Source organism: Panthera onca, chromosome D1, assembly GCF_046562875.1.
Source record: "Panthera onca isolate mPanOnc1 chromosome D1, mPanOnc1 haplotype 2, whole genome shotgun sequence".
NCBI classification, from domain to species: Eukaryota; Metazoa; Chordata; class Mammalia; order Carnivora; family Felidae; genus Panthera; species Panthera onca.
This window is the reverse complement of record NC_138348.1, coordinates 9,778,678-9,900,746: the sequence shown is the minus strand read 5'-3', so window position 1 is coordinate 9,900,746 and position 122,069 is coordinate 9,778,678. Positions and strand designations below refer to the sequence as shown.

The 122,069-nt window shown below is 58.0% G+C and overlaps 3 protein-coding genes and 1 long non-coding RNA gene across 14 annotated transcripts; 3 read left to right on the top strand and 1 right to left on the bottom strand.

The window, feature by feature from the left end:
- Window positions 1–19,904: 19,904 nt before the first annotated feature.
- On the top strand, window positions 19,905–28,203 carry SAXO4 (stabilizer of axonemal microtubules 4). 3 transcript variants are annotated; one of them, XM_060606887.3, is made up of 14 exons: window positions 19,907–20,017; window positions 20,524–20,666; window positions 21,180–21,378; window positions 21,584–21,737; window positions 22,463–22,591; window positions 23,231–23,294; window positions 23,748–23,860; window positions 24,472–24,531; window positions 24,668–24,754; window positions 25,313–25,426; window positions 25,508–25,602; window positions 27,217–27,381; window positions 27,851–27,932; window positions 28,106–28,203. In XM_060606887.3, the coding sequence occupies exons 2-13, from the start codon at window positions 20,558–20,560 to the stop codon at window positions 27,918–27,920; spliced, it is 1,359 nt and encodes a 452-aa protein (XP_060462870.2). In that variant the 5' UTR covers window positions 19,907–20,017; window positions 20,524–20,557; the 3' UTR covers window positions 27,921–27,932; window positions 28,106–28,203. The 3 variants fall into 3 exon arrangements, with proteins under 3 accessions (XP_060462872.2, XP_060462870.2, XP_060462871.2); XM_060606888.3 differs by having other exon boundaries at window positions 28,076–28,203; XM_060606889.3 differs by lacking the exon at window positions 24,668–24,754 and having other exon boundaries at window positions 19,905–20,017.
- Window positions 28,204–41,903: 13,700 nt separating this feature from the next.
- LRRC10B (leucine rich repeat containing 10B) lies at window positions 41,904–43,940 on the top strand. 2 transcript variants are annotated; one of them, XM_060606897.2, is made up of 2 exons: window positions 41,904–42,943; window positions 43,474–43,940. In XM_060606897.2, exon 1 carries the CDS (start codon window positions 41,904–41,906, stop codon window positions 42,780–42,782), a length of 879 nt encoding a protein of 292 aa, XP_060462880.1. In that variant the 3' UTR covers window positions 42,783–42,943; window positions 43,474–43,940. The 2 variants fall into 2 exon arrangements, with proteins under 2 accessions (XP_060462880.1, XP_060462879.1); XM_060606896.2 differs by having other exon boundaries at window positions 41,904–43,225.
- A 3,849-nt stretch (window positions 43,941–47,789) lies between these two features.
- SYT7 (synaptotagmin 7) lies at window positions 47,790–110,102 on the bottom strand. Of its 8 annotated transcripts, XM_078433555.2 has the most exons (13): window positions 109,344–110,102; window positions 84,356–84,459; window positions 79,910–79,989; window positions 75,757–75,888; window positions 74,624–74,848; window positions 70,886–71,257; window positions 66,830–66,952; window positions 61,842–61,977; window positions 57,456–57,726; window positions 53,936–54,105; window positions 53,375–53,489; window positions 52,638–52,837; window positions 47,790–50,198 (listed from the first exon to the last, which is right to left on the bottom strand). In XM_078433555.2, the coding sequence occupies exons 1-13, from the start codon at window positions 109,372–109,374 to the stop codon at window positions 50,094–50,096; spliced, it is 2,064 nt and encodes a 687-aa protein (XP_078289681.1). In that variant the 5' UTR covers window positions 109,375–110,102; the 3' UTR covers window positions 47,790–50,093. The 8 variants fall into 8 exon arrangements, with proteins under 8 accessions (XP_078289681.1, XP_078289683.1, XP_078289682.1 ...); XM_078433557.2 differs by lacking the exon at window positions 74,624–74,848; XM_078433556.2 differs by lacking the exon at window positions 75,757–75,888.
- Window positions 92,122–102,764, top strand: LOC132661865 (uncharacterized). Its single transcript, XR_009602436.3, has 3 exons — window positions 92,122–92,169; window positions 101,158–101,385; window positions 102,520–102,764. It is a non-coding gene; the product is annotated as an uncharacterized LOC132661865 (long non-coding RNA).
- Window positions 110,103–122,069: the final 11,967 nt, after the last annotated feature.

Here is a 122,069-nt window from a genome sequence, read left to right as displayed (position 1 = left end):
ACCTGCTTCATACTTTGAAACGTCCCCAGGGGAAGAGATTGCACCGGCAGAATTAAGAGTCCCGGCTGCCCATCTGCCGCCACTGCTATGGCGAGATGGAGAGGAAGGGTCCGCGGGATGGAAGCTGGGCAGCCTTACGTGGCGAGCAGGTCTGGGAGACTTCTGAGCTGTCAGGTCCCCGTCACAGCCTAGTGTGTCTGACGGGGTGGGCTCGCCATCCTGTGGCCGTCAGGGGGGTGATGCCTATCAGCTTCCAAACAGCTTCCAGTTAAGCCACCTGTCGGCAGGCACTTCCGTTTGCCGGGGAGCCCTCTGGGAGGGAGGTCGCGTGCAGAATCTTCCCCAGTCGGTCGGGTAGAATGGCGCCGGTGGGACAGGTGGCCTGACTCAAGGGCTGCTCTTTCAGCTTCGAGAAGCACATGTCTGTGAGCGGTCTGACATTTTTTAAGGTGACTTATAGAAAAGTGGAAGCTTTCCAAGATAACAGGCTCGAAGCGGAAGAGCTGCAGCGAAGAAATCTACCACCTTGTAACCTGTAACCACAGAAGCGTCCAGGTCTTTTGCTGGGTCCCAGGTCTTGCCTGAATCCAGATACCCCTGCCAGAGCGGAGAACGTTCTCTCTAACAAGGGCACTGTGAACACATCTCACGTAACTACACATCACAGCAGGTAGTTTTAAAGCACATGGTGACATTAAGGTGTGTGGGGTTTTTTTGCCAGTGGATTTCGGGTTGGTGGGTAGTGAATGGAATGTTCACATTTGGCGATGCCCTGGAACACATGTTTAGGGCAAATAGAGCAGGGCAGATGTTTGGGAGTCAGACTTAAGTAAACATCCTGGATCCCATTGGCGAGCCAAGTGGGCACAGCATTTAACCTGTGTGTGTGTGTGTTTGTGTAAAACGGAAAGGAAAGGAACCTCCCCGCACGTGTGGGGGGAAGGACCAAAAGGGTCACGCACGTCAGGCGCTCAGCGCAGTACCCCGCGCGTTGGCGGCACTCAGTAGTCATGGCAACAGCGCCGTGTGCCGAACGCGGGCCCAGCACTGCTAAGAGGACCACGTGGGCTCTATCACAGGATGCTCCCAATGGTAACGTGAGACGGGTACAGTTAGCATTCCCCTTCCACCGATGAGGAGAGTGAGGCGTGCTGAGACGAAGCTACGTGCAGGAGGTCACAGATGGGAAGGGGCGGAACAAGCATCTGAAGGCCGGCCTTGGTCACCATATGCTCCAGTGCCTCGAAACAGGAACGCCACCACCAGTACCCCTCTGCTACTGACTTCTCGTCCTGGGCCTCATCTTGGTCCCTGGAGGACTGACTGCTGGGCACACTTGGCAGAGATCCTCCCTTGGTTCCTGGGCCCGGGCTCTTGCAGAAATGACGTCATGGCCTCAGCAGCTCCAGCCTCAACCACCTGAGCCTTGCAAGCATGACAGGTGCAGTCTCCAGAGGATGGTTTGGAGAGACCCTTCTTTTGGACTTGGGGGACGCCCAGAGAGCGAAGCTCCAACTCTGCCCTGGTTTCGAGGGTTTTGCCCTTACCTCAAGCAGCGGGGAAGAGGTCTGAAGCTTTCCGGAGCTTCCTGTCACTGTCTCTCCTCTTCCTCCAAGTTGGAGGCTGGCTCTGAGAGCAGGATGTGGCTGGTGGGGAAGGCCACGAGAATCCCGTTCTAGGGGCCGAGACGAGCTGCCCACCCACACTGGCTCCAGGGCTTTTGCTAGGAAGACAGTGCTGGCTCCTAGTCAGCGGCTCGGACGCCAGGCCCCTGGTGAGCGGGACCCTCACCCTGTTCCCCTTGCCTCCCACCCCCCTCAGCAGGGGCTGGCAGAGGTGAGAAGTTCTTGTAGATGCTGCGCTAGATGATGTGTCTCCGGCTCAAGTAGAAAGAAGCAGCTGGTTTGGTCCAAAAAGGAAGCGATGCCCAGAAACTAATTTGAAAGATACACTGTAATGGCTTCAGCACGGTGTGCATTAGCAAAACGTTTGGTAAAGCTACTGCCTGCTCTAACTTTAGAGGAAGCCCGCGTGCTTTCCAAGCTGACGACCCACGGAAAAGAGGTTGCAGAGCCAAAAACTAGTCATCTCTGTTGGCCGCTTTTGTGTGCGTTTGGTGAGGATTTACAAGGAAGAGATGAGCTCAGGAAAGAATTACCTTGTGTTCAAGAAGTAAGGAACGGAAGTGGAATCCGGAGATCCAAGGCCTTCCAGGGCTGATAAATCTTCTATACCCTAAGTAGAAAAAGATGAGATGTAAGAAAAATCGGGGGCAACAAAAGCCCAGTAAAACTTCTCCCTTGGATAAAGTGACTCAAGACAGGACCGGACGAGGCAATGCCTCCTGTTATTATTCTGAATAGCTTCAAGATAGCCATTGAGGGGAGAAGGAATAGTAGGGAGAGTGAACCAGCAAAACAAGTTAGGTTCTAGAATTGTCTAGGAAAGGAGGAGCCAAGATAGCAGAACAGCATGGAAGTATTTTGTGTGTTTCACGCCCATGAAATAGAATTGTCTAGGAAAAGACTTTGGGGAGTGTGGCTACTGGCACACAGAACTGACTAGAAGCAAATGGGGTGGAAGCCAGCTAAGTCTGTGAGGGATTGTATTGCCCTTGGAACCATGAGCCGGGGCTCCCCTCCCCTCAAAAAATAAAAGTCCTTGAGACGCCTCATTGGCTCAGTCAGTTAAGTGTCTGACTTCAGCTCGGGTCATGGTCTCACAGTTGATGAGTTTAAGCCCCGCATCGGGCTCTGCGCTACCCTGCTGACCTGCCTGCTTGAGATTCTCTCCCTTCCTCCCTCTCTGCCCCTTCCCTCTCACGCTTTCTTTCTCTCTCAAAATAAATAAATAAAAAGAAAAGCCCATGACAGTTTTGGGGCACCTGGGTGGCTGAGTCAGTTAAGCGTTCAACTCTTGGTTTTGGTTCAGGTCATGATCTCATGGTCCATGAGATCGAGTTCTGCATCAGGCTCTGCACTGGCAGCCCAGAGCCTGCTTGGGATTCTCTCTCTCTTCCTCTGTCTCTGCCCCTCCCCCCTGCTCTCTCTCTCTCTTTGAAAATAAATAAACATTAAAAAAATGTTCTTTAAAAAAGTCCTTGGGTCGCCTGGGTGGCTCAGTTGGTTAAGCATCCAACTTCGGCTCAGGTCATGATCTCGTGGTTCGTGGGTTCAAGCCCCCCAGTCAGGCTCTGTGCCAACAGCTCAGAGCCTGGGGCCTGTTTCGGATTCCGTGGCTCCTCTCTCTGCCCTTCCCCCACTCACCCTCTATCTCTCTCTCAAAAATAGATAAACATTAAAAACAGATTTTTTTTTTAATAATTAAAAGTCCTTGCCAGTTTTCAGCTGGACGTCCAACCATCCATGGGCAGGAGGGAGAATGTGCAGCCCCCAAGGAGGACAGGCCTATGTCAGAGGTGGCCAGGGAGGATGGTGGCCAAGGAGGAAGTTCCCAGTGGAAGGAGCCGGGCCAATGTGAGCAGGGGGCGGCTCTGCAAGGCAGAGCCAGTCGGGGAAGGAGTTTCCCTGCAGCGCCGTCTCTGCCCCACCGCTGTGCGGGGCAGGGCAAGGGGACAGCGGACCTGGCTTTTCAGTGCCAGGAGTCGTTGGCCCAGGAAGAGAAGAGGTTGCTGCACTGACGTCACCAGGGACGCTGGGCTTCGAGCCAGATGCAGGGACTGGGCGAGGCTCTGGGTGGTGTCCTTCGAGGAGAGCGTGCGTGGGGGCCACGTGGGAGCAGACACCTTGCTGGTTTGGTGAACGGAAGGGCGGCTTGGGCAGGGACTACAGGATCTGCCCATCGCCCCGTTTCTTCCTCCTGAGCGCCTAGGAGACCGCCAGCTCCCGACCTCCCTTACGTAAGGGCGGTGCTGGGTGATCCGCACAGGCAGGTAGGACGTGGGCAAACATAACGAAGGCCACCTTCAGGCCTGGGCCCTTACGAACACCCCGAGTGACCTCAGGCCGCCGCCACCTGGCTGCAGACGTCCAAGACCTACGTTCGCGATGGGGTGCCCATGCCAAGGAGGAAGGCCACCGAAACGCTCCCATACTGCATGGATGAGATACGAGCCTTTACGGTGTCGAGTCAGGGCGGTTTTGTGTTTTATTGATTTCCTTTTCGCGGCCTTTTCTACTCTGACCAGCATGTCTTGTTGTATCAGATACACAGCACAGCAGACCCCTGAACCACGCGGGGGTGGAGATGCACGCACAGCTTTGACTCCCTGAAAACCCAGCTACGAATAGCCTACCGTGGACTGGAAGCCTTACCGATAACATGAACAGTCAATCAACACATCTTTTGGGTTGTGTATTATAGACTGTGTTCTTACACAAAAGTAAGCTAGAAAGAAAATGTTATTTTTTTAAAATGTTTATTTTTGAAAGAGAGAGAGAGACAGAGCTTGAGCAGGGGAGGGGCAGAGAGAGTGGGAGACAAGAATCCGAAGCAGGCTCCAGGCTCCGAGCTGTCAGCACAGAGCCTGACACGGGGCTCGAACCCACAAACTGTGAGATCATGACCGGAGCTGAAGTCGGATGCTTGACTGACTGAGCCACCCAGGCACCCCCAGAAAGAAAATGTTATAAAGAATATCATGGCGGGGGGCTGGCTGGCTCAGTTGGTTAAGCATCCAACTCTTGCTTTCAGATCAGGTCATGGTCTCATGGTTCCCCAGATTGAGCCCCGTGTCGGGCTCTGTGCTGGCAGCGTGGAGCCCACTTGGGACTCTGTCTCCCTTGCTCTCTGTCCCTCCCCTGCTTGCATGCACCCCCCCCAATAAAAATTAGAAAATAATAATTAAAAGAATATCATAAGGTGGGGGCCTGGCTAGCTCAGTGGAGCATGTGACTTAAAAAAAATTTTTTTTAACGTTTATTTATTTTTGAGACAGAGACAGAGCATGAATGGGGGAGGGTCAGAGAGGGAGACACAGAATCCGAAGCAGGCTCCAGGCTCCGAGCTGCCAGCACAGAGCCTGACGCGGGGCTCGAACTGACAGACCGTGAGATCGTGACCTGAGCCAGAAGTCAGACGCTTAACCCGCTTAACCAACCGACTGAGCCACCCAGGCACCCCAGCATGTGACTTTTTAACTGTTTATTTATTTTGGGAGAGAGAGCATGAGGAGTGGGGAGGGGGACAGAAAGAGAGAGAGAGGGAGAGAAAGAATCCCAAGCAGGCTCTGCACTGTCAGTGCAGAGCCCGACTTGGGGTTTGAACTCACGAACTGTGAGACCATGACCTGAGCCAAAATCAAGAGTCGGATGCTTAATTGACTGAGCCACCCATGTGCCCCAGGAGCATGTGACTCTTAATCTCGGGGTCGTGAGTTTGAGTGCCACGTTGGGTGTAGAAGTTATTTTTTAAAAAAGAATACCATAAGGAAGAGAGAATACATTTACAGTACTGCACTGTATTTATGGGGGAAAAACCCCACGTATAAGTAGACCCACGTGGTTCAAACCTGTGCTGTTCAAGGATCCACTGTATATCACTGCCATTTCTTGTATATCAGACCTCATCTTGGCCAGGCCCTCTCTGTTTTGGTGCTCCAGGCTTTAAGATGCTCCTTCAGCCTGTGCTCTCCACAGTCCCTCCCACCACAGGGCCTTTGCACATGCTATGTACGTTTGGTCAATCGGCCGTCTCACTCTCCACAATGACTGCGTCAAACCTACCCATCCTCAAACCTGTGACCTTTCATGTCCCTCCGTTCTCAGGAGACAACCTCACCGACTTCCTTCAGGGAAAACTGGAACCATCAGACGGGTACCCCCATACCTTCCCATAGCTGCACACGCTGTTGTCCTGTTATAACACAAGAGCTGTCCCTCCTCCCACGTGCAGGTTCAGAGCCCATCCCAACCGTGTTCCATCTCATCCAGCAGCAGCCCTTATACGCTCATGTATCTCTCTCCGCTGCATCCAGCTCGCAAGCCGGATCCTTCCCCTTTCCTCCCTTTGATGGCCCACCTTCCCCGAAGGATTGACTGCACTCGTCTCCATTCCGTTCCTTCTCTTCATCCGACTAGCTCTCCACTTTGCTGTGCTATGAGAGCGTCTCTCACCGGGGTCCCCTAGGACCTCCCTGCTGCAGTGGACATTATGCACCTGTGCCCAACAAGGGAAACCTCTTTGTCCCGTTTTCATGACTCAACGTTTCCTTGCGCCTCTCTAGCCACACCCCCGCCTCCGTAGAGGCACATTTACCCTCTCTCCGGTCATCAGATTGGAAGGTCCTCATCGTGTTGTCCTGGGAGCACTCCTCTTTTCTCTTGATATGTCCTCTAGTGATCTCACCCACGCTGGGCTGTCCGGTACCAACTGCGTGCGGGCAGTCGGCAAATCTGTGTCTCACACCTGTGCTTTCCTTTGAGCTCCAGCCTGAATATCTAACTGCCAGCTTGACTCCTCCAGTGAGTCTCAAAGGTCCTTCAAACGCAGCACGTCCAAAAGGGAACCAGGCTATTCCCCATCCCTGGTCCACCCCCCTGCCAACCTCCCTAGCTTTCCTCTGTAGTCTCTCAGTGAATGGAGTCAGCATCCGTCCAGTTGCTCGAGCTAGAAATTGTCCCAATGCCCCCCCCCACCCCCCATGACATCATCAAGGCCTATTGACTTACTTCCGAAATAGCTCTTGAATCCATCCACTTCTTTCTGTCTCCAGAGCCATCACCAGGGTCAAAGCTGCTCACACCCTGCAGCTGGACGACTGGTATGGCTGCTGGACACCCCCTTGAATCTGTTCTCCACCTGCGGCCCTGTATTCCGATACACTGTTCTGATCATGACTTCCACCTCCTTAAAACTCTTCCATGGCTGCCCACTGCTCTTCAAAAAAAGGGAGACCCTTAACAGGGTCCTCTACGACAACCCCTCCCACCACAGGGCCTTTGCACATGTAGTTCCTTCTGCCTAGAATGCTCTTGCCTCCGTTTCCTTCTTCACCCCTATCCTCTTTCAGATCTCAGCTCAGGTGCCACTTTCTCAGAGAAGCTTCCCTAGCCTCTCCATTTTAAATCTGTCTGGTGATTTCTCTGATCAAGGACTGTCTCCTCACCAGATTGTAAGTTCCATGAGGACAAGGATTAGATCTATTTGTGCTCATCTTCTTATCCCTAGCGCCTGGCATATCGCTTGGCACATACAAGGTGTTTCTAATTATTTTTTTTAATGTTTATTTATTTTTGAGAGAGACAGACCACGAGTAGGGGAGGGGCAGAGAGAGGGGGAGACACAGAATTCGAAGCAGGCTCCGGGCTCTGAGCTGTCGGCACAGAACCGGACGCGGGGCTCGAACTCCCGAACCGTGAGATCATGACCGGAGCCGAAGTTGGATGCTTAACCAACTGAGCCACCCAGGTGCCCCAAGATGTTTCTAATTATTTAAGAAATCAAAAAAAAAAAAAATCTATGCGTCAATCACATTGCAGAGCTCAAAGCAAACCTTCCCAGCAGGGAGAGCTGGGGTTCCGCAGGGATCGCAGCCCTCTTGGGTGCACTGCAGTGATGACGTATTTTTTCCTCTCTCTAGTTCCAGTGGTTTTGTGTGCTTGAAGGATTGGTCCCCAGCTTCCTAGGTGGCTGGATGCCCTTGGACTGAGGAGAAGGGTTTCCATGAGTTAGATGGGTCTGTCTCACGGTGGAAAGCAGAAAGTTCTTGGTTCTCTGCCCAGGTCTCTGGAAGGAAGCACACTCCCAAACCCAGATGTGCTTCAGGAAGTAGATGCTGCATGGAGGGGTGCTGAAACCTGGGGCGCAGTGTGTGTGTGTGTGTGTGTGTGTGTGTGTGTGTGTGTGTGTGTTGGGGGGTCCGTCCACCACCCGCTGAGCTGTGGGCGTTATTCCCGATACTTTTGCCAGATGGCGATGTTCTTTGCCTTTCTCGGAAGCAGGGAGGTCACTTAGCTGGGAAGCAGCAAGACAAGAGTTAAAGCCAGGTTTCCCTAGATCTTGGTGTGAACTTGTCCCGGACTTGCCCTGTTCACTCCTTGCCTTCACAAGCCTTGCCAAACCCATGCACCATCTACACTAATACTTACTCTCTTCCTTAAGTCGAATACCTTCTTTATTTAAACAAATTAATTTTCAGGAGCGCCTGGGTGGCTCAGTCGGTTAAGTGTCTGACTTCGGCTCAGGACATGATCTCACGGTTCATGGGTTCAAACCCTGCGTCAGGCTCTGTGCTGACAGCTCAGAGCCTGGAGCCTGCTTCGGATTCTGTGTCTCCGTCTCTCTCTGCCCCTCCCCCCACCTCTAAAACTAAACGTTTAAAAAAAAAAAAAAAAAAAGAACTTTTAAAAGGAAACTTTACATCATAACCGTGAATGGGAAAAACCGTATCAATGGCGTCACTGGCCAAAACGAACAAGGTACCTATAAAAAATGCATAAAAGTTATGGATTTTTTCTAACATTTTATTCTAAAAACTTTCATATACACAGCAATGTTGAAACAAGTTTTTTTTTTTAAATGTTTATTTTTGAGGCAGTGTGGGGGGGGGGGGGTGGCACAGAGAAAGGCACAGGGAGAGGGAGACAGAGGATCCCAAGCAGGTTCTGCGCCGACAGCCGATGCGGGGCTCGAACTCACGAAAGTGAGATCATGACCCGAGCCAAAGTCGGACGCTTAGCCAACTGAGCCACGCAGGTGCCCCACGATGTCGAGAGAGTTTTACAGCGAACGCCTGTATATCCGCCACTTAGATCCTACCATTAACTTTTTACGTACTCGGTTCATTGCCTATCTGCCCATTTTCCCATCCGTCTCTGTCCGTTAATCCATCTACTTTCTGATTCACTTCAAAGAAAATCACAGCTATCAGAACGCTTCCCCTAAATACTGCAGGACGCACGTCATGAACTAGACATATATTTACTTAAAGTTGTTTCCTTTTGTTGTAGAATTTGCATCCAACGGAATGCCCACCCCTTAGGCCACCATATCTGGGTTTTTTTTTATTGTTGAGCCGAATGTGTCCCATGAAACAACTCGACCGCACTCAATCTGTCCGTTGAGTTCTTTCCAGGATTGGGCTACAGACAATTCCTTTTGTCAACAAATGCTTTTATTTCGCTTGGTGAATATCTAGAGGTAGAATTGCTGGGCCAGAGGTGGGCGAATGTCTAGCTGAAAAGCAAGTGCCAGAACGTTCTCCAGAGCAGAGGTGCCATTCTATACTCTCACGAACAACGTACGAGAGATCCAGCTGCCCGGTGTAACCTTGCCAGGATTTGGTGTCAGTCCTTCAAGATTTAGCCATTCTTTTTTTTTTAAATTTTTTTTTAACATTTATTTATTTTTGAGACAGAGAGAGACAGAGCATGAACGGGGGAGGGGCAGAGAGAGAGGGAGACACAGAATCCGAAACAGGCTCCAGGCTCTGAGCTGTCAGCACAGAGCCCGACGCGGGGCTCGAACTCACGGACCGCGAGATCGTGACCTGAGCCGAAGTAGGACGCTTAACCGACCGAGCCACCCAGGCGCCCTAAGATTTAGCCATTCTTCTGGCTAAGTACTGGTGCCTCACTGTGGGGTTTTATTATTATTATTGTTATTTTAAAAATATTTATTTTTGTTTCTTCCTGGGAGGGCAAAAACTGGGGAAAGGCAGAGAGAGAGGGGGGACAGAGGATCCGAAACAGGCTCCGCACTGACAGGCTGACAGCAGCGAGCCTGACGCAGGGCTCGAACCCATGAACCGTGAAATCCTGACCCGAACCAAAGTCAGACGCTCAGCCCACTGAGCCACCCAGGTGCTCCTCACTGTGGGGTTTTTTAAAATTTCTTTTTAATGTTTATTTGTTTTTGAGAGAGACAGAGCATGGAACAGGGGAGGGGCAGAGAGAGAGGGAGACACAGAATCTGAAGCAGGCTCCAGGCTCTGAGCTGTCAGCACAGAGCCGGATGCATTTTTTTGGTTTTATAAACTGTGGGGTTTTAATTTGCATTTCCCTGATGATTAACGGTGTTGAATTTTTTTTTCACGTGCTCCTTGGCCCTCCATATATCTTCTTTTGTGGGGGGCCAGTTCAAGTCTTTCGCCCACATTTAAATTTGGCTGTTGTCAATTTGTTATCGAGTTGTAGGTATTCGTGATACCTGCTCACCAGTCCTTTGTCGATATATGTTTGCAAATATTTTTTACCCAGTCTGTGAGTTGCCTGTTCATTTCCTTAAGTGTCTTTTGAAGAACCAAAGTTTTAAATTGTGATGGAGTCCAATTTGTCAGCTTCTCCTTTCATGGTTATTGCTTTTTGTGACCTGTTTCAGAAGCTTGCTTATCCCCGAGCCATGAAGGTGTATCTGTGTACCTTGAATGAATTTTTACGTGTGGTGTGAGGTAAGGTTTGAGGTCCTTTTTTTTTACATATTGATACCTAGTTATTCCAACATCATTTATTAAAAAGGCTTCTTTTTTCAGCCTTTTTAAGCCTTTTTAAAAGGCTTGCTGTCGTATCTTTGTCAAAAACCACATCTGTAACTGTGAAAACAAACAAAATTATTTGTACATTATTTAAAAAAAAATTTTTTTTATTTATTTTTGAGACAGAGAGAGACAGAACACGAGCAGGGGAGGGTCAGAGAGAGAGGAGACACAGAATCCGAAGCAGGTTCCAGGATCTGAGCTGTCAGCACAGAGCCCGACGCGGGGCTCGAACTCACGGACCGCGAGATCATGACCTGAGCCGAAGTCGGCCGCTTAACCGACTGAGCCACCCAGGCGCCCCTGTACATTATTGAATGTCCACACTTAAAAAAATTTTTTTTAATGTTTATTTACTTTTGAGAGAGAGACAGAATGCAAGAGGGGAGGGGCAGAGAGAGAGAGAAACAGAATTCGAAGCAGGGTCCAGGCTCTGAGCTGTCAGCACAGAGCCCGACGCGGGGCTCGAACTCATAGACCGTGAGATCATGACCTGAGCCGAAGTTGGACGCTTAACCAGCTGAGCCACCCAGGTGCTCCTGAATATACACACTTTTTTTTTTAAATTTTTTTTTAACGTTTATTTATTTTTGAGACAGAGAGAGACAGAGCATGAACGGGGGAGGGTCAGAGAGAGAGGGAGACACAGAATCGGAAGCAGGCTCCAGGCTCCGAGCCATCAGCCCAGAGCCCGACACGGGGCTCGAACTCACGGACCGCGAGATTGTGACCTGAGCTGAAGTTGGACGCTTAACCGACTGAGCCACCCAGGCGCCTCAGTAATTCTCCTTTTAAACCGTGATGTTAACCAGCTTCGAGAATGCCAACAGCCCATATGTATGTAGGTGGAGAGAGCAGAAGCTTTTAACTGTCTTTTGTGATGCACTTGTTTCTTGGTTTGTCGCATAAAAAATGGCTGTCCACGTCCAGGAGCATTTGCTGTGGTGACACGTGTGTAAATCCAGCGCTGGAAAGCCCACACCGGTGATCGCCATCGCCTACGAGGCCCGTTGACCACGTGGCAGGAGGGGCACGTGGCCGCGTGGTCGGTGTCCCTGCCAGTGTCAGGGGGACAGCCAAGACCACACGTCTTGTAGCTTTCTCCTGAGACTAACGACAGCGAGATGTAACCGTGTGAGGCGCGCCTCTGGGGCAGCTCACTTCTAGAGAGAGGTGGAGGCTCTCGGGCCATCCCGCTCTACCTGGGGATCAGAGGTGCAGAAAAGCCGAGCCGCTTGGCCAGGGCGGCTCCGCTGGGGACCGGGAGATGTGGCGCGTAAAGCCGGGCAGTCCGGTTCCACGCCGGCCCTCCTCACCCCTCTGCGGTTTTGCCCTCTCGTAAGAACAGGGCTTGGCGTGCTGCCTGTAGTGGCCGTTCCTGTCCCTCGGTCATTTCGGTTTATAAATTGTTAAAAACCTGTGTGCGCCATCGGGGAGTGTCCCCTTTGGGAACTCTACACTGTCCCTTGGGTGCCCGCCGCCTGGATCTTGCTAAGCACCTCCTGGAAGCCACTGTGGGGGGCGCAGCGGCCACAGCACCCCGGTCTCTCTGCCGCCAGGCGGACAGCCCTGTTCAGATCTGTGCTTTAGGTAGAGCACTGTGGCAGGGAAAAGCATTCCAGGCAGAGGGAACTGCATGGGCGAAGGAAGGAGCTGGCAGAGGGCGGGGCATGTTTGGAGAGTCTGGAAACGGCTCTTGTTTGAGGCTGGAAGCACGGGGCACCTGGGCGGTTAGACTATGATAATAAATAAACCTCCAAATCGCAGCAGCTTTAACAAAGCGAGGTTTATTTCTCACTTGGGCCAAGTCCAGCGTGAATGGGGCAGTGTCTTCAGGGGGTGACTGGGTGATCCAGGCCCTGCCCTGTGGTCTCCACACATTGCTGGGGTTAGTGATGAGGCCTGGAAAGGAGGATGGCAGATTTTTAAAAATATATATATATATTTATTTTGAGAGAGAGAGAGTGGGGGAGGAGCAGAGAGAGAGAGAGAGAGAGAATCCCAAGCAGGGACGTGGGGCTCTATCTCACGAACCAGGAGATCATGACCTGAGCCAAAACCAAGTATTGGACCCTTTTTATTGTTTTAATTTTTTAAGCATTTATTTACTTTTGAGAGACAGAGAGAGACAGCACGTGAGCGGGGGAGGGGCAGAGAGAGAGAGGGAGACACAGAATCCGAAGCAGGCTCCAGGCTCCGAGCTGTCAGCACAGAGCCCCTCTTGGGGCTCGAACTCATGAACACGAGATCATGACCTGAGCCGAAGTCAGACGCTTAATGGACTGAGCCACCCAGGTGCCCCAACTGTGGTCTTTTCTGAACCCTCAGCCTCGCTGTATGACTTCTGCTATGTGACCTCACCACTGTGACCTCATCACTCCAGCTAAGGAAACTTCTGCCCTTCGAGAAGTTAAGGGCATCTGACAGCACAGCCCTCGTAAAGACAGGGCTGCAGATTTGAAGCCGGATCTCCGTGTATCCAGACCCCCTGCTCTCGACCCCTGCCCCGAGTCTCTTGCTGATCGCTGCCGAGAATATCTTCATCTCATTGGACGACTGGGACCGGGTTCTTATTTTCTGCTCCATCTCATTTCATCTTTCCCGGGAGTCATGAATTTTTAAATTTTGTGCAAGATCAACCAGTGCACCCAGAGGAGACAGTAAAAGAACAGAACAGGCAGAACCAGAACAGCCATCAAATGAGCACGAGCTGGAGAGAGAATGCTCAGGTCGCCAAGGGAATTGTTGCCTTTTAGGAAAGACAGAGACAGAGAGAGAGCGAGCGAGCGAGCAGACTTAGGCCATCAGACTCGGGCCATTTCAGTTCCTGGTGGTGACTGCGTAGTGAGCAGAATACTCTAGAGCACTTCTTAAAGGGGAGGGTTTCAGGACCCCGTCCCCAGCAGCCCTCCCGTGTCCCCAGGGCAGTTCTCCTTCCTAGAGGCCCCAGTCACAGCGCAGAGAAGCTGGAAACAGGCAAATAGTGGAAGCTGGGGCCCCCTGGCCTGCCTGCTGGCTCTCTGCCTGAACCCAGTCTTTGTACCCACGATCATCACAGCCCCATCTCTCGCTGTGCCCACTGTGTGGGTGCCACGCTGTGCCCCCTTCTTACTGCCCTCGGGTCATTCCTAAAATGGCCCAGGGAACAGCTAGCATCCTGCTGTCACAGAGAGGAAAGTGAGGCCCAAGGACACTGACCCTGACTGAGCTAAGATCTGAGTGCAGGTGGGTGAAGCCCCAAAGTCAGACCTAGTAGCCTCTGATCCCCAGCCTGGGCCATCCTCGGGGCTGCGGAGCCCTTGAGCGGGACGGCCCCCACCAGCCACCCTGCTACCCCCATCCTGTGGACAAGCAGGCCCTGTGGGCTTGGCCATTGCCCCCATCAGCCCTTCCTGCCATGATCCTCTTTATGCCGTTGTCTCCAGCTTCAAATTACTCTACCCCAGGTCACTGAGATCCCAGTGATCCCACAGTGGGAGGCACCTGGCCTGGGTGGGGTGTGTCAGGTGGGCTCAGAAGCATCCTGATTCAGAAGCAGTGTTCCTGTCGGCAGAATGAGGGCTTTGGGGAGCTCGGTGCCACAGACCCCGTGGCCTCTGTGGCCACATCTCAGGGTCTGGGCCAGGAGACATGGCCAGTAGGGGGTCCAGCTGGTCCCAAAGCGGGAGTGTGGGCGGAGCCGAGGCGGAGCCCCCACCGCCCTCCCCCTGGAACAAGCGGAAGGACCTTGAAAGAGAATGGGCTGGGGTGCTGCTATCACACAGGGGAGGGCCTGGAGGAGGAGGTGCGGAGGTAGCTGTCATTTCCACGTCTGTTTGAAGAACGAGTTCTGAGGCCCTGAAGCCAAAGAAACAACACATCTCAAACTTAAACAAGCAAATCTGTTCTGGCCCAGCGCCCTTCGATTCACAGGCAGCAAGACCAGAGAGGGTGATGAACTAAGGAAAGTCACACAGCACTATTTGTGCCACAGCTGGGCATCAAACCCAAGTTCTGGAAGAGGCTCAGAAAGGAGCAGGGATGCGACCTGGTCTCACCCAAGACATCAGCCTTCCTGCCCCGTCCTCTCCCACCTGAAGGGCTCAGCCCAGGCCTTCCCTGGGGGCAACACTGATCCAATCCCTCCTCCCCCACCACCCCCTGGTTTTAGTGCCAGCCCGAGGCCAGGCAACATTCCCTTTGGGGCCACCCCAGCCTCTAGCACAGGGACTTCGAGAGCCGACTCTTGATTTCAGCTCTGGTCATGATGTCACAGTTCCTGGGGTGGAGCCCACGTCAGGCTTGGGATTCTCTCTCCTTCTCTCTCTGCCCCTTGCCTGCTTGAATGCATGCACGCATGCTCTCTCTCTGTCTCTCTCTCTCAAAAAAAAAAAAAAAGAAAATTAAAAAGTTAAAACATTTAAAAATTGTGGTAAAATATACATAACATAAAATTTACCATCACAACCATTTTAAAGTACACAGTTTAGGGGCGCCTGGGTGGCTCAGTTGGTTGAGCGCCCGAGTTCAGCCCAGGTCGTGATCTCACGGTTCGTGGGGTCGAGCCCCACGTCAGGCTCTCTGCCGACAGCTCGGAGCCTGGAGCCCGCTTCGGATTCTGTGTCTTCCTCTCTCTCTCTGCCCCTCCCCTGCTCACACTCTGTCAATCTCTCTCTCAAAAAGTAAATAAAATAAACATGTAAAAAAATGGCATTAAATACATCATAATATTGCACAACTCTCCCCACCACCCATCTTCAGAATCTTTTCATCTTCACCCTGTCGGTGCAAAGCCCAAAGGCTCGAACTCACGGACTGTGAGATCATGACCGGAGCCGAAATCAAAAGTCGGAGGCTTAACCAACTGAGCCACCCAGGCGCCCCTTAGCACAATTTTTTTCAAAAGGAGAACAAAGTCCCCTCTCCCTGCCACCCCCAGCCCTCTGCTCCGCTGCACCCCAGAGCCCTGCTTCCCACTTCTCAGTCATCGTGGCCAATTTGGATGATTTTAAGGCTTTCTTCTGTAGATTTTCACCCCGAGGCATCTAGCACAGGCCAAGGAGCTGAATGAGAGAGAGGGCAGGGGAGGCACGCGTCTTAGAAGAGAAAAACCATCATCAAACCTGAAAACCCATTTTCAGATTTTGACAACAGCTTGGAGAACCTTCTAGTTCAACCCATGAGGCAAGAGCAAAGCAGCCGCCAGCATGCCCCTCAGAGCCAGGCTGTCTGGATTCAAACAGTAACTCTTCCCCCATTAGCTGTGTGACCCCGGACAAGTCACACAGGTTCTCTGGGCCTCAGTTTCTTCATTTATAAAATGCAGGTGCTGATGCTATGACTCCCACCCAGGAGCACATCTCACCGTGGCGGGGTTCGAATGTGTTCATACATGCGAAGCACTTAGAACACTGCCTGGTACCAAATAAAGCCCGAAAGAGAGTTTGCTATTATTGTCATCCAGATTCAGGTGAATTCAAACTTGAATGCCTTCTGGGATGGAGAACTCACTCCCCACCAGGACTACCTGTTCCCCCATTAGAAGGTTGGGTGTGTCAGGAAGTTTTTCCCTCCTTGAACTTCTCCTCCTGATAAAAGCCCTGGTCCTGCCCTCTGAGACCTGTCATAAAGACACACGTCAATCCGGGGCGCCTGGGTGGCTCAGTCAGTTAAGCGCCCAACTCTTGATTTCTGCTCAGGTCATGATCTCATGGTTCATGAGATCGAGCCCCGCGTCGGGCTCTGTGCTGACAGTGCGGACCCCGCTTGGGCTTCTCTCTCTCCCTCTCTCTGTCCCTCCCCCCTCTCGAGTGCTCTCTCTCTCTGTCTCTCAAAATAAATAAACTTAAAAAAAAAAGACACATGTCAATCAAAGACAAATGACACCTGCTTGGTGCTGTGCTGCCTCGTTCACCTGAGTTGATCTTCCTTTGGGGACCCAAAGCCCACGCAGCCCAGAGCGCAGTGTGCAGATGTCTGTCCCCATTCAGGGCCTTCCCCTCATTGGTCCCAGCTAAGGAGTTCCGTGTGCCAGGGCCCCAAAATGTCCTCTAACTGGTTCCTGAGCCTCAACCTTCCAGGCTTCAGAGGGGAGGCAGCTGCTGGTGTCCAGGGCCAACCCCAGTGTGTCTGTAGCTCTGCCTCCTCGAAGGAGGGAAACAGGGCTGAATCTTGCTGCTCAGGACCAGGCAGGCCTAGAAAGGAGAAAGAGGTGGCCCATCTGGCCGGGGCGGTCTGTCCCTTTGGGAGATCACAGAGCTCAGCCAAATGGTGTGAGAGCCCACTGCTATAGTCCCAGCACCTGACAGAGAATTTCCAGCACATTCTAGCCGGCTTGGTGCGGATTCTGGGATCAAAGCTGGCTCTACGCCTTCCTGCCTATAAAGTGGGGATAATAATAACAGTTCCTGTCTTCTGGGGCCGGACTGAAGAGTGAAGAGACAACCCAGCTCTCCACCTGCACAGAAAATGCTCGATAAATGGGAACAGCATTGGGAAGATGGGCTGAGGCGGGCCCTGGATTTTTCCCACTTTAAATCTGGAAGGATCCTTTAGTCCGTTGCTTCCTCTTACAGATAGAAAGATGAAGGCGTGGGGTGCCTGAGTGCCTCCGTTTCTTAAAGCGGTGAACACTTGATTTCGGCTGTGGTCGTGATCTCGTGGTTGGTGGGATCGAGCCCTGCGTGGGGCTCTGCGCTGAAAGGGGGGAGCCTCCTTGGGACGCGCTCTCTCTCTCTCTTTCTCTCTCTGCCCCTCCCCTGCGCATACTCTCTCTCTGTCTCTCAAAATAAATAAAGAAACTTAAAAAAGAAAAGAAAAGAAATACGGAGGACGCCCGCTGAGAGGTCCGGAAAGTCACACAGCAATTCGGTTACCACTGGGGAGCGGCACCTGGTAAACTGCCCGGAGGTTCCTGCTCCTTCTAGGCTCCGGCCCTTGCCCTCCCCGAGCGCTCCTTGCCAGGTCGGCCCCGTCTGTTCTGGAGGGCAGGGGAGGCAGGGTGGTGTGTGGCCGGGGCGATGGGGGCCCTGCACCCTCCTCAGGGCTCTCCAGGAGCCCCCCAGCCCTATGAAGGCGGCACCTGCTGCACATCTTGCAGTTCCCTCTGGCAGCCGCTGGGTGTCGCCACACAGCAAAGAAACAAAAACAAAAACAAAAAAACAGGTCGCGGGCGCCCAGACCTAAGGGGAGTTGGGTCTGGGAGCAGACACCTCCCTGAATTCCTCCGCATCCTCTGTGGGCTCCAGCCCGGGCTGTCTCCGGCAGCTCTAGAGTTTCCCTCGCAGCGCTCCCGACTATTTCAAACCTCTCGCCACCTCCTCTGCCCCCGCCAGCTGCTAAAAGGAAAACCTGGCACAGCCTCTCCCGGCCGAGTGCTTCCTCCCCACACAGTGCTCCGGTCACCAGGGACCCATCGCGGCTCCGAGCATGCCAGTGCTACCCACCCTCGCCCTCGCAGGGCCATCCAGGTGGCGAGCCCTCCCTCCTCTCCACCTACCGCCTGCTAGACACTGCGCCTAGAGTATCTCAAGTGCTTTACAATGTACCACAACCCCATAGGCAGGTACCATTTTCCAGAAGGGGAAACTGAGGCACAAGTAACACGCATGGAATCTTAGTTATTATGTGATAGAGCCAAGGGCTTATGCCATCAGGCTTCAGGGTCCGAGCTCTTCCTTGTAACCACTTTTCCATGCACACTTTGGGGAGGGCCACTGCATCCCTCCATCCTGAGGACGCATGGCGGTCTTACTCTCCTTTGTGGTTCGTGGGTGGAGCTCACCCGAGCCTCCGCCATCAGACTGGGAGAACAGGGCTGTGCGCTTTCGCTTCTGGCCTCGCAGCTTCTGATCCCTGAACAGAGTTGTTCCTCTGGTGGGTCTCCCCTTGGCCCTGGGGCACCTCTGGGTCCAGGGCCTCTCTGTGGGGGTCAGGTGTGGTCACAAGCTGGCAGGTCCAGTCACTTGAGGCTGAGGGCAGCCAGGGCACCTCCCGGGTGGGGCGGCCCCCTTTCCCTCGGCATTGTCTTCATTCACACCTCGCTTTCCCCTAGCTGTCGGGGTGTTCTAGAGCCAACGCACCCCAGCTCGTGAGAGAGCAGAAGGCAAAACCTCTAGGAAATTTATGAGCTGATTGCCGAACTGGGCCACTGTTAAAAATCCAATGATAGAAACTTACAATCAAATCAATTACATTAAAAACGAAGCAATACATATTCGACGTCATCCCCTCCTTATTACGTTCCTACATTTGTCTGCCATTCGTGGTCTGGAGGCTACTTCGGTCTACTGGCTCTGGATGTGCAAGGCCTGTATAGTGGGGGCTGTGTACGGGGTTGAGTATGACTTCCCATTTCCCTGCTTAGTGACATTGCCCTGGCAGTTTGAAAGCAGAAATGGGCAAATGCTACACATCAGGGCTCCCCACCCCCCAGCACACCCCCAGAAATCAAGTTGTTAAACATTTGCAAGCCTGAAAGCACCTGTGGGGCAGATGGGCCGGCCCAGAGGGAGCAGGGACTTCGGAGTTGGCTGACGCCCGTCTTAATCCTTCGCCAACTCTGAGGCCTGGGCAATGTCCCTGGGCCTCACCTTTCCCGTCTGCAAAATAGGCTGAGGGGCGCCTGGGTGGCTCAGTCGGTTAAGCGTCCAACTTCAGCTCAGGTCATGATCTCACAGTTTGTGATTTCGAGCCCCGCGTTGGGCTCTGTGCTGATGGCTCAGAGCCTGGAGCCCGCTTTGGATTCTGTGTCTCCCTCCCTCTCCTCCGCTCATTCTCTCTCTTTCTCTGTGTCTCTCAAAAAATAAACCTTTAAAAATAGGCTGAGAATAGCAGCTTTGAAAAATTGAGCATCAACTGTCTTCCGGGAGCTGAATACATTAAGAGGATGGGCACCTCACTAAAGGTGACACGTCCGGTTTGAGCTCCACTCTCAGGGGCTGTGGCCTATTGGCCCTGTGATCGTGGTGCCCAGTTCACAGGGTGGTTTGGGGGGGATTGTCTGAGGTGACGTGTGTAAAAGAGCTTGGCACCGATCTGGCTCAAGTAATTCACCGAGAGGCTTACGGGTGGGATCTGGACCCGCCCACGTTCGAGTCTCAATTCTTGGGTTCCCGAGATCTCTGGCCAGTCCAGGCACTGCTGTCTCGGCCTCATATTCCCCACGTGAAAAGAGGGATAATAATAGCTACCTTGAAGAGCCACTCAGAGCACTGGAGATAAAGGATGTAAAGCATCTGCCGAGGAGTGCATACCCAATAAGCGTGAGTGGTTGTTTGAGATTATCTTTAATTTCTTGTCACTCAGACAGCAACTCTGCCCAGCTCTGCCCAGGGAAGCCGGGGGTGGGGGGTGGGGACCAAAGGAGGCAGGACCTTGCCTGGGCAGCGCCCCCCACCCCCCATCCTGGCCAGGTCAGCCTCTCAGTGGGCCCGGGGCTCTAGAAGGGCTTCCGAGGCGTGGGGACGCTGTTGCTAGGCACCGGTTGCTAGGCAACACACTGTTTCTCCTGGCCTGGCCACCTCCCAGAGGGCCTGGGCTTCTCTGGAGCAGCTCCTGCCTCCCAAAGCCTCTCTCGCCAGACCTCAGAGCCACAGCAGAGGGCAGGTGAGGGTGGGGCCAGCTGTGGTTGGGCCCCAGGAGGGCTGAGCCAACTAACTTCCTCCAGCAAGGCCCAGGAGCTGGGGGAGAGACGAGCCCGGGGCTGGGAGTGAGCTCTGGAGCCCGGGGGGCCAGGAATCCCCAGGTGGGAGGGTGTCTGTCCATTCAGTCCGCAGAGGAGGCCATGAGGGGATTGAGATCAGGAGCTGGCAGTCGGCCACCTATTATGAGCGAATTCTTCATCTTCTGGAAGCTCGGTTTCCCGGCTATACCCTGGGGAGATGACAACAAGGTGTGGGGAAGGCGAAACGAGTGCATACGAGTGAAGGGTTGACAATGAGGACTCTTTTCTTTGGGGTGCGGGTGTCGGTGGAGAGGGACAGGCCGAAGGGGAAGGCACTGGCTGGGTGGGGTTCGAGCTTCACCTCCATGGTCTCCGCAGTCCGGGCCTGAGCCAGGCTCGGGGCCTTTGGGCTGCTGACCTGATGGGGCTCCTTGTGTGTCCTTCCTAGGTGCCCCCCCCTCGGGGCCCTGCCCCACAGCATCATGATGGGGAAACTCCCCTTGGGGGTTGTGTCCCCTTACGTAAAGATGAGTTCAGGAGGCTGCACGGATCCCCTGAAATTCTACGCCACCACCTACTGCACAGCCTATGGTGAGGACCCCTTTGGGCAGAGGCCCCCCCACCCCCACTTCCCGGACCCGAGGCAGGATGGGAGGAGGCCCTCCCACTGGGAGAGGAGCAGCCTGTCCGGCCTGTCACCACTCGGAGCGACTCCAGCACGCCGAGGTCCCCCAAGGAACCTCCCAAGGACCGTGAGCCTCCCAAGGACTGTGTCCACACCTGTACTGTTGGGCTGGCTTTGCCCTGCTGTCCCCGTCCCCCCCCCCCCATTCCATCCTGTGATTCTGCCACACTGACCTTGTCCCCACCTCGTCGTTTCTATTTCCTGCTGCCACGGTCTCGAAGGGCCAAGCTTTCATGGCTCCTGTCACACTTGTTCCAGCCCCTGGCTCTATGCCTTCTCCATCCCAAGGGGCCTGGGCCCCTGTGTGTGTGTGTGTGTGTGTGTGTGTGTGTGGAGGGGGGTTGTTGCTGGGAGGCCCTGCTCACTGCTTTTCCACTCCGCTGACCCTTGGTCCTGTCTTCTCGCTCCCCCTCTGACAGGTCAGGAGGAGTTCAGGCCCCGCATGGGCAGTCACGAAGGCATAGGCTACAAATCAAATTACCGTTCTGTGGTCTCATACCAGGCCAATCTCGATGCCCTGGACAACCCGGCCATGGGGCACGGTCCGTACAATCCCTTCTCACCCCCTGCTCCGCTGAGCCTTAGCTCTCAGGGCCATCGAAGCTCATCAGACCCACTGTAAGCTCCGTGCGCAGACGCCCTGACCCTTGCCCGGCCTAGGTCTGGGACCCTGGGGCACTCGGGGCGCAGCGCCCGGCCTGGGGCCCAAAGGCAGGTGGACTCCTGCGGGAGGTTCGAGGGGAGTGGGAAGCTTCTAGAGATAAGCACAGCAGCCTCCACGTGGCCCTGGTGGTAATCGCTCCCGCTCCTGCCCCACCCTCAGGGAACAAGTCCGCCCCAATTTCCAGTCAGTGACCAGTCAGAGTTACCGCCCCCTGGAGGTGCCTGATGGCACATACCCGCTGCCCTGGAACATACACCAGACCAGCTCTGGCTATTCTCGGGAGAAGCCCAGCGAGGCGACCCCCACTAAAGAGGTCAGTGCTGGGCTAGGGGCAACCCCCGGTGGGGGGGAGAGGGGGAGCCCAAGGCTGGGGTAGAGGAAGAGCCGAAGGGAAGAAAGGGTGAGGATCCCTCCGACAGGGCGAACTGCACCACCAAGGGTTGGTCAAGGCTGAGATGACTGGGCACAGGGGAGCCACATGGGGGCTGGGAGTCGAATCACCTTTACCACCTTCATTCATTCAACCAGATTGTTCTGAACGTCTCTTCTATATATGAAGGTGCAAGTGCTGGGGGGGAAAAAAGGCAGGGGGTGCAGCAGAAGTGAAGGGGTTGCAACGGCAAAGCAGGAGGGTCGGAAAAGAGCTTGCTATGGGGACGTGAGTCAAAGAGTCAAGGGAGGTTAGTGTGCCTCTAAATGCAGCGCTGTGAGAGAGAGAGAGTTCCAGGCAGCGCAGACAGCACGTGCAAAGGCCCTGCGGTGCGAGTGTGTGATGTGACAAAGAACAGCAGGGAGGCAGATGGCTGCAGCCAAGTGAGGAGCCGAGGTCCTCGCAGGTGGCTGTCAGGCCATGGGATTCTACTCCCAGTGCAGTGGGAAGATTGCAGGGCTCTGAGCAAAGGAGGGACGTGACCCAACTTCATTATAAAGGGGCCCCTCGGGCTACAGATGCTCCATAGGGGTCAAGGGCAGAATCAGAGTCGAGAAGTGACTGCCATCGCCTCACCTGGAGAGTGACTGGCCGCTTCTCCTTCCCAGGTCAGGAAGGTCCATTTCGACACCCAGGACTATGGGCCGCAGGCCATCATAGGGTTGGAACCCAGGGACATGCCCCTGCTCCACCAGCAGCAGGGCAAGGGCTCGCTGGAGTGGGAGAACTCCTGGCATGTGAGTGGGCAGCCCCCAGTAAGGGCTGTGCCCTGGGCAGAGGGGCCAGACCCACCCGCTTCCCCTCCCGGAGACATGTACCTGCTCTGACTCACCCTGAAAGCCAGCTAAATAAAGGTGGACTCAGCATACCTAGAAACAGTGGGGAGAGCCAAGGTCATTTGTTATTTCCCAGACTGCATCAGAGCGGTCCTCCCAGGCTTCCTTACTCGTGTCTTGGGATTTAACCCCAGGGGCCCCTTCCCTCCCCTCTCCCATGCAGACCTGTTCAGCCTTGGGCGGTTAATTGTGAAGTAAGCACACATTTTTCTTCCCTCAGCCTCTCTCCTTGCTTTGGGCCCCCTCCTAGTCTGGGTCCCAGGGCTCTGGGCCCCCTGTTCATTCCTGGGAGTCCAGTGTGGGATGTCACAGTTGGCACTGCCACAGGGGAACCATGTTCTCATGGTGGAATTTATGGGGCTCGGATGCCCCATCAGAGACAGATTTGGGTCAGGAGCGCTGTGCTGGCCCTCCCTGCTCAGAACAGGCCACACAGGTCTACTCAGAGCACAGATAACTGAAGAGCCACCACTGCCACCAGCCGCCTCGTGGGCCCTGTTCTCTCTTACATCCCCCCCCGGCTCACCTTCTGTGTTCCAGGGCCCGCGCTTCATGACTTCTGAGTACAATTCCAAGTATCTCAAGGAGACTTCAAACCAGCCAGGTAGGCACACGTCTGAGCTCACGCCTCTCTCCCACTATATTACCCTACACCTGAGCCCTAGGAGAGACGCCAGGGGACCCGGATGAGCTGGCACAGGACAAAGAAGGCACCAGCGGGAGAAAAAAGGACACACAGGCAGCTAGGGGGAGACGTGCCTTAGTGCCAATCCCCCAAGGACACCTCACTCGCTTAGGAGGGCTGTTGAACCTGACCATAGCCGCCTCCTGGCCCATCAGCCCTGCCCTTCCTTCTCCTCTTCTCCTCTCCCCTCTCGCTGTCTATCTTGGACTCTGAAGTCTTCCAGATGCCCACGATCCTGTAGCTTGGGCCTCCAGACCCTTGGAGCCAGCTCTGTGCCCACTGGCTGGGACACTGAGCCTCTGGAGGCCATGTGGGCAGGGCCAGGTGGCTGGAGTGGGGCTGGGGACAGCACAGGGGGGATGTCTTTTGCAGATCTCTTGCAGAAGATATCAATTGGCTCCAAGGAGGAGACTGGCTTCACTGAAGAGTCTACCAAGAACCCCATTGGCTTCCAGCCACCCTCCCAGACTGTCTCTGGGGACCCGGTAAGTCAGGCTGCTGCCCACTAGGACCTCAGGGTGACTTCTAGCTTCTTTAAAAGTGTGAGTTGGGGCACCTGGGTGGCTCAGTCGGTTAAGCGTCCGACTTCAGCTCAGGTCACGATCTCACGGTCCGTGAGTTCGAGCCCCGTGTCGGGCTCTGGGCTGATGGCCCAGAGCCTGGAGCCTGCTTCCGATTCTGTGTCTCCCTCTCTCTCTGCTCCTCCCCTGTTCATGCTCTGTCTCTCTCTGTCTCAAAAATAAATAAACGTTAAAAAAAATTTAAAAAAATTAAAAAAAATAAAAGTGTGAGCTGTGGAACCCTTTGTTCAAACACAAGATGAACGAGTGTGGGTAAAAACCACCGCTTTGGTCCAGCCCCCCCACGGCCCCATTTTATGGATGAGGAGACTGAGGTCCAAAGAGGAGAAGGGGCAGAGAGCCAATGTTTGGACAAGAGTTCAGACCAGAGCCCTGGCCTGCTGATTCCCGTTCAGCATTGTTCTCCCCAAACTCTTCCCTTTCCTCAGTTGCTCCAGTGATACCCAATTGTGAGCCCTCCCCTGCACGCAGGACAAGGGGCCGCTGCTTATGTTCCTCTGGGGGCCTCTTTCCAGGTCCTCCACCCTGGCCGGAACGTCACCAGGTCCGACTTTCTCCCCATGACCCACATTCGTGTAAGCTGAGCTGGTGGGGGTGAGGGCTGTCTGACCCACAGCCTGGGGTCCATCTGTGGGGCCATTAGGACACTACCTGGAAGGGTGTGGGGGGAGCAGGCACGCCGTGGTGCCAGTGGCTGCATTCCTGCCACAGGGGGATGAGTTCCTGCCTGTGCTGGCCAGAGGCTCCGAGCGGGAAACAGGCTACAGCCGAGTGAATGAGAGGTTGCTGAACCCCAGAGTGAGTGGCCTTCTGCGGGGGGTGGGGTGGTGCTCCCTCAGAGCAGGAGCACTCTACGGGAGGAGACAGGGAGGTCTCTTGGGCGCAGTGGCATTTGGGCACTAAAGAATGGGAAGAATCGGGATGTTTTGGACGTCCTGGTGGAGGAGTAAAGGCCTAGGAAGCTGGAAAGTGAGGCGTGTCTTTGTTTTTGTTTTTGTTTATTTTGAAAGAGAGAGAGAGAGAGAGAGAGAGAGGAACAGAGAGGGGGAGAGAGGGAGAGCATGAGCAGGGGAGAAGCAGAGACAGAGAGAGAGAGAATCCCAAGCACGCTCTGCACTACCAGTGCAGAGCCCGACGCAAGGCTCGAACTCATGGCTCGTGACCCGAAACCAAGAGTCGGACGTTCAACTGACTGAGCCACCCAGGCATCCCGAGGGGTGTCTTTCAAACCAGGAATTTGGTTTGTCTGGAGGGGGAAGGGCGAGGCCCCAGGGCCACATCTGCCTACGCTCCCTCTATCCTTGCTGCCTCGCCCTGGCCACCCGGCCACCTTTCTTGTGTCTCTGTCCTCTGCAGGTGCCCCCACCCGGCCCACGGCCTAGCAGCGTGAGCCACGGGCAATTCCAGCCCCCCCAGCGGGTGCAACAGACCAACGTTGCCCTGCTTGGCAGGGAGACTGTGGGAAACAAGGTGAGGCCGGGGTGCCCAGCCCCACTCCCGAATCTCCACCCCGTCCCGGCCTGACACGTCCCCTCTATACCTCTTGTGCAGGAGCCCACAGGGTTCAGCCTTAACAACCCCAGCTACATCCGGAACCCCTATGACCCAGACATGGATAATCAGTACCTGACCACCTACAACCAAGGGTAAGCCCCCCTTCCCCGTGCAAATCAACGGCCGTGACGCTGACGTGCGGTTTGTAGACAGACACTGAGACAAGTCACGAGCTCACAAATCTGTGAGGTAGACCAACACTGAATCAATGTGGGTTCCCCCAGAAGCAGCCCTGGAGCCAAGGATTTGAGTGCCAGCCTCTTACTGGGGAGCGTGGGGGAGTGGGAAAGTGGTATGGGGAGAGGAAGGCAGCCCCGAGCGAGTGTGGTATCAGCCAGATATCCCGCGGGAAGACTCCAGAAAACGGTGCAAACACACAACCCGGGATCATCCCAGCCAAGCGGGGAGAGAGCTAGGGGGCTGATACCTCCACACCCATCGGTCGTTAGTTAAGGGCTGTCCCCAGGGACCATACTAAGAATCCCCGGTACCTCCTTGCTCAGGCAAAGGGAGCTGTAGCAGCCTCTGGGATGCCTTCCTCTGCACTTCTCTCTGATGCAATGCAGGCCATCGATGCCCAGGCTGGTGGGCGGGGGGAGAACAAGGGGGCTCAAGGGGGCCCGGGTGGGACAATATCCCATCTGCTAAGATCCTACATCCAGTCCATGGCAGGCGGGCTCTGTGCTCCCCAGAAAGTAAGCTCTGTGCTAAGCATCAGGGAGGGCTTCTAGGAGGAAGTGGCCCTAGAGCCGTTGGGAAGGGCTCCTGGGGCCAGGACTGGATGGGGAGGGCATTACAGGGGTGGGATCAAGGAGGTGTAATTCTCTGGACAAAAGCCTCCTAGCACAACATCTGCCCTCTGTGTGTCCGCCTGTGTCCACACTGCCCCCCAATTCCTTGGTCTCCCAAGATGCCTCCCATCCTCGGGCTAACTCCCCTCTTTGGGATGTGGACTTTGAAGCTCAGAGGGGGGAAGTGACGCCGGAGCCACATGGCAGAGCCGTGATCTGTTCCAGGTCCCACGGAGGGCGAGGGGGAGGGGCTGAGACTCACTCTGGGTTTTGGGGGACAACAGTGTCCCTGCAAATGCCCTCGTCCTGTAGCTGCTCTGGCAGAACCTCTGCCCCAGCCAGCTCTGTGGGGTCCTTCTCCCACACCCCCCCTCGGCTTTCCTGAGCTCCTGCCCGTTGTCAGGCATGCTGCCCTTCCCCAGGGGTGGTAACCACTGATTTTCCCACTTACCTGTCTGCACCCCTACTTTGTAAGCCCCAGGGCGGGGCCCACATCATACTCCGGGCACTTTCAGAGCCTGGCCCAGTTCTCAGTGAATAGTAGCAAAACGGAAACCAAGTGGATCCCCTGGAGAGAAACGAAGGAGGGGGTCTCCACTCCCCACCCCTGAGGTGTTCACAGGCCGGGGAGGGAGGTGCACTTAAAGGGTCCTTTACGTTCCCAAGTGCTGGCTCGGCATGGGGGGCTGCACAAAGGAGGGCCATCCAGCTCACGGCAGAGCCAGCGTCCCCCATGCGGGCAGGGGCTCAGGGAGTGCCCGGCAGAGGGCACAGCGTGGGCAAAGGTAAAGAAGCTGGAGGGATCGGAGGCAGTCTGCCCTGCTGGATTCAAGATTCCCATCCCGGAAGGGCAGAGAGGCCGCAGAGGTGGGCAGAGGCCGACTTATAGCCAAGAACCCCCTCCCTGTGCTGCAGGTACTTTGAGAACATCCCTAAGGGTCTGGACCGAGAAGGCTGGACCCGAGGTGGCATCCAGCCCCAGAAGCCTGGAGGCTACGCCCTCAACCAGCCGGTCACCCGCATGGAGGCCACCCCCACCCCCACGGAGAGCCTACGGTGCCTGCACCCCCACGTGGGAAGGTAGCTGGCCCTCTCTCCCCCGCTTTGCCCTTTGCCGAATCCAGGCCTTTCCCCAGCTTCTGCCCTCCCTCACTCCCTCCCTCCATCCGTCTGTCTGTCTGAGAGGCCCCTTTCCTCTCTCAGGTTTGTTCACTGCTTTTCCTGCTACCCCCCTCTCCCCAGCGACCCCTCCCTCTGTGGGGGCTGCCCTCCACCCTCCCTGTTCCCATCCCCATCCCGGAGGCCAGCACCTGCTCCCTGCCTGGCTGCGTGGGGGGTGGGGACAAAGCTGAATGGACTGTGGTTCAGCCTCACTCTGACTCCTTTCGGCTCAGGTCAGTTTCCCCCAAATTACATTTGTAAGACAGTGGCCCAGAGTTGGCGGGCAAAAGAGCGTTTGTGGCTTGGCCAACCGGGCTGAAGGCTGCCCCAGGGGAGGGGCAGGCAGAGCAGAAGGTCCCACCCGGCCCCGCTCCCCCCTCCCCTGCAGAACCCTGATCGCGGAGGACCCCTTCTACCGAGCTGTGCCTCCCAGCAGCCACTTTGCCACATCCAGCTGAGCCTGAGTCTGGGTAAGGGGCTCCCCTGCGGGGCTGGCCCCACTTCCCCTGCCCTGGGACAAGCAAGCCCTGATGGAGACCCTGTCCCAGAGTGGGGGGGGGGTGGGAGACTGGGGACCTCTCAGGGTGGAGGAGTGCCCAGAGCCACCCTGCAGCCCCTCAGGGGGCATCTCCGCTCCCCACAGGTTTGCCAACCCAGCTGGACAGGAGCGGATTCCCATCCCTTCCCCTGCTGGGACTCCCCTGGCTACTTTCCTAATGAAATAAAGAGCCTTGAAGCGGGTCAGCACGTCTAGTCCCTGCCAGGGGAGCTGGGGAAGGATTGGGGAGGGCGCGGCCAGAGTGTTGCAGTTGGGTGGCCGGGGCGGCGGCGGGGAGGGGGGCGTGCTGGGCGGCAGGGCCAACTCTGGAGTCAGGGAGGTCGTGTTGGACTCACTGTGATGCTATGGACCCAGACACAGTTTCCTCTTCGGTCAAGGGGTCTCCTACAGCCTGTGCTGAGGGCTCAGTCAGTGTTGGGGGGGGGGGGGAGGAAGCCCCAGGAGGGAGCAGGTGGGACAGAGTAGGGGGAGGCAGAGGGGGGACAGAGACGGGTCTAGGAAGAATATGTTTATAAAATAGGGCAGGGGAATCTGAGCAGCACTTCCAGGGTCCTTCTGAGTCCCACACTGGATGGTTTAAAAGAGAAGGGAGGACCGAGGGGAAGGCAGTCATAGAGATCTCTCCCCAGAGACGGATGGAGAGAGGTCTGCAACTGGATGGACACCTGGACAGTGACACAGGAAGGAGTGGAGGCTGGTTGAAAAACCTGGTGCCTCAGGGCAGCCCTTTTGTGAGAATTAAAGCGAGTGTCCCCCACCCCCCGCTCCGCCCACCGCTCCTCAAGAGGGAACTTCTCTTGGGAAGTAAACGCCTTCCTTCCTCCAGAAGCTGTAGCCTAACACCGGGGCCGGCAAGGCAGAACCTGGGCTGCCTCTCAGTGCCTGTCCCCTCCGCCAGGTGCATTTGCACAGTGCACAACTATACAACTGTATGCTGTGGCTCCACCAGCGCCATCTCCTCCTTATATTAAGGGAACTCTGGCCCCAGAAAGAGTGCACGAGTGGCTTGAGGTCCCCAGGGTAGAGAGGCAGCAGCAGCCCCAGGCTTGGCTGTCCCCTGCACCTTTCAGGCTGGCCTGCGTGCAGAGGGGCAGACTCAGTGGTCTAGCAGCTGCCCCCTCCCCCACCCCTCAGTGGGTATCTGTGAGCCGCACTGCTGGCCCCCCCAAGGCCTGGGTGTACCAGCAGTCTTGAGTGGCAGGCCCCGGGGGGCTGTCCTCACTCGGCCTGGCTGGGGCTCCATGTGGGATGTGGGTGGCTCCAGCTGGCTCCAGCACTGGAGGAGGGGACTGGGGACACAGAGTCTCTCAGCTACAAACCCAGCCAGACTCAGGACCCAGTGACAGCCGCCCAGACTGTGGGTGCGTCCTGCGGGTCCATGGCCTCCGGTACTGGGGGCAAGTTACCAAATCAGGGGTTGGCCAACTGGGCTGGGTGTCCGTTGTGGCCTGGCCACGGTGAGGTCGGGGGTGGGAAAGAGATCAACCAGCCCCTCCAGCCCACGGTCTCACACACACACACACACACACACACACACACACCCCGCTTCACATCTCCATTTCTTTCTTCCCCTCCAGTGTCCTTTTACAGCTCAGGTTTCCTGCTCACCCCTCCTCTGTCTGACTCAGTAAGGGATATGGTGTCGGGGACATTGGAGACTGATGACACGCTCTCTCCACGGCCTCCCCCTCCCATTGTCCGGCACCCAGTTTCCAGGCCGTGTGAGCTGGGGCCACCCCACGCTGTTTCCTGAGCTGGGAACTAAGGACTCCACCCCAGAGAGGGGGCTGAGCAGCGCCCCTCTGCTCCCCTTAGCTCCTGCCTTCGCCCCCTGTGGCTTCTCTCCAGGAGCCCCATCCTGACCTCTCCGTTTGGATCCTGGACCCCAGCCCAAGAGGCTGCGTGAGGGCGGGGTGACCCAGGGCATGTGGTGGCAGAAAGCGGGTGCAAGAGGACCCAACGCCTAGCCTAGATGTTTCCGGAAGTCCTGCCCGGTACAGGGCACGGATGTCCCCATCTTCTAGATGAGGAGACAGACACAGAGGCGGTGCCATCGGCCACGGGTCGCGCAGCAGCAAGATCTGTGGGTGGGGGCCTGCTGGTAAGTGCGGGAGGGGGGAGCCCGGACTGGCAGCAGCCTGGTGGGGGTGTGAGTCGCCTCCGAATCACACCCGCCTTCCTGGCCTCTGCCCACACCGCTAGGTTTCTCAGAGCAGGCCCCGTGGGGGAGGGTGTGTGAGCCGGACCGTGAATTAAACGGGCAGCACGGCCAGTTGTGGGCACTGTAAGGGGCAAGGCCGTGGGCAAGGACACAGTGCAGGGGCCAGCTCAAGGCTAGGGAGCCCTTCTTTGACCTCCTCCTCAATGATGGGGCTCAACAAAGCCACAGAGGACGTCTGTCTTGTTCACAGTGGGGACTCCAAAGCCCAGGACAGTGCCTGGCACATTTGTAGGTGTTCAGGAAGTATTAGAGAATGAATGAATGAATGAATGAACGACTGAGTGAATGAACACTGCCTGTCAGCAGAGCACCAGATTTGAGCTTCTGGGTGTCACTTGCCCTAGTCCCAGGATGTCAGTCATCCAGGCTTCCTGTGTATTTACAGGCCAGCAGCTGAGACCCTGCTGTGCCTACCCCCCACCCCTTGCACGGATGCCACAGCTGTGACCTCGCAGGACCTCTGAGTTTTAAGGCTCCGGGCCGCCTCTTCTCTTTGTATGTGCCCCCTTGCCCTCCCCTCAACCGTGCCCACCCTCTGACCAACCCCAACCAAACTCCCCTGTCCTGTCCTGAGGGCCTCACATTCTAATCTTGACGCCCCCCCGCCCCCCCGCCACTGGCCCCAAGACCAGGATCGGGTCGGTGCAAACCTCTCTGTGTCCCCAGGGGAGGAGGGGTAGATACTTTCCCCGCCGTGGCCACTCAGGTTACTGAAACCCCACTGAAGTGCTGGCCTTTGTCACAGCACACCTGCTCCGTGCTGTCAGGTGAGTGCGGGCGCGGATAACGTGGCTTCGTTTGGGGAGGCCCCGTCCCCTTGCCCCTCCGAGACGTGAGTCTTTGGCCCGGCCGCAGCCGGCCTCAGCCCAGAGCCCTTTCTTCTCCCCGGGCCCAGGCAGGCAGCGGAGCAAAGCTGTCCTGACATGAGCTCTGGAGACGGTCTGGGTTCGTACCCAGCTCTCCACAGCCTGCCACCCGCCGGGGAGGCCACTTGACCATTCTCAGCTGCAGTTAATAGCATTACCCACGTCGTAGGCTAAACAAATGACAGGTATCGAGTGCTTGGCTGGCGAACAGTAGCTGGCTTGATGCTGGAGCAGAGGAACCAGAGGCCCACATAGGAGTGGGGACTTGGGACACTCACGGGGTCTGGCCGTCGTCTCATCCCGCGTGGCCCGGGACAGGCGCCCTCAGGACCCTTGTCCAGGAGCAGCCCCTTGTTGGGTGCGTAATCTACCTGCACAGCCAGGAGGCCTAGGCCGCTCCTGTCGTGTCCCCAAGGCCAACTCCTGCCAGGCTCTCTGGCAAGTGGCCTGCCTCTTCCCTCACCTGGAAACCAGGGCTTGGGTGTTGAGGTGAGTCACTCTTAGTGGGTGCTGATTGTAGCTGCTACCAGAAGCTTCCTTCCCCTCCCCGCGGATATTCTAGAAGCCATTCTGAGGTGTACAATGATGATGATTAACTTTATTAAGCCCCCACAGCCTGCTGGGTGCTGGGAATATTCCGTGGGCCTTCATTTTCTCAGCAAGAACACGGAGGGGCCTCCCTCGGGGGGGGGTAGTTTGGGGGTGCAGGTGGGTGCTGTGCTGACAGCCGCGGTGTGGGGGTGTGGAGGCCCGAGGGCTGATGGGACGGCAGGATTGGGAGGAACGCTGGATGTCACGCCATCGGGCCCCACTCCTGACGCACGGGGACGTGTGTGAGGCCGCTGCCCGTCATGGCACTGTGGCAGCTGATGTTGACAGGTACCATCTGGCCGGGTCACGTGGTGACAGGAAGAGCCACCAGCTCACAAGCTTGACAGCTGGACAGCTGGGAAAAGGCACCTGTCTGTGGGAACTGGAGGCCCCCGGGGGGGTGGGGGAGGGGGTTAGGAGGAAGCCTGCGTGGGAAGGACCGTGGGTTTGCTAAACCCAGACAGATGGAGGGCCCGAAACTCAGAATCCGATCCCCACTTTCCTCTCGGACCATCTGGAGGGCCACCCATTCTCGAGGAAATTTTCCCAACTGTCAAATACACAAGGGCAGAGGAGGAGCGGGACCCAGGATCCCACACCCCCTTCCCCCACCTGGGGGCCTCCGTTCAAGGTCAGAGGAGAGCCTGCCGGTCTTTCGGGCCTTTGGACACTCCTTGCTTCTCACGAGGCTGCTCTGCCAAGAACGTTCTTGGAATCGTAAAGCTTCACTCCTGGAAAGACCTTTGTCATAACAGTTAACCTGGGCCAGACAGACGAGACGGCCTCCCAAGCCACGCAGCTTGGTGAGCACACACTCGGGTCTCTGCGCTCTGAACACAAGGCCTTCCCCATGGTATCGCTGACCTGGGGCCCTTAAGTGGGCTGAAGTCGGGGCCTGGAAGCTTCCTAGGAGAACCGGGCATCTCCTTGGCAGCCAGCAAGGCGTGGGACTTGGTTTTCTTTGGCTAAAGGGGGAACGTGTGAGTAGGAGTGTTAGTGTGCGTATGTCCTCAGAGGTCCCCAGGTTAAAGGGACAGGTCAGAAGGACATCGGCCTAGCCCACCTATCCTCAGAGAGACACTGGGTGATGCTGAAGGAGCTGGGTCCAGGCAAGACTTTATGGGGCTCTGAGCCCCAGCATGCCTACTGTGGCCCCAGTGACAAGGGGTGGTCCCTGTGGCAAGACCCTTGCCGCAGAAACAGGTTGTCCTGGAGGGCTCTGGCACCAGGGGCAGGAGGCTTTAAAGAACACGGGCAAACGGACTCCCGAGCGTATCCAAGGCATCTGGCAGTGTGGGCACTCCTGGGTACCGCAGTGAAAACCCTGGAGTGTGGGACAGCGGACCCTCCACTGTGACCATGTGGTCCCCTTAGTGCTCCACACTGCAAGTAACAGAAACCGACTTCAGCTAATGGAAGCAGAAGACGAGCTTACTACAAGGATTTCCGAGCTCCCGGAATCTTTAGGTAGACTGGAGAACAAAGCGTGGACGCTACCCAGCCAAGAACGGGGGTCAAAATCGTCCCCGGAGCCCGGGCGCCCGGTGACAGCCTGCCTCCCCCATTGCCGATGCCCCCGCCCAGCCTCAGAAGGGATTCTGCTCCGCAGCTCAGATTTCCGATTCCAGATCAAGGGTGGGCGCGTTTCTGCTGGGTGGCTCCGAGGTCCCATGCCTGCACCCAGCTTGCCGAGGAAGCTGGGACAGTGAGTTCGTTTCCGGCATTTTCACCTTCCACAGGAGGAAACGGGTTCTGTTTCCTGAGTCGGTTGGGATCGTCCGACGAAGAATGCTGAGGGGTCCGGGGATTTCAAATATCCTTCACATCCGGGTTAGCAACGAGAAGGAAGCGAGCGTTTGTGCAATGCCTTAGGCACTGCGCAGGGATGCTGCTTGCCTTCAAGGACACTCTGGGAGACATGGGGAACAGAGAGATCCCCTCCCTCAACTTCCCTACTGGTCTACCAACCTGCGAGGTCGCTGATGCAAAGGCGCCCCCTGGGCCGGGGTTCCACTGTACGTGGCGCCATCTGCACGGCGGGTGTGGACCTCACAGACACCTAATCAGGAGCTCGGAAACGCACCGTGGTGTGTCTGTAACTGAACTTAGCGAAGACGTCCATCGGTGGCCTCCAGGCCAGCTTCCTCAACCCCTCTGAATTTAAACTCTGTCCATTCGGGACTCAAATCCAATCTGCCCCTCCTCCCTTTCCTGCCCTCTTTAGCAGCGTGTGGAGCTTGCTCTTGGGGGGCAGGCAGCCACCTACGTGGACTCTCCCGGAGATGTGGACCCTCCACTGTGATCTTTGTGGGTTTTGGTCAATCCACACGTGTCCCCCCCGCACCTGCCCCGAAGCAGCTGGGACCTTCTGAGCTCTGGTTGCCAGGGTTCTGTGAACCAGCCTCCAGCGGGGCCGCACATGCAGCCCCTCGAGGTCTATCAGCTGCTGTCAGCACGCCAAGTCTACCTCAGAGGTGCAGAAACTTCTAGATGCTCTCTCTCATGAGACAGCAGTTCAAGGGTAGAGGGTTCAGGGGAGGGGCTAGCTCACCTCAATTTTGACTCTCCTGAGCCTTCTCCATCCAGACAGGGGCACTTGTGGGAAGCCTGATACATTCTTAGGCCACACTTGGTAAGGAAATTGTGGATTTCCTCTGCCCTGGTGTCCCCTAAGTGTTCCTGGAATGGTTTTCATGCCACCCTCTGCCTTAGCCCAGAGCAAGTGAAGCCTGAGCACTTTTGCGCGATGTACCCATCCATCTGTAGGGGTGCAACTCTGCCCCTTCTCTCCCACATACTGGTTGAGCCCTTCTCTCTTTTTGGGTGGGATCTTGGCCCCTGTGATGACACATGCTGGCCCACTCCAGGGCTTCTGGCATCAACTCCCCGCTCTCCAAGTTCAAAGCCACGCTTTTGGACCTACACAAAAGATTTCTGTCTCAAAACCCAGCTCCCGCAAGGCTATAGTCTGAACTCGGGTTTCAAAGCGTCTTTTGCAACTCAAAGGCAAGGATTTGATTCTTTGTTCTGAGTTTCCCTCCGAGAGAGCGAGCGAGAGCAGGGAATATAGGAAGCCAATTTAGTATCTGACAGATGGGAATGGGTGTGGGCAAATTGTCTACAGGGGAGCATTGGTTAATATCTCAGAATGACGAACCCCAGGTCTCATATTACTCACCGATGCTTCATGATAATTCTTCAAGAGGGGGTGACTGCGCCCATTCCAAGGCCGGGAGTAGGGTGAGGTGAGGGAGACGTCCTCCCAGGCACAGAATTTAGAAAAGTGTCAAAAAAAACACAAAAAAAACCTCTGCAATCCAGATAAATAATAGTGTAGTGCAGTCGCTGAAAAAATAAAAGTGAATGCAAAAAAAATCACAGTGAACAAAATACCAACACTTTAAGACAGGACAAGACCTATGGATTTTTCCTCTTGCCAAAGGCTCCAATGGGGTTCATCACAGCAATGATACTTATCCTATCTTCATTTGAAACTGTAAGGTTTTGCTCATTGTAGATTCTCTGCATTAATTTCAGACCAAGAACCATCGCATTGAACTATTATTTATGTTGATTACTGAGGTTTTCTTTGGCACCCCCTTCAATTTTGTGCCTTGCTCACCTCGCCCTAGCCCTGGGCTTCCTCCTCCAGATGTGAACATCGAGGTTCAGAGGTGGTGAGTGGCTCAGGCGGAAGAAAGGGCCTCACACGTGCTGGCCGTGCAGGCACAATGTCGCAGGCACCGGGCTGAGTGTGTGGCGTATCAGTGGATAAGGTCCCTGTCCTCACAGAGTTTGTATCTGGTAACAGGGGAAACACTTTCCAATCAAGTAACCCGCAGCTGATTATTTAATTACAATCGGGACAAGTACTTTGAAGGAGACACGTAGGAGCTCAAGAATCTACAGGATGGAGGCTTGACGGGCTCTGGAGGGTCCTGGAAGTACTCTCCGAGCAAGGAAAGTTGGAGCTGAAACCTTAAAGATGAGGAACGTGAGCCAAATAGAGAAGGAAGAAGAGAAGCCAGCATGTGTAGAGATCCTGGGGTGGAAAGAAGCTGGGGTGTGTGGGACACTGAGAGGGAGTATGCAAGTCAGTTCGGGCTGATTCTGTAACAAAGAGCCCCTAAGTCCAAATGGCTACACATATTAAAAATGCGTTTCTCAGGGCGCCCGGCTGGCTCAGTTGGCTAAGCGTCTGACTCCGGATTGCGGCTCAGGTCATGATCTCACGGTTCGTGGGTTCGAGCCCCGTGTTGGAGTCGGTGCTGACAGCGCTGAGCCTGCTTGGGATTCTCTGTCTCCCTCTCTCTTGCCCCTCCCCTACTCGTGTGCATGCCCCGTCTCTTTCTCTCTCTAAGTAAATAAACTTAAAGAAACCGTATTTCTCATTTGCCTCACAGTTTAACATGGGTCACTCATCTCCAAGTGGCGGGTTGGGGATCCGGGTCTTTCCACCTTTAATACTGCAGAAACCCAAAGAATAGAGGGTTGTGTCTGGATGTGGCATGTATCACTTCTGCCCATTTCCACGGGCCCGGTGCTCCATCCAGGGCCCCACCCCATCGGCCTGGGAGAAGTAGCGGGCTAGCCGCTCAGCGAGAAGAGGAGGAAAACAGAAGTCGTGACCCTCAGCAGCCTCTGCCACAGGGAAGGGGGCCAGGCCGGGCAAGTATTTGGCGGTCATGGTCGAGACTGGCATCTATAGTCTTAGAGCAGAAGACCCAGCTTGCCCTTGATCACGGATCCAGAAATGCATTTTTTTAAATATTTATTTTTTTGAGGGGGTGGAGAGGCAGAGAGAGAGAGAGAGAGGGAGAGAGAGAATCCCCAGCAGGCTCCACACTTGTTAGCACAGGGCCCGATGCGGGGCTCGAACTCACAAACTGTGAAATCATGACTTGAGCCGAAGTTGGAAGCTTAACTGACTGAGTCATCCAGGCGCCCCATAGGAATGTATTAATGCAAGGGCAGCTGCTAGCCATGACCACTGTGGCCTCTTCCTGGAGAAGAAGCTGTCATGCCCAGAACCTCTTAGGATGGTCAGGTTCCCGTCCATGGCATGGAGGTGTGGCCTTCACTCTCTTGGCCTCTTTTGCTCCAGCTCTGGTGTCCCTAGAAGGGAAAGGAGAGAACTCTCACCTTTCAACAGACCAGGCAGCTCACTCTCAGAGCTCAAGTTCCAGGGGAATGTGATCCTCAGATCATGTCTAGCCTCTAGTTTCTAGAAGGTCTGGGGAGCAGGCTGAGTTAGCCTCATGTGTTTGGCTACCCAGTGAAGGGCTCTGGTCTAATAATGGGTCAGAGACTACCTAGAATTTGCTAATAGGCAAATCCTGAGCCCAGATCACCACCCCTGCACTTGAGGACCTCTTTGCTCTGCCCTCTTGAACTTGGTTGAGGTTCCTAGGTTTGTCCTGTGGCTTCCAGGGTGCCCCTAGCTGCTCAAACACACGGAACCCTGGGGCCATGGATCAAAGTCTCCAAGTAGGGCAGTCCCGGCAGCCGTTTTGCTGTTTGGAGGATGGGAGCAGTCATTTGGGCAACGCTGGGTGGTTTCTCTAATTTCCCCCAACCGAGGGAGACCATGAGACACAGCAGGAGACGCCCAGACTTTGCAATAGGATGGACTGGCTTTGCCCCTTCCCGGCTGCATAACCTTGATCAAGTTACTTCGCTGAATGCATTTCCTCAGCAGTCAAAGAAGGGGTGCTTGCCTGGCAAAATTGCAGTGAAAGATCAATGAGACAGCCTACAGGTGCCAGTAAGCGATAACCATCATTCTCTTGTGGAAGAGAACCCAGGTGAGAGGTGCATCAGTTGCACAAACTCCTTCCCTCCCCCCCTCCCCACACCTTCCTTGCAGCTGCAGCCAAAGGGATCCTGTTAAAATATGTGTCAGATTGACGAGGGCACTTCTCTGCTCAAAGAAACCCCCCAGTGACCTCCCATTCAGAGTCAAAGCCTTCACAAAGGCCACGGACCCAGTGAGGTCCGCCCCCTCCTCACTAGCTGTCTCTGGACTCATCTGTAACCGCGTTCCCCCTTGCTCCCCCTCCCCGGGCTCCCTGCTGCTCCAGAATGCCCCAGCGCACTCCTGCCCCAGGGTCTTGGCACAGCCACGCCCTCTGCCCAGGATGCATTTCCCCTTGACATCTGTCTGCGTGGTCTACTTCCTCTCCTTCCCATCTTTTCTCCAAGACCATCCGGTCAATGAGGTCTCCCTGGCCACTCTACTTAAAATGGGGCCCTCGATCCTCCTTCCGTCTCTTTCTGGCTTTATCTCCTCCACGGCCTGACCGTGGCCTGAATGCAGCTTGTTGACTATCTCCACTTACAGGGATATAAGTTCTACGACGTCAGGGTTGTGTTGGTTTTTTTTTTTAATTTTTAAAAAAATGTTTATTTTTCAGAGAGAGAGGGAGCGAGCAGGGGAGGGAGACAGAGGGTCTGTCAGCTCACAGCCCGATGCGGGGCTCGAACCCACCAACTGTGAGATCATGACTTGAGTCGAAGTTGGACATGTTAACTGACTGAGCCACCCAGGTGCCCCCAAAGTCAGGGGTTTTTGTCTATAATGTTCACATTCACAGACATCCCCAGTGCCTAGACATACACATAGGGGCTTCATGTTTGTTGAATGAATACCTGAGTGGAGGCAAGGACTCAAGTTGGGGAGGGCTGCAGACCAGAGGAGTGAGCCTGGCATGAAGGACGTCGTCAATTTCCTTTTTCTCCAAATGACGGAGTTGGACCAGAGCCCAGGAGACCATGAGCCCGTGGGAATTGTGCACATCAATGGTGAGTTCCTGCCTCCACACATTTTTCTAGGGTAAGGATCACTAACTTCCTGCAGACATTTAACAGAGCTAAGCACCGTCCCTGCTCCACTGTTTCATGGTTTGGATTCAATAGGCTCAAATCCTTGCTTTCTAAGAACCCACGATACCTACACTCCGTGATCTTATTCTAGTCTCAGCAGCCACAGGGGTTCTGGCCCCAAAGAGGGGGCCTTGGCAAGGTCAGCCTGGTGGGGAAGGGGTGCCCGTGGGTGGGAGCACGGGAGGGAGACTTCTGGGTTACATATACTGCTTTTCTTCTCTTTATATGAAAGAAAATAGATGTATACCAAGTGTGACAAAATGTGAACAATTGTCAATGCTGGATACTGGGCACAGGCGTGTTTATCACAGAGAGCTTTGTACTTTTTCTGCGTTTCAAAAATTTATTTTAAAAAACCCCACAGATTTGGAGGTGGGCAGGGCAGTTATAGCTTGTGATTAGGCATAGAGAGGCCGTGTGTGTGTGTGTGTGTGTGTGTGTGTGTGTGTGTGCGCGCGCGCGCGCGCGCATGCAGAGGGGACAGCCAGGGTCTGAGCCCTCTCTCCCGCCCTCCCTGCTCCCCCTTCCCAGGTCTCAGTTTCCTGCCTTCCTGGGGAGCAGGGACAGGCTGAGAGGCCCCGTGCTGGGGGTGAAGCTAATTCATTAGTGACGCTCTCGACAAGGACTGGGCGCCTGCAGTGCCAGCGTGATTCATCAACATGATTGCCCCGCTGCCAGCCTGCGTGGGCCTGGAACGCCAGCACATTTTACCTTTACCCACTGAGAAGAGCCCGGTGGGAGGTGAAGGTACATGATCTACTCAGAGCAAGAAAAAGACTCTGAGCAAAAAGAGGGCTGGTCCCCTGTGCCCTTGACCCCAGGAAGCTCTGCCAGGCTGGGGCTGGGGTGCGGGAGCTCCTGTGACTCCTGCCCATGCCGGCACAGCCCACGAGGGCTGCCTGGTGCTGGAGTGCCAGCTCTGAGCCTTGTGCGGAGGGGTGGGGGCTGGCTGGGCTTCCTCCTCCACATCGAATGTTCCCGGGTTGGGGGAGGGGGACTGCTTGGGGGGCGGGGGAGGGGGGGAGGTACTCAGCCTCTTCCCCTGCATCTTGGCTGGGTTCTTTTTCCTCAGCTTTCTAGCCTCTGAGGTATCACCTCTTCCACAGAGTTCTCCAAAAGGAGAAGAGAGAGAGTTGGTGATAAAGGTCGGACTCATGGTGGTCTCTGGGTGGGGAGGATTGACTGAGAGAGGCACAGGGAAACTCGGAGTGATGGGAATATTACATGGGTGTTTACATTTGTCAAAACTCATCAAACTGGACACTCACCATCAATGCATTTCACTCTCCGTAAATTTGGTCTCCACTAAAAAAAAAAAAAATGTTAAAAAGTTTGGGGCAACTGGGTGGCTCAGTCGGTTAAGCGTCTGATGCTTGATTTCTCACGGTTCATGAGTTCAAGCCCTGTGTCGGGCTCTGTGCTGAAAGCACGGAGCCTGCTTGGGACTCTCTGTCTCCCTCTCTCGCTCTCTCTCAAAAATAAATAAATAAACGTTTTTAAAAAGTTAAAAGTTTTCATTGAATACTTACTATGTGCCAGGCACCTGTGCACTTGTCTGCCACCGGGGAAACTTACATTGCAGCTTACAAGTGGTTCTTATCCTTGCCTTGCCTTGGCCACTGCTCTCTGGCCCTGGGCTGGCCTCCCCCACTGCTTGCAGTGGGGATGGGAACCCCGGTGGGTCGAAGGAGAGGTTGCTGCCTGGACATAGTCACTTACATGGTCCCACCAGCCAGGTTCAAGGGAAGAGTTAGAGGCTCCCTTGTGAGAAAACTCATTGCCAGAGGTGGGGATCATCATTGTTTCTGGGTTTTTTTTTTTTTTTTTCATGTTTATTTATTTGTGAGAGAGAGACGGAGCGTGAGCAGGGGAGGGGCAGAGAGAAAGGGAGGCACAGAATCTGATGCAGGCTCCAGGCTCAAAGCTGTGAGCAGGGAGCCCAAGGCAGGGTTCGAACTCACAGACCGTGAAATCATGACCTGAGTGGAAGTCGGACATTCAACCGACTGAGCCACTCAGGCGCCCCATCATTCTTTTCTATTTATTGTTGTGATACATGATTAAGAGCACAAATCCCAGCCACGCAGGAGCGGGGTGACCTTGGGCAAGTTCCCCAGCTCAAGTCAAATTCTCAGAGCCTCAGTTTCTCTCCTTTGCAACTGGGGTATTGAGGGTACCTACCACCTCAGACGTGTTGCAAGGATTCAGTACAATGCCCTCAGTACAGCGCAGGGCACATGGCAGGCTCGCAGTAAATGGGAGCCGGTGTTTCTGCCAAGATCTGAAGCGGAGGGAAGAAGGCAGGGGCGCACCGCTGTTGGTGGGAGCATGCGCAAGAGAGTTACAGAAGGAGTGGTCATCCTTGGTGGCGCTCGGAGGGGCTCACGTGTCCCAGTCCTCTGCCCACCGCAGCCACGCACAGACCTTGAACACAGCTGGAGGGATGCGGCAGGAGACTGGAGTGAGTACACGAGTACGCGAACAAGGAACCTGTTGGGCAACGAGGGCGGGGAATGGGGGCGGAGCCAAGTCCCCACAAATCCTCAGCTGTGACCCACCCCGAAAAGGGCCAGAAAGTGACACTGTTGCGAGTTACTATCCTAAAGTGACCCCAGCGGGGAGAATGGGAGCAAGCCGGCATGACCGGGTCCCTCAGTCCCTCCCCGAGAGCCACTTGGCCAGAGTCCTGGTCGCGGGCCGGGTTTCCTAGGTCCTCGGTTCCTTCTTACTTGCCGCTCTGGGTTCCACACCACCGCACGCCCAAAGGCTCGCCGGGCCGAAGGTGTAGACAGCGTCGGACGTCGGGTCTGTGTTAGCACAGCGCCAGGCTTTCGCTGCGCGGACCTCGGGTTCCCTGGGCGTGCGGCGGATTCCGGGCGGGTCTCCAGGGCCGGCGCGGGGGGCGGGCCCGGGCGCCCGGACCCCACTTAGGCGGCACCTTGGCCCCGCCCGGCCCCGCCCCCTCGCCGCCTCATTGGCAGCCGCACACGCGTCGGGGGTTGCCAGGGCGACGGGTCGCGGAGCCGCGAGGAAGCGCGAACGCGAGCCAGTCGGCCTCCGGCGGAGGGAGCGGGGGAGGCCCGAGGGCGGGCGGCGGGGCGCGGCGCGCGGCGGCGGGGGCCCCGAGCGGGCGCCTCCTCCCGGCCCGGCCCGGCCCCCCCTCCCGGCGCAGAGGCAGGCCGGGGCGGGGGGCCCCCCCGGAGCCCGCGCGGCCTCGGCCCCGTCGGGGAGGCCCGGGAGCGGCCGGGGAGGGGGCGATGCCGGGAGGAGGCGGCGGCGGCGGCGGCGGCGGCGGAGGCGGCCCCGGCCGGGGCCCGTGACCATGGGCATCGCCGAGTCCACGCCGGACGAGCTGCCGTCGGACGCGGAGGAGCAGCTGCGCAGCGGCGAGCAGCAGCTGGAGCTGAGCGGGAGGCGGCTGCGGCGGCTGCCCGGCGCCGTGTGCGCGCTGAGCCGCCTGCAGAAGCTGTACGTGAGCGGCACGGGGCTGCGCGAGCTGCCCGAGGAGATCGAGGAGCTGCGCGAGCTGCGCATCCTGGCGCTCGACTTCAACAAACTCGAGCGCTTGCCCGACGGCCTGTGTCGCCTGCCGCGCCTCACGCGCCTCTACCTGGGCGGCAACCGGCTGCTGGCGCTGCCCGCCGACTTCGCGCAGCTGCAGAGCCTGCGCTGCCTCTGGATCGAGGGCAACTTCCTGCGGCGCTTCCCGCGGCCGCTGCTGCGCCTGGTGGCGCTGCAGTCGCTGCAGATGGGCGACAACCGGCTGCGCGCGCTGCCCGCCGAGCTGCCGCGCATGACGGGCCTGCGCGGCCTCTGGCTCTACGGCAACCGCTTCGAGGAGTTCCCGCCCGCGCTGCTGCGCATGGGCCGCCTGCACATCCTCGACCTGGACCGCAACCGCCTGGGCGGCTTCCCCGACCTGCACCCGCTGCGCGCCCTGCGCGTCTTCTCCTACGACCACAACCCGGTCACTGGGCCCCCGCGCGTCGCCGACACCGTCTTCCTCGTGGGCGAGGGCGCGGTCGAGCGCATGGCCGAGCGTGACGAGCCCACGCCCCGGCCGCCGCCCCGGCGCCCAGCTCGGGCTTTTGAGGATGAGGAGGAAGAAGACCTACTCATAGGGGGCGGGAGCTCCCGGGCTCTGGGGCCCCCCGGGGGCAGCCTCCCCGCCCTGGAAGCCGCCCCAGGACTGGGCACCTGAGCCTGTGCTCTGGGTGATGGACTTCGGCCGTTCTGGGAGGAGGGGCTCCGGGAAGGACTGTGGGAACGGTGGTCCCCTACCTTGGGGCAGCGGAGGGACCTCTTTGGGCAATCTGTAGGGGACGGGCACGCCTGGGGGCCATCTTCAAGTATTCCTGTTTGGTAAGGAGACTGCCGCCTGGCTGATCTCTGGGCAGTCCTCGGACCGAGAAGTCCGGACTCAGTCAAGTTCCCTATGGCTCTGTCGGGTCTCTGACATCAGAGTCACTGACCGCACAGTAGAGATGCTGGCTTCCTCCTGGAACCAGGGTCACCGCTCGCTGCTGGCTGAGTCTGGATGCCCAGGCTGCCGTTCCAACCCCCCTCCTCCTGGAGTTTGGATCTCCTAGACCCTACCCTTTCTGGTGCAGGAGCCGCTACCTCTGGGGTGGACCACACGCCTGTGTGAGACATAACTGCCCTGGGAGAAGGGCCTGGGCCACGGGCGGGGGCTTGGGATTGGGGCCGGGGCCCAGGACAGAAGTCCTGGAAACTGGGATGGGGGCCCTAACACCGGAGCTGCCCTTACCCCTCCGCTGGGGGTCTTCTGCACATCCCTCCCTCCCCAAGCCCTCTTAAATTTGCATGGGGGAAGGGGGGCGCTTAGAGGGCAGGGTCTCCACCCCCACCTTTGATTCTGTTCTGTTCTCTAGGCATGGGCCCGGAATCTTGCTGGGAGAAGAGAGCTCTCTCTCCTTTCCCCACAGCCTGAGCCTTCCAGCTGTCGAGTTTGAAAAGAAGCCACTGTGCCTCTAGGGCCTCCTGCGCGGAAGAGAGAGGTCCTCTGCCCTGGGAGGCTGCTCCAGAACCTCTCCGACTGCCTGTACTCTCCATTCCCTTAAATGGGCACAGACAGGGTAGCTGGCACGGTGTGGGGCAAGGGACAAGCACTGTGTGGCTCCGCTCCGTCACCAGGGACAGCCTCGGGGTGAGGAGTGGGGTATCGCTCTGCAATTCCCAGGGCCGGATCTTTCCCATCCAAGCAATAATGGGAGGAGGGGGCCAGGGTCAGGGACACTCAGGGACACTGTCAGGGGCAGTGGCCCCATGTGGTAGTGCTTTCTTTAGGAAGAAAAAAAAACCTGGCTGTAAACATAAATTATATTTCTTGGAGAAAGAATGTGCGTTTCCCACATGCCTGTTTATTTATAAGCCCTGGGAGGGAGCACCGGGTCCCATCGCTGTGGGGAACCTGGGCTCCCTCCGGCACTGCCCTCTTGTCCATGTGCCCCAGCTCTGCGTCAGATTGGCTCTGGCCAACAGTTGTGTCCTGTCTGGGGAACAAGTGCTTGTCCTTGGTTACAAATAGCTCTGGCTGCTCAAGGCTGGTCTCTTGTCTCGCTCTAACTTACTCTGCCTGCCAGGCACCGTTCTCTGCCCTCTCCAGCTTAATTCTTAGGTTCCTGACTCTCAATATAATTTGAATCTCCCTCAAGCTGGGCTGACCTTTCATCTCCCGCTGGTGCTAACCCCCGCCCCCGCCCCGCTGTGGTTCTATTCTTCTCTCTCCCTCGCTCCATTTTCCTTTTTCTCAGTCTCCCCCTCTGTATCTTTTTTTTTTTTTTTTTTTTTTTTACTCAGTCACGGTATTTCTTTCTCCCCTCATTGTTCACGGGGAAAAAGAAGATTTAGAGAAAAAAAGATCCTAAAACCTCAAGCCTAGAGGCTCATCTCCCGTGAGAAGCCAGGTCACCATCACCATGGCAACGGGGCTGATGTCATACAAGGCCCAAAGGTCAGGTCTGGCCCAGCAGCTCTGTTGGTCACTGGACTGGGCCCGGGTTAGGAGGAGGCTTGGGGTGAAAGAGAAGGGCCTTGAAAGGCCGGGGGTGGGGGGTGGGCCATGTCTACAGTGCCCCACGTGGTCCGAGGCGGTCAGCGGCGGGTGGGCCTTGGGGGAGCATGGCAGGGAAGCTGTGCAGGAGCTGTCTGTGTATCAGGGAGACGGGGATAAGAGCAAGAAGGCAGGCAGTGGGGACAGTAACGACAAAGGAGCAGAGGCAGTGGCAGGGCTAGGAACAGGCCCAGCCAGGGAAGGGACTTGTTCATCCGCGAGTTTCAGGCCTCCTACCCCAGGGCTCAATCCACGCCACGGGAGATCCCCTCTGTCCTCGGCTGATGGTCAAGGTCTCGGTGTGGAATGGGTGGGACGTGCTCTTGCTCTCTCCCAGAGCCTCCCCACGGCCAGACCTGGTCGGCAGAGCAGCAAAGGGTGGGGTATGTGTGCATGTGGACCCTTTTCTTAACTTTGCTACAGTCATGCCCTGCTTCCCACCCATCCTCAGGGGCTCAGGAAAGCAGAACACGGTGTTTGGGAACAGGGAACCCTGCCCAGGAGCCCCTCCCTGCTTCCAATGCCACCACATTGGCTTGTTCAGCCACCTGTCCCAAAGTTTCCTTAAGACACCCGGCACTCTTGTTCTGAGGATGGACATTTATTAGCACACCTGGGTGCACCACACAGAACATGTATTCAGACAGGGATCTCTGCCCGGGGTGGGGGGGCTTACAATCTAAACAAAACACAACACACACACATACACACACACACGCGGGACACAGACACGGGGACCGGGGCATCTTCAAGGGACACGGATGGTCAGGGGAGCCACAGGCTGGGGCATACAGCATGTTCAAGCGTTGTCCTTCCGTTGTCTTTGGTAGGGGAGGGAGAGGAGAGCAGGACGTGGCCCAGGATGGCCTTCCAGAAAGCAGTAGCATCCAGGAGGGACTTGCATGAGGAAAAGAACACCAGAGGACAGTGGTCCCAGGCCCAGGGAGGGAGGGGCAAATTTCTTGGTGAAGGCATGGATGAAGAGAGAGCCAACAGAGTGAAGGCAGGAGAAGGCAAAAAGTCCAGGAGGAGCCCCTGATCCCAGGGCGAGGGGCTGTCCCGTCTGCCAGGCTGAGCTGTCCCTGCTTCCCGGCCCAGCTTTCCAGAGCCATTGTTCCAGAGAGATCCTGAACAGAAGTTCTGGCAAGGGGTGCTCTTGAGGCTACTTACCTGACCCTAGGGCTCCCTCTAATCTCTGGGACAGAGATCAGAAGCCAAAAGGAAAAAAAAAAATCCACCTTTTAATGGGACACTTAAGCCAGGTTGTAAGAAATCGACGGGGCGGAAGGGGAGAAGGTGGGCAGCTTCAGGTGGGGGTACTCAGTGCCACGAAAGGAAGCAGCTAGCTGCCCACCCCAGGTGCTGGGGAGCAGGGGCGCGACGGCCAGCAGGTGGACACATGGTAACAGGTGCACTTGCCCCTTTTGTGTCTGCGACACATGTAGCACCTTCCTTCTAAAGTACCCTGAGAGCTGCCAGGCCTCAGCTTCCCCCAGGCTGTGTGTGGGGAGGGGAGGAAAGGGGTGGGGATGGTTATTGCTTTTTTTGTGAACTAAAGACCCTGGCCTTGGGGAAGGAAATAACTTGCCTGGGACCACAGTGACTAGAGAAAGAAGACACTGGGGCCCAGTGTCCTCAGACCGGGACTGGCCACGGCCTCTTTTGAGTGGGAGAGACTTTTCTAATCCTAAAGGATTAAACCAGAAAAGGATGGCGAGAAGACAAAGATCCAGCCAACACAGACCTGGATCCCTTTCCTTGTCCCAGCGAGGACCGGGAAGGAGACACTGGTCTGAAACCACAATGGCCCAGCTGGCATCAGGGGACAGTAGGGCAGGTGGAGGGCCCCGCTTCGGATTGTCTGACCTGCCTTGGAGGGGGGTGATGGTCCCCTGGGGACTGAGGGAGGCCGTGTGCTCTAGAGGACCTCAGGGAGACTCTACTCCCGACAAGCCTTGCTTCAGGCCTGATTGGGAAATATGGCTGCTCTCCTGCTTGCTGGGCAGCTGGTGGGTTCAGATTCTAGATCCGAGGACGAGCTGGAAGCTCAGGGAGGATCTCATCACCAGTGAAGCCAAATCCCGAAGGTGACAAGGGGAGACTCAGTCCCAGGCTCCCCATCCCCCTCACCCCGCTGCCTCTTCCCCTGGGAGGTGAGGTAGGGCTGGGACCCACGGAGGAAAGAGCCGAGGCCCTACTTTGTCACGATCCTTTATTAATCAGAACGGGCCCTGCCACAAAAAGCAGGGCCCATTCCCACAAAAATATGATTTTGTAAAGAGGAAATCTTGCTGGCTTAGAGGGTGCGTGTGGTGGAAAATTTTTTGTATGGTTCTTTTTTCCTTTTTTTTCTTCAGTTTTTCTTCATTTTCTCTTCACTGCAATTTTTTTTTTTTTTTGTGATAATGGGTTTTGTCTTTTTTTTTTTTTTTTTTTAAATAAAACACTTGCACTCAAGGACTCAAACACAATACAAACAGTGGCCACCAACCCCACCCCTGGGGTCCCAGCCGGGCTGGGGGCTCTGGCCCCCCCCCTTGGCTTTTATTGTGGCTGTTTTCCTTGTCCCTTCCCTGGCGTCTGGCGCCAGTGGGCAGGTGCGGGGTCCTGTGGCAGGTGGAATTTGTACAGCAGTTACGTAGGGAGATGGTCACAAGAAAGGATACCTGAACAAGATAACAACCAAATCTAGGGTGCCCACAAAGACGGCAGATGACGCTCATGAAGGGACCTGGGACACAGTGGAGAAGAGATAGATGGGCCCAGGCCAGCCTCAGCTATCCCTGGAGACTCTGCAGGGGGAGGGGCAGGGGGGCCTCGCTCTCAGGCTACAGTAATAATACTTTGCTCCCGGGTAGCACCTTCACAGTCCTCCTGCCTCAACCCCCAGGTCAGGTGACGGCGGCCTCACAACCTCCCCTATGAGGTAGGTGAAGTATTATGACCATCATTTTACAGATGGGGAAACTGAGGCCCCGGGAGTGTGGGTGATCTGCCCAAGGTCCTGGGATGTTGGCAGGGCTCCAGTGCCCTCCACCCATCCTCAAGTTCCCCCATTCCCTGTTCTTCTATAGGCCTAGCCCACCCCCTCCTCATCCCATACCACCCGCCTCCTCCTGTGCCAGCCCACCGGCCCCTGGGCCCACCACTTGCCACCCCTCCCCCGCCTCTGGGCTGCGTGTCTTGGGGGTAGGGGAAACCCAGGTGGGTCCGATTGGGAACAGACTCCGCCCAAAGATGCTCTCTGCATATGATTGGTTAATAGCTCCATGGGTGGGGCTGGGGAAAAAAGGGATGCAGTTGCCCCGCCCACTCATTGCAGGTTGGTTCAATCCCTGAAGGCTCCAACAGGCCAGGGGACATGGGGCGGGGGCTGGCACCGAGAGGTGGAGGGGCACGGGATCTGAGGGAGGGGTGGAGGATGACAGACCCCTCGCCTCTCAAGGCTTTCCACAGCACCCTCGGATCACGTCCACACAGCCCTCGGAGTTGCTGCCCTCCCAGCGGAGGCGCTGGTCCCCAGCCCGCCCAAAAAGAACCCTGCAGTTGGGGCCGGCCCTCAATCTAAGCAAAGCTACAACAGAAAAATTGGGATTTACAAGAAATGTGGGTGACTATTTGCTTCACATAAGTACTCCTCAATCTACAAAATGATTCACTTACTCTGTGTGATATTCCTCCAGATCCTAGTGGGAGGGGAATGGGGCCAGGGTGTGAGATTCAGTGTAATACATGTGGGCAGCTCAAGGGGAAGCCTACTGAAGGAAAATGGTTCCCCAATTCCCATGCTTTTGCCGTGCTCCGCAGGTGGGGACCCTAACCTTATCCAGAGTCTCCCCTGGGGTCAGGCCCAGCTCAGGGGAGGGGGGGGGCAGGGGAGATGGGGTGTAGAACTGTGGTCCCAGATAGCAGCCACAGATGTGGTGTCCGGGCGCCACCTGGTGGCGTGTGTCAGAAATGTCAGGCCCAGGCTCCTGGACCCCTGGACTTGAGACAGTCGCCAGCTGCCTTGTATCAGTATCAGGACCCTGGTGGGGATGAGCAGGCTTAAGCAGGGATCATCTCGGAATCTGCTGTCTCCAAGGGGAAGCCAGTTTTAGTCTCTGCAGCCGCTGAGGCAGAGAAACCACAGCTTGTGTGGGGCAACCTCAGAACCTGCAGCATCCTGGACTTTTCCTGGTTTCCTGCCTGACCTGAGGGGCAGAAGCGGCTGCTGGGGAAAGAAGGTGGGGCCAGAGACTCCTGACTGCGAATGGAAGGGAGGGTCTGTGAACACGGGGGAGGGGGAGGATGCAGAGGTTCCAACAGCGTGGGGGGGTGGGCACCGGGGTAGAGATAGGGAAGGAGAAGGAAACTGGGAAGCATGGAGAATATTGCCAGCTTGGCTGGGATATGAGATCCCGGAAGGCTGAGGGTGTCTGCATGATGGTGCTGGAGAAGAGAGCTAGTGGGGGGGGCTTGGGCCCTGAGAAGGAAGGGAGGTGAGTCCTGGTGGAATGTGATGCATACAGTAGGTGCCTAAAAGGTGTGAAATGATGTGCAAGAGATGAAATTGCTAGGCAGGGAGCTACTGGAGAACACTGAGCAGAGAGGGGCTCGGGGTGGAGGCGGCAGGAGGCAGCCACGTTCTCAGCCCGGCTCCACTGTCTGCCCCTCTCCCCCCCACCCACCTTTCCCCAGTCCCCCCTTCACCTGCCTCTCCTAGCCCACCCCCTGGCTCTGTGCGTAGACCTCTCTCAGCCTCCTGCCCTGCCTCACTTTATGAAACCCTGCCCTCTCTGCACTGCCGGCCCCGGGGGTGGGGACAGGGTAAGAGCGCCCCCACCCCCGTACACACACACACACACACACACACACACGCACGCGCGCACACAGTGGACACGACGCAAGGACACAGGCTGCGGCTCCAGGACCCCGGAGCGGGCTATATACTATCCTTGGCATTCAGGGCCCAGTCGGCACCTGAAACTGCCCGGGGAATGGGCCTTTCCTGGCCAGGCCGGGGCCAAACGCCCCGGCCTCCCCTCTCCTGGGCCTGCATCGGGAGCTGGGGAGGAGGCAGCTTCTCTCCACTCCAGGCACTGCCTTAAAGAAAACGGGGGACCGTGCCCACCTGGCGGGCCTCTGGAGGGATCTGCCCGTCTGCCTGTCTGGCCTTCACACTCTCCCTCACTTCTTTAGTATCAGCAAGTCAGGAAGGAAAGGGGCAAAGCAGGAAAATGGCTCCCAGAGCCCCTCCCCCAGAGCTGGACAAGTGGAGGATGAGGCTGGAACTTCCTAGAAACGGGGCCCAACTGACTCCTGGGACCCCTCCATGGCCAAGCCCTCAGGGTCCTCCCCTCACCTACGGCGGGGGGCCAGGCCGGGCATTGTGCATAAAGTGGTGAGGGCATGATGGGGACCCGGGCCCTCGGCCCCCTGGGCCTCCCTTGGCCCCACTTAGGCCTTCAGCTGGTGCCACTGGGCCACCGGCTGCCGGGGACGGGCAATCATGTCCTTCCAGTGCTTCACCTCCCCAGGCCCGCTCTTCCAGGACAGGTAGATCTGGGGAGAAAGGGAAGAGCACGGTCTCAGTGACACTCTCGGAGGAGGCATCGGCCCCTGCCCCCACCGGGGGTGACACTCCATCTCCTCAATGACACCCCGAGATCGAGATCTTGGGGACCAAGGGACCTCCGCCCACAGAGACAACCTCCCCTCAGAGGCTCCCTCCGGCCTCCTCCCTGCCAGCAATGACCTACTTTCCTAGTGGCACTTCCCTCCGGGAGCCTGGGCATGCCTGGCCCTTCCCAGTTAAGACTCCTGACCTGCTTTGCAGTGGGGGATGGGGGTCGAAGGTGGGGTGGAGACGGTCTGTTCCCACGCCCTTCCCTGCCCTACCTGTTGGCTGCTGTCAATCTCTCCTGCCTTACGAGTCCTCCTACCTCCTCACCACTTACTGCACACTGAGCCCCGGGTTCGGGGCTTTCTACACACAGATCATCCTATCCTTACCTGTGCGGCAGGTATAGGATCCCCATTTTACAGATGGAGAAACAAAGGCGTGGAGAGTGAAGAAACTCACCCACAGTCAAGGAATTTGTAAGTGGTGCGGAGGAATTTAAATCTAGGTCCTTCTGGCTCTGCACTATCAGCCCAATCCTGCAGCCTTCTGCGTTAGGGGCGGCCTTGTGGCGCCGTGCACGTGGTCCTCCAGCTGACCCCAGCCTTGTGACCGGTGGCCGGTTAGAAGCATAGGGCTCCCTGAGCTACCCAGGCCAAAGTGAGAACCAATCCTCCTTCACCTTGGTTCGGTCAACAGAAGATAGGATGGTTTCAAAAGCAGCTATAATTTGTATCTAAAGGACACCCAACTCGAAAAGGCTAAGCTTCAGAAAAGCTTAGAAGTAGATGTGGCTATGTGGCCCTTGGCCCCAGCTGGTCAAGGAGGGGGCTTAGCAGGCCTCAGGCCTGCTCGGAACACATGGTCCTGCTGGGGTATGGGTGACGCCACCCTGAGAAACTGTCCCACCTGTGACCACAGGCTGGCCAGTCATGCTCCCTGGGCCATACCAGGTGGGGGGCAGGACTCAGGTATCCTCTTTGAGGCCCCCTGCTTCCCTTAGCCCCAGGAGCTAAGTTCTTCAACCCCATCTGTCTGAGGCTTGCCTCCACCTTGGCCCCCTTCCCTGCGGGGGCCCAGGCCATCCTTTCCCATTTACCCCCATTTACCCCTGGGTCGCGCCAGGGGTAAGACCAGGTGATCCATAATCTCTCCTCACGGGCGTCTGGCATCTGTCCTTCACCTGGCCTGCCCTGATCACTGGCTTCCTGCACTGCTCCTGGTCAAAGCTCCGCGCCCAGATGCACAAACATGCCCTTAGTAGGAATGTTTCAAAAATAACTTTTATTATAATGGCAGCTAACACATACCTTCTAAGCACTGTACTAGGGGTGTCGCCTGTGAGGTTAGGACTGTCTTACTCTCATCGTGAGAGGAGGAGATGGGGCGCAGAAAGGTCATGGCTGTCGAGAGGGGGGCTGGGCCCAGGAGGTCTGATTCCCAAGCCCAACCTCTCAACACTAAAACCATAAATGAACACAGGGACAGACATTTCAAAGTAGAGAAACAGAAGGGTTTGTGTCACAGAATCACATCCTGGAAAAACCGAAGGCCTGGCATGGATTTTTTGGTTAGTAGATGATGAGAAGAGGTCACTTTCTACAAGGAGGATACCCACATATCTCAGGCAATTCTCACACCATTGGGTGAAGTGCTATAGGGTTGGTACTATTAGCTCCGTTTTACGAACGAGGGCACTTCGGGCGCCTGGGTGGCTCAGTCCTGTTGAGCATCTGACTCTTGGTTTTAGCTCAGGTCATGATCTCATGTTTTTTTGAGTTCGAGCCCCACATCGGGCACTGCTCTGGCAGCCCGGAGTCCTCTCCCTCTCTCTCTCTCCCTCTCTGTCTGCTCCTCCCCCACTTGCACTGTCTCTGTCTCTCTCCAAATAAATCAATACACTTTTTTTTAAAAATGAGGACACCGCAGGTAAAGAGAGACAAGTGACTTGCCCAAGGTCACACAGCTTTTAGTAGCAGATGAGGTGGCAACTGAAGCCAGGTATTTGGAGTCTCGCTGCAGCTCTTGACATTGGCCCGCATAGCTTGCCCTCTGAAGATGGGACCTGGGTGACGTTGCTCGGAGGTCCTTACCTTGCCCGAGGGTCCTGTCCAGCAAATACTCTTTTGGGGACTCAGGGCGCTTCTTTCTCCCACTTCCTTCTTTCCCTGCCCTCCCAGTGGTCTGTCCTGAGCTGCTGAACCCACAGGAGGACACTTAAGGGAGATTTTGTCCTAGCCTCTCATTTTCAGATGAAATGGAGGCCCAGAGAGGGGAAAAGACTGGCCCTTCTCTCTCCTGCTGCTCAGCCCTGAGCTCACCTACTACCCCTGCTCCTTCTTGTGAGGACAGGTGCGTTACCCCTCCCACGAGGCCCCTACCTTGCCAATAACGTCATTGCGGCTAAGCTTGTCCTTGTCCATGACAGTGATGATGATGGTTGTCTCCCTCAGTTTCTCAGTGGGGATATCAAAGGCAAAAGACTCATTGAAGATAGGGTTCAGGTTCCTCTTCATCGTCACTGTCTTCTTCTTCTCTACCCGCTTGTCCTTGTACATCAGCCACACCTTCACGTAGGGGTCTGGCAGATGGGTAGGAGAAGGGTCAGATGGGCAGTGTGGGGGGCTCCTCAGGATCCCCCTCCTTCTCCAAGTGTGGAAACTGGGGCAGGAGGGACAGGGACTGTAAGCTTTCCCCAGAAGGTGAGGAAAGCCCTAAGCAACAAGGAGAGGGATCTGGGGACCAGCGGATGGGTGAACTGGAAGGGACCTCAGCCATCACCCAGGGCCCTATTGTGAACAGAAAGGAGGAAACCCAACCCCACAGAGGCCGAGCCCCACAGTAGTCTCCGAGCTGAGGCTGGAGCCCAGGTCTCCCACCACAGTGCTCCCCTTCTCTCTGATTCTGGTAAGGGGAGAGTCCAAGATGATGCTGACCCCAGGGGTGCTCCAGAGGGGGCCACCTAGGGCTCTAGGGTAGAGGAGTTGAGACCAGAGGTGGGGTAGGACGGTCAGGGGTGAGTGCCACAGCTCAGACCCTGCTTTCCACATCCAGCATGACCCTCACGTCCCCACAACTCCCCAGTCCATCCACCCTCTGTGATGACAGGCCCCAGCACCTGATGTGCCCCCGATGTCCATGGCTTTGAGGTTCCGGGCTTTGATGATGTTCACGATGATGGAGTTGGCAGAGGGGTTGTAGCAGAGAGACAAGAGCAGCTCCCCTCGGCTCCCCTGGGAGGGATAAGGTGGGGGGGGTGAGCCTGGGCTTTGGAGAGGGTTGTCCCCCAGCCTTGCCTCAGCTCCTCTGGGAGGGAGAACAGGAGGGCTTGGGGACTAGGGGAGAGGGGACAGTTAGAGAACTCTGGCTGGCTGGGGTGCTTACCCACCCCCATCTGTCACCTCTGTCACACCTGGTGTCCCCTCATCTGGCAGTTCTGGGCGCCACCCCCACGCCCCATGAGCCCCCACTCCCTGAGCAGAGTCCAGGTTCCTTGTCACAGCTCAGGCAATTCTCCCCAGCGCGGTGCACCAGCTCTGAGACCCAGGGCGGGAACTCCGCTGTCCTGTGCACTGGCTGCACCTCCCCCCCCCCCTCCTGACATGCCAGGGGACAGGACCAGATCTGCCAGCCCTGACCTGCCAGCCCCCAAGCCAGGGACCCACAAGTGGGGCCTTACACTCCCATCGCTGCATGGCTTCAGATCCTTCCAGAAGGTCTGCATCTGGGTCAGGTCCACCTTGTTGAGAGGGATGGACACCTCTCCAATGGGGTCATTGCGGCTAAAGCGGTCGTAGTCCAGGACCTGGAGGTAGAGGACCCTCTGCACCACCTTCTCGTAGGGAAAACCTGGGGGACAGACAGCCTGGGTGAAGAGTGAGACAGAGGGGCCACACAGGGCCTGGGCAGGGTGATGCTCCAGGGCAGGGAGGCCCCGGGAGGAAGAGGGCCGGCCCCCGTGCGGTCCCGCTGCCGCCCCACTGAGGCACAGCAGGCAACAGCCGAATTCAGACCTTCCCGCAGCATTAGCAAGAACTGTCCCCGTCACATCTGTCTCTCTTGACGGTTCTCCAAGGTGGATGGCATCTCGTACGTTTCACAGAAGAGGAGACTGAGCCGCGGATGGCTTAAATTACTTGCCCCAAGTCTCCCAGCTGATAGAGAGCAGAACGGGGACCACTGACCCACTCGTTTGTCACATGGCTGTCTTGGTGGCCGGGCAGCGGCCCCAGTGCACAGTGGGAAGCCCTGCCACTGCCGATCATCCCGAGACAAGCCTGGGCTGGTGGCCCTGTCGGAGGTGGCCACGGCCACCAGAAGCCAAGTCCCAGGAGGACTCGAGGTGGAGGAAGCGGCAAAGACACAGAGACAGGAGTGGATGCTTGTCCTAGGACTCGCGCTTCCCCCCTGCTTCCTTCCAGGGCATCGGCCTGTCCTTCACTGTTCCTCAACAGATCCTGCGGCTGTCCCCTTCTCCTCCCTCATCCCTGCCGCTGGCACATTTTGCCTAGAGAGCCGCGAGAGTTTCCAAACCGCCCTCCCTACTTGCACGCCTTCTCCTACCGTCCATTGTCAACACAGCAGAGTGATCCCTTAAAAATAGAAATCACATCATGACACTCCCTCGCTTAAAGCCTTTCAGTGGCTCCCAGGGCACTTAGAGTAAAAGCTGCGTGCCCTGCCTTGGCTTCAAGTCCTTCTGTACAGCCTGGCCCGCTGACCTCTCTCTGCCCCTCTTGTGAGCACTCTTGGCCGGCGATGGGCTCTCACCGCACCAGCCTCCTTCCCGGCTTTTCGGCACCCGGCTTCTCCTGCCTGGTGGCGCCTCCGTGACCCACCCTGGCCTTTCCTCTTCCTGAACAGGTCACCGCTTTCCTTCCTGACATCCCAGACGGGGTCGGATCCCCTGCTCTACGTTCCAGCAATTTCTTTTCACGTCACACACCCCGGGGCTGTCACAGAGATGTATCTGTTTCCTTGAGTCTGACTCCCACTAGGCGAGGATTTCCAGGAAGGCATCGCTGCCCTCAACCACCGGATCCCAGCATCTAACGCTGTTTCTGGCACATAGTAGGCACTCAATAAGTATTTGTTTAAGTGGATCAATAATTGGAAGAATGAATGAATGCCAGCGAAATGGCCTGACCGAGCTGCTGGAGTGTGCCGGGGTGCAGCGGGAGATAAGACCAGAGGGAGAGCCAGGGGAGGGAGCCTGAGTGGGATGGAAATGGATGGTAGGAGGCCTTGGGGAAGGGCTGAAGCCGGAGTCATTGGACCGGGGAGGCTTGGTCAGAGGAGGGGCCGGCCTGGGAGGCACAGGGGGTCTAGGTCAGCCTGGAGGCCTGAGATGGTGAGGGCCTGAACTAGGGTGTGAGCAGGAAGGAGAGAGGACACTTAACACCTCAGCCCGACTGGTGGAGAAGATGAAGGGAAAGAAAGAGCTCTGGAGGATTCTGGCACGTTCGGCCAGATGCTAGAAGCAGAAATGCCTCTGAGAGGAGTGGTGTGCTGGAAGGGGAAATCCTATGTTCCCCAAGTCCCCAGCCTCTGAATTTCTTCAGGGCTTCCTCCTCAGACCGAAGGGGGCTCTGTCTTGTTCATCTGGGAGTCCCCCCTCCGCACTGCCCCCCGCCAGGGACCTGCCCAGGGGACCTTTGGCATCTATCCAGGTGAAACGCATGAGGACAAGTGTTCTAGAAACGGTGGCGGCTCCAGGAGGTCGCCGCACCGGAGTCAGCCTCTTCAACAGCAGAGGAGGAAGACTCTTATTGGGCAAACTCCTATTCATCCATCAAAACCCATCCTGAATGGCTCCCACTCTGGGGAATGTCTTCCAACACTACCAAGGGGAGCTCGTAGTGGATTCCTACAGCATCTGCCCTGCAGCGTATGCCTTCATTATCTACACATCTGTGTCTTCCATTAGATCAGGAACGCCTTGAGGGCCAATGGTGCCTTGCCCTTTTCTGCACCCCCCAGTGCCGAGAACAGCGCCCAGCCCATCGCTGAGTCTAGATAAATGTTGCAGAAGAGACCAGTGGATCGAAGATATGCTCATAAACCTCGCCCCGTCAGCTGGCTACACGCACCTGCAGAGCGGGGCCTCTCCCCGGCCCCCACACCGCACTGGGGAGGAGAAGGGTCCGGAAACACACAAGCACCCACTAGCTCACCCTCAACGATTTATCTGAGGCGAGCTGGCTGCCACCTTGCGGAACGGGTGGGGTGTCAAATGGCTGGGACACCAGGCAGGGAAGATTCCTCGGGGCACACACTGAAAATTCCAGAGCGCCAAGGCACCTGGCAGTTGGAGTTGTAGGGACCTATTCTCACTGGTTGAGCCGTGTCAGGAAAGGGCAATGGCTTCTCTAAGTGGAGCCCAGGCACCAAAAAAGGGCTGGGATGGAAATCACTCCCTGATCTCGCACCCAGCTTCCTGGTTACCTCGAATCCTCAGAGATAAGAGATAAAGGCGGCCTTCAGAGAGAGTCTGCAGGAGAGACATTTGTCTCAGTGCTCTCTAGGAGCCAGGGGCATGGTTCAGAGCTGTTGTTCCCGTGTATCTGGATGCGGTGGGGGCGGGAGGAAGTACAGGGGAAGGGCTCAGCGAAGGGGAGCGGACAGAGTGTATTTAACAAACTGCGCTCATGGGTTCTCTGGGTATCGTGCCTGCCTTCACAATTCACGGATTTGTCTCCAACCCTCACTGGGATTATCTTTGTCTTAGAGACGAAGAAACCACCACACAGAGACATTCAGGAACGTGCCCCCGTCACACGGCTAGGAAGTGGCCGACCCGGATTTGGAACAGACAGCCGGGGGGGCGTGGGCCACAGCCTGTGCTCTCAACCTATGACTGCTCCCGGTGCTCCGCCCCTGGGTCCTGTGGACGCCTCCCTGCCTGCCTGCCCTCCTCACTCAGGGTGAGCCCTGTGTCTGAGCTGAAAGCCCAGGAGGTGGTCTAGTTCGGTTCGGGCCTCTGGCAGTGGTGCGGCTCCCACGGCCCCCCGTAACCTGATCCCAGCTAGACGCGAAATGCGGCAGGTTCACTGGGCTCAAACACGTGCCTGCGTGGGCGGGTGCACGCAGGTGTGGATGCGCGCGTGGGTGCGCCCGTCTGTACCCGTGCAGCTGAGCGGGGCCGTGGTGGCGGGGAAGAGGGGACTCTGGGTGGGGGTGGGGTGCGGCCCCAGCCTCACCTTCAAAGAGGAAGGTCTCATTCCAGTGGGGGTTCAGGTTCTTCCGCTTCACCTTGGTCTCCAGCTTGTGCTTCTTGTCCGGCAGCAGGTAGATCTTGACAAAGGGGTCGCTGGTGCCGCTGAAGTCCTTGGCTGGCAGTTCCTGGGCCTTCATGATCTTCACAGTGAGTGTGGACTCCTGGAAGTTGTAGCCGACACTGAACTGGATCCGGCCCAGGTTCTCCCGGCTGCAGCCCTCGTGGGCCTCGTCCTCCTCGGAGCCTGGGGACAGCTGGGGGTGGGGGAGAGGCCGGCGGGGTTAGGAAGTCTCCCTGTGCCTGAGGCCACGTCCCCGCTGCCGAGAGCTGGCTCTCCCTCTGGGCGCAATGTGGGGCTGGTGGTGATCTATCTCACGTTCACATCTGGGCCAGGATGCTCCGGTCCCGCAAGGGGGGGGGGGGCAGAGCCGGGACAGCCCCCGTCCCCCGGAACCCCAGAGCAGTGCGCACCCCACCCCCTGGCCTCCCCTGGAAGCCCTGGGTCCCCCGAGCGTCCCCTTCCTGCCTTCTGCCCTTCCACAGCTCTGCGGGGCCCACAGAACAGATCAGGGAGACCGCTCCCATCTCAAAAGAGTTGGCCAAGCTATTTCTTTGGAAGGTGACTCTCTGGGGTTCTGAGAGTGACGTGATTTACGCAATGAGACAGGCGAGTTTTCAGGAGCCACATCTAATCTGTGTAAGGCATAAATTCACGTAGAGATGCTAAAAATACAGGTTCCCAGGCCCCGTCCCCAGAGAGCCCGATTTGATGGGGCTGGCGAGGGCCCGGGCGGCAGAATTGTTTTAAAAGCTCCTCAGCTGTCTGTACCGCACCCCAGGGCTGAGGGCCACTGGAAGGAAGGGCTCCACCTGCATTCGGTCCCACTCTGGGGGTGGGGCCCACAACAGACATACACGTGGAGGGTGGCGTGGGTGTCCCCTTCCCACGCTGATGTTGAAAACCTAGGAAGGAATTTGGGGGAGGGTCTCCCAGCCAAGTCTTCTCGGCTGTGGCTGCTCACTGGGAATACGTGGGGAGGTTTCCCAGCTCCCCGGGTCTCACTCCAGACCCAGGGGTCCAAGGGGCCCAGGCATCCCTCTCTCTGAAAGCTCTTCCGGTGACTGGAGGAGAGCCAGAGTCGGTGCTCATGTTACCACATTTTAGGCCAAAACTGCTGGCCCATTTTCTCTCCCCACTTCCCCTGCAGAAGTCTTCCGTGTGCCCTGTCCTTCCTCCAGGCTCTGAGATACCAAATAATACAGATAATAAGAATATATATAGTGTGTACCTACCATGGCAGAAGACTCTTACATCACCTTCTTACTGAATCCTGCCAACAGTCGGGCGAGGCACTTATCACCACTCTCTAGCTGAGGAGACCGGCTCAGAGAGGTTAAGTCACACGGCCAAGATTGCACAGCAGTATGGACCCTCTCTGACCTCAAAGCCCACTCTTTCCACCAAGGCAGCCTCACGTCCCAGGGCAATTTCGAGAACCACCCCTCCCCCTTCAAGCCCGTGAGGACTCACCGGCCCCAGGTGAGAAGATTTGAATCACACGAAGAACAGTAACTCGCCCTGTGCTCTCTGCCCTGTACTCATTTACTCCCTACGACCTCTGAGTGAGGCAGGCACTACCATGTACCAGGTCGGTTTGGAGCGCAGAGAGGTGATCAGCGTGCCTCAAGTCACCCCTGAGTCAACAGTTGAAACTCAAAGCCACGTCAGCACCCAGCCATCACGGGTGTCCTGGCTCCCCTCACTCTGACACTCAGATCCAGCATCCGGGGCCTCATCGGCCGCACCCTGGTCCCGTCTGGAGCTGGAAGGCGGGCTGAGTGGCCTCCCCTGCTCCTCCTCGCCGTGGAAGAGGGTCCCTCCAGCTCCTACCCGTTGGCCGGATCCAGGGCCCCCGCAGGCCCACTGAGAACGTGGCTTCCCTCCCCAGGTCCGGTGTGCCCCTGCACTCCCTCCCTGTGCCGGTACCAGCCTCACTGCCCGTGAACCTTAGATTCTGCATCTGCAGAATGGGACCATAGCATGTATCCCGCGGGGCTCCTGGGAGGGTTCGGTGGGTTCCCGTCCTACTCTGCAGTCTGGCCCTGGCCGCTGCCAGCCTAGCCCGGGGCCTCACGTGAGTAGGCAGGGCCAGCAAAGACCTCTTGCCCCTCCTGTTCCTTCTGTAGTTTGGGTGGAGTCCCTGGTGACCGGAGCCCAGGTGGCCCCAGCCCCAACTGAGGTCCCTCTGGTCACTTGGCTCTTGGTTCCCAAATAGGGGGTGGGAGGCCCAGGCTGGGCCTCACTCCGTGCCCACTCCCGGCTTTTCAAAACTACAGTCCTAAGCCCTAATTAACCAGCCGGGGCAGCCCGAGGAGCTGTTTCCACGGCAACCAGACTGGCCACCCCTGCTGTGGCCCTAGGGGAGATGTTGCCTGAGCCCCTGCTCCAGTAGAAACAAGCATCAAAAAGCATGCCAGAGCCGGGGTGACTCAGACAGGGGTGTGGCCTGGCGTGCCCTCTAACCCTTTTCCCTCAGTCCCTTCCTTGGGCCAGCAGTGGGGGCCTAACTCCTGACCCCAAGCTTCTGCCAGCCAGGGGCCTGCTTATCTTCATCATTAATGACCATGACCCTGCTTTGGGCTAGGGTTGGGCAATTAGACCTTGCCTGTCCACCTCTGAGCTCAGGGTTCAGCCGGAGCCTACCCCGTGAGAGGGCCCTCGGGCCTGCACTGTCTTCCTTGGCCTGATGCTGTCAGCTCCTCCCTGGGGGCAGCAAGCAGCAGGCAGCGAGCTGGCTGGGAACGGGCCAGTCCCTTCTGGGATCCTGACTGCCAGGAAGCTGTAACCCATTAGGGGGCTGTGCAGGGAGGCAGGATGAGCCGGGGCAGGGCCCATCCAGGGGTCAGTATGGCTGGGCCCATCCATGTGGGTGGGGAAGACGGACAAGAGAGCAGAGGAGGGCCAGGCGTGCAGGGGCCTAGGTGTCGAGGCCCAAGGGAGACCAAATCTGGAGCAGAGAAAATCTGATGCCCTAATCTAGATCCAAGAGAAACGCAGACTCTAGGCTCCACCTCAGGCCTGCTGACCGGGAGTCGGTATTTTTTTAAGTTTTGTTTATCGAAGTAATCTCTACACCCAACATGGGGCTCGAACTCATGACCCTGAGATCAAGAGTCGCACGCTCTTCTGCCTGAGCCAGCGAGGCGCACCTGCGGGAATCTGCATTTTCGCAAGATCTCCCAGCGATTCGTGTGCATGTTACAACGTGAGAAGCTCCTGGGCTAGAAAGGGGCACTGGGGGTGGATGGTTAGAGCTGGCTGGAGTGCTATGGGGGCGAAGGGTGGGGCCTGGGGCTCTGGGGCCTCAGGCAGGTGGCAGTTGTGGCACCAGGCCACGGGCAAGGGAACTCTGAACTGGATGGTGTCAGCACTGGCAAGGGCTTGAGAGCCCGCACACCCGCTTCTCTCTCTCTACAGGAGGGATCGGGGAGGGGACTCAGGTCTGGGGAACGGGAATGACTTGTCCCAGGTCAGGTCCAGTAGGAACACAGCAGGCACCGGCTTCCCAACTTGATGCCCTAAGCCTCCTTGGGATTTCGGAGCTGCCAAACTTCGACTGCCACCTGCAAACCTCTGGCTGCCGTGTCACAGTGTCCCGGCCCTGTGGCGGCCCTCCTGGGGCGCTTTGGGGAGCACAAGTGGGGCAGATGGCTGTGCCTTGCTGCTGCCGCCACCAGGGGGCGCAACGTGGAGCTGCAACCTCCGTCTTGGTGAAAATGCCCCGGAACCACAGGGCTGGGATCCCGGTGGAGTGGGGTGTGCACAGAAGGCCCTCACCACAGTTGTTCCTTCGTAGGAATCATGATCAGGGGGGCTCCTACTCTCCTGTTATCTTGGGGCCTCAGCTGGCCCCCAGCAATGGGGGCGGGGGGCGGGGGAGGGTCCCAAGAATGGGCGTATGAGACCCACCCCATTGGAAGCTCTGCCTCACACCTCCACTCAGTGGGGCACCAGTCCAAGAGAGAGGACGCATTCTGCCCCAAGCCTTTCCTCGGACGATCATAAAAATATCTCACATGAGTAGGTTTTCTTAGGCCCCCACTCAACTCAGAAAGAGACCGGAGAAAGACGGGCGTTCTTATTCTTATTTGACCAATGAGTAAACTGAGGCACAGAGAGTCTGTTTTGATGAAAGAGCTCAGAAAAGAACCCAAGCCTCACTCACTCAGTCACCATGCCAGTTTCCCTTCCTGAGTGGACAACTCCCATGCCGTCACCAATTGCCACACACGTCCCCTCCCCTGCCCCGCCCCCCCCCCCCCCCCAATCCAGCTCCTGCCTGGGGCCCAGGCCTCCTGCCCTTCTCACCATGAGCATCTCACTGGTGAGGGAGTTGACGAGGTCCGAGACGGAGGAGCGTGGCTCGGTCCGGCGGTCAGACTCATCGTGGGGTGTCTGGCCGGGCACTGGGGCTGTGTTCACCGCCTTCCCTCCTGCAGGCAACCTGGGGGTGGGGGGAATCCGAATGAGCACGGGTCGGGAGGTGGGCTGGGCTGGGCACCTTGGCCTGGGTGGCGGCGGGACCTTCTCTGAGACCCAAGCAGCTGCCACTCCTGTGGGTCAGCAAGAGTTAGGCTCTTGTCCATGGGGAGGCCTGGTTTCCCCCTAAACCAGCGCTCAGGGCCCATTCCCCTCACCTCAGCGTAATTCGGCGTGGCTGGCCCCGTGGGTGCTGTTTTGGTGGGTATTCCCACTCTTCCCGCTCCCCCCGAAAATCCCCCCCCCCCATCCGGGCACTGCTTGCATGGTGGTATCTGAGCGTGCGCCCCTCCCCAGAGGCCTCTGTCGTCCCTGCTGGCTCCAACCCAGCAGGGGAGGCTCCCCTGGTGGCACATCCATGTTACCCCTCTGCGTCACTACCCTCTGCAAACACGCCCAGGGTGCCGGCTCCCAGAGGCCCCACCTGTGTTTGTTCGGGCTGAGAACACAGGTGCCCTTCAGACTGACCAGGTGAGGTCAGGCCCACTGTCCACACAGCTCTGGCCAGCAGAACCTTCTACGATGACAGCAGTGTTCTATTTCTGCACTGTCCATATGTGGCTACCGAGCATTGGAAGTGGCCAGTGCGACTGCGAACAGAATGTTCAGCTTTGTTCGGCTCAAACTAATTTAGATTTAAACAGCCACCTGGTGGATAGGGCGAGTCTACACCCCCTTGCTCCCCAGTCCCCACTCCTCTCTCGCTCTGAGGACTGTGCAGGGGAGAAGGCTCTCACCCAGGGTCAGAGAGAGACGGGGCACCACCGGGAAGCCCCGGATCGGACCACTCCGCGGGAGGCCCTGTGTGCAACCCCGACTCCATGCTGATCCCGGAAAGCTGGGTGGTGAGCCCAGGCCCCATCCAGCTGGGGCTCAGAAAGGGGACACTAAAAGCCTGCCCAGGGACCAGGCTGGAACACCTCATGAGGAGGAGAGGTGGGGCAGGCAGCGAGGGAAAGACGGAAAGACTGGCGGCGTAGGGCTCACGACAGGCTACGATAGAACAGCTCGGAGAGTCCCAGAGCCACAGACACACGGGCTAGACACGCACACCCTTGGTATGAACCAGCTGTCAGCACATAGTTGGCCACGACGGGCAGACAGACATGCACAGAATATGCCAGGCCCCGGAGGGAAGATACCCGGACCCAACAGCAAGGTGTGCACGTGCGTGCACACACACACACACACACACACATATACACACACACGAGCGCACACAAGCCCCACAGACACCCAGGGGACCAGGGAGAGAATGGCACAGCAACAAGGCAGGTCAACCAGAGCCGTGAGATGCCACACACAGCAGCAATGTGCACACTTAGATCCCGAGAGGAAACATTCGGGGAGACCAAGGCATGCCAAGGTGTGCGTGTGAATTGGGACAAACTGAAACAGAAAAAGCAGGGAGCCGTTTCGGGGACAGACACCCCGAGGATCAGACGCACACGCACCAGCTGGGAGAACCCGGCCTCGCCTCGACGGCATGAAACACCCCCCCCCCCCCCGCCACGCCCGCGGCCGCACCCCGGGGTCCCTCCCAGAGGTGCGGCCGTAGCCACGCACGTGCGCGCGTGCACACAGGGACACACACTCGCGGACACGTGCGCACGCAGACAGGCGCGGGGAGGAAGAGGACACTGAAATAGCTGGAGAGGTAAAGTCAGGTTAAAAATAGAGTGGGACAGGAGGAGAGCGCCAGATTGACTGCTGAAGGTATGAGAAAGTCGGAGTTATTCTGGCCACACCACAGCATCAGCACAGCTGCAAAGCAGCCTGGGTAGATGGTCAGCGCCACGGAAGCTCTCGGAGGTCACAGGACAGAGAGAGACAGAGAGACAAGTGCACAGAGAGGCAGAGGGAGAGGCGGAGGGGCCCGTCACCGGCCCAGGGACATCCCTGTGAGGAGCAGATGGGAGGAAGGAGAGGAGAGAGAGAGAGACAGAGAGACAGAGAGGCCAAGAAAGGTTAGTCGGAGACTAGTGAAGAAGGCTGCAGGGTGGACGAGGGGACGAGCGAGGCGGCCGAGAGGAGAGGCAGAGAGGAGGCGGGGGACACACACCGGGACAGAGGAAACATGGTGGTTTGGGGGCGAGGAGAGCGATGGGGGTGGCCGAGTCCCCGCCCAGCCCCGCGCCCCACTCAGGTGGGGGTGGGGCCACGGTGGAAACCATTTGGATCCCGAGGAGCAGTGGAAGGGGTGGCAGAGAGCATGATGGGATGGATGCAGGGAAGGATGGGTGAAGGCGGCAGGGCATGGGAGCCTGGGGTGGTCCTGGCCTCCTTCCTTCCCTCCTTCCGGGCTTCCAAGAGCATTCTGTTCTTGGGACCCACGGTGCTGAGGCCCGGAGACTGGGAGATCCTGAATGGGGGGCTTCCAGGCCACCAAGGATCCTGGGAGGGAGGTAGTGACCAACCTTCCCATCTCCGTGTCGCTTGCTAGATGCGCCCCTACCTTGCTTCAAGGGACTTGGAATGGCTGCGCCTCCTGCCGGGGCCCCTCTGCCTCCCAGGAACCCACTGCCGACAGACCCACCCTTCACCCCAGACATCCAGCCAAGGGGTCAGCTGAGTGGGGAAGGGAAGGGTCGGGGGCAGAGGGGCAGACTCTGGGTCTGGAGGCAGAAGCTGAAGAGGAAGAGGCAGCTGACCTGAGCCTCCCATTCCAAGGTCCAAAGGGCCGGGAATCCAGACGAGTGGAGCCCTAAGGCGCTGGGTGGCCCATGGGTGGTGCCAATGCCAATGCCAAGCTTGGGGACGGGGAGAGTGCCGGGAAGGTAGCGCTCCGTTCTGGATACCCTGGCGGGGCCCAATCACCCGGGAAACGCCCCCCCGGAGGCCGTGAGATGGAAGGGGTGGGTGTGACCAGGTGGGAATGGCCCGTGTCCACCCGGAAAGTCAGGCAGGGTGGGGGCGAGGGCCCAGGGCCTCCACCTCTACACGCACCTTTCCCAGGAAGGCAGGGACAGCTGATGCAATGATCAGAAGGGATGGGCGTGTTAGACCTACATGGCAAAGAGGTAAAAATAGGCTGTGGGTGGAAATGGAGGCAGCTAATGAACGCATGGGTGATGTGAAATCTCGTTTCCAGCCTGCGTCTGCTCCCTCACGCTTCACACCTTTCCCCAGCAAGGAGCTCGGTTCGCCGCAGGCTTCCAGCCCCCTCCTGCGGCCTCTCATCCGTGCCCCCTGGCCCTCTCCCCTTGGCACTCTGGCCTGCCCGCGGCCCAGCCCAGGACTTCTGTGGCGCCAGGTGGCAGGCTCTGTTCCTCCTGCTCCCCAGGACATGGGCTCGAGGGTTGACACCATCTGTGCCACTGAGGGAAAGAACCGGTCCCGCTCTCCCCTCCCACTCTCTGGGGGTTTCTGGCTGTGTCCACCATAGACATGCAACAGGAAAAAATGAAATGAGAGGGCTGGTCTCCAGAAGTCACCGGAGGGACAGGCAGTCAGCTGTCTAACACTTGGCCTACCCTTCTGTAACCCACAGGCCCCCTGGTGGCAGCCGGGGACAGGTCTTTCCCGCCCTAAGGGCCTCCAGGACCGTCAGGATCCCTGTCCGGTTGACAGGATCAGACGGGTGCCCTCCCCCCACCCCCAGTCCGAAGGTCTGTTCCCTTGTTAGAAGCTTAGCATGTCCAAGCTGGAAGGGGTCACCCTATCCGCTCCTTTATTCAACAGACGAGGAAGCAGAGGCTCAGACAGGGGCAGCGACTTGCCCAAGTTTGCAGAGCAAGGCTCTGGCACCACCAGAGCCAGAAGGGCCGGCATGCTGGCGGTCAGCCCGCACACTGTCCTGCAGGCCTTTGGTCTGACGAGAAGCGGACCTGACCAAGGTGATGAGCCCTCCCTTCACGACTGCAGGTGTGGGGCTGGCCCAGCCCAAGGCCAGGTGATAGGAGGCAGCCAGACCAGGTGCAGGATCACCCCGCCGTTGTGACGCTGCCCGAGCCCCGGGACCTCTGAACCCCGTCTCCTTCCCCACGAGTGCCCCGTGAGACAGCAGGCACCACAAGATGCTTCCCTGAGCTCCTGATGGCCAAGACTGTGGACGGCTAGAGGCTCAGCCCTCTGCTCGGCCTGTGCGGTGGCCATACGGGCAACTCCTGGGGACCAGCGGCTGGGTACCTGGTAACACGGAGCCTGACCGGCGCCTGCTGGCTGCTCTCGGCCCCTCAGCCCATTCCCTCCTCCTGCTCCCTCAGGTTCAGGGCTGCCTTTCCAGTTCTTTCTGGTCACCAGGCCTCTCCCATGCCCCAGACCCTCCCCACCAGGGGCTTCTCTTCATTCAGCCAAGCAGCTCGGCCACACCTCTGTAGCACCCCTGCGGCAGGGCGGGGGGTGGGGTGCTACCGACACCCCAGCGGGATCTCCAGGCAAGAGGGGGGTTGGGGTGGCGGGGATGAGGGAGAACAGGCTGGTGCCCCTTCCCTGCATCCCCCCCGCCCCCCAACCACCAGAGAAACGGGGATTTCGGGGTAGGGGGTAGGGCAGAGATGAAGGATGAGGGGAGGCAAGCAGGGAGATGGGGCAGAAAGGCTGGCTTGCTCCGGGCGAGGGCAAGCGTGCCCAGGGAGCAGGCTTGATCCAGAATGGTCCCAGGACAGCCACGCTGGCCTTGGACCCAAGGGACACCCGGGGGGGAGGGGTGGTGCGTGTGAGGGCACCAGCTGGGGAGGGGGCAGTCCTCCCGCTCCAGGATCGCTGAGGGTGCCACCGCCTCGTCCAGCAGCCGGGCCAGGGCTGGTGGAGGCAGGTGGCCTCTCCACGCCTCCATCTTTGCCGCTGCCGCCGCAGGCCCTTGCCTGTGCTCGTACCTCTTGTCCCCCTGAGCGTTCTGGTTCTGCTGGGTTCCTGGGTTTTGCAGGTCAGGGATATTGGCAAAGTCATCCTGTTCCGAAAGCCCTAAGACCAAGGATAGCACCACCATCCTGCCTTCCCTGCCCGAGGTGGGCAGCCCACCGGCCGGGAGGAAACGAGGAGGCCCCGTGGGTGGGGGCGGGGAGGGGGAAAGAGAGAGACAGAGACAGAGACAGAGACAAAGAGAGAGAAGAAAAAAGCGTAAGAAACTGGCCCTGCAGGAGAGAAACCACACTTTAGCACTGTCAACAGTTGTAGAGCAGAGTCGGGGGGAGTCAGGGAGGGAGGGAGGGGATGAGGGGAGGTGTCCGCAGCCCCCAGACCCAGCCTGCCTTGGGAGCGTAGCAAGGTTCTCTGGAGAGAATTGGGGAAGGGGCCGGGCAGAGGCCTGCTGGAAGGCCAGGGGAGGAGAGCGCAGGCCCTGGGGGCACGCAGACGGCCGAGGTTAATTCATCACCAGCGGAACAAAGGTCAGAGGCTACTTGCTCTGACCATCTGGGCCCCTGGGAGAAGAGGGAGGGGCTCCATTTCCATCTTGCTTTGAGACTGTGCAGGCAGGTTTAGGCTCCCAGGTGAGAGGTTCTTAGAAAGCTTGGAAATCCAATGGGTAGTGCACCCTGTACTTAGGGAAGCCCCTCGTAAAGACATCTCTGGGTCATGGTCAGCCAGATGTCCTTGATACTGGGAAGGGTCCCTGGACACGCGGCCCATCAGAGGAGAATGGAGGTCCCTTCGGCATATGGTGCGCTGGCCATCACGGGCCTTCTCTTGAGTACCCCCCTTCCTGGAGATGCGGGGAATAACCACCAAGTCTTTTGGGTCCAGTTCTGGGGCCTTTCCCTGGAGAAGCAGTCCAGAAGTCACCAAAAAACAAAGGTGGAGAGAGAGAACGTGCAGGAACCTGGCAAGGTCTGGAGAAGTCCTGCAGACTCGTGTGTGTCGGGAGGAAGGTCTGGAAGAGGCTGTGGCCATCCTGCTTTGAGGGAGGCTGAGTCCAGGCAGACAAGGAGCTGCTATGTGGACAGCAGCATGGGGCCAGCGGTCAAGGTGTGACAAGTTTCGTATGGGGCACTCTCAGAGAACCCCTGGGTAACTGTGGGGTCACCCTGCAATTTCCAGGACCAAAAAAATGACCCGTTGCCCCTCAAAGCCATCGGAGTTCACGGGCATTTTCTGTAGTTCATCCAGCGCTGGGTCTCTCATCCAAACAAAGAAAGAGGGGAATCTCGGATGGGGCAGGCAGGAAAGCATGTCTCAGGAAGGGCCAAGGGGAAGCTGGTAAGCCTGATGGAATGTTCTGGAAGGGGGAGGGGGATCCTGGGTCAGGAAGTCTGCCCCTTCAACCACAGTCGGAGAGGGCAAGGTTTAGATAAGAAGGGCCAGCTGTGGTTATTTCCCAGAGGGTGATCAGAAAGGGAACTGGAGTAGGAGAGGGGTGGCCCTTCGGGGTGGGGGGGTGGGTGGGAGATGGCCGTGAGGGCTGAGGGAGGGAGGGGAGCTACGTGGTTGCACTGTCCTTCCACGTCAGGCATCTTTGTCCTGGGCCTGTCACTCCAAGGCTGACCCTCGTGCCGGCATCTAACTTTCGGGGAACAACTCCACTTCCCTCAGGACAAATCCTCCTTTTCTTCTCTGCCCACCGGTACTGTTTCAGAGTTGGTAAAATTCCATTTGGCTGCTCGGGAGCTGGTGGAGCTGGGGGAAGGAGAACCCAGCGAAAACAACATGTTTTTCCCCGGTTAATGCATTTTTCAGATACTCCTTTTCGCTCTTCTTAAAAACAAAACGGCTCCTCTGCATAAATTCCCAATTTGTCATTCTCTCCAGCAACACAGGCTGCAAGGGTGAGAACGAGGGACAAGAGGACGGTCTGGGGAGAAGCTGGTGTTACTGGGGAGGGGAGTTCACACCCATTAAGCAGGAGGAATGGCCACCCTCCCCGCGAGAGGGGGTGGGGTCCTGGGAGGCCTGGCCAGCCCTCCCGCCCTGACTCTCTACCTGGACGGCAGCATTTGGGGCAAGAAAAGGGCCTCAGAAGCACACCAGCGAAACTGGAAGGCAGGGGTCAGAGGTGGGCAAAGGACAGCTGGTGGCCTGTCTTCCTACAGCCCACAAGCTAAGAATGGCTTGTGCGTGTTTAAAGTGTTGCTTTAAAAAATGTGATCGAGACCACGTGTCCCACAAAGCCTAAAATATTTATAATCTGGCCCTTTACAGAAAAAAATTTGCCGACCCCTGCTGTGAGGAATGACAAGAGGCGGAGGTGGGGAGCTGGGTGAGCTCCAGAGGTGGCAGGAGAGGGGCCCATAAAGCCAGAGGCGGGCAGAGGAGTGTGGACAAAGGATGCTGGTGTCTGAGCTCCAGCTCATCAAATCCCAGTTGGCGGGGGGCTCAGAGGGCAGGGAAGACTTGGTACACAGAGGCTTTCCTGCAGCCGGGTCCTTTCTTCCCAGGGCCTGGGGACGGCCCCTGCCCCGGTGTGATGGCTGCTAGAACAGGAGGCAGGGTAATGGCTGTGCAAAGAGCAGTCTGAGCTCAGGAGGAGCCGAGGGGTGCGGGGCCCGCGGGCTCCCGGTTCTGTTCAAGCCACAGCGGAACCAATTCCCTCCACTCTCCTAATTCACACCAGTGCCACCGCATCCGTCCGGAAACAAACCACCACCTGGAAGCCAGGAGGCTCTGCTGGGCATCTTGTCGCCTGCAGGCACCAGCTGGATCCCCAAGGGTCCTTGGACGGGGGAGAGCCCCAGCAGAGGCACCGCCTGGATTTGCCGAGTAGAGTCACAGGCAGCACGTGCTCCCGGGCCAGGGCCACAGGCCACTTGCACGGATATGGGAAGCTGGCGAGGCAGGGCCTCTTCCGTCGGGGTGCCTCTGCCACGGCCAGCACTCCTGTCTGCCCTGGAGGCCTGGAGTCTCAGCTGGAGAGGCAGGATGCTTGGAGGGACCTGCCCTGCTTGTCTTCAGAATCCCCACATCTTGCCAATGAGCTGGGCTTTGACCTTGGCCTTCCCTTTCCTCCTCCCTTTCTCCTCTCCCAGGCTTAGTGCTGGTCTCTTGCTCCATGAAAAGTGCTCCCAGGAAGGCCTGGGTGATGGGAATAATCCCCAGAGCCTGGAAGGAAGGTCATGTTAGGCCGGAGGAGGCGGCTGATACCAGGGACAAAAGCCCAGGTCTGCCCCGGGCTCTGAGAGTCCAGATGCCCAGAGTGATGGCAGAGAGAGGGTGCCCTGGGTGGGGGCCCTACCTGTGAGGGGGTTTCGGGGCAGCGCGTGGTTGGCGGGAATGAGGGATGGCTAAGATACCCACGGTGTGTGGTTACTTCCCAGACCCGTACACTTGAAAGGCTCTGATTGAGAAAGTACGGTTTCCAAAGCTTTGGGGGGAACATCTGAGGTTTGTCCTCAGGGGATGGGTCGCTCTGGGAGCTGGAGGACAGGTGGCTGTAGAAGGTCAGAGAGGCAGAGGACAGGGCTGATGGCAGGGACAGAGGAAGTGAGAGGGAGGGAGGAAGTGTGGGGCGGGAAGGTGAGCGGAGTCGGGTTACAGGGAGGAGGTGATCTGGAGGGTTGGAGGCAGGGCCGGTGCCCAGGTTTGGGGGGAGGGGAGGAGGCTGGCAGGGAGGCCAGGAGCAGCCTGGGACTAGCGGGAAGAGGAGGCCGACCTGGTGGCATTGTCTAGTGTCCCCACTGACTTTTAGTGGGGGTGGGGGGACCTTCTCCAAGCCCCGGGAAGGGAACGAAGTCGTGGGGGGAGCTGCGGCCTCCAGAGGGGTGGCTCAGATAAGAATCCTTCCGCGGGGATGGGGGGCGGTGGGGGGCCGGGGGTGGGGTGGGGGTGGTTCGGGCAGGAGCCTCCAGCCACAAGAGGCTGGGGAGGGGTCAGCCGAGTCTGCTCCCGCAACCCTGGCCGCGGAGGGCCAGAGTCGCGAGGGACCAGCCGCTCCCAAGGAGACGAGGGGAAAGAGGCTGGGTCGGGAGGTGGGGGCCGGCCCGCTCAGGGGGGGCACTTACAGGAAGGATTTCATGTCCAAGCCTCGGTTTCGAATCTGCCCCACCACGTGGTCCCAGCTGCCCGGGTTGGAGCGGCTGCGGCCGCCGCCGGCCGCCCGGTACTTGGAGCCGGCCGAGGCGCCCTGCCGGGCCTGGCCCCTGCCGTAGGCCCGGGGGTTGGGGCCCGGCGCCGAGCCCGTGTGGGCCTGCAGCTGGCCCAGGCTCTGGCTGGTGCTGGGCTGGCTGGGCTGCCGGCCCCGCTGGTGCTGGCTTAGCGGCTGCTGTAGGCTCTGCTGCCGCATCAGGGTGCGGGGTCGCTGGCATTTCGGCTCTCCCGTGGAGCTGGGGATAGACTCAAGGGTAGTGGCCGTGGACAGGGTGGAGTCCTCGAAACTTGGGGCGGGCGGAGGAGAGGAGAGAAAGGAGAAGCAGGTGAAGGGATCACAGTGGAGGAGAGAGAAGCCGAGGGTCAGGACTAGGAGGCCCCGGTGCGGGGCGCGCGCGCGCTGCCAGACCTCGCCAGGCCTCCGTCACGGTGGTCGCCGCTGCCGTTGCCGCCGCCGCCTCACCCGGGGGGGGGGGGGGGCCACCAAACCCCGAGCCCGCCCTGAGGTGCCCAGGTCGCCCGGCCCAGCCCACCCTCCGGCCTCGGCTCGGCTGGCGCCCCGAACACCTCCTTGTCTGAGTGGCCGCGGGAGCTGTGGAGGCTGGAGGCCGCGTGGTGAAGGCGGCCCCAGGGCCCTGTGCCTGCCGTGTAGGAGGGAGCTGCTGCGGTCTCGCTGGGGGACCCCAGGAAAGTCTGCCTCTGTGATCTAAGCACGGCTGGCCTTTGGAGGCATGAGGAAATCCAGGCCGGCACAGGGCTGGCCTAGTAAAGTGGGGCGAGTCTGGGAGAGCCAGTGATTTGTATGTTTGGTCCATGGAGGCTGGGGACTGTCCCCGGACTCCTAGACCTCCGCGTTACGGCCAGGGCCATCGGTGCAGTTTTTTGCCCTCCTTCCAGACCTCCTCGTTTCTAGGTTCAGCATCCTTTCCTGATATCTTGGGAATGCCTCCCAGGCAGAGGAGGGGACCCAGGAAAGGAGCAGATGAGCCGGGAGCCCCGGGAACCACTTCTCCGGCCACTGTTCTGATGGAAAACTGGGTGACCGTGCATTTGCAAGAGGCCACCCTCCTAACGGGCCCACCGGCATCCCTGAAAAGTGCCAGTAAGGGGGCGAGGACAGACAGGGAACAGGACCCGGCTGATTAGAGGTAGTATGAGGTCAGAGTGACCCGGGTTCAAGCCCCATCTCCGCTGCTTCCTGACCATGGGACTTTGGAAAAGTGAGCCCACCTCTCAGTTTCTTCATAAAACCCAGGTGAAAAGTAATCCTTGAGCTGCCTCTGCCCCAGGGTTGCCACGAGGACCTGACGAGGTCTGGCCCACGGACATGCGTATTAGCTAATGCTCCCCGTGCCAGTGGCACCCGCAAACATCGCAGGAGATGGGGGTAAGAAGGGTTAGAGACACACACCGCCACCAGCCTCCCCGGGCAACCTGTCTCCTTGGTCCCCAGGCCTGAGATTTCAGCACCTCCGACCAGCAGGGCCAGAGCTCAGAGGTCCCAACCTCCTTCTCTGTACTCTCCCTCCATTTCCCAAACCAGCGGTCTAGGGCAGGGGTTGGCAAACTATAGCCTGGGGGCCGCATCCGGTCCACCACCTGTCTTTGTAAATAAAGTTTTACTGGAACGCGTTGTCATTAATTCACATCCTGTCTATGGCTGTGACAGGCTTGAGTAGTCCTAAAAGGCACTATGTGACTTGCAAAGCCTAAGTATTTCCTATCTGGCCCTTTACAGAGAAAGCTTGCCGACTCCTGGTCTAGGACCACAGGGCAGCTGTGTCCCCTTGGGGGAGGCGGGGGGGGGGGGGCTGCCTGAGGGAGGGGCCCCAGGGCCTTGGAACCACTTTCACCACTGCAGCCAGACCTCAGCTTTGCTCATCCCGAGCCTACCCTGGGAACCAAAGCACAATAGTTAGGCTGCCCCTGTGGGCTGAGAGAGAGAACGAGAGAGAAAGGGAAAGAAAGAGAGAAAGAGAGAGAGAGAGAGAGAGAGGCAAAACATAGCTTTGGCTGGGGTCCTGGAGAGGGCAGCAGTCTTGCCTGGCTCAGGTCTGGAGTGGGGGCCACCACCAGGGACAGGCCCAGGCCTGGCCGGCCAGGTAGGCCCGCAGCTCCCTGGGGTCAGGCTGAGGCAGGGGAGGACGATCCTCGGACGGCCTCCTCCTCCTCCTTGCTGGCCTCATTTTGATTTCCTATCACATCCAAAATTAGTCCAATTTACAACCTCTCAGTCACAGGAAACTAAACTTGGTGCCTCCAGGCCCGGAGCCAGCGGATGGCACGAAGGCTTCAGCCGGCCTGGAGTCTGTGTCCAGAGCAGGCTGGGGAGGGCGGGGCGCTGGGCCTGGATCTCTGAGTGGGGGGGGGGGGTGTGGGGCCTCCCTCGGAGACCTTCTCGAGGCTCCACGTCAGGGCAGAAATCCACCTGTGTCCCCTCAGGCCGACAAGCAAATATGGTCTCAACACGGGGGCCGTCAGTGGTCCCAAAGGCGGGAATCACAGGCCTGCTGAAGAGAACCAGGAGGAGCCTGATTGGAGGGAACAGGACAGCCCACAGCTACGGAAGGGTCAGGGCTGCTGGTCTTCTAAGTGAGAGGCCGCTCCCTTTAGCTGGGAAGGAGGCAATTGTAACAGCCGAAAAGGGAACCTGAGTCCCAGTGGATGAGAAGGGTCACAGTTCAAAGGATTTAGAGCCTGAAAGGGCTCAGCTCTGGGGAAATGGAAGGTTCTACAAGCCCAGATGAGAATAAGGCTGCCCCATGGTGGAGGAGGAGAGACCACCCTCTGCTGAGAACGGGGGGGGGGGGGGGGGGTGGGCAGCCCTACGTCCATGGCCCACGAGAGGCACTGTCTCGCTCGGCAAGCTCAGAGAGCTCTTCAAAAGGAAACGGCCCTCTGTCCGACGTCCAGACCGCCCTCGTCAGAAAAGAGAAGCTCGCTGGGGCTCAGCAACCCAACCGCCAGGAACACACAACCCAACCGCTGACAGTGGGACGGCTCGCTGCCCAAGACTGGGACAGCCAGTGGGGATGGCCGAGGTGAGGATGAACCGATAGCGACAGCCCCGCTGCTCGTGGTGGCCTCGCAGGACGGATGGTGTCATGGTGCAAGCAAGAGTGGGGCAAGCCGATGGAGGCGCCGGACGGTCAAAAATGGAATGGCTCAGCCGCTGGGTCTAGAGCCATCTGCTGGCTGCAAGAGGGAAGGCGCGGTGGCAGATGAGCGGCATACACAGGCTGAGAGTGGGCCAGCTCCCCGGGGGATGGGATGGTCCGATGGCTGAGCAACCGCGGTGGCCCGCAGAGGGATGAACTGACGGCTGAGATGGGGCGGCCGGTCAAAGAGGATGGGATGACCCCAGGATTGAAATGAAGCTGCCGTGGGGGCAGGAAATGGAATGACTTGGTCACTGGCAAGGAAAGAGACCGATGAGGGCGGCAGCAGCCGGAGGCCGAGATGCGACACCGTGTGGCTGTTAGTTGCGCCCGATGGCAAGGATGACGGGAGTCTCATGAAGGGATGGAATGAGCCAGGGGCCGAGGACGGCACCTCTGGGGGCAGCAGCGGGCGTGCCAGGGGGTCCCGCTGTCCACCCTGGACGGGGGCAGGCCCGAGCTCACGGCTCCGGCGGCCATGGGGCCATCACTCACTTGGACAAGTTGAGCTTCCCTGCGGCCAGGTGGCTCTGCACCGTCCGCCAGCGGCCTCTCCCCGCCTTGCCGCCGCTGCCCGGCTCGCTGGGGGCGGCCCCGCCGCTTCTCAAGGCGTCCTCTCCGGGTGGCGGCGCCGGTGCCGGCTTCTCCCCCAGCCGGCCTTCCCGCTCCACCGCCAGCCCCGCCGCAGCGGCCACTTTGGCGCCCGACAGGAGGGTGCCACTGGAGGCACGCAGGAGGCAGCCGGGCCAGAGGGGCACCGGGGGTGGCGGTGGGGGAGAGAGGGCAGGCCACACGTGGGGGTGGGGGGGGGTGGGGTGGAAGAGGAAGAAAAACAACGACAGATAAAAGGAAGAGAGAGACAGCGAGAGAGGAGGAGAGAGAGACAGACGGACAAGAGACAGACAGAGAGAGAGAGAGAGACATCAGCACTGCAAATGGGTTAACAGCAGAGCCTGCAGAGAGGAGAGAGGGGACCGGGCGGGCGGGGGGTCGGAGAACAACGCACCACGACAACGGAGGGGGGGCCCCTCCCCACCGCCTGGGGCAGGGGCGGCGGGGGTGGGGGGAGGGCAGCCACCTCCAAGTCTATCCCACAGGACAACGAAGGGTTAACGACGGAGGAAGAGCGGGCTGTCCAGGCCAGGAGGCCCCAAGGCAGGGAGAAAGAGAAAGCCGTGTTAGTCAGAGTTCATCACCACCACCACCGTCACCGCCATCACCGCCACCGCCACCACGACCACGACCACCGACCACCGACCACCGACCACCGACCACCGAGCAGCCAGGGCAGCAGCACACAGCGGGGAGGAGAAAGCGAGCCACACCGAGAGGGAGGGACCGAACGGGCAACCCCATCCTGACTGCACAGAGGGGTGGGGTGGGGGGCCCCGGGGGGGGGCTGCGGGGGGGGCTCTCCTGCGTGGCTGGCCCTGGGGGAGGGGACGGGAGAGGGGCAGGCGGGCGAGGGGAGGCAGGAGGGGTTGCTCGTCTCCATGGTCAGCCTGCCCATGGGTGCGTGGGTGGGGAAGTCCGGGGAGAGGAGCAGGAGGGGCGGTGAGGGCCGGGAGGGGGAGGAGGGCGTGCGCGGATACTCGGTACATATGATCAAACCAGGTAAAGTCACTCACTTGAGGGACAGTCGTGGGTCGCCATAAGGGGCGTAGGGTGAAATGTTTAGAATAAACTCCTTGGGAGGATAGGAGCTCCATTTCTGCTGCACTGTGCTCTCATTGTTATTCCAAAAGTCTCTGTCTAGATCGCTGGAGGGGCAGAGAGAGAGGGGAGAAAACAGGGAGATACAAGAAGAAACAAGAGCTGCAAGTCCTGCGGGGGCAGAGGGGGGACCGGGGCCCCGGGGGCCGGGCGCACACAGAGCGGAGGGGGCCAGGGTCTGCTCCTGCGGGAGGAAGAGAGGCGGCCGGCACACACACGCACGCGCCCGCACACGCGCACACACTCGAGGGCCGGGAGAAGCCGCGCGGAAAGGAGGCGAGCTGCAGGCAGGCACCACTGGAGCCTCGCACCCGGGAAGCTGGTGGGAGAGAGAAAGATGTTGAGAGAGGAGGGGAGGAGAGCGGGCGGGGGACAGGCCTGGGGCGGGATGGCGAGGGCAGCGGGAGAAGGAGAGGGTACCGGTTTCTGGCTGGAAAGAGCGGAAAGGTAGATCAGACTCTGCCGCCAACTAGCTGGGTGGCCCCCCTCCCTGCCCCCCCGCCTGGCCTCGGCCTCCCTGCCTGCCAAACCCAGAAGGCTGGCTGTAACCGCTGGGCTGTCAGCTCTCCCAGGGGAGACCTGAGGTTCTCCCCTCTTCCATCCACCTCCACTGAGCCACTCCTGGGGCAGGCCGGGCGCCCGGCCCCGTCTTTCTCCTCCTCCCATTGGCCTGAGGTCCCCCAGCCTCCTCTGCTCTCTCCCCTCCTAGGACATGGCCTTTCCGTGACATTGGTGGGGTCTCGGTGGAGCTGCACTTTGCACTCACTGCAGACGTGGTGGTTGGGTCGCCCCCTCCTCCCCCAGAAACGAGAAGCACCTCCAGGCCCCTGACCTTGCTGAGGGTGTGACCAAAGTCACCAGGAGCCCTTCAGGTCCAATGTTTTGGGGCCCGTGGTGGCGGGGAGCCTGCCCTTCTCTGTGGGGGCTGATGGGCACGCTCGACCTCGGGCCCTTGACACGTACCTGACCTGCCAGCCACGGCAGCCTCTCCCTGTGCCCCTGTCCCTTTCCAAGGTGGAGTCTGGAAGGGACCCTCGGCCCCAGTCTTCCCACCCCCTCCTGCTCTGAGACAAGTCATACCAACGAAGCAGATATGCTGGAAGCACAGAGAATGTGGGGACTTCCGTTGGGGGCGGGCTGCAGAAACCTCAGCCGTCAGAAAGCACAGCCTGGAGATCCCAGGAGCCAAGGACAAGGGGCTCCATCAGCTTGTCTGTCAGGCTCCTGGGGCCCCGAGGAGCAGGCCTGGGAGCACAGGGACAGGAAAGGCAGAAGAAACAGGCCAGAGGAACATTCCAGAAGGGAGCCATGCCTGAGACCTCAGAAGTGCATCTAGGGGAAGGGGCCCCAGGGAGGGCTGTGGGGCATGGGCCCGGCTTGTGTTGGGGCTGTGCCATTGCTCAAGTCCAAGGCGAGGGCCCTGCTGGGAGCGGGGGAGGGCACTGCGGGGGAGGCACACCCCCTGGAGATGGAGCAAACTTGTTCTTGGGGGGCCTGCTTCTCCCCCCCCCCCAACTGCTGGAGCTTCACCTTGACCTTGACCTTGGTTCTCAGCCTTAGACTTGGGAACAAAGGAGAGAAGCTGAGCTGCCACCACAGGCCCAGAGGCGATGGTGGTCCCCGCCCAAGGGGGGTGTGGACAGCACATGTCTGTCCAGAGTGCACCCTGGAAATGTCTCACAAGGACCGCCTACACGGGGTTCAAAGCCAAAGTCCTGAGCCAGTTTGTGAGTAGGGCAGTGGAGGCTAGGGTGGGAGAGGCAGGACAGACCTCAGCACTGGGAGGCCCCTCCCTGGGGAAGATCCCTCAGCAGAAGACCCTTTCCCTGCCAGAGACATCCTTTGGTCCCCCTCCTCCAGCATAACAGAGATGGAACAGTTGGAAGGCCTCCCTCTCCCTGCCCCCTCCAGATCTCCAAAATCGAGGGCCATCCAATCCTAGGTCCTGGAGAGAAAGAGCCACCAGGGTCATCACTGCAAGGCTGGTCTCCCACCCTCTGTTCCAAGGAGCTTCAGGGTCCCTCATGTTGTCTGTTGCGATACTGGAAAAGAGGATCTTTAATTTTAAAAGTTTGGGAAACACAGGTTCCTCTACTGCAGGACTTCTCAGAGCCTTTAATGTGTCAATGAATACCAGTATCTCCAAGAGGGAGATACAGTGTGCAGTGTTTCCCAAACTTAGTTGGTCATGGAACCCATGAAACCTCAATGATTCATAGAGTGACTATTAATCATTGACGGAGTGCTTTGAGGAACACAGTTTGGGAAGCACTGCTGAAGAATGCAACTTCCTGGGATCCTTGACAAAAGATCCCTTCGGAAGAGGTCCTAAGCCCAGGAGGAGATCGTGCAGTGGGTGAGCCTTACTTCCTGCCACTGTACTGGCTTTGGGCCCTGGCAAGAGGTAAAGGCGTAGGAACCTAAGGGCATATAGACATGAACCGGTGGTGGTTCTGAGGCAGAGGCTGTGACAGCTCAGCAGGGTGGGAGGGGGCAGGGGCTGCAGGGCTACAGAGAAGTGGGGGACCCACTGCTGCCCCCACTTGGTCTTAGAGCACTCATGGATGCTGTCCCAGCCTGCGGAGCCTGCTGCCTGCCCTCCTCCTTGCTGGGCATCCCGTCTCCTCTCACAGGCCCTTTCCACGACTATCCAGAACACATACAACCCCAGGTTACGGTCACCTGGCAGAGACAGACCCCCTGGCCCAGCTGCAAACTGGGTTAGGGGCCTGGTCTGGAGGCGGCGGAGGTGCTGGGCTGGCCCCACGTGGTCCCTCTCTGCCTTCGGAAAGCCTGGGGCCTGGGCTCTGCCACAGCCCTTGAGACCTGCCAGCTCTTGGCTTTGAAGACTGGAGAGTGCGCAACCAGACCCAGCTTCAAAGGCTCCCCGAGGCCTCCTCCCGAGCCTCCTCCCACCCTCAACCTCGGCAGACCCACCCCGCCACTTGCCCACCTCCCCCGCCCCCCCAACCGCCACAGACACACACCCACCGGAAGCTTCTGTGAAGGCCCCAAACAGGGTCAGAGCTAGAGATGAAAACAGAGGAGGAACAGGGAGGGAGCCCTCAGGAGCAGGGGAGAGGGAGAAGGGAGTGGGAAGAGAAGAAGGGAGAAGGATGGACAGGAAGGGGGACAGACTAGGCAGTGGGAAGGGGGCAGGAGAGAAGGTGTGGGGCAGGGCTGGTGGGGGCTCTGAGTTAAAGGGAGGCAGGGTGGGGCGGCTCTCCTTCAGGCCAAGCCCCTTGCTGGCAGGCTCGGCCCTCGCCAGGCTAGAATGGAGGGGCACCCAGCCCTCCCTCAGCCTGACAGCCCCCCCCCCCCCCCCCCCCAGTGAAGGCCTGCATTCAGCAGAGAAGGCTCTCGAGAGAACCCTCCCGCTCCGAGCCTCTGGCCAGGTGGGGAGGTTGGCGGGGGGCTTCCCTTTTTGCATCCCAGCAACCGTGGCCAAGGCGGTCCGGGGAAGGCAAGCCTGCCTACTTGAAGAGGGATCTCAGAGCGGGAAGTCTGGGTGCTTCAGAGGCAGCAAGACAGGCCTTGGGGACCAGGAGTGACAGAGAAGGGAAGAGTCCCCACTGCTCCGCTTCCCCAAGTGGCCCGGCACTGAGGTCTGCCCACCTTCCAAGTCACCCTCAGGGTACTGCTGAGGTCTTCAATGAGAGCCTGAGCACCCCAGGAGAGGGGATCCCAGCCCAGGGGCTGCGGGAGGAGCTCGGATATGCAGGGGAGCAAGAGGGGGGTGGGGATGGTGTGTGATGTGGAGGAACCAGCAACCAGGGTTGAGGGAAGAGGCAGACAGTGCTGGGAGTGAGAGCAGCCGGAAGATGGGGCTGGGGTCCTTGGAACGCTGCGAGGGTCTGAGGGACACAGGCAGAAAGGGTGGAGCCCTGGGGCCACCCTGAGGTGCTGGAAGTGTGTGGGGGCCGGCGGGGGGGGGGGGCAGGGAAAGAGAATGGCCCCAAGGCGTGAGGGGGAAACTGAATGCATGTGGCCAGCTCTGGGGAGGGGGGAGGCTCCTCCCACTTGGGCTGCCTGGGTGCTCCCACCCCAAACTCGAAGCCTGGCACCTACTTGATGGCCTTCTTCTCACTGCGCCCACGCCCTGAGTCTGGCGTGCCCACGGTCTCCAAGGAGTTCTTGTAGCGTTTGCCCTGTGGAGACAGCACCAGGGTCACTCCTGGGAGACAGGACTGCACCCTCCCTGCCTCCCCAGAACGGGCCTGGGGAGGGGAGTGGGCTGGGCCTGGCCTTGGCAACAAGATCTGAGGCCAAGGTGTGAAGGCGTCACCACGGTACCTGCTCCCCGGTTGGTAACTCCTTGGCCCCATAAGGCTCTAGGACCGACTCTGCTCCTTGACTGGCACCCCATCCCTGACCCCCAGGGATGGGGCCCCTCCTGTCTGCCTGTCTCCTGGGGCTCTGGCCCGGCTCCCAGAAACACATCTCCCTCTGCCACGGACAGACGGCTCTCAGGCGCCTGGCCACGTCACCGCTCCCAGATGGTGGGGGTGGCATCCTGCAGGGCAAGGTTGGCAGTGGCCAGTGACGTGAACGGCGGGGGCGGGGAGAGGGCCTCGTGCCCAGTCGTGCCCAGGACAGTGCCCAGCACTGTCTGGGGGCTCCCTGGGGTCCTCCTGCCTCAGGCAGTAAGGCAGAGTGGGGCTGGAGCGCTCTCCTTTATAGGAAGGCAGCTTTGGGAAGAAAGGCTGCCCCCCAGCTCTGAGGCTGGGGCAGCCGACCAGCACCCCAGAGTTCTCACGCCTGCCTGAGCAGAGGTGGGGGGGGGGGAAGGGCATGGCCTGCCGTCCAGGCGCTCTGGGTCCCCTGGCTCCAGGAAGGGCCATGGCTGAGCTGGGGACTGGGCCTGCTGCCGGGAAGGTGAGTGCCATTCACCTTCTCGGTTTGGGTTTCTAAATTTAGCTCATGCAGCGTCCAGCACCATTAACATTCCTGACTGTCACCAAGCGTCCTCACGTGCACCAATGGGCCATGGGCCTGGGGCGGGCCCAAGGCTGATGCGGGCAGTGGGGTGGCAGCACACACACACACACACACACACACACACACACACACACTGACACGTGCACACACGTTTCCCCAACATCCCACATGTGCACCGACACCACAGCCACAACACTCGATGACTCCGCCCGCCCTAAAGCAAAATGAAAGCCGCACCACGGTGCTCCCCGTGCTCCTCCGACACTCCTGCCAGCCGCAGCCCCTGCCAGGGCACGGGAGCCGCCCATTTGGGGAGCTGGGCAGAGGTAGTAGAACCCCCCAGAATGGTGTGGGGAAGGGGGTGGGTCCTCATTCCATCTCCAGCGCCCCCAGGTCTCAGGGGCGACTGGGTCCTGGTCCCAGCAATGCCACACCTTCCCCACGTCACCCCGGTTGAAGCTCCTTGCCCTCTCTGACCTCCTTTTCCTCCTTTCTGAAAAGGTGTGCTGTCTCCAGATGAGCCCCGGGTCCCTCATCCTTCCAGGTTCTCATCGCAGAAATTACTACTTCTCTCCTGGCTTTACTTTAGCTCCCACCCCGGGGGAACACAGCCCAAAATGGCAGGGACTGTTTGGTCTCTAGTACTCGGTATCGAAGCTGGTACCCAGCAGTTCTCAAAAAAAATGATCACATGGGAGCGCCCCCCCCCCCACCCCTGCAGTGCCCCACCTGCCCTGGGGACTCAGCCCCAGCTGTTGCCTCTGAGCCAAAACTTTAAGAGTTAAAAAAACCAGAGGTATTGGATCCTCTGAGTCTACAAAAGCTGCCCTCTCTCAGCTCCAGCTCTGCTCTGTCCCATCATTACCCAGAAGTTCAAATCCCGAACAATGCCCAGTCTGGACTGGGAAGATCAGGGCCTGGGGTTGTTCCATGCTGGCCAAGGGCCCTTCTCTGGGCAGGACACAGGGAAGAGCCCCATCCCCAGCATTCCCCCACACTTCAGGCAGTGTGGCCCAGGGAGGACCCTCCAACCCCACCCCTCACTCCCTCTCCTGTCTCTCCCTGGCCTCAGCTGGAGAACCTGCCTCAGTCAGCACCTGCTTCTAAGGCCGGTCAGCTGCCCCTCCCCCAGGCCAGGCCTGGCTGGGGTGGGCTGTCCCCAGTTCATCCAGGGCCTGCCCCTCTTTCTCCCACAGCTCAGAGAAATTTCCCCTCTGGCTGCAATGATCACTCTGCAGCAGCAGCCGTGGGACTATGGGGGACAGGAACGTGGGCAGGACTTGACTTGGGGGGCAGGGGGATGTTAATGGGGCAACGATAGGAAACCCAGGCAGCGTCCAGGAGACACTGGGTGGCTCCAGAGGAACCCAATACCATCAGCCTGCTTCTCAGGGAGGGGGTTGGCCAGGCTGATCTGGAAAAAGCCAGCTGGAGATTAAGGAAGTTATTAATGTTTGGAAATGGGATCTGGGCTGTCAGGGTATCACATCACTGCTGCTGGGGGGACAGGCGGGCAAGGAGAGCCCAGTAACTGTGCAGGGAGCGTTTTAAAGCCCCTTCCATAAAGCACAGAGACAGTCCAGGCAGAAAGCCCCCAGGTCCCTCTGATGTGGGGGGGGCCGTGGGAGGGGTTGTGGCAGGGTTGGGGGCTGGGCAGCTCAGGGGAGAAAGTCAAAAGGGACAGACAGACTGTGGCTTGGACCCCTGGAGAAGTTCCTGGCTGGAGGCTGGGAGGAGGGGCTGGGGCTGTAAGATGCCTGAGGGGCTTCCCGCACTAACAGCCCCCCATCTGCTACAAAAAGCTGTCATCTTCGGATGCTGGTCCCCAGGTGAGTGGGGTGGGGGTGAGGCTCTTACCCCAGCGCGCGCGCACACACACACACACACACACACACACACACACACACACTGCAGCACTTACCACAAGAGGCCGGGACAGTGGGGACGAAGCAAGCTTCAGCTCACTCCGGTGGGGATCTGATGAGAAGCACATCCCATCATGCAGAGGTGAACACACGCATACACACACACACACTGCACCAATACCCTCAAAGTCGAGGCACTCAGCACCAAGCCCCCCACTCAAGGTCACCCGCAGGGCCTGCTCATACACTTTCCTCTGTCTTCAAACACATACAGACAGATGGACAGCCCGACAGGCCGACAGGCCCCGCAACAAGACGCACGGGGCTGCAGTGTATGCGTGCTCAGCCACTCCCACGGCCTCTGAGGACACTCGCATACGTAGGCACGTGGCCAAGCCCCCTCCTCCACCTCCCCAGATGCAGATACAGGAGATCCAGGGACGATGCAGGCAGCCAGCCTGTCTCCACATACCTGCGCTCCCACACCCAGAGTGGGCCCAGGTTACGCATATGCTCATACTTGGGGCACAAGGGGGCCTTCTCCATGGCTCCTCCCCAGAGGAAGGAGCCACCTGAAGCTGAATATCCCAGGATGGAGAGCCGTGTTCCCAGTTCCTGATTGTGCCTTTCCTGAAGGAGACCTGCTGGGTTATGGGCCTCTCGGGTCCTTCCCAGAGGTATCTGCTCCCTTTCCTTCCATAGGATTGGGGCTTGAAGCCCCTACCTACACAGTGCCCACGGCCACAGCCCTCCTCGCCTCGTCCTTAAGGCCCCTCTGTGACCAGGCAGTGACACCTGGCCCCCACTCCCACTGTGCACAATCTAGGAAATGGAGGTACCTGCCAGGGACCCTTCCTCACCTACCCAGGAAAGTCCCCACACCTGGGACACCTCCGGGTCCACCTTTAGGAGTGCCCCACCGCACCCCACCCCCACCCCCCCAAAGTCCCCACTGCACTTCTGGGTTGGGACAGCAGGACTGGGGTAGGGGAGGAGGAGGGGAAGCGGGGTGGTGGTGAGGGGGGCGTCTAGCCTTGCAGCCACTTCTGGGGAACTGGTGGCTGCAGGCGGGTAGACGGCTCAGCCCGGCTCCCCCTCCCGGGGCCTTCGGGTGATGAATGTCCCTCCTGATGGTCTCGTTACTTATTGATGGCCTAATCCTGCTCGTTAATTCCCCAGCCCTCGTTAAAAATGAAAAGAAGCCGTTTGTGCTTGTACAAACCCCAAGAACCAGGATGGATGTGCGGGAGCTGGGGGTGGGGCGGGGCGGGAAGCGCCTCCTCATTGGCCAGGAGACAGGGCTCGGCCACGCCCAGCCCTGGGGAGGTGGGGCAGTGGGCGGCAGGGAGTGGGGCGGGAGGCGCTGGGGTTGGAGGGCGCCTAGATTCTCCGTCTGCGCGGAAGCATAAGGTTCTTTATGCCGCAGGTGGGCCGTGTGTGCGTGTAGTTGCGAGCGTGTGGAACGCCTGAGACCCACGTCTGTCCACAAACGTGTCCCTAGGTGTGTGGTTCTGGGTGTACACCCAGACAGATGGGGCCAACATCCAGGCAAACGCAGTGCGTGCATGCGTGTGAAATTCTGCGGAAACGTGCCTGACGACGTGGGCAAGTGGATCATCTGCGCGCGCCCTTGGGCGGGTTCACGAGCCAGTAGTTGTGGGGGGTGGGGTGCAGGGCCAGGCCCCAACCCCCGGGCCCTCAAGAGCCTCACCAGTTTGCGCTGACACCAGTGGCAGAGGCCGCAGAGGACGACAGTGACGCTAAGGCTGACGGTGATGATGGCAGAGACCAGCAGGACATCGCGGGTGGGCGCCCCTGGGGAGGACACACACAGGTCAGACCCTCATTGGCCAGGGCCAGCCACCCTCCCTTGGCTCAGAGCCCCCCAGAACAATCACCCGGTCCTTCCATTTGTCCCCCCACTGGGAGTTCTGAGTCTCAAGTTCTATTCCCAGCGAGACCTTGCTGGCTGACCTTAGGAAGTTCCTTCTTTTCTCTGTGCCTCAGTTTCCTCATCTGTAAAATGGGGGAATTGTGCAGGTTGACGTTCCTCCCAGGCCCTCCCTGCATGGGCTCTGCTGAGTCCAGAGGATCCACACCATCCCCCAAACTTGACATGTCAAAGGAAGAGGCCAAGTGTGACCCCCAGCCCAGCCAGGCCTCAGTGGACACTTCCAACCCCCCTAAAAAAGCCACTGCCTCTGCACAACCTTCCTGCCCAGCACTCTTCCATCCCCTCCAACACTGAGCCACAATGCCAGCCGACTTTGCCCAAAGGACGATGACTAGTTCCTACAGTCTCTCTCAGGCCACCTGCCCCACGGGCACTAACAGACCCTCAGAAGTATCTGGCCCAAACTCAACAGCGACATGTGTAGTCAAAGAGGGAATTTCTGGAATTCTCAGACCAGCCCTCACTCCCTTTAGCTCAGCTTTCCTTGGGCTGGAAGCCCACCCAAGTGGCCTCTGTACACCCTGACCAAGCCTCAGCCTCAGCCTCAGGTCCTACCCTGTAGGCTCCAGTCCCACCTAAGACAGGCTCCTGTCTTAAATGCTCACAGGGGCCACCCGGCAGCTTCCATTCCAAGAGCTCAGGGGTCTCATACTTCAGGAGTGGCAACGGTGATACACCTGCCCTGGGAGGAAGATCCCAGGTTTCTGTGCAAATCCCACCACTCGCTAGCTGTGGCTTTGGACGAGTCGCATAACCACTGAGTTTTCTCCTGTGGAAATGTGGATTAAACCTCCTCCCTGCCTTCTCCCAGGTGGTTGCAAACACGAGCCCAAACCAAATGCAAGGAAAGCAAAATTTCACCAGAAATTCTCATGTGGGGGAGTGAGTCGAAAGAGAGCAGCATAGATCACACGTGCACTGTAAATATGTGTGCACTAGGATGCGTCCTAAAGACAAGTAGACACTGTTTATTTACAGAGGAGCCTGCGTGGGCTTTTTGGTGCCAGCGATGGTGGTAATTAAGAGTTGACGGTATCTGTCTGGTCCTGCTTCCTGCAGTTTTAACTTCTGGGCTCCCAGTCTCTCTTGCTTGGCTGTGGGGCCTCGTGGAGAAGGGCCCAGCGGTTCCCCCGGCTCTCAGGGCCCTCGGGGCTCCCTCCTGCCACCACTCTAGTGCTGTAGGCAGCCAGTTTAGCACTTGGTCTCCCTAGAATCCTGCTTGGGTCCTGCCTCTCCCTTCTCAACTTCCTGAGCCTCCCAGCTGTGGGAAAAGGCCACCTTGATCTGGTCCCCACCTGTCCACCTGCCAGGCCAACTAAGCTTCCTCCTGTCCGGGGGTCCACAGGCTCGGCCCCCAGGAAGTCCCTGCACCCAGTTCACTGTCAACCTCAGGGCACACAGTACCCAGGAGCTCTGACCTGGACAACCAGCAGGCACCAAGGAACTGGTCCTGCCCTTCCCAGCCCGGGGTGGAGGAACACAGCTCTGCCAGACTGGAGGGGTCACATCTGCCAAAGTTCTCAGGCCAAATGGCAGGCCTCCGTCTTTAACCTCCAGGCTTCTGAGGGAAGGGGGGCAAGACAAGTGGGGACAGTGGTAGCCATAGTAACCATAGGTCTTGCCACCGAAGTCCCAGGAAAGGGGCCTGCACTTTCCCCAGCTCCATAGGAACTTCCCCTGCCCTGCTGGAAGGGTCTGGGAAAGCAGGTGACCTTATACCTTCCTCTGCTGAACTTGCTCTTATTTTTATTGAAAAAAAAATTTTTTTAACGTTTATTCATCTTTGAGAGACAGAGAGAGACAGAGCATGAGCAGGGAAGGGGCAGAGAGAGGGAGACCCAAAGCAGGCCCCAGGCTCCGAGCTGTCAGCACAGAGCCTGACGCGGGGCTCGAACTCACGAACTGCGAGATCATGACCTGAGCCGGAGTCGGACGCTCAACTGACTGAGCCACCCAGGTGCCCCTGAACTCGCTTTTAAATAAAATAAATTCCATTCTTGGACTGAGCTTTCTTCAGCCACTATCCATTAAGAATCTATCATGAGGGGCGGGGCGCCTGGGTGGCTCAATCAGTTGAGCATCAGACTCTTGGTTTTGGCTCAGGTCATGATCTCACAGATCATGAGTTCCAGCCCTGAATCGGGCTCTGTGCTGACAGTGCAGAGCCTGCTTGGGTTTCTCCCCCCCCCTCTCTCTCTCTCTGCCCTTCCCCACCCCTCTCAAAATAAATAAACTTAAAAAAAAAAAAAAAAAGAATTCAGCTAATTATTTCTTAGCATGTCAGGTGCCCCAGAACCAGTGAGTGGCAGAACAGACAGCCTGGGGCTCCAGACTCCAAAGTACCCAAGAAAAGACCCAAGTGTGAGTGAAGCTTCTGCCTCTTAATAGCCGAGCGGCCTTGGACAAGGGTCTTAAGCACTCAGTGTCTTCAAGTAAAGATAAAATGGTGCCCACCCGTGGGGTTATTGTTAGCACTCAACAGATAGGTATTATTATTAAGGTTGATGGTGTTTGTTTTCTCTCCGGTGTAAACAGAGGGCTCTGGGAGCACAAATGAGGAAGTGACCGCTGGACTAGGGAGCTGTCCGGGGAGGCTTCCGCGAGAAGGGGTATTTGGTGTGGTCTGGCGGATGGCTGTGAGGTGAGGTAGGATATTCCAGGCATAGGAGGCAGCAAGAGCCAAGGGGAGAAGGGATAAAGAGGAGTCGAGCACGTTGTATGAGGAACTGGACTAGGTCAGTGGGGCCTGATGGGGAAGGGGCTTGTCTGTCAGGCTGAGGGGCCTGCTGTGTTTCGCAGGCCATGGGAGCCATGGAAGGTTTTTGAGCAGGATCAGAGGGGGTGTTAGCAAGCTCTTGCTCTGGCAGCTGTGGTGCTGTGGTAGGAGGCCCGTTCCAGCTGGGTTCCTCTGCTCTAACACGCTCTTCATGCACCCCGCACCCCTTCCATACATCTTGGCCATGGGGCGATTCTCAAAGGCGCCTACCTCCTCTCTCTGCCAAAAAAGGGCTGTCTCAAAACTGTTTCTCAACCCCTGCTGTAGGAAGAGGGCCCCTGAGGACAAAGCCTATCAATCCCACAAGCCAGGGGGCACACACTTGGAACAGTCCCCAGAGACCCAAGGAGGGCCCATCTTAAACAATTAGCATTCTGGGGGCATGCAGAATGAGCACTGGGCTTGGAGTCTAGGAAAACGAGCCTGAGGCCATTCTGGCCACTAACCAGATGTGGCCATGAGCAAGGTGATCAACCTCTCGGATGTCAATGCCTTCATCTGTGAAAGAGCTGCCCCTTCCTCTGATGACGAGCCAGGTGTCCTAGGTGCTCCCCGCGGGGTAACAGCTCAGCCCTTCAAACAACTTTAGTAAACATTACGGTTGTCCCCATTTTGCAGATGGGGAAACTGAGACACAAGAGGGTCAAGAACCTTGTCCGAGGTCATTCTGATAGCAGGTCGGGGACCCAGGATTCAAACCCAGGCAGCCCAGTTCAAAGGCTACTCTCTTTGCTTTGGGTGCCCCTTGGAACTCTTAGGGTTCTCAGGAATTTCTCAGGGTTCCTTAGGGTTCTCTGGGGCTACGGAGGCGGATGCTGAGCCGATGAGGCCATGGTCTCTCAAGCTCTCTTCAACAAGGCAGCACCATCTCCCTGGTTCACATCTTGGGTTTTTGTAGAAAGTTCCATTTGAAGAAAGAGATGGGTTGCTAAGGAAAAGCCGACCCCCCTAGATCGGGGAGCCTAGGATCCTCGACAGCACAGGGTGGATGCTGTCATCTTACAGGCAACGAGTCTGACCCCTCCCCCGCCCAGGCCCCCAGCTTCCCCCAGAGAGCCCTCGGAGTCAGGGTGGAACAAATGCATGTCACTGCAAATTGCATTGATGCTGTGACCGAAAGTGACATGGTGTCCTCAGCCAGCAAGTGACATTGCCATCAAGGGGTGCTGGCGTGGGTTCTTGCCTGCCAGCCGGAGCGAACCCATTCCCACAGCATGGAGCCACTCTGTTGGGGGCTGGAAGGGGCCTCTGTGGAGTCTGGCCCCCCGCAATGCGCAAACCCTCTGGGCAGCCCTGTGGGTGACAGGAAGGAGGCAGGCCCTCCACCAACAGGCATCATTAGGGAGGGTTGCTGTGTCTCGTGCTGAGCAGAATCTGTCTCCCCAGAACTCCCCCCACCGGGCCCCCCTCGCTCCCCAGCTTGCCCTCCGGAGCTGCTGGGAACCAGCCGGCTCCCTCTGTCACATGACAGGCCTCCAAATCCTTGCCGACAGCTCTCATGTCCCCTTCCGGTCTTCTCCAGGCAAAGCCGTTCTGGCCCTTCTAACCCTTCCTCCGATGACATACATGGTTTCAAGTCCCCTTAGCGTCAGCATATTAACATTTGGGGAAAGAAAATATTGCAGCCCTCGTCAGCCTTTGACAGGGCCGAGTTCCACAACCTACCCTTGGACAGAGGAGACATCCTGGGTCCCGGGGCTGAGACACAGACAAGGGCAGACAGATGACATCAGGAGGCCCGGGCGGCAGGGTGAGCCAGGCTTCCCGGGTCCGATCCCCGAGGTGTCTTGGGAGTGAGGTGTAAGCTCAGGTTTGTTGCTGCCTCTCTGCCCAGGCCTGTGGCGGGCACGTCAGCTGACTAGAGCTCAGAACTAAAGATGATCCGGTGGGGTCCTGTGGATGGGGCCTGTGTTCCTGGCCATGCCACCAGCCAAGGAGCTCTCAGGGTAAAGCCTGTGTGCTCGAGAAGGCAGCCCGCCTCTGAGCGTGGACGAGACGCTCATGCGCGGTCTTCCCCTCTAGAATGTCAGCTCCTTGAGGGTAGGGCTTGCTCTCTGTTCGCTACTGTCTTCCCAGAACCAAGGAGGGAGCCGGGCCTACAGCAGGTGCTTGGCAAATGCTTGTTCAAAGAATGGGTGAGTAAGAACCTCAGGCCTCTAAGAATAATAATTACAGAGGTTACCATTTATTAAGCACCCACTCTGTCCCGGACTACAGGGTCCACAAAGGCAAGGGCTGTATCTGCTCTGCTCATTCCGGATATTCTGTGACAGGCTAACATATGGGAAGTACTCAGTAAATATTGTTAAATGTTCAGTGCTTGCATGGTATCCCGCTCGTCACCCACACAAGATGGGAAGGAAGAGATGGGAGAGACTGCAGGACAGAGTTTGAGCCTCTCTCTTTTACACACACACACACACACACACACACACACACACACACACACACCAGGACCTCCTTCATTCTTCCTCCATGCCACCTTTGCCTGACAGTTCCTGCTTTTTCTATACCCAGATGAAAAGCACCTCTTCCAGGAAGCCTTCCATAATATCCCCAGTGGGAATTAATTTCTCCTGCCTCTGAGTTCCCATCACCCTGCGCCAGCGCCCTTCTTTTCGGGTGCAGTGATTAAGCACCAGCGCTCTGGAGCCAGACTCTCTGGGTTCAACTCCTGGCTCTTATTCTTCCGCGACGTGTGACCTAAACTTTGCGTGCCTTTGTGTCCCCATCTGTAAATGGGGGCTAATAACAGTACGGGCCTCATAGGCCAATTGTGAGGTTTAAAGGAATTAGCACATATGATGCGCTTAGCACAGTGCCGGACACAAAATAAGTAGGCAATAAATGCTAGCTATTACCATAGCATTACCACGTCGGCCCTGTATTAGAGACGTCTGGGCCACGGAGCTGGCGCTCAACGAGTGTTGAATAAAATACTGAACTAGATACACATCTAGTTTTTCCCCACAGGACAGCAGAGGCCAGGGGTCACGTCTTACTCAATTCTGGGCACCCCAATCCCTGCCCCAGGGCTCGACCACGACCAAGAGCATCAGTGAATCCCTATGGCAGGAAGGGGGAGGGCCGAGGCCAGTGGGGGGTGGGGGTGGGGCAACAGCTGGGAGCCAGGCTGGGTTTCAGGTATGAACTGCAGACCTGAGCCCGTCTCTTGCCAGAGCTCTGCCCCCACTCCCAACTCCTTCTCATCTCCTCAGTAAGCCATAATTTATGGATGAACAGAATCAAACAGGACTGCTGGCTGCTGGGATGCCCTGGGGAGCTGCCGGAGAGGGAATGGACTTCTGAGGGCATGCTCCCCAGCTGCCCGGGGGGTGGGGAGAACAGGAGGGGACCCAGAGGGGGAGGAGGTACACACCCACACAGGTCACAGACATGGACACCCACAGCTCGTACACACACATGCACACGCCTCAGAGACACTCTTGACACAGACAGCTGTGCAGCCCACACCTCACACATGTGCATGCAGGTGCACGCGTGTGCACACACACAGAAGCCACAGAGGCTCACCCCTTGCACAGATACCCGTGCTCATTCACACACGTGCAAAAATACACACCTGTGCACGGATACCCATGTACACACAAATACACACACATGCACTAGCTGTGAGACTCACCCCTTGCATGGACACCTGTGCTCACGCTCACACACACCAATGGCCTGGCCACAAGCAGATGTCCAGCCCACTCTGCCATCATGTGGCCTAGGTGTTCACGCACTTCCTCTGGCCTGCGATTCTCTCCCCTGCCCATTATTCGTCTACTCAAATTCCGTCTGTCCTTTTGTTTTAAAAAAATTTTTTTTAATGTTTATTTTTGAGAGAGAGAGAGAGAGAGAGAGAGACAGAGCGTGAGCAGGGGAGGGGCAGAGAGAGGGAGAGACACAGAATCCGAAGCAGGCTCCAGGCTCTGAGCTGTCAGCACAGAGCCCGACACAGGGCTCCAGTTCATGGACCATGAGATCGTGACCTGAGCTGAAGTCGGAGGCTTCACTGACCGAGCCATCCCCCCGCGTCTGTCCTGAGGCAGAGCAGCAGGACAGGGAATAGACCTGGAGGCAGATGACCTGGATTCAAGTCACACCTTTGCCCCTGAGCTCAGAGCCATTTTTGGGACCTCAGGTAAAGCCCATTTTGGGACCTCAGAGGTTCACCTTCAAGCGATGAGAACAGGACCTGCCTTCTCATGCTGGGGTCCTGTCGACATAAAATAACAGCTCACGTGAATTGGGCATGCACCTTTTGTGGCAGACAGGAAGCTTACACATGCCATCCCACGTCATCTCCACAACCTGGTACCATTGTTGGCCCCATGTCACAGAGGAAGAAACAGGTATGGAGAACTAAGGCAATGTGAGCCTGCTCTTTACCGCAGCTGCAGAGACTGCCCTCTGAGTGCAAGGGTGTGACAGCCTCCCACAAGGGGCTACGGCGTGACCTAGCCACACCTAACTTTTCTGCTTCCTTCAAGAAGGCTAACCTCTTTCACTCTTGAGGCTTTGTGGCACGAGCTCTTTGCTCTGCCTAGAATACCTTCCTTCCATCTTCTACCATTAATATCCCTAGACCAAGATGGTCTTCGTTCCCTCCCACATGCCTTTCTGCCTCCCCTATAACTATGACAATTCATCATTGTGGGTTAATAATTAGCACTTGGTCTCCACCCCACCCCCACACCCAACTGGGAACACCTGGAGGGCTGAGACCCCCCCACCCCCACCCCCACCACTCATCCCTGTAGCCTGAGGTTTGGTACCTGGGAGAGGCTGGGTAAGTAAGTGACAAACAAATGCATGAAGTTATTCAAGGCCCCAGGTAAGCCAGCCTCTTCCGGGAAGCCCTTCCTTATGGCCAGGGATTCACAGCAGTCTCGTCATTTTCCAAGCTTGAATTAACTGATCTTCTGTCCAATGCTCTTTCCTTGGGGGTTGGAGCCAATGGGGTAAGATCGTGTCTCCCCATCGCTTGGGGTCTCCCACAGCCCTCAGCCCAGGATATGACACAGGGAAGCTGCTGGACATGCTGAAATCTGTGCACACAGACTCTTTCCCCCACACTTTGCTTGCTCTTGCATTCTCGGCTGGTGACACGCACACTCTCCATATCCAGGCCTTCCGGCATTGTCCCCACACCCTCCCAACCTAGACTGCTTCCCTCTTTGGGGATCCCCAGATCCCAGGCCCTTGCTCTCCTGACCAAATACCTTTCATCACAGCACCGATGTGTGCTCAACACTGAATCATGTTTACAGTCTTTAGCACCCCTCTGGAGGTAAATACTCTCATGCTCGCCTCACAAAGAGAGAAACTGAGGCTCAGAAGGGTTAAATACTTGCCCAAGGGCACAGAGCAGCAGAGAGGTAAAGCCAGGGATGCACCTAGAGTCTGTAAACCTCAAACCCTACAGCTCGTTCTCTCTCTTGTTCCACCCGAGGGGAGCTGAGCCTTGAATCTAGTCACTCTGAGGACAGAGCCAAGAGAAGAAAGAAATTGAGTGAACACAAAATAAAAAAGCGGTCAGGGAGAAGAATTTCCCCCCAGAGTTTTACCAAAGAGAGCCCTGCCTGAGTTACTCCTCCTGGTGCTTCAGAGACTCACTTCACACACACCCTTCCCGGGGACCCTTTTTCCCTCCATTGGCCCAGCCCGCAGCCTTAGTAAAGCACCCTCATTAGAGAGAGGTTCAGTCCCCCTAAACGTCCCCAAACAGTCTGGGGGGTGGGCCCCTGGGGTTAGACACAGGTGGGCAGGAAACAGAGAAGGGTGGGGTAGCCCAGGACGTGCCCAGCCGGGTCTCTGATACTGCCTAGGGCGCAACCACTATTCCAGAGATAAAGCCGAGTGATGTTGGGGGTGGTTGGGGCTACATCTGCCAGCGCCTTCCTATCCTAATCCTGCCTCCTCCCACCTGATTCTGCACTACTTCTGACACATCATGCCCCGGCGCCTCCCTCCTATCCTTTGGTGGCTGCGTGATGACGTTAGAGGTGGAAAGCAGTGAAAACTGGAGTCACAGGTTTTCAAAGGAAGCACCCTTCCACGTGCCTACTGAGCAGATAGAGATGGGGGAAGGTGAGGAGGGGGGGGGGCATTTACAAGTGCAGAGCCTGCCATCCCTAGGGACATTTGGGCACGGGAAGGGGGGACATTTTCAGTACCTTTCCCACCTTCCTTTCCTCCTCCCGACCCAACACACACACACACACACACACACACACACACACACACACACAGTCAGAAGAAGGCAGAGTTGGGCAGAAAGCAACAGAAAACCAGTGAGCAAAATTCTGAACCTTAAACTGCCAGGCTCCGGGCTGCCTGTCATGCCAAATTTTCTGCCCTGTCTCTACTCTAAAGCTCCCCCTCCAGGCTACCCACCTTGGGAAAAAGAAAACAAGATGGGTAGGTAAAAGGAAGAAAGAAAAAGGAGGAGAAAGAGAGTCTGGCATTCATTTCCCAGGAAAGCTGGTCCTCCACCCTACCCCCATGCCCTCCGGACAGTCTCCCTGAGTGTCCTTCAGAAATCCAAGGAGACGCCCACAACCCCTCAGGCTTCACCTGGGGCCAGAGCAAGGCTGGTGAAAGAGGAGGCCCAAGGGGAATTGTTTTGGAAAGTTACAAGTAGCTGAAAATAGGGGCTTAGCACGAGCAAGCCTCCTCAACCTTGACTGTAATAAAAACAGATAATGCGTGAGTGAGCTAGGGAGAGAGCGCTGGCAGGGGCCGCAGAGGCCGGCTGGATGCAGACGGTTTAGAATTCAGAGGAGATGCCAAGTGAGTAAACAGCGAATGAAGGATTGTCCGGATGGGCCAGGAGCCATTCCAGCAAGAAATTGGACGGGGACATGTCAGGATCCACAAGCACTTTGACTCCTCATCAAGGGAGCAGGGCCTGGTGAGCTACAAAGGCCTCATCCATGCATTCTCTATGCCTTCTCTACCTTGGTTCTCTCTTCCAGCAGAGAACATGGCTTTGGTAATAATGTCTCCCATTTCTTCAGTGCAGAAGAGTTTACAAAGTGCTCCAGAGTTTACCCAGGGGGTCACATCTCTTGCCATATTTAGTGGTGATGGGGTATCCTCTGCCTGGTGACCCCTCCCCTCAGTCACCCCCACCTCCCACAATTCCTGGCTTATGGAAGCCTGGTGTATCTGGCTTCAGTCTTCAGCCTCAAAAGATGGGGAGGGGGAGAAAGACCATCTGCAGACTCCAGAGAGCTGCTGAGTCTGGAAGCATCAGGGTCAAAGCCATTCAGGATGAACATGACCAGGTGCCAGCTCTGAGTTAGCCTAGAATCAGTCACCCTCCCCACCCACCCTGATCCCAAAGCCGAAGAGCCACCTGGGCAGCCGTGAAAATGATCACGTCCATCAGTGTAGCAGAAGCCCAACAAAGGAGGAGCTCAGGTGGAGGGCTTCTCCACCAGGAGTGTGGAGCAGGGGCAGGATCAGGGACGTGTGATGATTAAGTGCAGGCCCTGACCACTAGTTACTCCTATGAATAATGCATTGTTGTGCCTTGGCCTAAGTCAGCATCTTATTGTTATTAATAATACACGGCTGCAAAGAAGCTGAGGTTGGAATGGTGCGCTCTATTTTATTTGAGGATCTCAGAGCACTTAAGAGTTCCTCTCGCTGATGACTCAACTCCAGCTCCCCAAGTCTCAGCCTTCCTTACAGGCCAGGGCACCTGTCCTGCCCTGACACCCTTCCACCTGATGCTGGGAGCCATGAAAACCTCAGGGGCTAGGAATCTTCCATCCTGGGATTCAGATTCTTGATTGGGGTTTTGGTGGGGGAAAGGGCACACTTAATAGTTGCCAGCTCAAGGGTTCTTAAGGATAGAACCGAATGTGAAGCTGCTCCCGGGGATGTTTAGGAAGGAGGGAGAGATCTAGTGGAAATCCAGGTGGGGAGAAATGGTTGGAGAGAGACCATTGGGGCTCTGAATCCAGTTCTGCCACCCACTGTGTCGATGTGGGTGTGTGGCCTTAGGCAACTAACTCAACTCTCTGGTCCTAAGTCTTCTCGTTAGAACATAGGGTGACTGAGATTCCCTCTGGGAGGTGCCATTCTGCCATATTCTGGGCTATCATTTGCACCACAAATATTAGGAAGGAGCCACTGAGTGCGCCGCCCTGGGATCTGTCCACGGTGCTGAAGCAGGGGCGGGTCGCAGCACTCCTGTCCTTGGTGCTGAAACCCGTTTCTGTCCTTTGACTGCTCCCTCCTCCAGGCTGCCCTTTGCATTGCCCCTAACGAGCAGGATCCAAAGAACCGGAGCTGTTTCCAGGACTGCAGCATAGTGATTCCACTTTCCTCTGCCAATCGCTCCCGATCAGCCATGAGCTGAAGCCACGGAAGCGACCAGGCGACTTCAAGAGCTCCCTTTCCCCAGTGAGGTCCTCAGATACTGAGGACCCAGTTAGCAGTCCGACTCATGACCAAAAAAAAAAAAAAAAAAAAAAAAAAAAAAAGCCTCCCCGGTAAGGTAAATGCCATATCCCATTCCCTCAAGTGGGGCCCGCCGAACTGCCTCCTGGCGGCTGGTGCGGGTACTGCGCTTAGAGCAGAAACAGAATGTCCCCCGCGGTGGCACTGGGCCGGTGAAGGAGTGGCAGACAGTCCCCGTCGCCGTCCCCTCAGCCATTCCGGGAAAATATGGCGCTCTGTGCTTGCAGCGCTGCCTAATAACCTGCACGTTCCAGGCAGTCCGACCGCGTTTTGGCCGCCTTGGGGCACCATACTGCCTGGTTCATAGCAAAGACTCAACCCAGTGGTCAACCCGGACCAAGCTAAACTTCCTGCTCCCTCTTCCCAGAAAGGTGGGGTAGATCAGTTTAAACAAACACTTTTCCTCCCTGCAGTAGAGCCAAACCTACCAAAAGGAACACAAAGGGTTGTAATAGGCCTCCCTGAGGGCAAAGTCTCCCTACCTCACACCCACCCAGATGAGAAACTTGGCTAAAGCCCTTCTCTAGGAGAAAGTGGGAGTCAGGGAAGAAGGCCACAGCTTCACCCCACTCCTGTTCCCTACGCCACAGGTTGGGCCTCTTTGATAAGCAGATCTGCTTGGTGTTTCTAGGGACTGCTTTATTTTAGCCCCACTGGGTGTAGAAATTCCCCTCTTTCCAAAAACAAACAGCAAAACAAATAAAACCACCCTAAGACAATACCCCAAATCACAGCTTCTCTGGGTCCAGGTAGGGAGTAAAGATAACAGTCTTCAATTACAGTAGATACAGATAATATAATTTATTGAGCACTTACTATAGGCCAAGAACTGCTAAGAGCTCTGCAGACTTCATCTCCTTTAAAACTACAACCCCTCCCCGGGAAGAAGCATGATGATCAGCATTCTACAGATGAGGAAAGTGGGGTCCAGAGAGGTGAGGTGACCACTCAGGGTGGTGCAGCTGGCGTGTGTTGAGACTGCCATAGAAAACCCCATTGTCTGCCCTTAATCTTTCAGCTCCGCAGGATCCACCTCGCCATCCTTCCATGTTCTGGAAGCCTCACTGCTCCACCCCTCCACATCCTCACATCTCCTATGAGGGCAGACTGGAGGAACACAGTAACGCCTCACACTCCCACAGCACTTTACAGCCCGCGAAGTGCTTTCATAGCCATTGTCCGAATCAACCCTCATGATACCGAGGAGTTTTTCTGATTTTACAGGACAGAAAACTAAGGCACAAAGAAATAAGTGACTTGCCCTCAGTCACACAAGGAGTAGTGGAACCAAACTCAGATGACAATGGTGGTACTCCCAGCCCAGGGCTCTCTCCCTATATCTGCAAGGCTGGGGTCCTGGGGGCAAGCCAGGGAAGGGATCCGGGGGCTTCCCGAGACCCTGACCTCGGCTGCTTCTCTCCTCCTGGTCCCCAGGGGCCATCAGTTGGCTCTGCTTTACATTGGAATCTCAGAGTCTCATTCTAAATGAATTTTTTTTTTCCAGGCAATTACTTCCTACTAATTAGGAGGCAAGGCCGCCAGTCCCTGGGCCCTGGGCTGACCCCCTTTCTGAACTCACAGGGGTGGGGGGTTATTGAGGTACTGAATAGCAGCACCAGCCACAGAAAGTGCCTGGCTCAGCCCCATCAGCCCCATCATCTGAAGGAGGCTGGGAAACTTTTGAGGGCAGGGGAGATGGTGGAGGAGTAAGGAGCACCAAGGAACTGGAAGAATGGAGGCAGAGGTGGGGACACTGGGGAAGGAGGGACTGTGAAGTGGGAGAGAGCCAGGGGACAAGAAATGAAGGGGCCTAGACATGCCCCTGCAGAGTAAGAGAGAGACCTAGGCTCAGGAGCAGCAGGGGCAGCCAGGAAGATCGAGAGAAACAGGGACATTTCTTCCATGTTGTAGGAAGGAAAAAGGAGGAATCTCAGGAAACTGAGAGACAGAGGAGGGGGGAGAGATCTCCCCTCTGCAGAGGGAGAGGGAGGAAGGAGGCACCCTGGAAAATGGTCAAAATTACTAAATTGGAGGAGGAAAGAGAGAAGGAGATACTGGGAGACTCCAGGAAGGAGAAGGAGAGAGGAAGGACAGGGAGGAAGGAGGAATTGCTGAAGGAAAGCCCGGGGGAGACAGGGAGGAGAGCGGGGGAGGACGGCTGGAGTGGCAGCTCCCAGGGCCCCAAGAAGGGCTCTCTCTAGTCATCGTCCTTGAGCCTCCCCAATGTCAGTGCCCAGCCAGTCGGGCCCACATGCCCTCCTACGCAGCCACAGGTGCGGGCTGGCATGATGGCAGGCCACCAGTCGGCTCAGGCCCCAGATGCTCCGCTCACTCAGGGAAGCCAGCCGACCTCTCTTCCTGTCAACCTGCCACCCCCTCCAGTGAGCTGAGCCAGGGACTCTCCTGGGTCACACAGCAACATGACCAGGAGGATCTGGGACTATGGGGTCCAGGCTTTCTAATTTACAGAAGGAAACAAGCCAGGACCCGAGAGGAAATGGTGCTTATCCAAGTTCATATACCAAGTGGGTGATGAGGCCAGATGTAGAGGGCTCAGGGGCTAAGTGTCAGTGGTGGGTCCTGTTCCTTTCTGGGCAAAACCAGTAACGGGAGGCAGAGACGGGTCTTGGCTGCTTGCAAACTGCCCCTGAGCAGTCTAAGCCCTGTGAAGTATGGAAGGGAGTAAGGGTAGTCAGAGGCTGAGAGAGAAGCAATTTGCCACCATTTTTTAGGAGTTTATTTATTTTGAGAGACTGAGCGAGTGAGCAAGCGAACACAAGCGGGGCGGGGGCAGAGAGGGAAAGAGAGAATCCCAAGCAGGCTCTGTGCTGTCAGCGTGAAGCCCGAACCGGGCTTAAACCATGAGATTATGACCTGGGCCGAAATCAAGAGTCAGCCACTTAACCGACGGAGCCAGCTGGGCGTCCCAGGAAGTCACCATCTATGGAGCACTGGGTGGGAGCATTCTGCATGGGTTATAATTGCAGCTAACATTACCGAGCATTTATTAGGCACGATGTTCCAGTCACTTAAAGCATTGCATGCAGGATCTCATTTTCTTCCCACAATAACCCCATAAAGTATGTATTACTGTTATTCCATTATAGGGAAGAAACTGAGACTCGGGAAGGCTGAGTAATTGGCCAAGTCCACAGGCTAATCAGAGGCATGTTTCTAAATCAGGCGTCTAACCACTGCCCTGAGGACCCATCCACCCTGGCATTATCTGAAGATGCTCAGATCCCCAAGTTCCCATGATCCAGCCCAGCCCTGGCAGAATCTAGGCCCCAGATGCCAATGTGGTTACAGTTCTGTGTTGTAGGGACTTCTTGTGGTCCAAAGCGGGGGCGGTCTCATGAAGTTAAATTTGAACAAGCCCCGTCCTAAGGCACTGGAGTCTGGGTTCTAACCCTGGCTCTGCCACTCACTTACTGTGTGACTTTGGGCAGGTCACTTGCCCTCTCTGGACTTGGCGCTCCCACCTGTGTCACTGAAGGGGAGAACCCGATAATAAGAGCTAGTATGTTCATGGTGCTGACTCGGTGACAGGCACAGTTCCAGCCAGTTTATATACATCAACTCATCATATCCTCCCAACAGCCCTCTGAAGTAGGTGCTGTTATCACCTCCACTCTACAGACGGAGAAATGAAGCACTGAAAGGTTAAGTGACTTGCCCGAGGTCACACAGCCAACCAGTACATGGCAGAACTGGGATTTGAACCCCATTACTTACAGTTTCTTTTAATTAATTAACGTATGCATTATCCACAACCTCCAACCCCCCAACGTGGGGCTTGAACTCACGACCCCAAGATCAAGAGCTGCGTGCTCTATCGAGCCACACGGGCACCCCATGAACCCCATTATTTCCCTGATGAGTCTCCCAGCTCCCGCCTAGGGCCCCAGAGAGGTCTTCCCATGTTCCTGTGCCCGGGCATACATGCCATCATGTTTCCACACGGGAAGCACACACACCCTCATGTGTCTGCCGGATGCAACACGCGTTTGCTGATGCCTCTCCACCTGCACCTGAGCTTTCGCCCAGTTTCTGTCTGGACTCGCTACATCCGCCCGGTCGTACGTGTCCATGAGCTTTTTGGGACCTAGATCGGGCCAGCTCCAGCGGGCCCCCATGCGTGCACACACACGTGCCCCCCTTTCCGGGCACTGGCTGCCTCGTGGCGGTGGGGGCGGGGGGGCCTGTGCCAGGCTTTCGCACACAGCCACGTGGCAGTGACGCGGGCCGCCACGCCCCTTCTCCTCTGCCCCCCTCCAGTGCCTGGGTGGCTCGCACATCACACTGCACGCCTGCCAGCACCCCCATCCACGCTGCCCTCCTCACGCCTCTCCCCTAACAGAAGCAGGCACCTTCTCCAGGAAGGAAGCAGGCACAGGCCCAGCCTGGCTCCCACGGCCTAAAGATGCCAGCCAACTCAGGGGTGGAGAGGGAGAAAGAGCCATCGACCAGAGGCTCTGAAGGGCCTGGGTGCCACGGTTCCTGTCTGAGACTAAGCCCTCCCTTGGGTCTGAGGGCCGGAGCTCTCAAGACCCAGAAATAGGGTCAGGTGGGGGATGTAGGACATCCCTGCCCATCACGTCTGACTTGGGCTCTCGAGCCGTGAGGGCTGCTCTGGCCAAGTTAGCATTGTTGCACCCCCCCAGCACCCCAGCCTGGTCCCTGCTCTCTCCTCCCCCTGCCCAAGCATCTCAGAGTTCTGGGTATTTTTAGGTCTCAGCTGACAGGCTGTGAAATCGCTTCCTTCGCACCTCCCCAACCAGGCGGGGGCTGGAGAGGGAGGAATGGGGCCGGTGGGGGGGGGGCCACACACAGCCGATTCATCAGGCTCCTCCAGGGCTGGCAGGTGCCAAGCAGCGAGTGAGGGGTTCCTCCCTTTCTCCTCAGAGCCTCCCCTTGACTGAGAGGAACCTTCCACTGAGCCTGCCGAGAGGGAGAGGAGACAGGGTGGGAAGGGAGCTGCGCCCCACTCCAGGGACCTGAGAACAAAGGCTTTAGGGGATGCCACAAGCACTGAAGGAGGCACTGGGGACCCCTCTGTGTCCCAACACCAGTTCCCAGCACTCCCTTCCAAGTGATGGGTCGAGAGACGGGCTGGCTTGGATCCTAGTGGGATTAGGGGGGCACCGGGCAGTGCAGCCTGGTGGTCAAGACCCAGCCTTTGGAGTGAAGCTGACACCCCTCCTCTACTGAGTGACCTTGTGGGACACTTCAGGTCCCCGGTGGGACCTCTCTGGGCCTCAGCGTCCTCATCTGGACAACAGTGGCAATGCTGTCTCCCTCGCAGGACTGCTGTGAAGAAGAAATGCAAGGCTGAACGTGGAGAACGAGGGGGTCTGTGGACCCGCCAGGCCCTGCTGGGAGATTCTGTCTCACCACCTTCCCCGACCTGCAGCCCCGCCCAACCACTCCTCTGGGCTGCCTTCCTCGCCGTGGCCCCTGAGGGATCATCCTGGCATCATGCTCTTCGGTGCCCATCTGACCCTCACCCCCAGGGAACAAGTCCCCAGCTAAGGTGGGTAGGCAGTGCAGACCATCCCCGCCTCCCTGCTTCCTGCTGTAGGGGGCACGTTACACATCTTGTGTGCACATGGACCCAAATACCAACACGCGTGTGCGACTCAGCGCCGGCTGTGAGGGCGTTTGCCCTGGGACGAGGCCCCAGGGAAGTGGGAAGGCGTACCCAAGTCCTGCTGTGAATGGGCCCCTGTGCCAGGGGCCGTGGGCACGGAGAGGGAGGTGCCTGCCTAGTTGCCGTGGAGATAGGTTGGCTCTGGTGGGGCTCTGGAGCTCAGGCCTGGCAGCGTGAGCTGTGCGGCTCTCCCGGGGCCTGGCCCAGAGGCCTGCGGTGTGGGGTACGGTTCACATCCAACCGCCAGGAGCATTTGCCATGTCCCCTGGGCCCTGGACTGGCCCACCTTGGCTCTACGTCCCTCTCTGGAAAGCTTTTTCTGATGCCCCAGATCCCTAGGGAAGTCCCCTGGCAGTGCCCATCTGCATCTGTTGTCACCTGGTGTCCCCTTGACGGCCCATTACCTGCCACAAGCTTTCCAAGGGTAGGGTCCCAGGCCAGCTGAACGCTGCAGACCTCCTGGTGTGGTGCCTCAGACTCAGCCCTGTGCAGGGGAGAGACCCAGGAGGGGCCGGGCAAAGGTGGGAACAGATATGTTAACCTGCGACTCTGGCTCCATACACCTGCCTGGCTCCAGGCCTCCTACCCTCCACACTGCTGCAGAGTTAAAAGTTCTTTAATAGAGATCTGCTTGAAAGTCGTCCATGGCTCTCCATTGCCCTAATTAAAAAAAAAAAAAAAAAAAATCCAGTTTTCCTATTTCAGAATGCCAGGACCTTCACAATCTGGCCCAACCTACCTTTCCCAAGCCTCAACTCCGGCTAGTGTCCCCTAACAGCTTCCCTTCTGGCCACGTCCAAGCACTCAGTGCTGCTTCAACTGAACGAGACCCCACTTCCGGGCCACTGCCTGTGGTGTCCCCCGCCACACCGAACGCCTCACCCCTACTGCTCACGTGGCAAGCTCTTAGCCTTTCTTCAAAACCCAAGGCCCCGGACTAAAGCTCATGCTCTTTGGGTCTGCTGGTGTTTGCCGGAACCCCAAGCCAACTTCTCACTGCAAGCTCCCCCTTTCCAGAGTCATCTGTGGATAGAAGAGCTAACACAGGTCATGTTCTTAGAACGGCACCTGGCCCGTAGTGATCACTCAACACATCTTTGCTGTTCTGAAGGTAGCTGACTGACACTGCTTCAGTGGAACCCCCGCCCCCCGACTCCTCCTCCACCAGGGCTGAAGCAGGCATGTCCTCCCTGGAGCTTCTGGAACCCCCATCCCAGACATCAATCACTTGGTGCAGGATAATGACAAGATAACAGCTGTCATTGGCTGAGTGTTTACTATGTGCTGAGCTCTCTGCGAAAGATGTTTCCCGCCTTACCTAGCCTCACCCTCCAACCCTCTGGGAAATAAGAATCATCATCATACCCATTTAACAGAGAAAGAAACTGAAGCCAGAATAGTGGAGTAACGGGCTCCAGGGACAGCGCAGCAAGTGTCTCTGCCAGGATTCAGAGATAGCTGTTTGACCCCAGAGACCTCGCTTAAGCAAGCCACCCCCTGCTGCACGTGCACAGAGTGCCTAGCAAATACTAGGCGCTCCTGCTGTTATTATCATGCTATTGTTATTATCAAGGGAGGGCGCAGGACGTGCTGGGTGACCTGAGAGGGGCTTCCTTACGCTGGACCCCCTATAAAGCATGAAACCCCATACCTGGAGAAAGAAAGTGAGGGCTCAGAGGGGCCCTTGAGCTGCCAGGGACGGGGGTCAGGATGGCGAGGAGGTGTGCACGACCTGGGAAACCCGAGGGGGTACTGGATTGAGCAAAGGCTCAAGGGGGCTGCCGGGGGCCCAGGCGGAGCGAGGGGGAGAAGGCCTGCCGAGTGCTGGCTGAGCTGGCCACCGCTCTCTGGCCCCGCTGACACCACCCGTGGTAATGAGACGGATCCAATTTGTACCCAGGGCCCCGCCGGGAGCAGCTGCCGCGGCAGGGTTTGAAGTAATTTAATTGGACACATTAGCCACAGAGCTCTCTTCTCTGCTCCCCCCCATGCGGGGCCTCACGCAGGCACCCCTTGTGGTCTCCCATACCCCACACCACCCCATCCTGGCTGGGGGCAGGCTTCACACTTCATCAACCAGCACTGTGAGACCCCTACCTACTAGGGCTGCCCCCCCGCCCCCGCCCCCGCCCGGCGGCACACCTGCTCTCTCATTCCTGGGGCTCCTGAGGGTTCTGGAACCAGAGAGTTGGCTGGGCTCTCTGTAAGCCCCAAGGTCTCCCCTTTCTCTGATGCAAGTAGCAACTGTGGGAGCCCCCTGGGGCTGGGGCTCAGACCTCTCCCTCCTGTTTCCTCTGATGGATACAACAGGTCACCCCCTGTCCCCCCAAGCCTGCCCAAGAGCCGCCAGCTTCCTGCGGCTTCCAAGAAGGGCATCAAAGGAGCCAGGACCACTACCAAGATGGGGGTGGGGGCAGCCTCCTCTCAGGGCTCGGAAGGAGGGGCGCGTACACATGCAGAGAATCGGATGTAGTACACACAGGTGCGCGTGTGCGCACGTGCCCTTGGACAGACCCGCATGCTGTCGTGAAAATGCTCGTATCTGTACCCACCAAAGCTCCAACACCCCACACCGATGCACGTCGCACAGCCAGGTGACGCCCTCCCTGCTCCCAGGAGTTGGAAGCCTCAGAGCCAGCAGGTGGAAGGGTGTGGCAGGGGGCAGGCGGGGCCCCTGGAGGGCACAGGCCCTGCCTGCCTGGGTATATATAGGGCCAAGGGAGGCGCCCTCCCCAGCGCTCTCCGTCACAACTCCCCGTGCACCTCAAGGCACCTAACTACAAATACACTCATTAGCTGCTGTTTACAGCCCGCCCGGCACTCAGACGAGCGAGCGCAGCTATTACCCAGTCCAGCTGGCACCCGCACCCGCACGTAGGTACACACGGCACAGTGCTTTCCCCCGCTGGCCCCGCCCTCGCTTTCCACCCGCGCTGTGGCCCCACACGTTCAATGACAAGAATACATCAATTCCCCAAACATCCCGGCTCCTGATCCAAGCGCCCGCCCAGCCCCACAGGGGATGCACCCCTTCCTAGGGGGCCCTCCAGGTGGGAGCTGTTACAGAGCCCCCCCAGAGCAGGCCCGACGACTGCCAGCCCACCTCCCAAACCAACGGGGTCCAGGATTCCAGGCGCACGCTCTGGGCACCATCCAGCCCCTTCCACAGGTCCCAAGCTGTCTGCCAACTCCGTTCCAACCCTTGGGGAATTCTGCTGGGTGAGACCGAAGCCATGCCCTCCAGACATGAGTTGGACGGGGGCCCAGCAAGGCTGCCCCCTACTGCCTGGACGGTCAGGCACCTCCGTGTCCGTGGAACTGGCACCACCGGCTGGGGTTCCCTTGCAAGGCAGGCGGGCACCCGGGCCGGACCTGGCACGGGCTGGCTCCGGCACCTGGCCAGACCAGTGACCGCCACGACAGAGAGAGCTGACCTCACCGGCCTCATGTGCCACCTGCTGGGTGCTGCCCACGGAGCAGAGCTGCCCACCCCCACCTGGGATGCACTGGTGCCTGAGGAGATGGTCCCAAAGACTCCCTTCCAGCCAAGAGTCCCTGGCTCAGGACTGGGCCTCCTGCCCCCCACGAGGCCCCCCTCACTGCTCCTCTCCCTGCTCACTCCCCTGGGGGAAGCAGTTATTGAAAACGGTCCATCAGATTCAATAAGGATTCAAAGTCCCTCAGAGAATAGAGAGTGGGCGGGCAGTGGGGGTGGGAGAAAAGGAGGGGTGCCACAGGGAAGGAACCGCCCACTCCTCCCCTGCCTTTCCCTCAAGGCCTCCTGCTGGGCTGGGCTGGGCTGGAGGGGGTGCGGAGGGGGACAGCCCTTCCCTGGTCCTCTATATTGCCTTCCGTGCGCCTTGGGCCCAAGCTCGGGGTCGGCAAGGGGCAGGGCCCAGGTTCCTAGGGCCTGACACCCACCTGTTCCCCTGCCTTCCAGCTGTCCCTCACCTGTCACCTGCTGGCCTGCATGTTCCCATCCCAATCCAGCCTGCTGTAGCCTCTCTTCCCCAACCGGGAGGGGCTTTGTAACTATCTCCCTCCCCACCAGCCCCCAGTTTTTGAGTACCCAGCCCCGTTGGTCAAGCTATTCCCACAGGGTCATCAGACAGCATGACCCAAGGCCCAGGAGGGTCCTGTCTCCATAGTAACACACATTTTGGGGGCACTAGGCCCACAGAAGCCATCCCACTCACCCAGGGTTTCAGATCTGCCCAGCCCCAGGCCCCACTCCTGGCCATGGCCTCTTGGGAGATCATTTGCTCTTTAGTCCTAGCCTGGGGCCCAAGCTTGACACACAAGCCAGGGCGGTCTGGGCCTGTGCAGATGGGGCCATTGGGGGTGGGGGGGTGTGGTGTGGAGGGGTGGAGGGGTAGATAGGGGTGGGGCTAGAGTTTGACAGCAAAATGGTCAGAGTCAGGCCTCATCGGACCTTCCCATACCCCAACCCTGGTCCCTAATCCTGGTGGCCCTTTCAGCTATAACCCTAACTCCTGCCCCATGAATCACCCAATGGCCTCTGCCCTTAACTTGTGCCCAGTGGGTGGAGGGTTGGCCTGGACAATCTCACGGATCCTTCTGCCTTGAGAGAGGATACCCACCATGCCAAGGCCCACTGCCCCATGCGTTGTGTCCCCTACACTCCCTAAGAATGACCTTTGTGGCAGAGTTGCTGTGGAGGCCAGGGCCTACTAACAGGTGGGCCAGACAAGACTTGGAGTACTGCTACCCCCAGGGACAAGCTCGAAGGGCAGGCAGCCTCAGGATCGGACTTCTCTCCCAGCCCTGCTGCACTGGCCCAGACTTTCCCTCTCTGGCCTTGTGCGCTCACTCACTGCAAGGTCACCTCTCCCTCCCTTCCTCCCTCCCTGAAGCCGCCTGGCCTGCCCACTGCAACGCTGACCCCTGCAGGCCTGCTGAGGCCCTGCCCGGCCTGGGGCCTGGGTCCAGGGGACACAGGGAGGCCAGACCAGGCCAGCTTCGGGATGAACACAGGATGATGGTTGAGGGCAGGGAGAGGGCCGCATGCCTTGGGGAGGGCACAGAGAGGGGACAGAGAGGAGGTTGCAGGCACGGCTGGGGGAGGGTGGACAGAGTTTGGAGCAGAAGCCCATGGGATGTGTGGGAAGGGGGCTGGTCTTCGTTCTTCACTGGGCTCTGGCTTTTTCCCACAGTCCCTTGCTTCTGCAGAGACAGATCCCAGAAGTGCCTGGGGCCCTGGGCCCAAGTAGGTAGGGAACTCCGGGAAGGGTCTCAGTGGCAGGGTGAATCCTGTGGAGACCAGAGTGAGTTGGCTAAGGGAGGGGGTACCTCGGGGACACTCTGGAACCAGCCTGGGAAGTGGGAGAACATAGGAGACTGAAAATTGTAAAAAGGTTGGGCCACAGGTGTTCCTGGGAGTGGGGAGAGGGGATCGGACAGACAAGGTACTGGCCCCTGGGGCACCAGAAGGAGGGGCCTGAGTCACACAGGAATTAATTTGCATATCTCATTCCTACCAGGTGCCAGCCAAAGGGGAGGTGGGGGACAGAAATGGGGGACCCAGAGCCCTCCCTGGGGGAGCAGAGTCTGGAGGGGCCTGAGGGAAGCTGGGGGTAGAGGGGAGATGTAGTCTGGCAGGAGGTGTAGGGATTCTAGGAGGTGGGCAGGGATGCCAGGGGGTACAAAGGCTAGACTGATGACTCGGGCCCCTCAGAGAGCCCCAGGGGACCAGGATCATAGGCAGACTCTGCCCTCTCCAGCCCATTTCTGGCCCCATCAGACCAGCAGCCACACCAGAGAGGTGTGAACCTCAACCCAGCCTGTTTCCCAGTCAGTGCTATCCCCGCCCCAGGCACTGGAGGGTCCTGAACCTGCATCTGGGCACCACAGGTCTCCACCCCCGGGGGGAGGCCTGTTTGAGGAGGGGGAAGAGGGAGAGGCCTGGGGGCTGCCAGCGTGCCATGGGCAGCGCTGGGATCCAGGCCCTTCGCCCAGAAGATGCCAAGCACGTCAAGTTGGCCTCCATGGAGGGGATAGAGGTACTTGGGGAGTGGTGATGTCATGGTGCCCAGGCGTGGGTGGAAAGAGGGAGGAGGGAGAGGGGATGAGGGCACAGACCCAGGCCATTGGGTTCCTCCCAGGAAAGGGGAGGCCGCCAGCATGGCAGAGTGAGGGGGAAGGGAGTGTCTTCACTGTACCCACTCCTTCCATTCTCATACCCTAGAGCTGGCCTCTGAACTAAGCTACTGGTTCCTTCGAGGGTGATCCAGGCAAGAGAATGCCTCTGCCCTTGGTCCAAGCGCTGGAAGCTGGCAGCCTCTTGGGGGAAGATGCCAGGGTTGGTGACCTGGGTTCAGACAGATGAAGGGAAGGGTCTCCAAAGGCCATGTCCCTTCAGCCATCACCTCGAGGACACTCATAGATGGGCATGAGGTTCCAGAGAGGGAGACTGAGTCTCTCTCACCCTTACACCCAAGTGCTGAGTGAGTGCAATGCCTGGCACCCAGTAGGTCCTGCTCAGAGGACTCACTGGGCTGCAGTGATCTGATGGTGGTGAGAGCCTGAGTCCTCAGGAGGCAGGGACAGGCTGAGGCTGCCCCTAGAGGGAGAACAAATGTGGGGCTGGGACAAGAGTGGACAAAGCTAGTGTCCACCGGGCTGCCTTCAAAAGCCTTGGGGCTCTGGGCCCCTTCTGCAGAGGGCCTTAGAGCTGTCCCTTCCCCCAGGACCCCCAACTCTGGGAGGTCAGCACAGTAAGCCTGGAGGCTCCTCATTTGGGAGCAAGTCCTCGGGCTCGGGTGTCTGGCTTTTAGCATCACAGAGAAACCCAGAAGCAGAGACCCCCCCCCCCCACCCCGCCGCCGCCACTGCCTCCCGCTGCCAGAGCTGGCAGACTGGTGGGGTGCTGGGTCTGGGGTGGGGCACCCCAGGTGGGCGCTGAGACAGCCTGGGCAGGAGCTGCAGGGGACCTGCCTACAGGTGGGCACCGTGTGAGGAGGCGTCAGGAGCCAAGGAGGAAACGGCAGAGCAATTTCCCCAGGAAGGAGGAAAGATTCCTCGGCTTGGCTTTGAGGATGCCAAGCAGACGTGGGCTCCCGGGCCACTCCCCGGGCTCCCTCGGGAGAAAGGCAAAGGAGCCGGCCTCTCTCCCTCCCTCCCCCGACAGGACCGGAGTGAGTTTGGGGTTCTTTGCTTACCCCCCCCCCCCAAGCTCTGGAGCACATTCCCCTGGCACCCCCAATCTCACCAATCTCTGCTCTCTTTCCCTTCAGGTACTCCTATCTCCTTCCTCCACGCTCCTGCAGTTCCCCACCCTCCCTCTCCGAAGCCCCCCTCCCCTGTTGCTGCACCAGATTCCCACTTGCCCCCTGGCACCCTCTCAATTCACAGTTGGCACCGCCGATGTCAGTCTGCTCCTCGGTGCCCACAACCTTGGCCCAAAGCTGCCTGGGATCCTCCTCCGGGGGTCCCCCAGCCCCGGCACCCGGGGGGCACTGGTGCTGGGGACCCGGGGGTGCCTCTTGAGGGTACTGCCCGGTTCCCGCGGGGGCAGTGGCTCCTCGCTCCGCCACACACGTTGTCCTTGGGCTGCTGGGGGGTGGGGGGGGGGGAGGTCCTTGTGGGGACACTGCGAAGCCGGCGCCGGGCATCAAGCCTGGCAGCGCCCGGACTGCGGGGGCCGGGGTCCGAGCCGCTGCAGCTCAAGCCCGCGCCCCCGGGGCTGGGATGACCCCGTGGAGGGGGGTGGGGGGGAGGGAGTCTGTGCGGCTCCCGGGCCGGGGCTCCGAGACGGAGCCCGGCGCTGCCGCCGTCCTGCCTGCCGGTGCGGGGCGCCCCAGCCCGCGCGGGGCCGCGCTTACCTGGGCTGGCCGCCTCCGGGTCCCGGTACATGGTCCCCTCGTCGCCGGCTCCCTCCGGGCTCCTCAGAGCCTCCCGCGGCCGCGCGCTGCTCCGCCGCCGCTGCAGGGCATGGGGCCGGGCGACCCCCGGGGGCGGGTCCGAGGGCGGGGGCCTCGCGGGCTGCACCGAGCCGCGGAGCCGGGGAGCGGGGGCCGCCCGCCAGCCCTCCCGCCCGCCCGCCGAGCACGCTGCCGCCGCCGCCGCCGCCGCCGCCGAGCCGAGCCTCCTCCCTCCGGCCTGCGCGCCGCGTGTGCGCGCCGGAGCGTGTGTGAGTGTGTACGAGGCCGTGTGTATGTGTGTGTGTGAGCGCGTGTGTGAGCGCGCCCCGGGCACCGCCGGCGCCGCCCGCCCGCTGCCGAGCGCCGCTGCCACCGCCACCGCTGCCGCCTGCGCCCGCTGCTGCCCGCTGCCGGCCGCGCCGCCGCACTGCAGCCCGCGCCCGCCGCCGCCCGGAGCCGCCCCGAGGGCACCAAGGCCGCCCCGCGCGCCCCGCCCGCGGCCCCCGCGGGGAGGGCGCGGAGCCCTCGGGTGGGTCCTGCGAGCTTGCGGGACCCGCCGCACTGGCGCGACCAGCCCGGCCGGCGCGCCCCCGAAGGCAGCGGCTTCGAATCCGGCAGGGCGGGGGAGCCGGCCGCCTCCTCCGAGGTGCCCTTTGACTCCGTTCCAAAAGGCGTGGAAACCCACTCCGGGTTTTCCGCTTGGTGGCGGCTCGAGGGCGTCAGCTCGGGACTCGACACCGCGGCGGTCCCGGGAAGCCGGGCTGGTGTGCGCGAAAACCAGGAGTGGATTTCTTTTTTTTTTTTTTTTTCTTGCCAGAGCTGAGCCTGGGTCCGCCACGCTGGCCATCCCCTGAATTTGAACACAGTTGGGGCAGGAAGGACCAGAATCGCCACCCCCACTGGCAGACTGGACCTAGTGACCCTCTTCACTCAACCTAGCCGCAAAAAAAGAAGAAAACAGACATTTCAGCCGTCCATCCATCCCTCTCCTGTGCTGCTCCTTCACTTGGTCCCCTTTCCCTTTCCTGGATCCCAGCACTTCAAGGCAAGAAAGAATTCCCTCCTTCCAACCCTGGGGGCTCTCTTGGCTCCCTCAGCTCCTCTGTCAGTTCAGCCCAGTGGGAATCAGGTGAACTCTAGAATGGCAAGTGTTTGATTCCGGGGCAGAGAGGAGAAGGGGCCCTTCTCCCCCAAAGTTTCAAAGCCTGGAACTGAACTCTGGGTGGTTTCAGGTACAGAGACCTCCCTGCACATGCATACACACCTAATCAACCACACCACTGCCTCTCCCCTACACACACATGCACAGGCACACAAACACAGGAGATACAGACATTGAAGCATTGCACAGTAAGGGGCCCGCCCCTACCCTAAACTGAAGGGGTTAGGCAGGAGGGCAAACCATCCCCCCTTCCCCCTGGCCCAGCTGCAGCATCCTGCCCTCCTTTCCACTGTGAATGAAATTCAAAGGTGAGCTAAAATCAAGATTCCTCATCCCACCCGGACAAATGCACTTAACTGACTTTATACTGCACAGCTCACAACTAGCCACACCTCCACCTTCCCAGAGCACAAGTAGGCAGCCAGCACCCACAGGGCCAAACCTGTCTCCATCTCCCCCAGTACTCTCTCGAACACACACACACACACACACACACACACACACACCGTACCCTTGAACTTGTATGGAGCCTATTATACACACATGCACTCACCTCCACCCACAGCTTTTCCGTTGAGAAACAGATAAGGAAATTCCCCCAAGCAAACCTCCATGAAGAGTGTTCCGGTGGAGAACAGATTTCCTTGGATTGAATGTTCTAATTAAAAATGGAAGGGGAAAAAAAAAAAGGCATCCGAAGATCTTAGCCCATAATTAGTCCCTGGCCAGAAATCTCAGCCCTCGTCCCCTGCTCAAGGGCCATTATGTTTCATATACACTGCAGCCGTCCTTACCCACATGCAGCCAAGAATCCGGGATATAGCCACACACTCCTTTTTGGCAAATCCCAGAAAGCCAAGCCAACAGGCTGGGACTCCGGGGTCTCCAGTCTTGACTTGTTCCTGCTCCCCCACCCCCCTCCTACAGGTGCCCCTCTCGGCGCTCTAGCTGGTAAAGACCAAATAGTCCACTTCTTCCCACCCCTGCCTCATGTCGTCAACGGGCACCACATAGCAAGGTTCCTGCCCAGGAATCTGCCCACCTATCGACCTGAGAGTCCAGATGGCGACAGCAGAATTCATCACTGCAACTCCACAGATCTTTGTAAGCATTTAGAATCATGGAGCTTTTCAGAGTTGGCGGGGACAGAACCTCTGAGAGGCCACCACTCGGGCGACAGATGGTGGAGACAAAGTCTCTATAGGGGGAAAGAACCGGCCAGGCGGCCAAGGGCCCAGAGCTAGCAGCCCAGGGAGCTGGCAGGAAAACCGAGAGGAGACCCTTGGTGCTGGCTCCAGCCTTTTGCCAACCACTATGAGATTCACCAGCAGGCCTAGTGTTTGCTCCCATCTGAGAGCTTACAGTCTGTCCCTTTCGAACATAAAAATCCCAATCTCATTCGCTCCCGGGAGGTATTAGACAGCCACTGTTCCAGAACGTCAGAGATGGACAGTCCCTCAGACATACTGGATAAATCCCATGAGATACGGCGGTGGAAACCGAGGCTCTGGGACATTGGGAATCTCAGCGGGGTTGTATTTCCTGCCTGCATCACTGACACAGGGAAAGCTCTGAAGACACCCTTTCTCTGGGCCTCATTCGCTCTGTCTAGGGCATGCAGAATCACGGGGAAGAGAAAGAATACAGACTTATGTGGCCCTGCTATTCATAGCTGTGTGGCCGGAGGCAGACTACCTGTCGCCACTCACTGGTCCTCAGTTTCCTCATCCACACAGCGGAGAGAAGAACACCACCTATACCCTTCAATTGTCACAAAGATGAAATGGTACCCGGAAGGCACTTAAAATGACACTCGGAACATAGAAACTTATTCTTGATAGATATTGAACACACTCCTCAGTGCCATGTTTTGCCTGTCAAGGAAGTTCCTCCAGATGTCTGACCTCGAACCGTTCTGCTGCATTTGAAGGCTGCTCTCTCCTGCTGGAGCGTGAATCAGAGCCAAGCCAACTGTGAGTCCCTGTTTCCTGAGCACTCACAGAGGACTGGGCACAGGCAGGAAATGAAGTGTGCGGCGTGAGCAGGCCCTGTGAGAAAAGAGATCAGAGGGTGGGAATCAGCCCTCTTCTGCCCTCAGGTCAGGTCCCTCAAAGGTGAGGGCCCGGGCCTCTGGTTTTCTGCTTCTCCCCTACCCCTTCCCCCCAGTAGAGGGGGGCCCAGACAGCCTCTCGTTCTGTGACGCTGTGCTGTGCGGCTTCTTTGTCCCCTGGTTCCGTGACGTGGCAGGAAATGCTTGCAGCCCCTGGTTCCCCCAAGGAATGCCACACTGAGTACAGTGGGCCCCTCAGGCCTATTTCCGATCTGGTGTGGTCATTAGGGCCCAGATGTCCCGGGTCGACCTCGGCTTCAGCTTCCGGAGCAGCATGAGCCGGGAGGGACGTTCTGTCCCTCAGGAGCAGAGACCAGGCCCACACCCTCCTCAACAGGGCCCCCGAGGCCGCCTGGCTCTGTTGCTAGGCCGCGGCTGGAGGCAGGGCGCCTGGGTTCCCCTCAGGTCTCTCTACCTGACACTGTCTCCGTTGCCGCTGTCTCCCCACAGCTCCTGTCCCCCCTACCCTACCCCCTGCGCCACGGGCTGAATTATTAATAAAAATGCTGAGGAAGCTGTTTGTACAGCTCCCATGACAGAACAAACACACCTCTCTCCTTACCACCAGCCGTGTGGCGAGAGGCTCGGGCTGGGCATTTGCCTGATTCAGGACGGACGGGCTGAGACCAGAGCCAGAGGGCAGCTTTGAAGGGCAGCAAGCAGAGCCCGCTGATGTGAGAGAGCAGCAGCGAGGATGAGCTCTTCGGCCCTGTCCCTGCTGCGTCTCCCCCTCCCTCCTCCGCCGAGGGCAAGAGTCTGGAGAAGGCAGAAGCGCGAAATGCACAGACATCACCTTCCCCAGGAAGGACCTGGCCACAGAGTCCTAGAAGGCAGCCCTGGCCATTTCTATGGCCACCTCGTCCCAATGGAGACTGAATCGATGCTCGCTGAGCAGTCGCCTCTTGTCCCCAGACCCGGGGAACCACGGAATCTCGGACGCTTAGCCAAGGCTGTGTCCCACGTGTCACGCTTCTGCCGGCCTCTGCTATGGAGGCATCCACCATCCAGGGAAGCATTCCAGACTTCAACTCTGGACTTGCCTCTGCCACCATCTGGGTGTTTGGCTTTGGCCAGTGACTCGACCACTCTGGGCCTCAATTTTCTCATCCATAAAACGGGGCTATAAATGCACCACATGGGTATGGAGAATATACTGGGGAGATAGGAAGGCAAGGGGCTGGGTGTCTTTCTTGGCTCCCTTGCAGCAAGGCACCGGACACCTCCCAGGCACCGAGGACTCTGCCCCAAGCTGACCTTCCATAGCCCTGAGTACCCATTCCATATCCTCAGGGTCATGTTGCCAGAAACCCCTTCTGTGCTCCCAACCCCACCCACATCCTTTCTCCCAGAAACCTCCTCCCCATCTGGATTCTGTCCCTAAGTCTCTCTCTCTCTCTCCATTGTCACCCTGCCACCCCCCCCCCACCCCCATGTGCTTGGCTCAGCCCCTCAAACTCCAAAAGATGAAAGCTGGTGCCCCTTCTCCTTGCCAGCTGCTGCGTGGGATAGTCCCAGGCTCAGTCAGAATCTTGGCCTTAGGCCTCTGTTTTGGGATACCCCCCACCTCTCTTGGTCTGGGGCAACGCTGGGCCCTTGATATAGACTGAGAGCCATGAGAGCCAGAGAGATGCCCTTATCAGGATGCATTGTAGAAGCACCTTGGCTTGCCAATTTCAAGCTGAGTGCCCTGGGGTAAGCCACTCAGGGCTCCTGAGTGCCCTGGGGCTCCTTCTGAGCCCCAGTTTACCGGTCTGTATTACAAGCAGTTTGGTTTTTCGTCTTGATTTCACCTTGGACTCCTTTGGGAACCTCCTAAACTCCAGGGACCTCTCCTCCCTAGACAAATGCATATTCAAATATAGACACATTTTGCCCCCGTAATTGGGCGGGAGGGGGTCCTACAGGTTTCAGATTCCAATCTCTGGCTCAGAGGCCTACAAGGTTGCTTCCAATTCCAACAGTGTGCCCAGGCCTCTGCCCTGCTCCTCTCCCCACAGTGATTCTTGGGTCACGGTGGGGGTGGGCTGGTGGTCTATCCCCACCATTTCTCCCTCCTGTCTCATTGGCCCCCTCCCCCAGCACTTGCTGTGGCTGGAACCAGCTTGCCAGCGGCTCAGACCGGCCTTTCAGTACCTCTTGGAGGCTACCGAACAGGCTTCACCTACCTGCCTTTCAAGGTATTTAAAGGTTCTTTGACCAAATGCTTTTTGATCCTCCGCTGATGGGAACCAAGCAAGCGGAGGCTCTCACCAATGGCCCCCCTCCCTCCATATATTAGTGACTAAGAGCGCTTTTGATATTGCAGAAGCCTTCTGTGGTTTGTTCAAAGCCCTGGGCCTTGTGGCCACCTCCCCCGGAGACCCAAGCCGGTCAGCTCCAGCCGCCACCGCCCACCCCCAGCGGTGGCCTAGTTAATAGGGGCCTCCCAGCGCTAGACGGCTCCCGCCTGTAACTGTGAGACCCCAGACCTGAGCCCAGCTGGTAGAGGGGCCGTTTCAGTAAAGCCCCGCTCCTCCCAGGGGCCCCTCGCCCGGTTCAGGTAAGATAGGATCAGAGTTAGGGGTCTCTCAGACCCTGGGGAAACACGCCTCTTCTTCCCGCCCAACTTGGGCTGCACAGAAGGGCATGCGACCCACGGGATTGATTAACCTGTCTCCAGGGTCCAGTAAATGTGATCTCTTAGCCTGAAGCTGAGAAGGGGAAACTGAGGCTTTGAGAAGTCCCGGGTCCAGGCCTATAAGCCGGCACCCACCGACCCGAGAGCTTCGCCGGCTCTGCAAGCCCCCTTTCACAGCCAGCGTCACACTGTCCCCCGCGCTCCCGCTCCTGCAGGGCGGAGCAGAAGGCCCTGACGTGGGCCCCAGCTGCAGCCTCCGTGCGGGGCGGGGACGAGGCATTGGGTTCAGGGCCGCCACTGCCCCACGACGGGCGCCCCCAGCGCGGCGGCGGCGGTTCTCGCCAACTTGGACGGACCCACCCATAGCGCCTGGAGTCTCCCGCGGGGCGGGGGCCGGGGCGGAGATGCGCGTGCGCGGAGGGGTCGCCGCGGAGCCCGCGTGAGCTGGTGAATTACCGAGTGCGGGAGAGGACGCGTCCGCCCCCGCCCCAGAGGAGGAGGCGCCGGTGCTCCCAGGTCGGGGGGCCATGACACGCCCCGAAGGAGCCCCAACACTGGACTGAGGCCCCAACCTGGCGCCCCAGCTGGAGTTGAAGACTGCAGTGGAGGTGCGGTCCTGTTTCTCAGCACCCAGAGAGCTGTGACCACCCCTGTTCCAGGATGCCTGGCTCTGCACTTGGGAGGATAACAGGAGAGAGCTGGGCGAGTTCAGGTCCCCTGGCTCCCTCCCTCTTAAAGGCTCCTTGGGCTGCTGGGCTTTTGGGGCCGGCCAGACCAAGCACCAGAATCCAATCCTGGCCTTGTCATCATTATAATAGCGGCAGCCACCATTTATTGAACTCTGAGGGCTTGACAGGCCCAAGTGCCAAGTGCATAATAAGCATTACCCCATTTGGTAGTCACAGCAGCCCCGTGACGAAGTCTGGTTGTGATCCCCTCCCAAAGGTGAAGAGGCTGAGAATCAGAGGGGGTATGGCCTGCCTGAGGTCACAAAACAGAGGGGTGGGGGCAGCTGGGAGTCCCACGCGGCTCTGACCAGTTCTAGAGTCTAAGCCTTCCACCACTAGGCTCACTTTCTTTCACCTTGGAGCTTTCTGGAGGCTGGGCAGGCCCCAGCTTCTGCCCTTCAGCCCAGTTTGGCCCAGCTCATGGGAGATAAGGGCGGGAGCAGAGGTGGGGCAGCACTGGAAAAGAGTGGGACCACCCCCCAATTCTCTGGCTGCTCCATTTCCTCCTGGATCCTCTCTCTTAGCGCCCCCCCCCCCCCCGCCCAACTGTGCACGTCCCCCAAGGCTTTGTCCTCAGCTGTCATCTTCTTTCTCACCCCACACTCTCTCCTGTGTGAGCTCATCCACTCGAATCACTGCAGCCTAACTCCTGGCTCTATGTCTGGGGCCCTGACCTCCCTCCCATGCTGGCATCTGCCTTCCTGATGCATCCCCTCCCCTCCCCCCACGCCTTGCCCCATGGAGTAAATTCATTACCTGCCTTAGAGCAGCTCCTCCCTGGGACCACTCAATTCCAACCCAGTAACCTCCCTCCCTCATCATGCTGCTTGCTCCTGAGCTCTCCGCAGGCCAGCCCTCCCTCCCCCCTAAGGCCTTTGATGGCTCCCCTCAGCCTGTGGAGTCTCGTACAGGAAACTTTGCCTGAAGCAGAGTCCTCCCCAAAATGAGGACCCTGCCCTCCTTGTCCTTCCCTGCCTCCTCCTGATGCCCTGCTTCAATTAAAAACCATTCCTGAATTTCTGCCATGTGGTCCCACCCTTCAGAGCTTCATCTCAAAGGCCACTTCTTCCAAGGAGCTGTCCCTGATTCTCCCAGGTGAGTTTGAACTCTCCTTTTCTGCAGCCTCAGCACTACTTTGATGAAATTGTCCACTTTAGTCGTATTTGTATACCTCTCCAATCCTGCTCTCTGCCCACCTCTCTCACATATGCAATGGCCTGGGAGCTCCTTTAAAGGTAAGGGTGGTCCATCACTATTCTCAACTTCATTCGTTTTTGAAAAACTGATCCATTTAGCGAACTGAGTAGCTACTACGTGCTAGGTACTGCATGTACAGGATCTCTCTGCTCTGGGCTCCTCCTCTGGGTGACTGGCATACAGTGGGACAAGGGCACTGATGGAGGGATGCTCAGGGCACATTCAGGGATAACTGTGCCCTGGGCAAGCATTTCCTCAGGCTCCTGAATGCCAGGCCCTGGCCCCGGGTACGATGGGGGAATGCAAGCAGGAGTAAGACCAAGCCCTGCCCTCCAGGATTGTAGACCCATAGAAACAATATGATATGTGTCCAAATATGGCTGTGACCAAAATGCTATGAAATCATAGGAGACGGAATAATGACTTTGGCCCTGGGGAAATCTAGAAGTTTCTCGAATGCCTAGTACTTGCACCAAGTAGGAGCTTCTTAAATCTTTGCTGAATTTAACTGGGTGGGAGAAGGGGCTATAGCGGAGACTGAAGAAGACAAGGAAAGTTACAAGGAGGGAAGGGCAATGACAGAGCATTTTCACAACACTTGCAGAAAGTGGCCTTGCCGCCCACCCCAGAGGGATGTCTTGTGGATGAATGAGATCATGAGTGTGCAGTGTTCTGAACTCTTGGGAAGAAAGGATCTCTCTCTCTATGTATATATATATCACTGACATTATTAGTCTATTCCTGTCCGACCAGTAAGTCGTTCTTTCCAGGGAGCCTGTATCCCCCTGGGAAAATCAGGTGTACCCTAGGACAGCTTGATTCTCTCTTTGGGTCTCAGTTTCCCCATGGAACGAGGTGGTCCTGAATGTCTCTGGCTCCTGCAGGGAGTTGCTCTGTGGGACAGCTGTGCCTGCCCAGGAGATGCCCTCTGTCTTACCCTGCCCAGCACACCCTGGGCTGAGCACAGGAATCCGTAAGATGTCACAAAGGCCGCTCCCAGTCTTGTCTTGCGAGTTAAACAAGGGCATGCAGAAAATGAGACAAGTGTGGACTTTTTGCCCTGAATGTCCCCCTGTCAATCTTGGGGTAGAGGCTGCGGGCCTGCACGCTGTGTGGGCCCCCCTGTGTGGGCCCCTCCCCTCCATCCAGGTCCAGGGTCTGGATTCCCCTGGGCAGGACCGAGCCTCCTCCAGAGCCTCACGGGCTTCTTCCTTTATGGCCAGAGTGTTGGGGTACAAAATGCCCCCCATGAACAAGGATGGGGACTGTCTTAGGGGAGACAGAAACATCTGCCAAAAACCTCCTCTACCCCCTTGCCTGTGTGCTTCCTGATCATTCACCGTGCTTGGCTACTATGTGTCTCTACCCCTTCCTATAAATCAGACACCCTGGCCGTGTCCCTGCCTCCCCTCTTCTCCTTACCTGGCACACGTAATTGGTGACCAGGCCTGGCCTTCCCCCTCCCCGGCTATGTCTCCAGTCCTTCTCAACACCCCTGCCCTCACCCACGTCCTCTTGTGTCTCACCAGCTTCCTCCCTGGGTCCCCTCCTCTGCCTCCTGCTGGCTCCCCTCCCATCCACTGTCCTGTGCACCAAAGCACAGGTGCAAGCAGGTACGACCATGTCATTGTCCAGCTCGAAGCCCAAAGCAGTGGGTCCCCACTGCTCTTGGGGAAAAGTTCCTCTCCTGTCTGGCAGGCAGGGCCATCTTGACCTACCCAGAGAGGTGAAGTGATCTGAGAGAAAGAGCTAGGGAAAGGATGGTGTTGGGGACACATTTCAGAGAGAGGGATGGGCCAGTGCAGAGGTGGGAGAGGTAATGATGCCCGGTGTGGGAGAAGTCCGAAACCTGACTGGGGCGGGTGTTCCTGGGGCATCAGACACACCTACTGTGTGCCAGGCGCTGCCCTCATGCTGGGCCTACAGCAGTGACCAAAACAAAGATCTCGTCGGGGAGCTGGTGTCTAGCAGGGGGAGAGAGGCAATAGTAAGTAAATGTCATACGACGTTAGGAGATGATGAGTGTGGTAGGGCAAACCGAGGGTGGGGAGAAGTGAGGGTTATCAGGAATGCTGGGGATGGATTGAGGAGGTGACGTGTGGGCAAAGACTTGAGGGAAATGAGAGATTTAGTCTTGTGGCTACATGGGAAGCAGTATAGGATAGGAAATAGTCAGTGCAAAGGCCCTGGGGTACAGCTGTGCTTAGAGGATTTGAAGCACAGCCAGGAAGCTTGTGGGGCTGGAGCAGAGTGAATGAGGCAGTAAGGAATTGGAGAGGAGGTCTGGAGAGAAAGGGGGAGTGGGGAGAGCAGGTCACCGCAGGAACTGTGGAAGACGGGAAGCTTCTGGAATATCTTGTGAGGTGGAGGGACATGAGGTGACTTCTACTCTCAAAGGATCACGCCGGCTGTGTGTTGAGGGAGCAGGCGCAGGGAGACCAGTCAGGAGGCTGTCGCAATGATCCACGTGAGAATCAATGGCAACTCAGACCAAGGTAGATGCCGTGGGGGTGGTGGGTTCTGGATCTATTTTGAAGGCAGGACCGACAGGATTTCCTGACGGGTTGGATGTGGGTCATGAGAAAAAGGGAGGAGGCAACCTCACCCCCAAGGTTTGGGCCCGAGCAATGGAAGGATAGGATTGCCATCACCCGGAATGGGCAGCTGGCATTAGAGCAACACTCTTTCCGTCTTCTTTTCGTTATTGCCCACCCAGAGAGAACCTTTTTAGACATTTTCCCAACGGTCATCGCCTATGTAATTCTCACACCGGAATTCAAGTGATAGCATGATGCTATAATGCATATGCGTTTATGGGCTTTGGCCCTTTGGAGGGTCACAGACCGTTGCAGCATCGAAACGTTTTCGTTCCCCGAGAACTAATTTTCACCCCCTCGGGGGCGATGGCGGCCCCGCAGAGGGTGCGTGGTTCCAGCGAGCGGCCTGCAGGAGAGGAGCTCAGGTTGGAGCTGTCTGCTCCAAGGAGGAGGCGTCGAAGCCACGGTCGGGTGTTCGAGGCCCAGGCTGCAGGTATGGGTTTGGCCGTCATGGGCATACAGCCTCTACTTGAAGCAGTGAGACCAGAGATGGCCAGTAGTGAGTACAGACAGAGACGAGGACCAGGCTGGGGGCTGGGAGAAGAGAAGGGGCCAGCAGAGGAGACCACGAAGGAAGGCGCGGAGAGTTTGGAGAGAAGCAAGTAAGCACTGCCAGAGGCCTGGGAGCCAAGGGGAAAGAGTCGTTCACGGGGGAGGGGGCGCCAAACTGTGTCAAACGCGGTGGGGAGGCCACTGGAGATCTTGATGGAGTGTGGGAGGAGGGGGTGAAAGCCGGATCGGAGTGGTTTCAGCGGAACAGGAGGAGGGGAGCAGCGACAGCTCTGAGGAGCGTCCCTGCAGAGGAGGACAGGGACTGGGTGGGAGCTGCTGGGGAGGTGGGATCACGACAGGTTTGAGTGAACCGGGGAGGGAGAGCGGTGAGCTGGTTCTCTGGTGGGAACGCTGGGCTGGAGGGTAGAACTGAAGCAGTGGAGGCCGAGGGAGCTCGGGGAGACCTGCTGGAGGGGTGTTCTTGAGCGGAGCAGAGGGCTGGGCTCGGGCGCCCGTGCCCGGCGCCCGGTGGAGGTGGCGGCGTGGGTGAGCACGGCTCTTAGGGCCGGGGAGGCAGAGCGTGTGGGCGCAGATGCTGGTGGGGGTGGATGTGCCCGCGGATCCAGAAGCGCTTCTGCGAGACTGGATTGCGTTCGGAGGGTAGGAAACAAGGTCAACCGCTGAGAGCGAGGGTGGGGGAGGCGGGGGTGTGGCGAGATCGTGAGAAATAGTCACCCACGACAGCAGGGTGGTGGGCGTGAAGGGGTCTCCAGCAGAACGCCTTCCTGCCCCAGCCCAGGACTGGGTCAGCCGCCTAACTTCTGCGCTCCCAGGGCTCCCCCGCTCCGCCGGGTTCTAGGTGTCCGCCACTCTGTTTGCCCCGAGAGAGGACCTCTTCTTTCCCTCAGCATTTCCGTTCCCACGCAGGCAGCCAGTGTTTGAATTCTCCACGACTCACCTGCTGGGTAACCTTGGGTGAGTGTTTTAACGTCCCCGTGCCTCAGTTTCCACATCTGCGAAATGGGGGCAATGGTAGGAGCGTGCCCTCCGTGCTGTTGCTCTCTTGCACCTGTTGCCTGGCACGGATGAGGGCTCGGGAAGTGAAGGATGAAGGCGACGATGAAGGGAAGGGAGTTTGCTCCTGGGCCCTGCACACCGAGGAGTGGGGTGAAGAGGGCTAACATCAGATCTGTGTCCTGGCTGACGGAAGACTGTCTCCCCAGCGCCAGTGCTCAGCTCCCACCATGTGGCTGGGGACCCTGACGTAGCTCTCGGGTGGGCGGTGGCCAACTGGGGACAGACCCACCAGTGCGGCCCAGGACAGTCCCTAACTCAGCCCAGGGCCAGGCCTGGTGCAGGGGGGAAGGGAGGGAAGGGCTGGAGTTGGCATCTCTTACCCCGGCCCCACCCTCGGGACTTCCTCCCCAGCCTGGCCCTTCCTGTTTTCCTCCCTGGGCCCTGGAGGCCATTTCCTCCAAGGAATTAGGGCAGGATGTTGCTTTCTCTTTCCGGAGCCCAGAGCTTTCTGCACTCGCAAACTTCCAGATCTGGGCCATTGGGACCCCCTAGAAAGCAGTCTGCTGGCTAGCCCCTTCCCTGAAGCTGTGACTCCAGGGGCTCTGCTGGGGACATTCAGTGTGAGTGTGTGTGTGTGTGTGTGTGTGTGTGTGTGTGTGTGTGTAGGGGGGTAGGAGGATCCATGGGGGGCAAATGTTGCCTTGTATTCCTCCAGTGGGCTGGCAACACACCATGGAAAGACCGTGGGCTGGGAGCTGGCATTCCTA

Coding starts and splice junctions, on each gene's coding strand:
- SAXO4 (XM_060606887.3), top strand. CDS start 20,558: ATGATGGGGAAACTCCCCTTGGGGGTTGTGTCCCCTTACGTAAAGATG. Junction 23,861..24,471: donor AGACTGTCTCTGGGGACCCG/GTAAGTCAGGCT, acceptor GCCTCTTTCCAG/GTCCTCCACCCTGGCCGGAA. Junction 24,532..24,667: donor TCCCCATGACCCACATTCGT/GTAAGCTGAGCT, acceptor TTCCTGCCACAG/GGGGATGAGTTCCTGCCTGT.
- LRRC10B (XM_060606897.2), top strand. CDS start 41,904: ATGGGCATCGCCGAGTCCACGCCGGACGAGCTGCCGTCGGACGCGGAG.
- SYT7 (XM_078433555.2), bottom strand. CDS start 109,374: ATGTACCGGGACCCGGAGGCGGCCAGCCCAG. Junction 84,460..109,343: donor CCCGGAGGCGGCCAGCCCAG/GTAAGCGCGGCC, acceptor TGTCCTCCCCAG/GGGCGCCCACCCGCGATGTC. Junction 79,990..84,355: donor ACTGGTGTCAGCGCAAACTG/GTGAGGCTCTTG, acceptor CTGTCTCCACAG/GGCAAACGCTACAAGAACTC.